This window comes from Xenopus tropicalis, chromosome 7 (assembly GCF_000004195.4).
Source record: "Xenopus tropicalis strain Nigerian chromosome 7, UCB_Xtro_10.0, whole genome shotgun sequence".
In the NCBI taxonomy this organism is placed as follows: Eukaryota; Metazoa; Chordata; class Amphibia; order Anura; family Pipidae; genus Xenopus; species Xenopus tropicalis.
The window spans coordinates 114,240,665-114,367,686 of NC_030683.2; the positions used below are offsets into that span (position 1 = coordinate 114,240,665).

Here is a 127,022-nt window from a genome sequence, read left to right on the forward strand (position 1 = left end):
GTCCTCTCTCTCCGCTGCCAGAGGCAGTTAGGCAGGTTATACATAGACATAAAAAGTTGAACTTTATGGGCGTGTGTCTTTTTCAGCCGAACTTATGTTACAAAAACAAAGCTGCTGTGTAGCCATGGGGGCAGCCATTCCATCTGCTATGTAACCTGTGCCTTTTCTTTTTTTTCAATATGAATAGCAACTACCATGGCTACACAGCAGCTTTGTTTATATAAACTATAGTAGGGCTTCTGAAGCCAACACAAGTGCTGGTCAACGGTACATTATATATTAATTGTTTTGATACACTTTCATACAAATCCTGGTGATGCTGGGAGGTGCAGCCAGCAACATCTGGAGAGTCTCTGGCCTGTGCCTGTTGCAATGCATAATATCACTGTATCGGCACCATTACAGTATTCTCCAGTACTAGAACATTATATCCGCCCTTTAGACCAATTTGGCAGCTTATCGGCCCGTGTATGGGCATGAACGTCGGGCCCCCCTGAAATCAGCCAGATCTCAATCAAACAGGTTTGATTTTTCCGTCAGATCGGGGGTGTGCATTGTCTCATTGATGCGGTCCCCAAACCAATGGCACGTATAACCTCTGTTCTAATTTGATTCATTCTAATTAGCCGATATCGCCCTTCCGTACATGGCGATATGGGGAGAAGGTCGCCAAGCGAGCGGTTCTTACTGCCACATTTAGTCTGGTTTCTAAGTGATCTCTTTGTTACAGGTTTCGTTACTGGAGCCAAACTGTGAAGGGCTTGTGCCAAAATATTACTCTGCATATTGACCGATACCCGGCAGGTCCTGCAGGTCCAGATTGCTCTGAATTTATTATTTGATAAAAGAAGTCCTTAATTATATTAAAATGGAGCTGAGCCACAAAGCTATTAGCGATATCAGCATGAATCCATATTTATCACGTCCTTGTATGACATCTAACCTACAGTGTATTCCTTCCCTATAATACATAACAATTGGCATTATCTGTTAGCCAACGGCTGGGAAGGTAAATACAAAAGCCTGTATGGAGTGCCAGAACCGCACCTTTCATCACAGGCCAATTACACCGACTGTTATCAAACAGCAGGCTTTCTAGATACAAATCTTTTTATAACCGTTAAACAGTATATTCCTATCAGCATAAATAGGGAAACTGATGCCAATGTAGATATGCTTCTAATTTGTATTGGCTGTGAGTGGTTTTGACTCATAGTTCCTGGTATTTAATATTTACCAACTAAACCAACTCATTTGAATGACCATGTGACCAGCGGGTTTGCTCTCGTGCCAAGTGGAGATGATGAGAAGGGGCCGATTAAGCCCAACTGTGCTGCTACAATGGCAAATTTGGCATTCCATTTACGGTAGCCGTGGCACATTGTGCCCACTCTGTTGTCTATATTCCTGTATGGCACAAGGTATGGCAGGAACCGCTGCTCATGAAAAACACAAAGCCCAGCAGATTTGTAATGTAAATAAGTTCCTATAATTACATTAGAATAGGCTTCCTGAGAGTCCCCAGAGGTGTCCCATAACCACAGTAACCTCAGATAATAATGATATGACTGCATCACCCGAGGCGTGGGCGGGGACAACCTCTTGTTATTTTACAAGGTCTTTGTTTACGGGCACAAAAGTGAAATACAAGAGACAAACAATGGAACGAACGATGGAGAGAACAGTGGAAAACAGAAGAACAGACAAATAATGGAAGAGAGAAATGGGGGAGAACAAAGTGGAGAGGACTAGGGGAGAAGGAAGGGCATTGGTGGGCAACAAAAAACCTTCTATTGAACCTTTGCACCCCCACCACCGTGGATATTGCTTTTTGGCATTCATATTCCCTGCATTAAGTTGGCCATACACAGGAAGATAAAAGTTCCTGACTTAGCAGCTTATTGGCCCATGCACAGGGACCTTCCAAATGGTGGCACGACTAATATCTGGACAAATATTGGTCAATAATCTATTGGACAGATTTAGAAATCCCACCTGGCAAACACTATACTGGCACGTTGATGTTGTCTTCTCCAGAGGAGGTTCCATAGACCCACAATCCTCAGTGTTGGTCTGGTGGCGGAATGATCAGATCAGCCCAATGGGGCCCAGTGCATGAATGGTCCTGTCTGGGAAAGATTTATTTGTTTGGCAACCTCAACATACAAGCAGCTCTTTAGGCGTATGGTCCTTAGGTAAATGTCCATGTATTGCTATTGGCCTTCACAAAGTCTTGCTCAATTATTGGTGTGTGTATGGCCAGCTTACATCTAAAGCTAACGGAGGAGGGGTTTCAAACCAGTTAAAAGTAAATGCATTAAGTAGACAGCTGGAAATGATTGGAGCCAGGACTGCTGCCTTCCTACTTTTATTCTGGTCGGGGTCTGTAAACCCTCACACCCCCCTGCTGGTCAGGATCTGATACCCCACCCCCCTGTTGGCTGAGATCTGTGGGCCTGGCCCTCTGCCATGATATGTAGGTCTGGTAACCCACAGTATATATGGAACTAATGATTAAGGGCACATACAGACCGTTAGTAGAAAGTCACTGACTGTAAAGGCGTCGGTCCAAGTGCACCGGCCCCACACCCTCAGCATAGGGTCACATCTATATGGGCATGCAGGCACTCAAGCATCTCTCCAAAGGTCACATAATAAAAAGTAAAAACAACTTTATACAAAGCTACAATGAAATATAAGACATCTCCATAAGCCCTACGCGTTTCATGCTTTAGGGGGCCCATGATTAAGTGCCCCTAGGGCACGAAACACTTAGGGTTAATGGAGATTTCATTTTTTTATTTAATTTTGTTACCCCTGTGGAGAAGCTTGAGTGCCTGCATGCCCATATACATGTTGTGTCTGGTAACCGACAGCAACCAATCAGAGATTCCCTTTGTTACATGCTGCCTTTAAATTAGATGCTGGGTTGAATTCAGTTTATATGTTGCTTTTGTAGCTTGGTTACTGTTATCTTTATATGACTCCTAGTCTGTTGCCAATATCCGCACTAACGCACTGCAAGGGCAAGTTATCACATACAGGGAATATAAATGATTGGGGCAAGTCCAGTTGTCTCTGGAATTGGAACCCATAGCAAGTTTGCTTTCCAACAGAACACAAGCCAGACAATATCATTCTTTACAAAAATATGTTTTTTTTATTAAATAAAGGCACTTTACATGTTTTTTTTATCAAATAGTAGTGCCCCGTAAGTACTCAGTACCAGTATGGGGACCATTGGTTCATGTGTGCTTTCAAAATCACGTGAAAGTCATCAGCGCTAACGGCTTTTACATGGCTCTTATAGGCAGGAATGGGGTTGACCGGGGGCAAGTTTGGTTACTTTCACAGCATGGGAGAATACCCAAGAAATCATAGTATGTGCCATAGGGGGAGGCAGAGAGAGTCCTGTACGGTTCTTCTGCTTTATTTGCTGACCTGCTTTGATCACAACCAATCAGAATGCCAGAGAGGTCTCTGCTGGTTGCATCCAATGGAAGCACCACAAGTAGCCCTCGGCCTGTGATTGGCACACACAAAACATATGGAAAAGACATTAAAGTTTTCCCTGAGGAGCTAAAGAACAAAGGTGTCAGCTTTGGATCAGAAATTGGCATTAGGAACCCAATACACATGCATTCCCATTGGCCACCATATTGTTCAAGCTGAAGACTATTCACGTGTGATAACGACAGGACTCCTAGCAATTCGCTCATGGTAAGGAATGCAATATACAGAAAATACAAAACATTGGGGCCAGTCCAGTTGTCTCTGGACTTGGAACCCACAGCAAGTTTGCTTTCATTCGACCAATAGGAGATAGCTGCGGACTGGTGGCTACCGATTTTGGCCCCAGAGTCAAGTTCCTCCAGTTGGATCTTGGGTTCATTCATTTACCAACAAAACATTTATACAACAAAACAATAAATACAATTTTTTTTAAAACAAACACAAAGTACAGGAAAATTAGGAGAATACAGACATTCCCAGGTTGAGCTCATTCAAGTAAGGCCATAAACCCTTCTTATATCGGAAAAAGCCCACACAAAGTATCAGTAGTGGCCACTTGGTCACAGTGCTATGAGGAACGTCTGTACAAGTAACACACTTACATCTTTAACTGAACATACAAATAACACAACTAAACAATGACACACCCAATGTATTTGCCACAGCCTCTCACGAGAACAAGCTTGGGTAGAATTCCAGTGCATTTATGGGAGTTATGATGGGCATCCTGCGCTTACCCAGGTATTGCTGTACTGCAACTCCCAGAAGCCCTCTCCAGCCTCTGGTTGCCCAATCATACTTCAGTTAAGTCCCTGATATTATGAATTAGCGCAAGCGGTTTAGCAAATGTCCTGTTAACCAGACCCCCTACTAACTGTATATATGCAGAATATAAAGTTTTAGGGTTTCCAGACCCGTATTTCGCTAACTGGCCATTTTCTGCAGGAAATAAAGGGGTACTTTCTCTAAAAATTATTTTTTAGTATCTTGTAGAGATAATCTAATTAACTTTGCAATTGGTCTGTGCTTTTGCATATATTATTGCTCCATTTCTCCAGCGTAAAGCAGCCATAGAGGGCCAGCTCTCTGGTAACTGCCTGCTTGCTGGCACCTACGGGAAAGTTCTCACCTTGCCTCATAGCAGGGGCAGCCCTGTATAGGGATCCACTCAGCGCCCAAAGGCCAGTGCCTAGGGGGGCACCATTGGGTGCATTCAGGCACTCATCTATTCATCTACCAGCATTCTACATGCAGTTTGTTGGCCATGCCACTTGTAGATGGACCCAGAAAATATCCTTTATTAGTGCCAAGCCCCATATACATCAATAATGGAAAAAAAATTATATTATTAGAATGGCATAAGGGATTGTCTTTAAAACAGACTTTGCTACGATAACAATGGACTCTCCAGTGCCCACTCTCACAGAGATGGTGCTAAATTATATCATATAGACATATGGTGAAAATAATAATATGGCTGGTGTCTACTAGTGCTGGGCCAACCAGGCAGTCCTCTGCTTCTCAAGCCAATCCAACCTGAGCTACGTTTACCAGTATTCTTTAACAGGCGTTGGTGACCTGAATGTTTGGTAACACTAATATATAGTGTTTCTATCACCACTTTACCTTAATATAACAACAATTACACAGCCACAGCCCCTTCTCTAATGCTGCTATGGCTGCAGAACCTGTAAAAGCACGAGATGGTTAGGCTTGGTTAAGCTCCCAAATACTCTTCCTACAAATGATGTTCAGTGAGGCCCCTCTGTGTCCAGCATCAAGGGCAGCGCCTTGTTTGTAGCCCCTAACAGATCTCTCTCCGTATACCTGCTCCTAAACTTAAATGAACAGGTTGTTCTTCAACAGTAACCCAATGACGGGCCCTTTGAGACTATTACTATTTGTGGGTATAATCATACTATCAGGTCTGGACTGGGATTCAAAATAGGCCCTGGCATTCCAAGTACCCAGAGGCGCAAACAGCCCCCACCAGCCCAATAAATAGTGACTGACTATGGCATCTTACAGCAGCCCCTCTGGCATTTGCCAGTCCAGGCCTGCATACTATACTACCAATTCTTACATTTTTTTTAACCAAAGGAAGAACAACAAAGACACAAATTCTGTAAACGGAATTCTGTCTTCTCATTGAGGAATTCAGCACTTCTGCCACCTGTAGTTATCCTCATTTAGCAAAAAACTTATAAATAAATAAGTTACAGTTCTTCGCAGAGGGACAAAAATAAACATCTGACAGTCGGTTCAACTAGTTTCCTCTCCAGGGTAAATATGTACAATTGACCAGTTATAGGCACAGCTCCATGGCACAGAAAGTTTGGCATGTCTATAATTAATGTCCAAGAGGCGAAAGATCTGCAGGAATCCCTTTCCACTCAGGCAGGAAAGCCGCATCATAGCGAAACAGCTTGAGGAATTCTGAATCTGGCAAGGTGAAATTGGTGAGGTATATGGCTTCCCCCCCAACAAGGTAACTCACCCAGAAGCCAAACGTGCCAATAGTCATTATTGTGTGGTTACAGCTGGCCAAGAGAGCAAAGTCTTTGCCTGGAGTTGACTCATTTCCATCCCCTGAGAAATAGACATCGCCCTTGGAACTGTCTATATTTTGTTTGCACCAATCCATCCCATTGCTGGCCACCACAAAGACAGGCTCTGCGTACTTCTGCCTGAAATAACCCATGGCCTGGTCCAAGTAAGCTTTGTCTGCAATCACGCCTTTCCAAACCTTTGGCATGACGTTGATATAATCTCCTCTTCGAACGTGAATCGCTATGAAGGTGGTGTTTTTCCGTTGACCTTTAATGTCGTGTAATATTTGGTTGGCCTCTTTTTTAAGGTGGTCGTGAATCGTGAACTCCTGGAGGATCTCGCGACGCAAGTGATGGAAAAACGTCCACGAGCAGGGGTACCCGGTCAGTTTCAAGAACTTCTCATCAATGTGATTATACTCTTCGGACATCCAGTCATGGATCCAGTACTCTCTAAAAGGAACATAGCTGGGGACACTGCTATGTAACACAGGGAGGGTGATTTTAAATATTGGTGCCAAGTAATCATGCATTTCGGGGAGGATGTAAGGTTGGTAACCATTGGCCTTAGCCAGAGCATACAAGGTGGCATACTCTCCCATCTGATTGCCCAGTCTCCCATCAGGTTTAATAGTCCATATCCCATTCTCGACACATTTACTATTGTTTTCTGAAGTGCTCGATTCACTTGCATCCACGTTGTTGGCTTTATTGGACTTATCAAGGCACTTGAAAGGATACGGAAGCTCCAGAGAAAACATCAAGAACTGGACTTGATACTGCAGTCTATAGAGTGCCAAGAAGACAACAATGGATAACGTGCTTACAGTAAGCAAAAGCATCATCCTTTTTTTGTTCGCCATTTCCATACTCCTGCAAAATTCTGATCATGTATCTTATGGATGACTGCATGAAGCAATGTCACCTGCAATGGAACAGAAACCAGTAGTTAGTGGCCACATACTGACAAACACAGACATAGCATTCCAAAGGCAAATAACATGACACAAGTCTATTGAAGAGTTATGGGAAGCACACTTCCTATGGAGAATGAGACTCGCTATATATCGATATTCGATAAACAGGGAATTGTCTGACGTTTTTCAATAACTTATTTTTTCAGCTTCTGACAGTTTAAGATATTTTCTTACATTTGGGTTTGGTCTGATGTGTCTGAGCCAGCAGAAAACATTGAACCTATGGCTGGATTTATTCTTGAGGTGCCCAGACACGGTCAGATTAAAGCTGCCGAGCCCTTTAGACCGATTCGGCAGCTTATCTGCCGGAGTATGGGGATCCCTGACCAATATTTGTCTGAAAATCGGCCAGGCATAGATCTTTTTTAGTCGGATCATAAACCGTGTTGGCTCGTTAAAGCTGTCCTCACTCCAATTGTAATGCGATCGTTTGGCCCTAGGCCAAGCCAAAGTGGGCGTATCGGGGGAAAGATTTGCTTGTTCAGTGTCCTCGCCAAACCAGCAAATCTTACAGTGCATGGCCACCTTAAGTCTTATTGCCACCTTCAGTTATTGCACTAACCCGGGAAATAAACGTTGGAATGAGTTGGGATTGTGACACCCCTGGCCTTAGGTTACGCACACATGTCCGCCTGTGAAAACAGCCACGTGTGGCACTAGCCTTAGTACAGTGTTCCCTTTGAGCTCTAACACAACTGTTTGACTTATGAAGGCAACTGGTTGCACCAGGGCAAAGTGAGTGAATACTGTATCTCCAATATTTAAATACAGGCTGATGGTAGGACCACACAGCTACTGGACCACACAGCATCTCAATCCCAGGTACAAATAAAGTTCACCTCCCAGAAGTGCTGGTATTGTTCACAGCCAGTAATGACACTTTGATCCAACATAGATACTACACAGATGTTGCATTAAGTGCATATAGTTACAGTAAAAGTGGGCAAGGTCACCAAGCGAGCGTATCTTCTCCCAATAACCCCCGCCTACGGATGGGCGATAGAAATGGCCTGTGTATGGCCACCTTTAGACTACACGGTGGTGGATTCTATACAACAGTGGTTCCCAACCTTTCTTGCAGCAGGGGCCGGTGTCAAGAACGAAAAATTTTCCACGGACCGGGGGAGCAGGGCTGCGTGCGTTCACTCGCACATTTATACGCGCGACGCGTTCTTACGCTGCATTTTTATTCATGCTGCGCTTTCCTCCCCCGGCGCATTCATTTAATTTGTGGTGGATATGCGGTGTACATGAAGCATTGCGCTTATAAAGACGTGGCGCTTTTCTACGCGTCTTTCTTCGGGCGGCACTTTGCGTTAACAGCATATTCACAGGGGTGGCCCACTAGAACGCAGCCTGCGGGCCTGCAGACCGGCGGTTGGGGACTCCTGCTATACAACACAGTAATGCCTGATACTAGAAATATCCTCCAAGCTGGAGCTATAAACACTCAAGTAGTCAAATAAAAGCTTTAGACAAACCTATATTCTAGTTATAGGCTTTACTCACAGCAGTTACACTCTCCGTATCACACAACAGAACTCATATTTTCTTTTGAAAAGCAAAGGGAGATTTTATTTTTTATAGGTCATAAAAGTTACTGGAGCAAACATAATGGCTCAGCTCTTTATAAATCCTTTTTGTGGGTTATTTACGGGCAACATATTGCGCCTCGCACTCCAGCACTGCATGAAATAAGAAGCCCAACATGTCCATAGAGATACCATGCAAGTGAAATGTTTTTCGATAACCGAGATTGCCAAAGCCTCCCGAACAGTAAGTACTGAGAGCCAAGAACCTCCAATGCTGCGGAGATAAGAAAGATATATGCCATGAAAAAATGATTTTATGGTTTATCATAAAATTTATGGGTGTAATTAAATTGAAGGAGACAATACTTTTCTTCTTATTAAGTCTCAGTTTTTCCTCATTGACTTCAACAGGGCTTTCGTGTGTTAAACCCCGAGATACGTTTTTCTCACTGAATTGCATCTGGCTCTATGGGAAAATCTATTACTGAATTAGGAGATGAGCAATTCTCATCAAATTGAAAATATGTAACTAAATGGAAAGTTCTTCTGGTTAGGAAAGACCCTGACCAATCAGAAGAACATCAGACCAATTCTCTTTCTTTCTCCTGACAACTCCCTCGACTGGATCACGGTCAGGAACTGACCAGCAGGTGGCGCTGTTGTGCTATTATATGAATGAATTTTGTCACATCTTTCCCTTAATATCATGGAATTTTCAAAAATAATAATGAATGTAGATTGCAAAAGTGTTTAGAATAGCACTTTCATCAATTTTACAGGTTTACTTATCCTTTAAAGAGAGGTTATTAAGTAAGGGTCAGGGGTTTAACATTGATACAAGAACGTATAGGGGTTTGCAGAGAGGTACAGCCGATGTAAGTAAATATTGAAAACAGAACATGACCATCTTTAAAGGGGAATGAAATGTAGAGTTGCGGGGTGTACCAAGCAGTGTCGGACTGGGGTGTTCAGTACCCACCAGAGCTGCTGTCTGAGGGGCCCCCCACTTCAGTTGCGAGCTCCTGCTCCCCCTACCACATACTGCACCCCACTTTGTGACATGGGTCGGCGCCTGCAGTTCTCTGCGAGAGGATGGGGCTGGGTCAGCAGGGGCAACGGGGCACACCGGGTTATTTCCCAGGGCCCTGCCGGCCCTATCTGACCCTGGTACCAAGTTGCAACACACATGGCAATGACTCTAGTCACTTACCTCCTACCCTGGCTGGCCCTTCTCTGTTTAAAAGAAACTGTCATGGCTCTTAAAGGAACAGTAAGTGTATAAAAGTAATGACAATATAATGTACTGTTACCCTATACTGGAGCAACTGGGGTGTTTGCCTACTATAGTTTATATAACCAAAGCTGCTGTGTAGGCACGGGGGCAGCCATTCAGAGGAGAAAAGGCACAGGCACATAACCGATAACAGATACAGAGCTTATTTGCTATCTGCTATGTAACCTGTGCCTTTTCTCCTTTTTTTCCAGCTTGAATGGCTGCCCCCGGGGCTACACAGCAACTTATTATATAAACTATAGTAGTGTTACTGTAGCAAACACCCCAGCTGTACCAGTGCAGGAATGGCTGCCCCCGGGGCTACACAGCAGCTTATTTATATAAACTATAGTAGGGTTTCTGTAGCAAACACCCCAGCTGTACCAGTGCAGGAATGGCTGCCCCCGGGGCTACACAGCGGGGTATTTATATAAACTATAGTAGGGTTTCTGTAGCAAACACCCCAGCTGTACCAGTGCAGGAATGGCTGCCCCCGGGGCTACACAGCGGGGTATTTATATAAACTATAGTAGGGTTTCTGTAGCAAACACCCCAGCTGTACCGGTGCAGGAATGGCTGCCCCCAGGGCTACACAGCGGGGTATTTATATAAACTATAGTAGGGTTTCTGTAGCAAACACCCCAGCTGTACCAGTGCAGGAATGGCTGCCCCCGGGGCTACACAGCGGGGTATTTATATAAACTATAGTAGGGTTTCTGTAGCAAACACCCCAGCTGTACCAGTGCAGGAACGGCTGCCCCCGGGGCTACACAGCGGGGTATTTATATAAACTATAGTAGGGTTTCTGTAGCAAACACCCCAGCTGTACCAGCACAGGAATGGCTGCCCCCGGGGCTACACAGCGGGGTATTTATATAAACTATAGTAGGGTTTCTGTAGCAAACACCCCAGCTGTACCAGCACAGGAATGGCTACCCCTGGGGCTACACAGCAGGGCATTTATATACATAGAGGAAGTCAGATACTGGAACATCATGTTTACAAAAAAAGAGACAAGAAACACAGGATTTCTTGTCTCTTTTTTTGTCCATCGATTTGGCTTTCTGAAGTCACCCAAAATTTCCTCCTGAAGGCGACTTCATAAAGCCGAAGCGATGTGTAGGCCTTTTGCTCCAATTGTTGCCGGTGGAAAGGTATTTCAGAGCGGTTAGGGCGAGGACACATGTGGCAATTAGTTGCCACGACTTTTTAAAAAGTCAGTTGCGCCGACTAATCGCAGCATAGTTTAAAGCAGTGATCCCCAACCAGTGGCTCAGGGCAACATGTTGCCCCCCAACCCCTTGGATGTTGCTCTCAGTGCCCCCAAACCAGGGAGTTATTTTTGAATTCCTGACTTGGGGGCAAGTTTTGGTTGAATAAAAACAAGATTTCCTACCAAATAAAGCCCCTGTAAGCTGATAGTGTGCATAGAGGCTGCCTAATAGCCAATCACAGCCCTTATTTGGCTCCTCCATGAACTTTTATGGTGCTTGTGTTGCTCTCCAAGTCTTTTTACATTTCACTGTGGCTCACGAGTAAGAAAGGTTGGGGATCCCTGGTTTAAAGTATAAGTCGCTGCGACCAATTGCCCGCACAGATTCGCTGCATGGACTAGTCACCGCAACTTTTTAAAAAGTCGTGGCTACTAATCGCCGCATGTGTCTTCGCCCTTAGTCTCCAAGGGTAGCAAAGTTCTACTGTGGGCGGCTAACTCACTCCGTGAGACATTATCCTTATACAAGCAGTTTTATTATCTTACAGTTCCAAGACAATACAGGCTGTTCCATGGACGATGGCCCAAAGGTTGTACATTCTTGGTTTACAAAGGTCCTTCGTAAATCAGATAAGAAATAATCCCACTGGGAGTTCTCTCCGCAACTGTAACCCGGTTTGCTTCATCCGATTTGGCTGCAGAACTTGTTATTTTGTAAATGTGATTCTGTATTTTGCCAACAGTTTCCCCCCCCTCCCTCAATTCAAAAGCAGTTCGGTTGGGTATTTCTTGTCATGCAAACCAAGTAGACATCTTATAGAGATGCATGTTAATACAGTCTTCTTTATAATCCCGGCACTGGGACACAGTTTCACTGGAGAAAATAAGTCATTCATCCCTGCAATTAGTAGTATAATCAAAAGAATCCATGCCTATAATCATTTAGTGTGATTGTATGAGTGTATAGCTCCTTTATTTGTAATGCTTTATAGTGAATTTTCTAGAAAGTCCTTATAGGCAATGACATATAAAATAGCTTGTTTTTTAATTAATGTAATTTGGAAAGAATCCAATTATCTGTCATTATAGCAAAAACATATAAGGCTGTTAGAGATATTATTCCTTCTTCACTTCTAAAGTCTTAAACGTCTATCCAAGTTTCACGTGTACTGCATGGTCCTGATACAGTCATATTCTAGAAACAGCTTTATGTTCCCATTACGGTGTGTTTTGCTTTCAATTAATAATTAACCAATGCGATAGGCAGTTAAATACGGACACATAGCATGAACAGGCAGTTTATGTCCGTGGAAAAATAAACACCCATACTCTCACTGAGCATTTAGTTTCTGTCATGGGCAGTATTAGGCAGGTACTGGCGGTGCAACACTAATGAGCAAGAGTTTGGCCCACGTGTTGATTGCTGCCTCTGTTTCAGTATAATACTAATGTTTAATTCCCAGGGTATCCTAGTAGTGCTCACTCCTGCCTTAAAGGGATTCTGTCATGATTTTTATGGGGTACTTTTTATGTAAATGACACTGGTTACATAGCAAATAATTCCCTCTACCATTAAAAATTTTAGTCTTGGACCAACAAATGTATATTTTAGCTGTAATATTGGTGTGTAGGCGCCATCTCAGTGCATTGTGCCTGAGTCTGAGCTTTCAGCCAGCGCTACACATTAGAACTGCTTTCAGCTAACCTATTGTTTCTCCTACTCCCATGTAACTGGAGGGGTCCCAAGCCGGACTTGGATTTCTTTCTATTGGGTGCTATTCTGATACTTACTGGGAGCTGCTATCTTGCTCCCTTCCCATTGTTCTGCTGATCGGCTGCTGGGAGGGGAGTGATATCACTCCAACTCGCAGCACAGCAGTAAAGTGTGACTGAAGTTTATCAGGGCACAGAGATGTCCACTAGCATCTACTTACTATAGAGGAAATGTCTAAATAAGATAGAAGAACTCATTTCCTCAAAATTGGTTTATGGCAGTGGCTCCGTGTCTGTCTGGAGGACTTAGTGGGGTTCACGGGGGACATGCCCGGCACAATCACAACCACAGTAGTTTTGTGACAAGCTACAGATACATGAAATATATATAGGAAAGTTTTTTATATTAATTTTTAGTATGTTATAGACCTGTGACCCCCCCAACCAGTGGCTCGGCTCACCAACCCCTTGGATGTTGCTCCCAGTGGCCTCAAAGCAGCTGCTTATTTTTTAATTTCTGACTTGGAGGCAAGTTTTGGTCGGGGTACTGCCAAGCAGAGCCACCTATAGGCCACCTATAAGCCAATCAAAGCCCTTATTTGTAGCGACAAGCACATCTTTTCACCAGGCATGGATTCGCTGCAACATTCCACATTTTGCCATTGGCAAATTTGTTTACAAAACTGCCACAAAAATTTGCTGCAACATAACTCATAACAAACTCGTAGTCATGGTGAAAAAAGTCACAGTCACGTCAAATAAGTTGCAGCATAAAAATCCCAGTTGCGTAAAAAATGTGCGCAGTAGCCACACTTTCCTGATTTTTCGGCAAAGTGAAACAGGACAGATTCTACTACTTATTTGGAACCCCCCCTTTTTTTCCCGTGTTGCTCCCCAAATCTTTTTACAGTTGAATGTGGTTCATGGGTAAAAAAGGTTGGAACCCCTGTTATAGAAAGACCCAATCAAAGCAACTTTCATTTGGTCTTTATTTTTTCTTCCATATTTGAATGAATAGCCTGTTCCTTATCTGCAAATGAAAACTCTACCTGGTTGTCAGTTGAAACCACAAAATCCAATCAATTTATTAGGTCGACTGCACGCAGAGCCCCGGATTGCTGAGGAAGGGATAGTCCGGAGTAACTTGATTGTTTTAGGAATAGGACAGGATATTTAACTGTCTATATTAAGAAAGTTTCTAATGTTTTGCACTGCACACGTACTCACCCAGGCAGGCAGAAGGGTAAACCTGGGACGGAGGAAACGATGGAAGTGCCACGCTGTGCAGTAAAGTACCCAGAACAAGCTGGCCAGTGTTAAAGGGGACTTGTCACCCTAAGAAATAATTCCAAATCCTTTTGTATCTCGTTAGTAGAGCAAAATAAACTTTACTTACACTATATAAATTATTGAATTTATTATTCCTTCAGTCTTGGAATTTACAGTCACAGCCAGCAGGCCAGTGCCATTTTGTGTACACTGTAAGGCAAGCTTTGTCTTACCCCCCAACCCTCTTATGCATTTGCCATCTAGGTGATGTCTAGGAAGCACTAAATTGAAAGATAAAGTAATTTTAACTAAAAATCTGAGCTGTCAATCATATACTGCCTGCCCTGCCTCTATGCCTGCGGCATAGAGGCGGGGCAGGCAATATATGATTGACAGCTCAGATTTTTAAATTCATTTATAAAAAAATTATTTGGGTGTTATGTTTTATTATACAGCTTTTTATTTGTGGGTGACAGGTCTTTGAAAGATAAGCTATGTTAGACAAGGAAGGGGGGGTGGGGGGGTTGGGTGGAGTCTAACAAATTGCCATTGCCCAGTAGCTAGAAGTTTTATTGTTCTTTAAACATGTTAAATACCAGCTGCATTCATATTGGGCTCCAGGGCATCTCTGCGCAGACAATAAAGAGTGTAGTGTGTGCCTCCATCCTGTGCCAAGAATTTTATACACCCTGGAACCCACGAGAGACACTCGTGGCACAAGAGGCATGTTCCGTCCCACAGCTCCTGGCTACAGGTGAGAATTGTAACTGGTCAAACAATATTTTGACAAAGCCCATATGTGTGGAGGGCGAAACGCGTCAGGCGCTTTTTAGTTTTGGCTAGGCAGGGCCTCATAGCTGCAGGAAGGGCTGAATTGTTGGGTGGAGTGGGGGATGATTGGGGTGGCAGAGGGTGGGCAGCTCGTCAATGTCACTGAGTGACTTCAGGCCAAATCGGTCTGGCACCAGATATGGACCAGATAACACAGGATTGTGTTGATGGTATTATGTGAGCCCATTTACGAGTGGTTTATGTTTGGCCACGATTCTAGATGCCCATTCATACCCTGTGTTACCCACCCACAGCCCATATTTTAGTGGCATAAGAACCTTCCATGTATTAAAGGCCACTCTCTGGCTTATAACCCTCTAACCATGTGGTAATGTAGATTCTCATTGGCAGCCAAACAGAGTTGTGGCACTAACAATATATTCAATGGTCAGTGAATGCTGATTTTCTAGTAGGACGGCTAGATGGTCCTGCCTTAACCTACAATAGTTTTAATGTCAATTTTAAGTGTTTATTTCTGCACAATACCATTTTAATTTGATGATTTCAATAAAGGTTAAGTCTTAATAGAGCAACAGACTCATTTATATGACACAATATATAAGTCATACTTTTCTCTCCTTTTTTCATTTTCTAATTGAGAATAGTACCTGTCAGTACAAATATACTTAATATTTATTTTTTTAATACCACTTTCTGTACATTTTCTAGCGCAGGGCTGGCATCTGCCTTTATTTACCCCACTAGAAACTTACCACGCTGCTTCCCCTAAACAATAAAACTATACTGTAGAGTTTGCATGCCCTTTACCCTTCTATATAAGCTCACTAGCACATACAAAAGGCCATGTTTGCCATGTTTTGTGAGAGGGTGCCATACTGTCATGGTTGTGAATAGATATTAGGATTCAATTTTTTTTTTTTTTTTTACCAGGAAACAAATTTTTTCCATTCTGTTAGCAGCAAATCTAACCCTAATACAGGTATGGGATCCCTTATCTGGAAACCAGAATTATGGGAAGGCTATCACCCATCAAATCCAATTTAAGAATATAATTGTAATAATTATAATTTTAAAAATGATTTCCTTTTTCTCTGTAATAATAAAACAGGAGCTTGTACTTAATGGTAACTAAGTTTAATGAATACATATTGGGGGCAAAACAATCCTATTGGGTTTATTTCATGTTTAAGGTTTCTTAAGGTTTCGGGGCACTGGAAAAAAACCTGATGGGCCCCCGACCCAATGCCCGCAGGGCACCGATCCGCCAGTCTCCCTCCCCGACACGCTGCAGGTACGTGCGCTTAGGGAACAGGGTCCGGTGGGCCCTGCAGGCCCCAGTCCGACTCTGGGTGCATGCTGCAGACTGAAAGCATTTATGTGCAGCCATACAGCAAGCATCTAATCTAATTGCTAAGTAGCCATGCAGGATATGAATTCAATATGTTGCTGGTATTAAAGGGCTGAGGTGGCAACTGTAATCAGTACTGTCAGCATTTTGGCTATAAAAGAGGAATATTCCAGATTCTGGCCCTACCCATGTTAGCCCAATTAAAGCCCAGGGCAACCCTAAACTCTGCCCACTTTGAATCCCCAGACAGTGACTATATGTGTATATATATTGTATGTTTGCACATTCCACATCTAAGCAAATAATAACTTGCAAACATACTAGTTGTGTGGAAGTATTTGCCACACAATGAATGATTACAATAACTGCACAAAAGCAACACATGAACTGGAGCAGGAGGAATCCCGGGCGCTCCATTTTTCCCCCTGAACTATTGACACTGTTGTGACTGTAAAGAAACTGTTTCTACGGGCAGTGCCACGCGGGGAGATTAGTTACCCCATGACAAATCTTCGCTACCACGGGCGACTAATCTCCCCGAAATGCCATCAAACCGCTGGTAAATCGCTGGTGGGATGGCATACGCGTCACTTTCCATGAGAAGCAACTTTAGCCGACTTCGGGAAAAGCATTTAACGAACTGATGCTTTCAAAGCATTTCCTGTTTAAAAAAGTCAAACTATTCTTTTGCTATGGGGAAATATTCACAATGCCAATTGGTACTAACAAGGAAAATGAAAAAAAATATTACAAACACATAAATGCAACACAATTAAGCTTGCCTCCTAACCCCTTTAACACTGGCCACATACTGAATCTCCAACCAGCATGGCTAAATAGCAAGTAATACAGATGCATGCTGCAGACTGAACTGAATTATATGTAACCATGCAGCACACATCTAAATTAATTACTAACCAGCCATGCAGGGTGTGGCTTTAATATGTAGCCAGGATTAGGGGGGGAGGTGGCAACCTTACATATAACGAATCCTTCCTTTATTTCTTAAACTCCAAGTTTCTGTTTCCAAAGTTAAACAAGCATCAGGCTTTATCATAAACAAGGAAACACCCAGTGCTCCATCTGATAATGAGCTGCAAATCTTGACTCATTAGCAGTAAGAAACATTGGAGAAATAAATGAGATCCTAATTGTTATGAGGGTGCTCAAAGCATTTTCTTGCAGCAAACAGAAAATCCATGGATCAACTCGTTTTGCAAACTAGCTAGCCATTGTTTTGTAAGGAAGTATGTTAAAGGGGAACTGCACCCAAGCACAACTTAGGCTTAAACATTTCAGGCAACTTTGCTATATACACCATTTGAAAAATATGCAGCCTTGTAATGTAATAATATGGTTTGGAACAGTTCCCTAAGCCCCGCCCCCTGTTCCCCTGCTGATCTGGCTGACTACTTTGTGACTCACATAGAATGCATCCTTCCAATCCCACAATCCCCTGCACACTTGCTGTCAATAAGGAAAGGAACATCCCAGTGCAATGCATTGTGGGTTATGTAGTTCCTACATGCTGTCTGTAAGCTGTGGAGAAGTGGTTACAATTTGTAACATCAATGTTATAGTCCCTCCTCCCCTGCCAGGATTTCAAATGAGGCAGAAAGAGAAGAACTGTTTTGCAGCTGGATTTCAGCATTTAATGTTATTTATTCATACTTTTTGAAGGAACAGATTACAGGGATAGGTATATTAGGGGGTTCTGTGTTGTGTGGGGCTCTTTAATTTTGGTTTCGAAGCTGAAGTTCCCCTTTAATAAAGATTCTATGGGGAAGCAGGGCCGGATTTGTTTGCCGGGCGCCCCGAGGCCGCCCCCTCTCTGTCGCTCCCCCCTGCGCATGCGCGAACGGCGAACCTGCGCGAACTTGCGATCGCGCATGCGCAGGCCTTTTTAATCACATACGGAGCAGTGGGGGAGAGGTCCCCATTGCTCCGTATGCACGAAAAACTTTAATATTTTGGTGTGGCGGGGCGGCATGCCGCCCCCCAATTTTTGCCGCCCTAGGCCCGGGCCTTTGTGGCCTTTCCACAAATCCGGGCCTGTGGGGAAGCATGGTGTGTTACTAATAGTCCAAAGTAGGGGGGATTCACAACAGTGGAGTAAATTAAAACTAAATTATAAATATTATTGGTTTTCATAGAACTCCTTTCTGCTGGAGTCGATATTGTCAGATTCAAAGAGATGGAGTTACTGGTGAAATTGCTTTTATGTTCAGGTGAATGTGGATTTGGTGTTTAATGATTTTCTGTGTAGGTGAACATTTTACTTCAATGTTGTTCTAATTCCATTTTTGAGTACTTATTCCCATTGCCATTTACTGCCTACAGAGAATGCTGGTACCTGTAGTTATCCGGCTCCCAATCTGTGCAGCCTTCCCCATGCCCTAAGTGCAAATAACTGGACAGTTTAGCCCACACGCATGACCAACATCACTATTTTTTTGCAATCTCTTCTATCATTACCATTGTTCACAAGAATGTTTCACAACTCAGAAATTACTCATAGCACATTATTCTTTAAACTTACCTGGCAGAGCCGTGGGCGGCAGAGGAGTCTGGGTGTAGCGGAGACCAGGCCGGGCCCAAGAGGTTTAGAATTCAGCATCCAGTTTAAGTAGAGGACAATGAAGCCAGGATTACGCTGGGGAGGGGAGGGTTAAAGTCAGTGTTTTTCTGGTTTCTCTAGTTTTTTTTCTCTCATAGGTGGTTTCTCCTGTAAACATTGCCTTTTTGTGCTGTGCATTACAAGATGTTTAGCAGAGCCTCTCATACGGTAAATTCTTTGTGCCTCTGTTCATGGCAAATTTCAGTAATCAATTGTTTTAAGGTTTGTCAGTCTCTGAACAAATTTCCGCCTTTCATTACTGGTGGATAAATATCTGCTGGCCACTTCCCCATTAAACTAAAACCTTTCTATATATTATGACATTATTTTAGACTCACAATATGAGGAGGGGTCAAAAGACACTTTACCTATTCAAGTATTATACCTTTAAGAGGATTAATTAGAAGGCTGATCGTGATAGGGTAAAATTCAATCTCACATAAAATACATAGAAATAGTTTTTAAGGATTTAGAGACCCCCTTTCCACCAATCATGTTAAAGCTATGTTCACCTTTAAACTAACCTTATACAGGTATGGGATACCTTTTCCAGAAACCCGTTATCCAGAAAGCTCAGAATTATGGAAAGCCTGTCTCCCATAGACTCCATTTTAATCAAATAATTCAGAATTTTAAAACTGATTTCCTTTTTTTCTCTAATAATAAAACAGTACCTTGTAATTGATCCCAACTAAGATATAATTACCCCTTATTGGGGGCAGAACAGCCCTATTGGGTTTATTTAATGGTTAAATGATTCCCTTTTCTCTGTAATAATAAAACAGTACCTGTACTTGATCCCAACTAAGATATAATTACCCCTTATTGGGGGCAGAACAGCCCTATTGGGTTTATTTAATGGTTAAATGATTCCCTTTTCTCTGTAATAATAAAACAGTACCTGTACTTGATCCCAACTAAGATATAATTACCCCTTATTGGGGGCAGAACAGCCCTATTGGGTTTATTTAATGGTTAAATGATTCCCTTTTCTCTGTAATAATAAAACAGTACCTGTACTTGATCCCAACTAAGATATAATTACCCCTTATTGGGGGTAGAACAGCCCTATTGGGTTTATTTAATGGTTAAATGATTCTCTTTTCTCTGTAATAATAAAACAGTACCTGTACTTAATCCCAACTAAGATATAATTACCCCTTATTGGGGCAGAACAGCCCTATTGGGTTTATTTAATGGTTAAATGATTCCCTTTTCTCTGTAATAATAAAACGGTACCTGTACTTGATCCCAACTAAGATATAATTACCCCGTATTGGGGGCAGAACAATCCTATTGGGTTTTATTAATGTTTTATTGATTTTTTTAGTAGACTTAAGGTATGGAGATCCAAATTATGGAAAGACCCCTTATCCAGAATATTCTTGGTCCCAAGGATTCTGGATAACGGGTCCTATACCTGTAGTATGTTATAGAATGGCCTATTCTCCCTACCCCTAGTTCCGGCCCTGTTCAGAGTATCCTATTCATCTTCCAGTCTCTTATTGAAAGCAGTGCCTGGTTACTAGGGTATCTTAGACCCTAGCAACCGGATACCTGCTGAAATTCCATAATGCAGAACCACTGGACAAAAAGCTAAATAATTAAAAAAAACACAGTAAGGGCAATTGTAAAAAAAAAAAAAAGCACTAAAAGTTAATTTAAAGGTGGACTAGACTTGCAAGACTCGCCATTCTGCAGTTCTGTAGAGTAAACAGTGGGTGTGAATGCTCTTTTATAAAGGAGGGTTTTGTGTGTTTTACTGCATGGGCATGCAGGAGTTAATGGACTGTACCAACACATGTACACACTAATTTCAGGCTAAATTGGTCACAGTTTTATCTGTTTTGGACGTTTCATCTCTCTACTGTCAATAGTAGCAACTCCCAGCAGCCCACAAACAGCCTTTGGGAGTTGCAGTTAAACAACAACTGCAGAACTGTCAACTGCATGCCTCTAATAGTACCAGGCCCTGTGGGCCATTGTGACACCAACAAGGAGGGGCCCTGCTTTAAGTTTGGCCTGCAGTCCAACTGCTCCACCTGAACTGACATAAATACACATGTTATACAGTTGCTACGTAATGTATGGATATTTTATCACCATGTACTTACTATCACTAATGACATATTCTATTCTGCCCAAGGGGGGATATTTGTTCTGCCATACCCTAAAAACCAGCCCTGTTTTAAAGTAAAATCCCTATATATAAATCCCTATATTTTTTTTTATTCCGTTGTTCTTAGATTTGGATTTATTATTTGGTTGCTAGGGTTTAACTGCCCTAGCATCTTTAAAGCAGTTTAGCAATAGAAACAAATAACATTATAGCCTCCCATGCTTTTAGTTGCAGGAGTCAGTGAACCCTAGAAGAAACCAGAATCAGAAGTATAATAAGTGGAAAAACATAAATAATGAATGACCAATTATAAAAGTGCTTAGAAATGTTCATAACTTATTTGCAGATTGCTTCTATGGTAGCAGTATATTTGTGAACTACAACTCCCAGCCACCCCGACTGTAGAATGCTGAGAGCTGTAAAGGGAGGGTAACTGAATTCCCATCACCTTACTCATCTAATGCATTATTGGTTTCAAACAAGTACATAATACAATTACAGGCAAATGATAGGCAGGAAGAAATCCTTCTCCATACAGTAAAGTTGAATGTAGAAGTGCTGGGAGTTGTAGTTCTGAATCGTTTCTTATCTCTGACCTAGCTCTACAGTTAGTCAGTCTGCGTCTGATAGAAGGAGTAAGCAGGAATGTTTCAGTGAGGTGGCTACTACTAGGGTACACCCTGTGTGAGGCTTTTATATATTAGTATATATATATATATATTATATATATATATATATATATATATATATATATATATATATATACATACATACACTATATACTAGTAGCTCTGCGTGTCTTCACCCTTAGGGCAGTGGCACACGAGGAGATTAGTCACCCTCAATAAATCTTTGTTACCGCGGGCGACTAATCTCCTTGACATGCCATCCTACTGGCAAGAATACAGGTTATTTTGACTTCCTGAACTTGCCCTCAAGGAAACTAATTGTTATTGCTGAAGTCAATGACTCGCCCATGACATAATATAATTCTTTTACATATGAATGAAGGGTGATATCCCTGCACCAACCATTTGGGTTTTTGCTGCGCTACCACCATTAATGTGGGCCACCATGTAGGCCAGCAAAAATTCCAGCCCTCGGTACCGCAGATGTTGGACAGCGCTGTACTAGACAATTCTGCCACTGCCCTACAACAGGCACAGAAGCCCCCCATTGTTATGCTTTGTCATCTTAAAGAAGTAATTCTTCAACTGTAACATCTTTAGTGCGGCATACATTAGCAAACACTTCCTTTATTGGGGATGTTCAACAATGACTGCCATTTTTTTCTTCTTCAAACTGTTTTCTGGTTGCTAGGGCTTAATTACCCTAGTAATCAGGCTGTCAAAATAGAAGAAGGGCAGCAAAACCGAAGGTGCACATTTCTCCCTTTCTACCCCCCTCCCTGGGTAATAGCTTTCCTTTATTTCCCCTCCAACATCCTATGGAGACATCTTTAAATGGTAAATTCTCATTATAATAAGCTTTAATTGTTTACAGCTTCCCAGTTGTGCCCTTTTTCCCCCAAAAAGTGTTGTTGCACAACTTATTTTGATTTTGTTGTAATTTTCCTTTTCGTCACTACCTATTTTTATCGTTGCTCTCAAACTTCACTGTGAATTCAGGTTAATGGGGTGGTTCACCTTTAGGTTAACTTTTAGCATGTTATAGAATGTCTGATGCTTTTAGCAACTTTTCATTTGGTCTTTATTTTTTATTTCTTAATGTTTTTGAATTACTTGCTCTTTTCTTCTAACTTTTTCCAGCTTTCAAATGGGGGTCACTGACCCCAGCAACCAAACTACTACTGCTCTGTGAAGCTACAATGTTATTGTTATTGCTACTTTTTCTTACGTAGCTTTTTATTCAGCCCCTTTCCTATTCCTATTCCAGTTTCTCATTCAAACCTCTGCCTGGTTGCTAGGGTCATTTGAACCCTAGCAACCAGATGCCTGCTAAAATTCTTAAATGAAGAGCTGCTGAACAAAAAACTAAAACTAAAATAATACAAAAACTGATCAACTCACAACTGGAACTCTACAGGTTAACATATCTAACCAAAGGATGCCCACTAAAGTTCAAGAAGATTAGGAACCCATGGTTGGAGTCTCCAGCAACAGCTGTCTAAAGCACCATAATACACTCTCCATTCCCTACTTCCCCCCCTCTCCTCCCTCCTTCTCACTTTCCTCTTTCTATCATTTCCCTTGTTTATAAGAATATCAATAAAAGTTGACTATTAAAAAAAATAATACAAAAACCACAGAAAATAAGTGAAGACCAATTGCAAATAAACTGAAAAGGAAATAATAACATAAAGCAGACAAGCACTGGATTTCCAGTAATATATTGCTCTAACAAAGCGCATTTCTTCTAACTCCAGGACCTCACAAATGCGCTTTATTGTATATTGCGAGTAGCTCAGAGATAGCGGAACATGCCAAGCTACCCTTCCAGGCGAGGGGGGGTTATGGTTAATAGAGTGCTAGCTGAGGAAAGAAAAAGCAGTAGTAGTAACTTCCCTACATTCACTGTCTGCTTGCTGCCTCTTTGTTCTGCAGGGAATAGTTACATAGTTACATAGTTACATAGGGTTGAAAAAAGACCTGTGTCCATCAAGTTCAACCCATCCAAGTAAACCCAGCACACCTAACCCACACCTACCAATCTATACTCACATACATAAACTATAAATACAACCACTAGTACTAACTGTAGATATTAGTATCACAATAGCCTTGGATATTCTGATTGATCAAGAACTCATCCAGGCCCCTCTTAAAGGCATTAACAGAATCTGCCATTACCACATCACTAGGAAGGGCATTCCATAACCTCACTGCCCTCACCGTGAAAAACCACCTACGCTGCTTCAAATGGAAGCTCCGTTCCTCTAATCTAAAGGGGTGACCTCTGGTGCGTTGATTGTTTTTATGGGAAAAAAGAACATCCCCCAACTGCCTATAATCCCCTCTAATGTACTTGTACAGAGTAATCATGTCCCCTCGCAAGCGCCTCTTTTCCAGAGAAAACAACCCCAACCTCGACAGTCTAACCTCATAGTTTAAATCTTCCATCCCCTTAACCAGTTTAGTTGCACGTCTCTGCACTCTCTCCAGCTCATTAATATCCTTCTTAAGGACTGGAGCCCAAAACTGCACTGCATACTCAAGGTGAGGCCTTACCAGGGACCTATAAAGGGGCAAAATTATGTTCTCATCCCTTGAGTCAATGCCCTTTTTTATACAAGACAGCACTTTATTTGCTTTAGTAGCCACAGAATGACACTGCCTGGAATTAGACAACTTGTTATCAACAAAAACCCCTAGATCCTTCTCCATTAAGGAAACCCCCAACACACTACCATTCAGTAGATAGTTTGCGTTTATATTATTTCTACCAAAGTGCATAACTTTGCACTTATCAACATTGAACCTCATTTTCCAGTTTGCTGCCCAGTTATCTAATTTTGTCAAATCGCTCTGCAAAGCGGCAGCATCCTGCATGGAACTTATAGTTTTGCACAATTTAGTGTCATCAGCAAAAATAGAAACAATACTGTCTATGCCCACCTCCAGGTCATTAATAAACAAGTTAAACAGCAAAGGCCCAAGGACTGACCCCTGCGGTCACAGCTAACACATTTAGAAAGTAAAGTGATATTGCATACAAAATCTAAGCCCGTTTTCCAGGGGGCTTGGAAATGAACAGACTATACACTATAGACAAGAGGATTGCAGCATTTGGATAGGCACACACCTGTAGGTCTCCATGTGGCTGTGGTTGGATACAGGGGGAGCAGCAGGATAACAACGGGCAGACATATAGTGCCAAAGTAATCTCTCCAACTGAGATCTGATGCCCATCTGTCTCTGGTACCTGCCATTAGCTCAGTCCCTCTTATAGCAGATTACCTTTATCCAGTTGGCCAGTGCTAGTCTTCATTGCTTATTCCCATAAAGCTTCTTGCAAGCTTGTCTCAATACTGCTCTAGCCTACTTTGCCGTGCTGCAGCCTACAAAGCCATTAAGTCAAGCTCTGTCTTGTTGCTAGATGGAATCTGTTTTGACGAGTCAGGTTAGTTCCAGTATTATTGTTCATGATTCCCACCCCCAGGCTATCCCACGGTCCTCCCTTCTCAACTGAGCCAAGGATTTAGGTGCTCTTCTTGTTTCCACATTCTCCCTGCATGGAGGTTGTACCAGCATAAGCTACTTATAGCCAAAGTGTTCATACAGGGGGGGCCAATGCAAAGTGAGGCAGAAACTGAACACAATACCCAACACACAAGATGATTTTTTTCTACATTTTTTGTCAGGCAGAGGAACTGCCAGGTTATAGGAGAAGCTGGTCCTAAAGCAATGAAGATTCCACCATACTGAAAGACAATACTACCAGCCACATGCCCTCCAGTCCTGCTAGGAAATAATATGCATGCCACTATTTAACAGTAGCACAATTCATACCTGAAAACACAATATTTTTAGCAAAGAAGGATTGTGTGAAAGCTCTAAGCTACTCTCAAATTTCTGTATAGGGCAAGGTTGTCCAACCTTGAGTGGCTTGTGGCGGGACAACTGATCTCTATGGCTATGGGCTAAGTTGTGAGTGAGAAGCTTTAGGGAATACAATATCATATTTTGTTCATTCTAGAGTTCTATTCACTCAGGAAGTGGTGTAAAAAGTAAAGAAACAATGTGTGGAATAATATCCATGCCGTAAATAAACTAGGTGGCTGGAGATGTGAATAATGAATGTCTTGGATACTCAAATGAGGAGGACAGGTGGTTCCTAGAAGGTGCTCCCTAAAGCTAGGTGTTTGGAGTCATATTAGCAATAAAAACATATTTTACATGCAGATATCCCACCAGAATGTCTGTTTTCACATGTGTCCTGACATATCTGCTCCAACATCTAAATCTTTTAAAACGTATGAATACATTTTAGAAGTGACTGTGGATGTGCCCCCACAGAATTGCTCTACAGTGGGCTTGAACAGCCCGTCCCCCTAGTTTAAAGGGAGGGGATTGTTACACCAAACTGAGGCAACACAAAACTTATTGGATATTCACATTAAATACATTACAACCATATGGCCTCAATGTAGATATTGACTTTTTAATATGATTTTGATATCGTTTTTGATATAGTAACAGTATAGTATGTTTTAGATATACAGGTATAGGACCCGTTATCCAGAATGCTCGGGACCAAGGGTATTCTTGATAAGGGGTCTTTCCGTAATTTGGATCTCCATACCTTAAATCTACTAAAAAATCAATAAAACATTAATTAAACCCAATAGGATTGTTTTGCATCCAATAAGGATTATTTACATCTTAGTTGGGATCAAGTACAGGTACTGTTTTATTATTACAGAGAAAAGGGAATCATTTAACCATGAAATAAACCCAATAGGGCTGTTCTGCCCCCAATAAGGGGTAATTATATCTTAGTTGGGATCAAGTACAGGTACTGTTTTATTATTACAGAGAAAAGGGAATCATTTAACCATTAAATAAACCCAATAGGGCTGTTCTGCCCCCAATAAGGGGTAATTATATCTTAGTTGGGATCAAGTACAGGTACTGTTTTATTATTACAGAGAAAAGGGAATCATTTAACCATTAAATAAACCCAATAGGGCTGTTCTGCCCCCAATAAGGGGTAATTATATCTTAGTTGGGATCAATTACAATGTACTGTTTTATTATTACAGAGAAAAAGGAAATCATTTAACCATTAAATAAACCCAATAGGGCTGTTCTGCCCCCAATAAGGGGTAATTATATCTTAGTTGGGATCAATTACAATGTACTGTTTTATTATTACAGAGAAAAAGGAAATCAGTTTTAAAATTCTGAATTATTTGATTAAAATGGAGTTTATGGGAGACAGACTTTCCATAATTCTGAGCTTTCTGGATAATGGGTTTCCGGATAAGGGATCCCATACCTGTAATAACAATTCTGGATTTTTTCTGGTATTTTACATTTGTCTATTTATATTTATTTGGAGGTTTTTTTTTTCTATTTAATCCCTTTTTAATTGGCTTCCCCCTGGTGATTGTATGCACAGAGCGAATTTACTGGTAACTCTCTTGGCTGTTTTTTTACTTGGATAAGTTTGCATATCATTTTATTTGATTATATGTACAGTTTTTATTGATATTGGGCATTTGCATCACAATTTTGTATATATATATTTAGCTTTAAATTCCCTGGTAGCAATGCGTTCCGGCTTGGTTATTTGTGCATACGCATTCGGTAGCCTGGTCTGCACATTTGCTCATTTTTTGCATCAGTTGGGAGAGATGTCGGACGTGATGATGGGGGCAGACAGGTGAGGGCAAGCTTTGCCCTTGCGTGATTTGGCACGATCCTTTTTCAAAAATGCATGGCTCAGCCGAAAAATATGCTCCGAAGCAAAAGCCCAGGCAAAATATTAGATTTTTGTGAAACTCACAAATGACCTGGGTGCAAATTGCCCTGAGTCCTGCGCAAAAGAGCGAGTGCATAGGAGTTTCCCAATCAGGAAAAGCAACTTAACAAAGGCAACAACTCACCAGATTTTTCTAATGGTCCTGGTGGATAAACCTGTAGCCAGGGGAGAAATCCACACTTTTTTCTTGTAGAAGGCTCGCACACTGGATTATTATACCTTGCGTGATTTGCCGTTTGGGCTTTAAGGGGCCCATTTACTAAAAATTTTGAGATAAAGTTGTATTTTTCATAAATAAAGAACATTTTGGAATGTATGCGAAAGATTTTCATGGTTTACGGTAAATTTCCATGAATTTACACTTTCATTGGGACTATACAGTGGAGGAAATAATTATTTGACCCCTCACTGATTTTGTAAGTTTGTCCAATGACAAAGAAATGAAAAGTCTCAGAACAGTATCATTTCAATGGTAGGTTTATTTTAACAGTGGCAGATAGTACATCAAAAGGAAAATCGAAAAAATAACTTTAAATAAAAGATAGCAACTGATTTGCATTTCATTGAGTGAAATAAGTTTTTGAACCCTCTAACAAAAAAAGACTTAATACTTAGTGGAAAAACCCTTGTTTGCAAGCACAGAGGTCAAACGTTTCTTGTAATTGATGACCAAGTTTGCGCACATTTTAGGAGGAATGTTGGTCCACTCCTCTTTGCAGATCATCTCTAAATCCCTAAGGTTTCGAGGCTGTCTCTGTGCAACTCTGAGCTTGAGCTCCCTCCATAGGTTTTCTATTGGATTAAGGTCCGGAGACTGACTAGGCCACTCCATGACCTTAATGTGCTTCTTCTTGAGCCACTCCTTTGTTGCCTTTGCTGTATGTTTTGGGTCATTGTCGTGCTGGAACACCCATCCACGACCCATTTTCAGTTTCCTGGCAGAGGGAAGGAGGTTGTCGTTCAGGATTTCACGATACATGGCTCCGTCCATTTTCCCGTTAATGCGAATAAGTTGTCCTGTGCCCTTAGCAGAAAATCACCCCCAAAGCAAAATGTTTCCACCCCCATGCTTGACGGTGGGGACGGTGTTTTGGGGGTCATAGGCAGCATTTTTCTTCCTCCAAACACAGCGAGTTGAGTTAATGCCAAAGAGCTCTATTTTGGTCTCATCAGACCACAGCACCTTCTCCCAGTCACTCACAGAATCATTCAGGTGTTTATTGGCAAACTTCAGACGGGCCTGCACATGTGCCTTCTTGAGCAGGGGGACCTTGCGAGCCCTGCAGGATTTTAATCCATTGCGGTATAATGTGTTTCCAATGGTTTTCTTGGTGACTGTGGTCCCTGCTAATTTGAGGTCATTAACTAACTCCTCCCGTGTAGTTCTAGGATGCTTTTTCACCTTTCTCAGAATCATTGACACCCCACGAGGTGAGATCTTGCGTGGAGCCCCAGAGCGAGGTCGATTGATGGTCATTTTGTGCTCCTTCCATTTTCGAACAATCGCACCAACAGTTGTCACCTTCTCTCCCAGCTTCTTGCTAATGGTTTTGTAGCCCATTCCAGCCTTGTGCAGGTCTACAATTGTGTCTCTGACATCCTTGGACAGCTCTTTGGTCTTTCCCATGTTGGAGAGTTTGGAGTCTGCTTGATTGATTGATTCTGTGGACAGGTGTCTTTTATACAGGTGACTAGTTAAGACAGGTGTCCTTAATGAGGTTGACTAATTGAGTAGAAGTGTCTAACCACTCTGTGGGAGCCAGAACTCTTAATGGTTGGTAGGGGTTCAAAAACTTATTTCACTCAATGAAATGCAAATCAGTTGCTATCTTTTATTTAAAGTTATTTTTTCGATTTTCCTTTTGATGTACTATCTGCCACTGTTAAAATAAACCTACCATTGAAATGATACTGTTCTGAGACTTTTCATTTCTTTGTCATTGGACAAACTTACAAAATCAGTGAGGGGTCAAATAATTATTTCCTCCACTGTATTTTCGCCAGGTTTGATCTGTCGAGTGCCATTGAGTCCTATGGAAGGCTCCCAAAGCCAGAACTGTTTTTGTGGTGTTTACAAACTTTTTGGCTCAAAAACTTAATGTCTTTCGGAACACAATTGCAGATATGCCTTCTGTCTCTTTATGCACCCCTGAGTAACCTGTAACTCAGCAGGAGTTTTATCCAATAAAACACTGTTACACTTCTTTTGCTCCTTTCTCCTTTCATAAGCATACTTGTTTGTGAGGATTCACCCTAACTCTACTGAATTCAAGTTCTGGATCGTCTGGCACCATAGGCGGATTTTCAATAAGGCTGGGGAGGCTCAGCCTCCCCAAACCTCTGCTCTGGCACCTTAAAAATAAAAAACAAAAAAAAACCTTGCTCCATTTCTGCGCTGTCTTGCAAATCTTCTCCTGTCCCTGCAAGCTCCGGGTTATGCTGTAATCAGCTGTGCTCTGATTGGATCTTTCTTCTTGTGAATTCTCCAATCAGAGCACAGCTTTCTTGACAGACAGTAAAATTGACCAATCAAGGCACAGATACAGACAGGGATCGGGAAATTTTGCAAACTGGAGGCAGTGCAGAAATGAAGACTTAAAAAAGAAGAATTTGCAGACTGTAACTTTACCCATGAACCAGCTTTGAACTTTTGCTGCAATTTTTCATCCCACAGGTACTATACACAGGTACTATACACAGGTACTATACTGTATATGCTCTAAAGGCTGAGTCACTAGCTGAAATTAAATTGTTTTTTGCCACCTGACATCTATAATATCCCTATCCCCTACCCTAACAGATGAAGGGTAAGTTAACTTTTCCCCCTGACAAAGCTCATTGTGCTTTTATATATTTGTTATGGTTTTTTGCACTTTCTATTTTTTTTTACTTTTGTCATTGTTTTTTTCATTTCTAGTTAGTTACAGTGGGGCCAATGCTGTGTATCAGTGCCAGTGTTATAGTGCCAGGGCCTGAATATCTGCCATCTGTACCCACTGCTCCTCATGGCATATAATGTGCTGGTTTTGTATATAAAGACTGCGTCTCACTGTATATAACGTGCCTGGGATGTCAGTACCCGCTGCCTCACTTTCTATAAAGCTAACTTAAACACATCTAATGGGGTGGTTCACTTTTAAGTTAACTTGTAGTATGTTATAGAATGGCCTATTCCTAGCAACTTTGCAATTGGTCTTCCTAGTTAATTTTTTATAGTTTTTGAATAATTTGCCTTTCTCTTCTGCCTCTTTCCAGCTTTCAAATGAGGGTCACTGACCAAAAAGTATTGCTCTGTGAAGCTACAGTTTTATTTTTCCATGCAGGCCCCTTAACTATTCATATTCCCATCTCTTGTTTAAACCACTACCTGGTAAATAAGACCCTAGCAACCAGATAGCTGCTGAAATACCAAATGGAGAACAAGTCTCCCATTAGCTGTAGGTCAGTCTATATATGGCCCATATTTAGCCTCCCCAAACAAAAAAGTCACCCTCCGCCTATGTCTGGCACTTACTTCCCTGGGTCTGGTAAATGGGCACACTTAGCATATTACGACGAGTGGAGGAACTTGATTCTATTTGTTTGCACTATGCACTTTACTTGTGGATTTATATACACAGGGGCAGATGTATCAACATGTGAGATTGGAGCTCACATAATTTTAAATAGAATGAGGGTTTGCACACAGAAAACACAAGCACAGTGGTGGTATTAACAGGGGCGCTTCTGCCATTAGGCGAGTTGAGAAACTCGCCTCAGGCGGCAGAAGCGCCCCAGTTACCAGGGGCGGCAAAAAGCCGCTCCTGGTAACTTTAAGAGCCGAATTTCCGGTTTTTAAACCGGAAATTCGGCTCTTCTAGTGCAGGAGCCGCCTCAGGCGGCGATATGTCCAGAATCGCCCCTGGGTATTAAAAAAGGAATAATCCTTTATATAATATACAGAGGGTTTAACAACAATCAATTTTATTTCCAAAATTACAGAAAATAACACATAAAATTGTAAGATAATACATACCATAAGAATGTGCATAGGCAAAAAGAGATTAGAGCGCACCACAGAAAAACTCACCCGTATTCTATTCATTCCATTTGGTAAATACGCTTCTAAGAATCCCATGGGAATGAATAGAAAGTTGGTAAGTTTTTCTGTGGCGAGCTCTAATCTCACATTTTGATAAATCTGCCCCATAGAGTTGCACTTTATACTTTGTGGAACTTGTCCCATGAATTTATTACACTATATTATCTTGTCGTTTCGTTTTTAATGCTTATCCTCACATCAACCGATTTATTAATGTTCGTATTTTTTTCGTTTTCCTGTATTGAGCTTTTTACTGCTAAGAATTGCGTATTTAGATTATTACTCGAAAACACCATTTTTTCATTATTTATCAAGTGTAAAAACCATAAAGAACTCGAATACAAAACTCTGCCTAAAAGCTGGCAAGGTCATGTAGAAGCCAATGACAACTGTCCTTATCAGATAGTAAAATCTTTAATTTGAAGTTTTCGGGATCTTTTTTTCGTTTGTTTAGCCGGCCATACACGCACCAATTTTATTGTACGAAACCTTGTTCGATCGTTATTGCTACAAGTATGGCCACCTTAATGGATTTTGAGGTTTTCATATGCTTATTTTTGTTCTGTGTTTTTATTCGTTCCTACTTTTTATATTCACATTTTTTAATAAATAAGTCATTGTCTGCTTTTTTTTCATTTGGAAATTAATTCATGGTAGAAAAAACCCATGAAAATGACAGAAATATTAATTTAGATAAATAGGCTTCTTGTGGGTTTATGTATCAGTTTTCTACTTTGTGAATTTTAGAGTTTATTTGTACTTTAAATAAATTCAAAATGTTTGCTTAATCGTTAAAAAATCCAAATATTAAAAACTCAATTGAATAATATCTTGGAAAAAAAACTCAAATAAGCCAAACGCCTAATACTAGAAAAAAAAGATTCTGAACCAAATACTGTAGTAAAATATTTTATATAAACTGTGTAAAGTTAATTGTCTCTGAGCTCGCACATAATGAGGCTTCCCCCAGGGCCGCCCCCCCAAGCATCCTTCAGCTTCCCCCAGGGCCCCCCCAAGTATCCTTCAGCTTCCCCCAGGGCCCCCCCAAGTATCCTTCAGCTTCCCCCAGGCCCCCCCCCAAGTATCCTTCAGCTTCCCCCAGGCCCCCCCCCCAAGTATCCTTCAACTTCCCCCAGGCCCCCCCAAGTATCCTTCAGCTTCCCCCAGGGCCCCCCCAAGTATCCTTCAGCTTCCCCCAGGCCCCCCCCCAAGTATCCTTCAGCTTCCCCCAGGGCCCCCCCAAGTATTCTTCAGCTTCCCCCAGGCCCCCCCCAAGTATCCTTCAGCTTCCCCCAGGGCCCCCCCAAGTATCCTTCAGCTTCCCCCAGGGCCCCCCCAAATATCCTTCAGCTTCCCCCAGGGCCCCCCAGCTTCCCCCTGGGTCCCCCCCAAGTATCCTTCAGCGTCCCCCAGGGCCTCCAAGCATACTCCAGCTCCCCCATGGCACCCACAGCATACTTCAACTTCCCCCCCGGGCCCCCAAGCACCTTCCATTTCCCCCCAGCGGCCTCCGGCTCCTGTGATGTCTTCCTCTGTGCCGCGGCTCCCAGCGGCTTCTGTGCTTTTATAAGGTTGCGCCCTGTGCGTGTGACGTCATTACGCACGGGCGCAACCTTATAAAAGCGAGTATGCGGCAGAGAGCCGCGGCACAGAGAGGGAAGGAGCATTCGCCGTATAAGACGCACAAACTTTTCCTCCCAAGTTTTGGGGAAGAAAAAGTGCGTCTTATACGGCGAAAAATACGGTAGTACCCCTTTCAGGCATATGGCACACTGCCATAAGGAAATAAGTCACAGGCACAGGTTCGCTACTGCACCTATTAATGCCTGCCACTACTTGTAGTTGTAGAACACAGAGTTACAGAAAAGTTCCTAATTCAACTGCTTTAGCCAGCTTCTAACAGAAACAGCAACACGTGTTTAGGTAAAGGTAAGCATTTTGGGTTGCACGCACCCCTTTCCTTCAAGGGTTCAGTATAAACTCCTGTTATCATAACAGTCACAGCAAAAGGTGAAGGTAGGGGGCTGTATACTGGTAATGTCATTATCTACCTTGGAAGGACAAAACATGGAGTAACTTCAGTTGCAATGTTTGCCCTATTCAGCTCAAGAAATAACAAAAAACAATATTGAAACAATAGGGAAAAGGTATGTAAGTATGTTCAGCATAAAGCCCTATTCATTGCATTCATGTTGAGCTAGGGGGTATACTGCTCCTTTAAAGGATAAGTAAACTTTTAAAATAAGAGAATGTAAAATTGTATTGTATTCTAAGCAGACAATACATTGTAAGTCAATTAAAGTCACATATATTTAAGGTGCATATCTATTACCTGGCAAGGGTCTGTCTATATCTGAAAACATCGATTGGGCTTGTTTTTCAATTCGGTAAGCACTTGGATTTGTTCAGTTTTTCTCCTTATTTATATTAATACAGGGGCGCATGGATGGACATATTATATGATATATAGAACCCAGTGGCTAATAGGGAAATAGGAGTACAGAACATTTGGTGGGAGCTCTGGCTAAGGGGCAGTATAAATATATGGATATATAATAGGTTATATGACTAAAGCGCTTTAAAAACTCTTTGATCAAGGGTAAATTCTATTTACAACTGTACATTTGATAATGTAAGATGTAGACTGGCAACACATAATTTTGGTTTTAAAAAAATTCTATTTACATCCAACTCAGAGGTTTCCCCATATACCAGCATTTGTAATTAAGAAGAATTACGAATCCTTTGGTTACGGTAAATTCTCCACTTGTGCCTAGAGGCTGCATTTAATATGCTGTACCATTAGAAAAAAGGATAATGATTGACAGTAAGTTCTTTACCAAGCTGTGATGTTTACAACTGCTCGACACAGAGGAATAACAATGCAAATGAAGCGTTAACCAAAGACTGGAGGAGAAAATCTTGCTCCCAAGAGCTTGCAGTTTAAGAATGGAATACCCAAAATGAGCCACCCAGAAGCAGTGGAGAGGAAAAGAACCGCGCTGGTTATGGAATTTGGAAAGTGATACTTGTGATCTTAAAGGACATGGGTTGTTAGCTCTGTGGACAAATTATTATAAATCTATCAAATCTCAGCAAAGATGACTGCCTTGAAAGCACAGTCCCTTGGGAGGGTCCAATTAGGGTGCAATGTATCCCTCTACGATAAAGCACATTTATAAAAAAAAGACAGATTTGAACTGAAACCATTGATTGTATCATAGCCTGAATCACAGAGCTCTGAAACAGGAAAGGCAGTTCTCGACCCCTACATATCTAGCAGCGTTATTTACACTGCCAGCCCTGACTTGCCTAAAAAAAACTACAGCAAAAGCTGAAAAAATGTGCGTCCTTTGAACAATTAAAGATACTTCTAAGGCCTTTCCATGACATTCTAAAGATTCTTATCACATCCATGAAGATATAAACTCATCCACCTCACTTGAGATACCCACAGAAGGATTAGCGTTACCTTTAATTAAAGTCTTGGGATTTGATCTGCCGCTTGAGAAATCAGTGGGGTCTACGGTGGTAAAAACTGCACTCGGTTACCCAGTACCAAATGCAAACCCACAGCCGGAAGAAAAGAAAACAAAGCCTACAGCAGAGGTAAAGTACACAGTATGTATTCAAATAAAGTGCACAAAGAGAGGTGACTTACCTTTTGCAGGCTGCCTTTCCCCTGGTTGTCTGCATCTCTCTCAGTTGAAACTAAACCTGCTGTGGCAGGTGTATTCGTTCTAGCAAAGGTAATTATGTGGCTAACATGGGAAAAAAAGGTGTGTTTGTGTGTCTGTGTATGTTCGACTGAGTGTGTGTGTGTTGGGCTCCCTCCTGTGTCAGGTGTTCAATTCATCTCACTGTACAGCAAGAATACAACTTTCTTTGCTGTGCAGTTTCATCAGTGTCCACATTTTTTTGTTTGCTGTACATGTTCCCCTATGTTTTAACCACACACAGTCTATACCCTGTAGACCAGTGGGTATTGCAAGGGGAAGGAAAACCTCACACCTTCCAGCAATTTAACTCATGGTTTCATGCTTTCTCATGCTTTAGGTTGTACAAAAATTCCACCATAGTCCCCACTTTATTATTTAAACTAGTATAATATGAAATACAGTATAAGAGAGTGTATTACTTGTAGAATACAGGTATCAGACCCCTTATGCAGAAACCCATTATCCAGAAAGTTCAGAATTACAGAAAGGCCATCTCCCATACACTCCATTTTAATCAAATAATTCACATTTTTAAAAATGGTTTCTTTTTTCTCTGTAATAATAAAACAGTACCTGTACTTAATCCCAAATAAGATATAATTACCCCTTATTGGGGGCAGAACAGCCCTATTGGGTTTATTTAATGGTTAAATGATTCCCTTTTCTCTGTAATAATAAAACAGTACCTGTACTTAATCCCAAATAAGATATAATTACCCCTTATTGGGGGCAGAACAGCCCTATTGGGTTTATTTAATGGTTAAATGATTCCCTTTTCTCTGTAATAATAAAACAGTACCTGTACTTGATCCTAACTAAGATATAATTACCCCTTATTGGGGGCAGAACAGCCCTATTGGGTTTATTTAATGGTTAAATGATTCCCTTTTCTCTGTAATAATAAAACAGTACCTGTACTTAATCCCAACTAAGATATAATTACCCCTTATTGGGGGCAGAACAGTCCTATTGGGTTTATTTAATGGTTAAATGATTCCCTTTTCTCTGTAATAATAAAACAGTACCTGTACTTAATCCCAACTAAGATATAGTTATTCCTTATTGGAGGCAAAACAATCCTTTTGGGTTTAATTACTGTTAAAATCATTTTTTAGTAGGAGATCTGAATTACGGAAATACCACTTATACGGAAAACCCCAGGTCCCGAGCCTTCTGGATAACGGTTCCCATACCTGTACTACATACTATGAAGAAATAGTGTTCTTACTATTGATTGCATAATTTAGATGTAACATACATATATAAACTTATAGAAATGTTTTATATATTTATACACATTTTAGGAATAAAAAGGTGAGCCCTTACAACCCTTTATAACACTTAATAAATAGACCCTGAGGCTGCTGTAGAGCCCAACAGGTCCAGACTGCTGTATGAGTAGGTTGCACTGAATGGGGTGTCAGGTATAAAGTACACCCTAAGGGTGCAATGCCTCCCTGTACTTACCATCTGCCATACGGGAATTTCTGTGAAACAGACTGTAGGAATGCAAACAGGGATACCTATATGGCTAATCGCAAATATGCTCTATTTATAAAACATTTAGTTAAGTTATTCTGCACAGAACACCCACGTTCTTTTAAAGATGTTTATTAATATGAATGGGAGATGCCTTACCTTTGGTTTTAATTATATAATATTAAATATCATCCTTAGACCCAATGAAACAATGACTTTAAACAGCCACTTTGGCTAAAAAAAGGTTAAATGCCTACTAAGGACATACAGGTATGGGATCCCTTATCTGAAAACCTGTTATCTAGAAAGCTCTGAATTACGAGAAAGCCAACTCCCATACACATTATTTTAATCAAATAATTCAGATTTTAAAAAAATGATTTTTACCTTGTACTTGATCCCAACTAAGGTATAATTAATCCTTATTGAAGGCAGAACAATCCTATTGGGTTGTATTGGTAGGGAAGCTCCTTGCAGCCATTGGGTCTACTCTACCGTTTTCTTGATTGTTGATGACCAGCAGTGGTGATTTTTTCTTTGTTACAGGGACCTTCTACCTAGGATTGTGGGAAGAAAAAGAAGAAAACACAGAGAGGCACAAGATACACAGCTTGAAAACAAAACAAAAGCAAATCCATTAAAAGGATACTGTAATCAAAATTTTATCTTTGTATAAAATGTGGTTTCCTGTATTTCTAAAAGGAAAGTTATAATTACTTTTTATATTGTGTCAGGGATGCATTTCCTGCACTGCTCTCTGGAAAGGCCTGCGGCTGTTTTAGTGGTTAAAATAGAGGATGATTAAAACTAAAACAGAAGATTTGGGTTGCAAAATTACAGAAAGGCCATCTCTCATAGACTCCATTATAAGTAAATAATTCTAGTTTTTAAAAATGTTTTCCTTTTTCTCTGTAATAATAAAACAGTACCTGTACTTGATCCCAACTAAGATATAATTACCCCTTATTGGGGGCAGAACAGCCCTATTGGGTTTATTTCATGGTTAAATGATTCCCTTTTCTCTGTAATAATAAAACAGTACCTGTACTTGATCCCAACTAAGATATAATTACCCCTTATTGGGGGCAGAACAGCCCTATTGGGTTTATTTAATGGTTAAATAATTCCCTTTTCTCTGTAATAATAAAACAGTACCTGAACTTGATCCCAACTAAGATATAATTACCCCTTATTGGGGGCAGAACAACCCTATTGGGTTTATTTAATGGTTAAATGATTCCCTTTTCTCTGTAATAATAAAACAGTACCTGTACTTGATCCCAACTAAGATATAATTACCCCTTATTGGGGCAGAACAGTCCTATTGGGTTTATTTAATGGTTAAATGATTCCCTTTTCTCTGTAATAATAAAACAGTACCTGTACTTGATCCCAACTAAGATATAATTACCCCTTATTGGGGGCAGAACAGTCCTATTGGGTTTATTTAATGGTTAAATGATTCCCTTTTCTCTGTAATAATAAAACAGTACCTGTACTTGATCCCAACTAAGATATAATTACCCCTTATTGGGGGCAGAACAGTCCTATTGGGTTTATTTAATGGTTAAATGATTCCCTTTTCTCTGTAATAATAAAACAGTACCTGTACTTGATCCCAACTAAGATATAATTACCCCTTATTGGGGGCAGAACAACCCTATTGGGTTTATTTAATGGTTAAATGATTCCCTTTTCTCTGTAATAATAAAACAGTACCTGTACTTGATCCCAACTAAGATATAATTACCCCTTATTGGGGGCAGAACAACCCTATTGGGTTTATTTAATGGTTAAATGATTCCCTTTTCTCTGTAATAATAAAACAGTACCTGTACTTGATCCCAACTAAGATATAATTACCCCTTATTGGGGGCAGAACAACCCTATTGGGTTTATTTAATGGTTAAATGATTCCCTTTTCTCTGTAATAATAAAACAGTACCTGTACTTGATCCCAACTAAGATATAATTACCCCTTATTGGGGCAGAACAGTCCTATTGGGTTTATTTAATGGTTAAATGATTCCCTTTTCTCTGTAATAATAAAACAGTACCTGTACTTGATCCCAACTAAGATATAATTACCCCTTATTGGGGGCAGAACAGTCCTAATGGGTTTATTTAATGGTTAAATGATTCCCTTTTCTCTGTAATAATAAAACAGTACCTGTACTTGATCCCAACTAAGATATATAATTAATCCTTATTGAAGGCAAAACAATCCTATTGTGTTTATTCAATATTTAAATGATTTTTAGCAGACTTAAGTTATGGAGATCCAAATTACGGAGATCCCTTATCTGGAAAACCCCAGGTCCTGAGCATTCTGGATTACAGGTCCCATACCTGTACTAGCAAAGGTGTTTGGGATTATGTGGGAGTAATTGGGGCAGAGATACAGGTACAGCCAAATACTATCAGGGGGATGCTGGGAGCTTTAAAGGGAAGTCCAGTCAAGTATAACATGTTGCATGATGAAAGCAGAATTACTTTTAAAGGACAATGAAAGGTTAATATAAATTAAAAGTAAGTCTAAAGACATTCTTTTTAAGTACTTACTGCATATCTAAATTCCCAGATCCCTGCTTGCTTCTCTGAGATATGGTGCTGGCAGCCTACAGCAGTGTGAAGCCTACAGTGACATCACTGAAATCTCTCTCCCCTTCCTGTAGGTGCCAGCGGCAGCTTTCCTATTCTCTGAGCATGTGTGTAACTTGATCCTGTCTGCTGTTCTGAGCTACACATGCCCACCAGCCAATCAGAAGCGGATCTGGCAGAGGGGAGGGGTGGGGAGGGAATGAAACACATGTGCAGTACGAAGCAAGGAGGGAAAGGAAGGGAGAATACCTTTTTAGAGATGGCTGCCTGTTCTAGAAAATGTGAAGTAAGTGTGACTGAGTAAATATTTGATTAGGTGAGCCAAAAGTGTGGCGTTTTTACTAAACAATAGGAGGACTATTGGGCAGTATGCTTTTTAAATTTTGACTTGCATTCTCCTTTAAGCAACTTTAAACATATAAAAGAAATTGAATAGATATCTGTAAATGTAATTACTATTAAAAGCATCAATTTCCATGTTATGCGATCAGAGTAATGTAAAGGCAACCTAACACTGAATAGAAAATTCATAACTAAAATAATGTCAAAATGCTTTTCCCAACTTCGTTTGCTATTATGTCAGATGTCAGATCAGAAGTATTAAACCTCCTTGGCTGACTCACATCTAGTAGGGTTCCTCTGCAATGTGGAAGGTTATATAGGGGTCTGTCTATTCTCCTCAAGATTCAACAATGTACAGGCAAATGTACAATGTACTGGCTCCTGATTAAACTGAATGTGTGTGAGCACATATAAGTAATAACATTAAAGGAAACCCTAGCCTTAGTTTTAATATCTACTTGTGTACATAGCCACAGAACATAAATCATGCATTTTATAGCAATATTAAAGCCAGCAAGGTTTAACCTGGCTCCCATTCAAATGTGCCTGGCTGGCAAATTCACAGCGGCATACCTAATGGGCCCAGTTTGGATGCCAAATTTAAGATTAGTAAAAGACAGGAATTACTGTATCCTGGAGACATATTTGATGTTCATTTGAATAAGTGATTTGGTTTATACGCTAATAAGTGTTTCCAAAGAAACCAGGAATTACTTATTTTTGTATTATATAGATAATGCATGTCAATTTTTTTTGTAAAAACAGCTTGTTATATATATACACTAGTAGCAGTGAATGAATGATCCGCTTCATCCTGAAAGGCCTGTCCTATATTTTGCTACAAGGAAACAATTATTTGTTTCTGCTTTTTGAAAGATTAGACAAATGCAATTAGGAACAGCTGATTTATATAATGCATTGGGACTGGCTATGCCTGGCTAGATTCCCCTGTGGCACATACGGATAGTGGAGTAAAGCTGGCCATTTGGCGAAGATCTGTCCCCGATATGCCCATTCCGCTCATGTGGTCACATTGACAGGATACAGGCTGTAGGGACAAGGACTGTATCAATGAGCTGATGCCCTCCTTGTCCTGATGGGATTTTTAAACCTGCTGGTTGATTTTCAGTCAGGTAGGCCCATCTGAGGTCACCACACATGGGTCAATAAGCTGCCGACTTAGTCTGTTGGCAGCTCTAATTGGCCTGTGTTTGGCCACCTTAACTAGAGTTCCAACAGCAAAATCTTTATAGGTCCCTCAACCCTTTAGAAAAGTGATATTGTCCATAAGTTAGCAAGGTATGTCTGGCCTACCAGACAATCTACCACTGGTTCCCAGCCCTAGTACCCAAGAATAACTCCTTTTAGTCCTTTCTTATTTCCCCCATAGGTCTATATGACTCCTATTACATTAAGCCATAGGGTTTTCAGCAGTGGCTAGGTCTTCTCGTTCTTCTCGTAATGTTCCTGAAGGTGATAGCCAAGTTGCACAGAGATCATACATGCAGTCTCTATAAGGTGTTCTTGTGTTACAGTATTAGGCATGAAAGGCTCATCAACTCAACGGCTGTAGGTTGTGTAGTAATGATAATTCAGGAGGACAGCCGCTTCCCTAAAGCTCATTATGTCGGTTTAAAAAACCCAACATACTGTGCTTTGACTTCAGCTTCTTCTCCCACTTCTTTTGCTTCTTATTCATAGTGCCCCCCTTTTTCTAAACACTACTCCTCCTACAGTTTTTACAACACCCAAACTCTCCACACTTCTTCGTCCTATAGCAGAGCAGGTTACTTGTGCTTTTCTAAGCAATCTCGCCCCCCGTCTTTTTGTGGCGGCGCTCCGAACACCCACATTTTAACATTGACTTTGACAGGGAAGATTTTCAAACTGCGGCCAATCAGATTTAACCTATTAAATTTTATTGGATTAATGCCAGGGTCCCCAAACTTTGCACAATTTGTCACTGGGTGAGTCTGTACCAAGTTTAGGAAAGTGGGCAGAGCCAACAGGCAATCAGATTTCACTTATAGACTTTCATTGGTTTAAATTTAAACTGCTGTCATTCTTTAAATATTAACACTAAGATCCCCAAACTTTGCAGAGTTAGTCACCAGGTAACTGCAGTTCAAAGTTTAAAAAAAGTAGGTGGAGCCACCAACAGCTAATCACTTTTTACCTATTGACTTTCAATGGGGAAATTCAACCTGCTGCCACAATTCACCTATTGTCTTTTATTGGTTTATATTTAAACTGCTGCCGTTCTTTAACTATTAATCCTAGGGTCACTAAACTTTGCAGTTAAGTCACTGCAGTTTCAGGTTAGAATGGATGGAGCCACCGACCACCAATCAGATGTCACTTTTTGACTTTCAGTAGGGAAATCTGAATTGGTACCATTCAGACACTATTAAAACCAGGGTCCCCAAACTTTGCCCAGTGGTTTTTACTATATGACTGTGGTCCAAGGTTAGAAAAAGTTGGTGGAGCCAACAACAGCAAATCAGATTTCATTCAGTGACTTCATGTTTTTCAAACCAACATGAAGTTTGTTCTCCAACTTCCCTTTCTAGTTACTGATTGCTGTCCCATAGTGAACCATATGTAAAAATGTAGAATCACTGGTGGGTGCCAAGTTGTCAGGCACCCCAGAAATTCTAGTGGTTTACTTCATACCCGCTGCTTCTCAGCCCCACATTAGCAGGAATCAGGACATTTCCATTATGTTAAACATGTTAAATGTCATGTCAACACTCTGAGGGAGAAACACAATAAATAGAGCTTAGAATACAGAGTAATTATCAACAGAAAGAGCACCTTTATCAGTGGGTGTGGGTGTGTGTGTAATCCACTATGGAACAATAGTTCACCTGATTTCATGGACTGTAGCTAGCAATTTGTATTAGTTTAGTTTTCAATGCTTAAAGGGATTCTGTCATGATATAAATGGTTTACTTGTTATTACTTAATTACACTGTTTACATAGCAAATAATTCACTCTGCCATATAAATTTTTTTCTTGTACAAAAACAGTGGCTTGCAAAAGTATTCCGCCCCCTTGAACTTTTCCACATTTTGTCACATTACAGCCACAAACATGAATCAATTTTATTGGAATTCCACGTGAAAGACCAATACAAAGTGGTGTACATGTGAGAAGTGGAAGGAAAATCATACATGATTCCAAACATTTTTTACAAATAAATAACTGCAAAGTGGGGTGTGCGTAATTATTCAGCCCCGTGAGTCAATACTTTGTAGAAGCACCTTTTGCTGCAATTCCAGCTGCCAGGCTTTTAGGGTATGTCTCTACCAGCTTTGCACATCTACAGACTGAAATTCTTGCCCATTCTTCTTTGCAAAACAGCTCCAGCTCAGTCAGATTAGATGGACAGCGTTTGGGAACAGCAGTTTTCAGATCTTGCCACAGATTCTCGATTGGATTTAGATCTGGACTTTGACTGGGCCATTCTAACACACGGATATGTTTTGTTTTAAACCATTCCATTGTTGCCCTGGCTTTATGTTTAGGGTTGTTGTCCTGCTGGAAGGTGAACCTCCGCCCCAGTCTCAAGTCTTTTGCAGACTCCAAGAGGTTTTCTTCCAAGATTGCCCTGTATTTGGCTCCATCCATCTTCCCATCAACTCTGACCAGCTTCCCTGTCCCTGCTGAAGAGAAGCACCCCCAGAGCATGATGCTGCCACCACCATATGTGACAGTGGGGATGGTGTGTTCAGAGTGATGTGCAGTGTTAGTTTTCCGCCACACATAGCGTTTTGCATTTTGGCCAAAAAGTTCCATTTTGGTCTCATCTGACCAGAGCACCTTCTTCCACATGTTTGCTGTGTCCCCCACATGGCTTGTGGCAAACTGCAAACAGGACTTCTTATGGTTTTCTGTTAACAATGGCTTTCTTCTTGCCACTCTTCCATAAAGGCCAACTTTGTGCAGTGCACAACTAATAGTTGTCCTATGGACAGATTCCCCCACCTGAGCTGTAGGTCTCTGCAGCTCGTCCAGAGTCACCATGGGCCTCTTGGCTGCATTTCTGATCAGCGCTCTCCTTGTTCGGCCTGTGAGTTTAGGTGGATGGCCTTGTCTTGGTAGGTTTACAGTTGTCCCATACTCCTTCCATTTCTGAATGATCGCTTGAACAGTGCTCCGTGGGATGTTCAAGGCTTTGGAAATCTTTTTGTAGCCTAAGCCTGCTTTAAATTTCTCAATAACTTTATCCCTGACCTGTCTGGTGTGTTCTTTGGACTTCATGGTGTTGTTGCTCCCAATATTCTCTTAGACAACCTCTGAGGCCGTCACAGAGCAGCTGTATCTGTACTGACATTAGATTACACACAGGTGCACTCTATTTAGTCATTAGCACTCATCAGGCAATGTCTATGGGCAACTGACTGCACTCAGACCAAAGGGGGCTGAATAATTACGCACACCCCACTTTGCAGTTATTTATTTGTAAAAAATGTTTGGAATCATGTATGATTTTCGTTCCACTTCTCACGTGTACACCACTTTGTATTGGTCTTTCATGTGGAATTCCAATAAAATTGATTCATGTTTGTGGCTGTAATGTGACAAAATGTGGAAAAGTTCAAGGGGGCCGAATACTTTTGCAAGCCACTGTATATGTATTTGTTTTAGCTGTACTATTGGTGTGCAGGCGCCATCTCAGTGCATTGTGCCTGAGTCTGAGCTTTCAGAAGGAGCTAGCGCTACACATTAGAACTGCTTTCAGCTAACCTATTGTTTCTCCTACTCCCATGTAACTGAAGGAGTCCCAAGCCAGACTTGGATTTCTTACTATTGAGTGCTATTCTGATACCTACTGGGAGCTGCTTTCTTGCTCCCTCCCATTGTTCTGCTGATCGGCTGCTGGGAGGGGGGCGGGGGGGAAGAAGGGAATCACTCAATTTGCAACGCAGCAGTAAAGTGTGACTGAAGTTTTTCAGAGCACATGTGTGGCACCCTGGGAAATGAAGGATATGGCTAGCTCCATGTGAAATCTCTAAATTAAATATAAAAAAATCTCTTTGCTCTTTTGAAAAACAGATATCAATGAAGGATTCTGCTGGAGTAGCTCTAATAACTGATGCGTTTTGAAAAAAACATGTTTTCTCGTGACAGTATTCCTTTATTAATATCAGAACAAACAGTGTTTACTTACTTAAAAACTGTGTTTAACAATGTGTCCAGTATTTTAAAAAATGTTTACTTACAACGTTTCTGTAGTCGCAGTGTATTTCCTGTTATTGTCCTAAAAGAATACCTTTCCATATTACAGGTATTGGAACCTATTTCCAGAATGTTTGGGCCCTGGGGTTTTCCCAGATAACGGGTCTTTCCATAATTCGAATCTCCACACTGCAAGTCTACTAAAAACTCATTTAAACATGAAATAAACCCAATAGGATTGTTTTGACTCCAATAAGGATTAATTTTATCTTAGTTGGGATCAAGTACAGGTACTGTTTTATTATTACAGAGAAAAGGGAATCATTTAACCATTAAATAAACCCAATAGGGCTGTTCTGCCCCCAATAAGGGGTCATTATATCTTAGTTGGGATCAAGTACAGGTACTGTTTTATTATTACAGAGAAAAGGGTATAATTTAACCATTAAATAAACCCAATAGGGCTGTTCTGCCCCCAATAAGGGATAATTATATCTTAGTTGGGATCAAGTACAGGTACTGTTTTATTATTACAGAGAAAAGGGAATCATTTAACCATGAAATAAACCCAATAGGATTGTTCTGCCCCCAATAAGGGGTAATTATATCTTAGTTGGGATCAAGTACAGGTACTGTTTTATTATTACAGAGAAAAGGGAATAATTTAACCATTAAATAAACCCAATAGGGCTGTTCTGCCCCCAATAAGGGGTAATTATATCTTAGTTGGGATCAAGTACAGGTACTGTTTTATTATTACAGAGAAAAGGGAATCATTTAACCATTAAATAAACCCAATAGGGCTGTTCTGCCCCCAATAAGGGGTAATTATATCTTAGTTGGGATCAAGTACAGGTACTGTTTTATTATTACAGAGAAAAGGGAATCATTTAACCATTAAATAAACCCAATAGGGCTGTTCTGCCCCCAATAAGGGGTAATTATATCTTAGTTAGGATCAAGTACAAAAAAAAAAAGTGAATTAATTAAAAACGGAGTCTATAGGAGACAGCCTTACCCAAATTCTGAGCTTTCTGGATAATGGGTTTTTCGGCTAACGGATTCTATACCTGTATATACAGCGGGGAGTCTATATAAATGTACTAAAATGAACAAGTCAGATTCAGGGGTCTATGACAAACCAGAATGTATCCACGATGCATGCACGTTTTCCTCTGTTACACACAAGCTTTCTTATGGGCATTGGATCTTTCATGCATTCCACCAAAGGGAATACAGGAAGAAACCCAGCCCTGTATTTCCTATTTCTTTGTAGTCGCTGGTCAGTTGATTACCTGTAGCTGTTCATTAAAAAAAGAACTTCAAGGACAATGGATAAAAGCCAGGTTACCACCCATTATAATCAGAGGCAGCAAATGGCAACCATAGCAGTATTGCCCTGACACTTATGCAACTAATATGTACAGTATTTCTACTCACACAGCATTTGTGAGGCTCAGGGCAATGACTTGGGCCAATATCATATAGGATGAATACTTATTTACTTTCCTGGATACTCAGCAAAACTGTATTAGGCTCTGCTTTGCTCTTTGTAAATTGCTATACACAATTTACACTTCACAGTGGGGCTTGACACTAAAAACTGGCCAATACAGCTGGTGATTTTACACAACAGGGATCATTTACTTAAGCCCTGGTGAAAGGCAGTCGGTGAGTATAGGGCTCTGATGTACTTTGTGCCAGCTGAAGCTGACGGTTTTTGCTCTATTCTCAAACCCAAAGGCCTGTGCCTATGGTAAATGTGGGGCAGGGTGCAAAGAGTTAACCCATGGTGGCTTGCACCAGGCCTGGGCTGGCAATCTGTGGGTTCTGGCAAATGCCAGAGGGGCTGCTGTAAGATGCCATAGACAGTCACTGTTTATTGGGCTTGTGGGGGCTGTTTAGGCCTCAGGGTACTTGGAATGCCGGGGCCTATTTTAAATCCCAGTTCGAACCTGCTACAAATAACAGCTCACAATGTACAGTTCATATTCCGTCATCTGTTAACATCAACCATTCATGACAAGAAACATACAGCGACATGACTCCACATGACATCATCCGCAATGACATCATCCACAACATTTAGGTGGCATCCTACAATGTTGCTGCCTCCTCACTGTTTAGACCAGACAAGGCTTGCACCTGTTTCTCCACATTGCCGTTCACATTGTACATACGCCAATTGTGTTTAAGAGAAGCTCTGTTGGTATCTGAAATGCAGGGCTGCTATGGGGCAAGCCTCCATCTCTCACACAAACATTGCATTATCCTTATTTCCTGAAAAGATAAACATACTTGCACTCTGGAGGGGTTCGGTAATGGCATAAAAACATTCCTAGTTGCAGGTTTCTTACAAATGGGTCATTTATCCAGAACAGCAAATATTTTTCACTCCTGCAAAAAAAAAGAAAACTTTTTTAAAGACTGAAGTCAATATTTGCCCAGGATTTGCACCAGGCTCATTCAGGAGTAATGTTTCCACACCGGCATGTTTGAGCAACCAAGCTGGTTTCATGTTGAATCTTGAGCAGTATGAGATACAGTAAATGGCTTCTATAACCAGACTTCATTTTGCAAGATCAGCTGATGAGACATCTGATGAGAAAAGAGTCATTACAGAGCCATTCACTCAAAGAAAAAGAGCAATAGCTCTCTAAGCTGTTATCAGTCAGTAACCAATCAGTGACTTGTGGGGGGGGAGGCATAAGGGACATTACTGTTCAGTTAGTTTGCATTTGAATCTGACCTGCGTGCTCACAAACTAACTGAACAGTTATGTCCCATGTGGCACTGACTAACTAAAGCTGGCCATACACGTGGCGATCTGACGATGTTTCGTGAGATTATCAGTCGCACAAAACATCGTCAGATCCGCCACACACCATTCAGGGCTGAATCGGCAGGTAAAGAGGTAGAAACAATAGGATTTCTGCCTCCTTCTGCCAAATCAGCGCTGAAGGGAGATTTTGGTCAGGTGCCTTCTATGGCGCCCGATCAAAATTTTCAAACTGGTCCGATCGGCGAGTCGGCCGATATCAGCAGCTTCCTGCGATATCGGTCGACTCACCGACATACCATACACGCACCGAATATCGTACGAAACGAGGTTTCGTACGATATTATCGGTGAGTGTATGGCCACCTTAAGAGGTTAGAGAGCTGAAAGCAGGAAGTGTTATGGCTATTATGTCAAGCTGGCCATACACGGGCAGAACCGCTAGCTTGGCGATGTCGCCAAGCGAACGGATCTTCACCCAATATCCCCACCTACGGGTGGGCGATATCGGGGAGGCATGTAGGCGAATTCGATCGTTTGGCCCTGGGGCTAAACGATCGAATTCTACATGCGGCAATGGGGCAGTCGGTTCGGGGACCGCATCAACGAGCCGATGCGGTCCCCGATCCGACTGGATTTTCTAACCTGGCCGATCGATATATGGCCAATTTCAGGCCAGATATCGGTGGGTCAGGCCCCTCGGTTCTGCCCCTACACGGGCCGATAAGCTGCCGAATCAGTCCAAGGGACCGATATCGGCAGCTATAATCGGCCCATGTATGGGGACTATAAGACATCAGCCCACTCCAGCCTTTATAGATTACATTTCTGCCTAACTAACTAAATTACAAATATTTTTTATCTTGCACAGTCTATCTAGTTTACGCAGTTTCATTTTTTACACTGAACTGTTATAAAGAGAAAGGAAAGTTTATAAGAAAATGACATTGTTGTGTTGCAGGTTTGTGGCATTGGCAACTCTAGTTGGCGTGCCTACACGATATGCTCCACTGCAGTCATGGTATATATGTTCACATACAGTAAGGCATGGGCCAAATTCTGATTAATTATTCTCACTGAATGTAGCTACTAAAGCCTAGCAAAGCAAACAATGTATAAAACCACTGAATCACTCATCATTGCTTTCCGTTAAAGGGTATTCTCTAATGTGACTGTTCAATGGTACCATACAAAGCAACACTAACACCCTGGCCACCTCTGTTATGATGAAAACATTTACACAATAGACATGCTTCTGTTTGCAAACACATTGTTAGATACATAAACCCCAGCAATGTGCCCCCTGTTGAAAAGAATCAAGATTGTTCAGTGTTTATATTACTAAAGGTGGCCATACACGAGGCGATTTCGCTCGTTGTGCGATGAACGATTATATCGACAAACGATCGTATGGCGATCGAGTTCCCATACGATATGCCATCCACGGGCAACGATAATTCGGGAAAGATTTTGTCGCATCATTATCGTAAGATACCTACGATCGTACATCTACGTACGATCGATGTCGTTGCTGGCAATCGTGACATGCGCAGAGAACAATCGTTGAAAGACAAATGTCTGACACTCACACCAACTGGCAGATTTTATCGTTAAACGACCAAAATTTTTAAACCTGGCCGATCGATTTTGGGGACGATAATGTCGGCTCGTTTAGTGGGCCGACGATCGTTCGTACACCACCAACTATACGATAACTTAACGATAGCATCGGATCGTTCGGGAATCGGTCGTTTGTAAGTAAAAAATCGGTCCGTGTATGGCCACCTTAAGAATGCTTCAGATTCTGTAATTGCTTGTATGTATAGTACTCACGACAAGGGCCTCCATAATACAGGTATGGAACCTGTTACCCAGAATGCTTGGGACCGGGGGTTTTCCAGATAAGGGAAAGTAAAGTCCTGTAATGTAAAGTCTGCTAAAAATTTTTGAAACATTCTATAAACCCAATAAGATAGGTTTGCCACCAATAAGGATTGATTATATCTTAGTTGGAATCAAGTACAGGTACTGTTTTATTATTACAGAGAAATGGGAATAATTTAACCATTAAATAAACCCAATAGGGCTGTTCTGCCCCAATAAGGGGTAATTATATCTTAGTTGGGATCAAGTACAGGTACTGTTTTATTATTACAGAGAAAAGGGAATCATTTAAACATGAAATAAACCCAATAGGGCTGTTCTGCCCCCAATAAGGGGTAATTATATCTTAGTTGGGATCAAGTACAGGTACTGTTTTATTATTACAGAGAAAAGGGAATCATTTAACCATTAAATAAACCCAATAGGACTGTTCTGCCCCCAATAAGGGGTAATTATATCTTAGTTGGGATCAAGTACAGGTACTGTTTTATTATTACAGAGAAAAGGGAAACATTTAAACATGAAATAAACCCAATAGGGCTGTTCTGCCCCCAATAAGGGGTAATTATATCTTAGTTGGGATCAAGTACAGGTACTGTTTTATTATTACAGAAAAAAGGGAATCATTTAAACTTGAAATAAACCCAGTAGGATTGTTCTGCCCCCAATAAGGGGTAATTATATCTTAGTTGGGATCAAGTACAGGTACTGTTTTATTATTACAGAGAAAAGGGAAACATTTAAACATGAAATAAACCCAATAGGATTGTTCTGCCCCCAATAAGGGGTAATTATATCTTAGTTGGGATCAAGTACAGGTACTGTTTTATTATTACAGAGAAAAGGGAAGTTATTTTTAAAAGTCAGAATTATTCAATTAAAATGGAATCTATGGGAGATGGCCTTCCTGTCAGTTGAAGCTTTCTTGATAAAGGGTTTCCATATAATTGATCCCATACCTGTACAGCGCTGAATACATATACAACATGGCAAATTTAAGAAGGGTTACAGAGGAATCTATAATTTATTGATAAAAGCTGTGTGGGGGGGCACTAGGCAGATACCTCTTCTGCCTACTCCTAGTCCGGTATTGCTTACCCCCGGCGTTGCTTGTAACTGGGGTTGGGGTGCTGGAAGGGGCACAGTGGACGGGCGAGTTGCCTCGGGTGACCGACCCTCTTGGCCCAGCTCTGCAAAACAGTATGTGAACACAGATTACCCAGCCAGTTGGAAAATCTCATCAGGTGAGGGTGGCATTGCCATGTCTATGGGATTTGGCCCAGCACGTAGGTGGTCAAAATGAGCAAAGATCCACCATTAAGCAACCTCACCCCAATGATCAAATATTTAAGTGTATGACCAGCTCTATGAGTTTTGGGATGAACTGCTCGCCCCCGGATTCCTTGCCTCTTTCAGTTTCTGCTAAGCTCTTGGTCTTTGCCTCATTCCTGTTTCTTATCCTGGTTCTCATCTAAATCCTGTTCCTGTTTGGGCTGCCTGCTGTAATGGTCATTCTATCACTCAGTTTACATTACAGCTTGTGACCCTCAGTTGTTTGCTTTAATCTAACCTTGGCTTGAAGGATAACGCTTACAGCATTTAAAGGATAAGTACACCTTTAAAATAAATGAATGTAACATTGATGAGATTGCTATTCTAAGCACTTTATATTTAATCACTTATTTTTGTAAATGACAAGGTTGCAATGACAAAGGAGCATGGACTAGGTGTAGGCAGGAGAGGTACCTGCTTGGAGCCCCCTATCGTTGGTGCCTATCCCTAGTTCCGTCCCTGGTTTATATGTTGTCCTTTTCGATTTTCTACACCACTCCAAAACCCACAAGCAAATGAATTGGCTCTTAGATTACAAGCTCCGTTGGGAGGTTGATGATATTGAGTCGACTCGCCATCGGGCACGTTAGAAAATTATGATCGGGCGCCATTGAAGGCCACACACGTGATTGCCACGTGTGTAGCCAGCTTTAAAGAAACCCAACACAGAATACATTGTGTAACAGTATAACCTGATAGCAGTTTTACAAGATATTGGCTAAGACAAACCTTATAGTGCCTGCCAACAAAAGCTTTCGTTCCATTATTCTCATTGAGATAAACCTCATCCTGTCTGGCACAGTTCACAATAGGAAAGTGTTTGATCAGTTATATAATTATGTCTATCAGAAGTGATTAGCTGTGACAATAGCCCAGGCTATCCTATCACTTTATTTAACATTCCAAGATGTGGCACAAGTGATATGCCCAGGTGTCACGGCACAGGAATTCACGCAATAATATAGCTAGGGAGCCAATTCAATGGTCTAACCACCACCATTTGTATTTTCTTTGTACTTTTTCATTGTATTGTGCCAGTGTCAATGTTACAGTTCTTATCTGAAGAGTCTTTAAAAAGTCTTTAAAGGAGAATGCAAGTCAAAATGTAAAAAGCATACTGCCCAATAGTCCTCCTACTGTTTAGTAAAAACGCCACAATTTTGGCTCACCTAATCAAATATTTACTCAGTCACACTTACGTCACATTTTCTAGGACAGGCAGCCATCTCTAAAAATGTATTCTCCCTTCCTTTCCCTCCTTGCTTCATACTGCACATGTGTTTCATTCCCTCCGCCCCTCCCCTCTGCCAGATCCGCTTCTGATTGGCTGGTGGGCATGTGTAGCTCAGAACAGCAGACAGGATCAAGTTACACACATGCTCAGAGAATAGGAAGGCTGCCGCTGGCACCTACAGGAAGGGGAGAGAGATTTCAGTGATGTCACCGTAGGCTTCACACTGCTGTAGGCTGCCAGCACCATATCTCAGAGAAGCAAGCAGGGATCTGGAAATTTAGATATGCAGTAAGTACTTAAAAAGAATGCCTTTAGACTTACTTTTAATTTTTAATCTTTCATTGTCCTTTAAAGAAGGTTACCTGAAAGCAGTTCTAATGTGCAGCGCCGGCTCCTTCTGAAAGCTCAGACTCAGGCACAATGCACTGAGATGGCGCCCACACACCAATATTACAGCTAAAAATACATTTGTTGTGAATTCTAAAGTCCCCATATTTTACAAAAAGGGTACATTATTTATTATAATACACACGTTTATGTGACATTACACCAGTAAGACCAGATTACAGGTATAACTGATGACATCAATAAGCACCATAGATAAGGATTATAATTTACAGGATATTCATGGCTCTTGTGTAATATCTAACATACTGCAAGTGGCAAATAATATACAGGTATGGGATCCCTTATCCGGAAACCCGTTATCCAGAAAGTTCCGAATTATGGAAAGGCCATCTCCCATAGACTCCTTTATAAGCAAATAGTTCTAATTTTTAAAAATTATTTCCTTTTTCTCTGTAATAATAAAACAGTACCTGTACTTGATCCCAAATAGATATATAGATATAATGAATCCTTATTGGAGGCAATACAAGCTTATTGGGTTTATTCAATATTTAAATGGTTTTTAACAGACTTAAGTTATGGAGATCCAAATTACGGAAACCCCAGGTCCCAAGCATTCTGGATAACAGGTCCCACACCTGTATTGTCTATTTTTGTTGCTGTGACAAGTAGCTGCTACTAGTAGCTCTGTGTGTCTTCACCCTAATGCAATGCAGTGCAGAAATCCATGCTCTAAGAAAGCCCCTATGAGTTGTCAGTCAAGTGTGCCGCTTGTATCTTTGCAGGACAGTAAATGCTACTTTCCTCTCATCCATACTTTGAGCTCCTTATAAGAGTTGAATTTCTGGTTTATTGAGCAGAAATTCAGCTCTTACATTTACCAGGAGCCTGAATAGGTAGTATGTCCAGGAATTCCCTTTGCAGCCAACATCAATTGGCACAGCACATTTGCGCCTAAGGAATTGCACACACCAAATTACACCAAATGGACTTCTGCTCCATTGCATCAGATTTGCAAGGAAAGGCATGCTCAGTCTCTGTAATTTTGATGAATCCGAATCAGTGCAATTGCACCAAGCGCATCACCCCAGGGAGAAATGTATTATAGGAGACTGCGCTCTAAATTGCACTTTGTTCACAATTAACAATTCTATCATCAAAAAGGGTACTCCCTAGTGATCCAATCACTAATGGCATACAGACTTTCTATCAGCTACTGATAATAAGTGACTTAGTTGAAATCTTTACAAAACAAAGGGTGTTACTGGCCTGGTGCCCATGAGAATTGGTATATGTGGCATAGTTCCTACCACTTACTGTGAAAGCATGAATAATCACAGAAGTGCTATCAGATTGGAACTTGCTACTGGGAAAAAGGACCAGCCTATTGATAAGCACTTTCTATGGGGCTAAACACAATTTAGCCCAATCCAAACACATGATAATTGGCCAAGTGCCCCTTTGAGCTGTGGTGGTGACAGAATCCTGTCATTATTGAAAGTAGAAAGCAAATGGATTGTTAATTTGGACACAGTAACCCCAAAGGGTGAAGACACACTGAGCTACTAGTAGCAGCTACATGTCATGGCTACTAAAAAAGAAGATGCTGATCATTTACTGATAATTGTCTCTACCTGTGTTTTAGTATTAGCATTTCTCAGTATTGTCTATGGCAGGGTATTTTCTGGAGTTTAGTAGCCAGGAAAAAGTAGCTGCTACTAGTAGCCCATTGTGTCTTCACCCTAAGGGCTCTGGCACACGGGGAGATTAGTCGCCCGCGGCAAAACTCCCTGTTCGCGGGCGACTAATCTCCCCGAGTAGCCTTCTCCCTGCCATCCCACCGGCGAACATGTAAGTCGCCGGCGGGATGGCAGACGCGGCAGCGCGAGTCTTTTTCGGCGATTTCCTGAAATCGCCCCGCCGCGTCTGCCATCCCGCCGGCAACTTACATGTTTGCCGGTGGGATGGCAGGGGTAGGCAACTCAGGGAGATTAGTCGCCCGCGAACAGGGAGTTTTGCCGCGGGCGACTAATCTCCCCGTGTGCCAGAGCCCTAAGGATTTAAAAGAAAACTGTGGCAGTGGCACCTGGATGGCTCCTGTTTTCAGCATTGAAGCAGCATCAGGACAAGCTGTCCTTTACTGCTGCCGAAACTAAATTGCCCACCGGTAGCTATAGTTCAGCAAGAGCCTAAAATTCAATAACCGTCTCCGAATCATCATATATGTTCGCCAGAACCATAATATGCCATTAGTAATTCAGGTAGTTATAAGTTGTGCATAAAAAACTTTTGAGATTCCTCACATAGCATATAACTACAAAATCATTTGAGTACACCAGTCCCTAGAGGGTCTAATAAAAACTGCTAATAATATAGTATAATAATAGAACTAATAAAGCCATAAAGAAAAGTGAGAAGAAAAAAGGACTATAAAATTCTGCATTATTACCAAATAAAGGTCATATAAATCATCTGTACAAATAGGAGCAAGGTAAAACTTAGGCATTTGAAAGATTTACTAAGTCTTCTAGCTTTACCTTGCTGCTATTTGTACAGATGATTTACATGACTTTTATTTGGAAATAATGCAGAATTTTATAGTCATTTTTCTACTCACTTTTCTTTATGGCTTTATTAGTCCTATTATTAGCATATTATTAGCAGTTTTTATTAGACCCTCTAGGGAATGGCGCACTCAAATGATTTTGTAGTTATATGCTGTGCGAGGAATCTCAAACGTTTTTTATGCACAACTGATAACCACCTGAACTACTAATGGCATGTTATGATTCTGGTCAACATATATGATGATTTGGAGACTGTTATTGAATTATAGGCTCTTGCTGAACTATAGCAGCAGTAAAGGAGAGTTTGTCCTGATGCTGCTTCAACACTGAAACGTTGTACGTGATCCTAACCCAAGTATAATATTATATTATAACTACCAGTATAGTATAACTATGAGTACAGTACAAGAGTATACTTACAAGTATCATATAAGAGTATAACTACCAGTATAGTATAAAAGTATAAGTGTGAGTATAGTATAAGAGTATAAATACATAGTATGAGTATAATTAGGAGTACCATATAACAGTATAACTACAAGTATAAGAGTACAATTACGAGTACAGCATGAGTATAATTACAAGAACCATATAAGAGAATAACTACCAGTATAGTATAAGAGTGTAACTATGAGTACAGTACAAGAGTATAATTAAGAGTACAGCATGAGTATAATTATGAGAACCATATAAGAGTATAACTACCAGTATAGTATAAGAGTGTAACTATGAGTATAATAAAAGAACATAATTACAGTATAAAAGTAGAACTACTAGTACCGTATAAGAGTATAACTACGAGCACAATATAAAAGTATAACTACAAGTACAGTATGAGTATAACTACAAGTACAGGATAAGAGTATAACTACAAATACAGTATAAGAGTATAACTACTATACTATGCTAAGTATAGTATAACAAAATAACTACAAGTATAGTATAACTACAATTATAGTATATTAGTATAACTGTATAAGAGTATAACTATAATTATATAGTATAATGGAATAACTACAAGTATAGTATAAGAGTATATGTGCCGTGGTTTTTTGAGGCTCATCTAAAGGGGAGCTGACATCAGGAGGAAGCAGCACTTTATTCACATTGACTTTCACCATTTGGAAAAAATTTACATATACGGATCTGGTCATCAAGAAGCGCTGGGTTCAGGAGTGATCATTCACTCCTCAAACACTAGACTGATAGTATAAGAGTATAACTACAAGTATAGCATACTAAAAAGTGCTAGCCCATATTTTTATTCCTATCTCCACAGCTGCCTCTGCATAACAGTACTGTATTATAAATTCAGCCAGTAAACATCTAGTATTTCAGATAAGTATCCAACTAGGTGAAAAAGATGGATTATAAGCCTTCATAGAAAGCAGGCCCAGACTGGCCATCTGTTGGTTCTGGCAAATGCCGCCATAGAGACACAAGTATCCTCTCTGTGGAATTCCACCATTGTGTGGATACCTATATAAGACAGCTGTGCACTACAATAAAGAGCCATGGTCTGAACAGTTTTCTGTTAATTACTGGTAATCAGGACTGTGTTCAGTTTCTAGTACTCATACACAGGCACACAAGTACGAGGAAATACATAATCGTTGTATTATTAGTACTACATGCATAGAAATTCCATTTCGCTTTTCATTATGTACTGTAAACAGTGTCAGTTTGAAGTAAAATGGTATGGAGCCATAAACCTCCTCGACAGAAATAAAACAGAAATAAACATAAATATAACAAAAATAAAAGGAGAACGTATGAGCTTCTTTGTGTTAGGGTGACAGGGTGATTTGTTTTCTAAAAATGCCTTAGTATAAAAGATTTTTATAGTTTTTTCTCATCTGCACCGCCCAATCCCTTCCCCTCTCCCTCTGATACAGAATTGTGACTCAAAGCTTTGTTGCATTACATCTGGAAAATGTGTATATCCTGCATATTACTGCATTAAGAGATCGTACTTACAGAATATCTGATGGCGCTAAATATATATATATACAGGTATTACAGGTGTGGGACCTGTTATCCAGAATGCTCGGGACCAAGGGTATTTCGGATAAGGGGTGTTTCCGTAATTTGGATCTCCATAACTTAAGTCTGCTAAAAATCAATAAACCATTAATTAAACCCAATAGGATTGTTTGTCCTCCAATAAGGATTAATTATAGCTTAGTTAGGATCAGTTACAAGGTACTGTTTTATTATTACAGAGAAAAGGGAATCATTTAACCATGAAATAAACCCAATAGGGCTGTTCTGCCCCCAATAAGGGGTAATTATATCTTAGTTGGGTTCAAGTACAGGTACTGTTTTATTATTACAGAGAAAAGGGAATCATTTAACCATTAATTACACCCAATAGGGCTGTTCTGCCCCCAATAAGGGGTAATTATAGCTTAGTTAGGATCAAGTACAGGTACTGTTTTATTATTACAGAGAAAAGGGAATCATTTAACCATGAAATAAACCCAATAGGGCTGTTCTGCCCCCAATAAGGGGTAATTATAGCTTAGTTAGGATCAGTTACAAGGTACTGTTTTATTATTACAGAGAAAAAGGAAATTAATTTAAAAAATCTGAATTTGATTAAAATGAGGTTTATGGGAGACAGGCGTTCCGTAATTCAGAGCTTTCTGGATAACAGGTTTCCTGATAAGGAATCCCATACCTGTATATTAATGTCAAATCATGACAGGAGGAATTCATTTTAATGCAGGTTTGGACTGTGACAAAATAATTTTTTCATTTTGGGATTTGCAATGATTTCTACCCTGTTGCAATTTATTGGACTGGAGGGCATTCTGAATAGAACCACAGGGTCCGTGGTAAAGTTTGATTTATAAAACACACTAATTCAATATGAAGTTAAATTGAACTATTAAAAATAGAATTTATGGCATATTTCTTCCTGGGTGTTCAGTAAATGTATATTTTCATGTAAAGGACCAGAATGTTATAAACCACTTGTGGGGCAAATCAAGACCATTGTGTTGAGACCCCCTGCCTTAAGCCTTTATCCTTGGCAATGCCCCTGACAAACAGCTGCGGGTACAATTTATATAATGTAATTGCCCCCAATTACAATGGCCATGCCCCCAACTTCACCAGGTCTGTCCCTAATTACACTGGCCATGCCCCCAATGTCACCAGGTCTGCCCCCAATTACAATGACCATGCCCCCAACTTCACCAGATCTGCCCCCAATTACAATGACCATGCCCCCAATTTCACCAGGTCTGTCCCTAATTACAATGACCATGCCCCCAGTGTCACTAGGTCTGCCCCCAATTACAATGGCCATGCCCCCAGTGTCACCAGGTCTGTCCCCAATTACAATGACCATGCCCCCAACATCACCATCTGCTTTCCAAACTCACCAACCCACCCCTCTGATGTTACTGCCCTCTCCCTTTGTCCATATTTTGCTGCCAGCAAAGGTGGTACCTAAGTTCTAAGTGGTACACATCCTGGATCATAAAATGCTGCCGGGTTCCTTTTTGAATTTATATAGGCCAGGGGTTTAAGGGCAATGGTCCATGGGGAGATTAGTCACTTGCGGTTAATCTCTTCCACCGGCAGTAAAATAAATTACTGGCATAAGTGGAAAGGCAAAAGTGACACTTTGTTTCTGAACTCATGAAGCAAAGTGTATGCCTTCCCATTGGTGATTCACTTTCTTGCCGGTGGGAAGGCATTTCGGAGACATTACTTGCCCTCGTTAGCCAAGACTTAAGGTGGCCACACGTGGCGATCTGACGATGTTTCGTGCGACCATCGATCCAAATAATAGGATTTCTACCTCCTTCTGCCGATTCAGCCCTGATGGCAGATTTTGGTCAGGCGCTTTCTATGGCGCCCAATCAAAATCTTTTAACCGGTCCGATCGGCGAGTCGACCGACATGCCATACACGCACCGAATATCGTACGAAACGAGGTTTCAAACGATAGTATCGGTGCGTGTATGGCCAGCTTTAACCGTGAGCAACTAATGTCCCTGTGAGCCATCAGGCAAAAGGGGAGCAAAGAGCTAAAAAACTCAGGCAAGTGTTTGGGAGCCAAGGCCCACCTGGCACCTTTCATTGTTCTCTTGTGCACATTTGTGCAAGGAGCAAAGGGCGGAATTATTTTCTCCAGTGTTCTCCGCCAGACAGTGACACCTGTGTGTCAGCTGACTAAACCCTTTGTATTCTACACAGTCTGTTATCTGCCGTGTGTAAATATGAGCATAATTGCATGGCAGCCCTATGGCTACACAGCAGCTCTTGCATAAAGCGCAGTAGTGCTTTTGAAGCATATACACATTTATTAAACCAGTGCAGGGTAACTATATTATATTTACACAAAACCTTTTTGTTTTTTTTGTTACTGGTACTTTAGGGAGAGATAATGAGCTTTGTAAAATGAGCTTTATTCTTCCTCAATGCTACAGGTTGGGTTGGGTTTCATTGTTCCCTTTGTGTCTGTGAAGTGAAGTACTAAAAAGCAACATCGCTATTAACTCCTTATGTTCTTTGAAGATGTCACTGACTGGCTTGGTCTGAGCTTTCCTTATTCCCTTTTCACAAGCCTTCTGTTAAGGCACTGCAGGTCACCAAGCATCTTATGGCAATAGCAGTATTGGGGAGCTCAACCCTCTGTTAACTGGGTATCCAGTGCAAATACTGGAAGAACCACACCTTGCATGGGGGTTAATATCCAACAGCAAAAAAATCCAGTAGCACACTGAAGATGCAAGCCGTGAAAAAATTAATTTTATTTGCCCAAGTACATATAAAATCCAAGAGCAACGTTTCGGGCCCCTCCGGCCCCTTTCTCCGGGTCCTCCGGACCAAGTATCTTATGGAGCATGACCAAAATAGCCTGTGTCTGCTGTACCCTATTTATTCTATATTAATTCAGTTGGAAAATGTAAGCGTATAAACGGATTTCTCTTTTAAGAGCTGCTGGTGCCAAAGTTTTCTTCTAAAATGTTTGTGAGCATTATACAGGTATAGGATCCTTTATCCAGAAACCCATTATCCAGGGAACTATTCATAGTAGGGAACTATGCAAAAAAAAAAAAAAGTTTTTTTCGGAATCAAGAACCCCTTCGAGTTGAACCCAAGGTAACTGCCTACTCCCTAATTCTGATCTTGACCCCACATCCTAAGGATCAGCTACATATTAGCAAAAAAAAACTATAGTAGTAAAATTATTTTACTAAAACAGCACATTTTGTGGGCACAAATACATTCTGCTCTTGACGTCACCACAAAGGAAATATGTTGGTGCTTTCTAAGCACATAATTGACATAATTTGGAATACAATATCCAGTGACAATGTACTTTCTGTAATAAGATACGGCGCACCACTCCCCCATTCATAATGGACCAGGCACAATGACAGTTTTGTTCTACTGTGTTTGAAGTACCGTATTTCTATTAATATTTTTTGCATTGGGCAGCCTGTTTTTTTAAGGTGGGAAAACTGGATTATCTTTGTACAGTTTGTTAGGTTTAAAAATATGGGGCGTTACCAGGATCAAAAATCTAAGCACCTGTGATCCTGTCCCCAGAAACTAGGCTAAAACCAGGCTAAAAAAAGCAATACACTGCCATATGTTCTATTAATTCCCTCTTGCACAAATGTCACACTGAGTCACTTTCCTATGGTGACTTGACTGGCTGATTCCTTGTGGTGTGTAAATACCCCCAGAGAACGTTACCAAAGACACAAATCATCGCCCCCAATCCCCGGGGACCCCTGCCAGTAGCTCCCTATCACAGAAAGGGCAATATAGACAAAATGCAGCCTATCCCTAGCACTAATGTCAATGGGTTTTTAGTCCCCTCGTGTCCATAAGCCATGTGACCCAGGTTTAAACCCTTAGGAAGTCCTTATTAACTGCTATTGAAACCCCTTGAGGCCCGTTAAACTATATCCTGACTATTTCTTGCAGGAGTGCATAGTACATATTGTTACTATATAAATTCCCATGTACAGCAGCCCTATGCAATGAAACATACAGTATATCCCAAGTGATACAACATTTAACCCTTGTAGAGTTTACAACTAAGGTCTCAGGCACATTTATATATAATTGTCAACAAGGCCCAATTAATCTGCCTGTATGGTTTTTTAAAAAAAACACATCATTACATACACTCACAAGAACACAGTGTTACACGCCTAACTAATAATAACAAATACATTTTATAGATATATATATATATACTGTATATATAGCATAGACGGAGCACCGGAGACCTACTTGTCATTAAAAATTCACTTTATTGGTTTCCTTTAAAATCATCACATCATCACAACGTCCTATACACTCAGCTTGACACGTTTCGTGGCCTCTGAAGCTACCACGAAGCCCCACACCCATTGATTGCTTAAATACACATATAAAGGTCCCCATACACGGGCCGATAGAAGCTGCCAATATCGGTCCCTTGGACCGATTCGGCAGCTAATCGGCCCGTGTATGGGCAGAAACGAGCGGGCTGGCCTGACCGATATCTGGCCTGAAATTGGGCAGATATCGATTGGCCAGGTTAGAAAATCCGGTCGGATCTGGGACCGCATCGGCTCGTTGATGCGGTCCCCGAACCGACTGCCCATGGCCGCAAATGTAATCCGATCGTTTGGCCTCAGGGACAAACGATCGGATTATTTTTTTTTAAAGCAACTTCCTACCCGATATCGCCCACCCGTAGGTGGGGATATTGGGTAAAGATCCGCTCGCTTGGCGACATCGCCAAGCGAGCGGATCTTATAGTGTATGGGGACCTTTAGTTCACACCCACTTCAAACATTAATCCCACAGGTACAGGGCCCATAGATCAAACCCTTGAAAGCTTTTTTTAAATATATATATATATTGTTGCCACATAATGCGTTAAATAGGAATAATATATAACAGCCCCAAATGGTTCAAATGTACAGTACTATAATCCAATAAACAAATACATAGATAAACCCCAATAATATAGAAATACAAAAATAATACTAAAACATATCAGTACCTACATCCTGTCAACCCACACTATGTTTTAAAAATCCTAACAACAAGAAACTTCCCATTCCCTGTGCAAACCACCATGAAGCTGTACAGTCTTGAGACAGTATATCCAATAGACTTCTTTCTCAGACAGTTTCCTATCCAGATCTCCCTTTCTAACAGTTAATTTAGGTTTATCTATAACTTGGAAGGTAACTGAGCTCCTACTTTCATGTCTCTCAATAACATGTTTAGCTATAGCCGACCTTAAGTTGTTTCTTTCTACAGCCGACAAATGTTCAAGAAACCTGGTGCCTGCTCTGCAGATAGTCTTCCCAACATACTGCACCCCACATTCACATGTGGCAAGATAAACCACCCCTTTTGATTGACAATTAAAATATTGGGGAATCATATACACACATCCAGTGTTGGTGCTAGTAAAAGTTTTGGAGACCTTAATAACACTACAGGCCTTACATTGGCTCCTACCACACCTATAGGTGCCTAAATATCTCAACAAAGCTACCCCTTGTTCGCTGGTCCCGGTAGTATACAGGCTCCTAGACACCCAGGATGCCAAGTTCCTTCCTTTCTTAAAAGTAAATGAGGGTTTACTATCTAGTATTCTACAAAGGGTTGGATCTTGAAGCAACACCCCCCAATGTTTACATATACTCCTTTGAATTTCGAAAACTCCCCTTCCATAGGTGGTACAAAACCTGGGTCTCACGGTCTCGACTTCCACCCTTAGGTCTACATTTCAACAGATCAGCCCGACTACAGGCCACTGCCTTGTCATATGCCATTTTAATAGTATGTGTATCATAACCCCTCTGGATGAATCCGTCCAATAGCTGCATGGCCTGACTCTGGAAGGAATCCCAAGAGGAACAAATCCGTCTCAACCGCAGGAATTGTCCCACTAGGATACCCCTAATACAAGACTTCGGATGGCCACTTTCTGCATGTAAGAGAGTATTCCGAGTGATGGGTTTACGGTACAAGTCAGTCATGATTTTACCACATCTAAAAAAGGAATTCTCTCCCTATTAGTTTCAAAAGTGAACTGAATACCCTCAATGGCCTGATTGCAATGACTAACAAACTGTTGTAGGGAGGTCTCATCTCCATCCCAGATCCCAATGCAGTCATCTATGTAGCGATAGAAACGAATAATCGGTCCCCTGAATGGGTTCCGATCCCCAAAAACGTGGAGACCCTCCCACCACCCCATAAAGAGGCTGGCATAGGTGGGGGCGAAGGAGGCACCCATGGCAGCTCCACGCTTCTGGAGATAAAAACACTCATTAAATAAAAAATAATTGGTATGTAATAGGAAATAAACTGACTGCATAATAAACTCTATCTGAATAGTGAAAAAACCCTCCCGCCTATTTAACCAGTATTGTATAGATTGCAGGCCCACACCATGGTCAATAGACGAATACAAGGCGGTTACGTCCATACTGAACCACTTGTACGTGGGCCTCCAATCTAAATCAGCAAATTTATTAATGCACATTGTAGTATCCCTTAAAAATGTTGGTAACTGGAGCACCATAGGTATGAGTAACTGATCAACATAGCGGGAAAGGCCTTCATTAAGGACACCTATACCCGCAACTATGGGGCGACCTTTCACATCCTCAAGAGATTTGTGAACTTTTGGCAAAATATGAAAAATAGGAATAACCGGGTGGGTGCAGTTCAAATATTCATATTCATTCTTATCCAGAACTCCCATGCTAAAACCCTCCAAAAGAAGATCACCTAACCGTTTCTGGAATATCTGTGTGGGATCCTCTGTAAGGGGGGTGTAAGTTTCAGTATCCAGGAGCTGTCACAAAACCTCCTTTTCATACACACTAGCAGCCTTCCTCCTTGATCCTGACTTCACCCCCCCGTGGGTGCCGAAGGCCCCCGCTGACATTATACTCGGGCCATGGATCCCGAGGAAGCTGTACCGGACGTCGGAAGAGCCCTTCGCGGGCTGGCGTCCCGTATGGAGGCGTATGAATCCCAGCAAGTCAGAATTGGGCAAGTACTTGATTCCATTTTGTCCCGTTTGCCCGCTACTCCCGCTGTCGCGGAAATTCCTCCTGCTGTGGTGGTTCCTCTGCCAGCGATGCCGCCAGCTCGTGAGCCACGAATACCTCCTCCTCCGCGCTACAGTGGCAATCCTCAGGCCTGCAGGGGATTCGTGACTCAATGCCAGATTCAGTTTGAGTTCCAACCTTCCCAATTCTCCTGTGAGCGAGCGAAGGTGGGCTACGTTATGTCTCGTCTGGAGGGCAAACTGCTGGAATGGGCAACTTCTCTCTGGGAGAGTCAGTCACCCCTGACATTTGATGTGAGGGAATTTCTACAGATGTTCAGAACCATCTTTGATGCCCCTGGTCGGGTCGCTACTGCCTCTTCACGCCTGCTGCAAATCCGCCAGGGCAGTCTCGGTGCCAGTGAGTATGCCATAGACTTTAGAACCCTCATGGCGGAAACTTCCTGGAATGAGGAGGCTTATAAGGCAGTCTTTTACCAAGGTCTATCGTCCCGTCTGAAGGATGACCTGGTATCCAGAGATCTACCTGACTCCCTTGAAGATTTGATTGCTCTCGCTATTAAGGTGGACACTCGCCTTAAAGAACATCAGGCTGATAAAGAGTGGAATAAAAAGTCTCATCCAGTCCTGGCTCCACGCTTCCAGAACCCTTTGATACCCCCGTCTTCTCCGCAGTTTACCACTTCCCCTTCGGAGGAACCCATGCAACTTGGGAAGGCTCGACTGTCTGTCGAAGACGCCTTTCTGGCCTATGTCTATACTGCGGCGGACAGTCCCACTTAGCGGTTTCCTGCCCTGTCAAGCTGGGGAATACTCCTGCTTCAAGTAAGACTGTTGTTTCTTTTGCTGGTAGTATTGTTCCTAAGTCAGCGGAACAATCTCACCAATTTCATGTTCCTGTGCAGATCCGGTTGCCCTCCCAGGCAATTCCAGTCTCAGCCTTCCTTGATTCCGGAGCTGCAGGAAACTTTATGGACTTGGCATTCGCAAAAAAGGTTGGCATTTCCCTCTTTCCAGTGACTCCTTCTATTCGGGTCTTCATCCATATATATATATAAAATGACATTTTCCTGGTGTGCATTAGCATTTTTTGCATATATATATATATATATATATATATCAAACTCAACAGTAGAAAGCACTCACAGCTATAGCATCAATCAAGTCAGTTATTTATTTCAGCATACCATAAATCACTGACTTGATTGATGCTATAGCTGTGAGTGCTTTCTACTGTTGAGTTTGATGCACCCAGCCGTTGCCCCGATACTGGTGAGTGCCGATTCTTTACAAGAATATATATATATATATATATATATATATATATAAATCTTCAATGGTGCAACAGGCACTCACGAAAAAGCAAACAACATTGCCTGGGTGCAGACCAAAAATAGCAGTAATGTATACAAAAATGAACGGTACCGCACTCACAGGACTTAAGAAGATCAAAATTTATTTTACTTACAGAGTTGTATCTAACGTTTCGGCTACCACTGCAGCCTATCTCAAAAAAGAAAGGCTGCAGTGGTAGCCGAAACGTTAACTCTGTAAGTAAAACAGTTTGGGACACTCCCAACCTGATTGCTAGGAATTATGGTAATATTATTAAAAAGATGTATATATATATATATATATATATATCTAAAAAAAAGTCAGAAAAGCTGGTAATTTTCCCAAAAAGATATAAAAAGTTGAATTGGAAAATGTTCCTAATAATAGTTTAATCACAAATGTATTCAAAACGGCATCACAAAAGGTACTTTCTGTATAAAGCACAAGATACAAACTTCGGGGCACATAGATGCAGAGGAGGCATTGAATTTAAAGGAACAGTTCAGTGTAAAAATTAAACTGGTTAAAATAGACAGACTGCGCAAAATAAAAAAATATTTGTAATATAGTTAGGCAAAAATATAATCAATAAAGGCTGGAGTGGGCAGATGTGTAACGTAATGGCCAGAACACTACTTCTGGCGACCTCGCCAAGAGAGCGAATCTTAGCCACCTTTAGTTAATCAGTGACTTTAGGGGGGGCCACATGGGACATAACTGTCAGTAAGTTTGTGAGCACGCATGTCAGATTCAAAATCAAACTAACTAAACGGTTATGTCCCATGTGGCCCCCCTCAAGTCACTGATTGGTTACTGACTGCTAACAGCTTAGAGAGCTGCAAAGGAGGAAGTAGTGTTCTGGCTATTATGTTAGGCATCGGCCCACTCCAGTCTTTATAGATGACATATTTGCCTAACTATGTTGAAAACAATTTTTATTTTGTGCAGTCTGTCTCATTCATTTCATTTTTACACTGAGCTGTTCCTTTAACACTTCACTTCTCACTGTAATGTAGCCAATTGCTTTACAATAGCTAGTGCTTAATTTCCTGTATGCCCTAAAGGGATCAGCATTAGTCCTGTCTTAATGGTTGCTAGGGTTTACACTGAAATACTCAGCTAACTGTCTCTCTGTATGGTTGTATGAGCACCATCATGTATATTAAAACAGCGTATCATAAATAACTGATAGGGTTAAAGGGGCAGTTTTAGCTTTTTGCTCAGCAGCTCTTCAGTTAAGAATTATAGCAGACATCTGGTTGCTAGGGTTTAAACAACCAAGCAGTGGTTGGAACTGGAATATAAATAGGGGAGGGGCTAATAAAAAGTAGCAATAACAATAAAATTGTAGCCTCACAGAGCAAAAGTCAGTGACCCCCATTTGAAAGCTGGAAAAGGCAAGACGAAAAGGGCAAGTCATTCAAAAACTATAAGAAATAAAAAATAAAGACCAATTGAAAAGTGGCTAAGTGTCGGCCATTCTATAACAAACTAAAAGTTAACTTAAATGTGAACCACCACTTTAATGTGTTATGGACCTAGGGTCAGCAAGTTCCGAGGTGTGGTGTGGTTCCGAGGTGTGGTTATTACATGACCGGTACCACATATAATTTACAGGGAGAAAAAAAAAACTTTCTATCAAAGGGGATATAAACCTTTTATAGCAATGTTGCTCCACCCAATAATTGCTGGGCATCAGCTTCCAGCATACTCAAACATATTATCAAAATTCAGTGTGTTGTAGTCAAGCAACATCAGGGAGCAATCCAGGCCGCATTGTGGGCTCCCATATCATGGTTCTGTGTTCCTGCAAATAGAGATAATAGAGGGCATTTACCCTAGCACAAAGCACCCACACAGCTCTATGGCACCCTCCTAAGGTCAGTGTTAGTGTGCTATAACTGAATATTATTCTCCCTATGTTAATTACATCACAGCAAGGATATTGATATACAGTTGGTAGAAAGTAAATTGCCTCATCTATTTTAGACAACTATGGGGTACAATGGCAGATTTCAGTGCCCTTAATCCTGCAGGAACAAAAAGAAAATACAATGCTGGGAAAAACGTCCCTACACGGGGAGTACAGTATGCTATATAGTCCCTACACGGGGAGTACAGCATGCTATATAGTCCCTACACGGGGAGTACAGCATGCTATATAGTCCCTACACGGGGAGTACAGCATGCTATATAGTCCCTACACGGGGAGTACAGTATGCTATATTGTCCCTACACGGGGAGTACAGCATGCTATATAGTCCCTACACGGGGAGTACAGCATGCTATATAGTCCCTACACGGGGAGTACAGCATGCTATATAGTCCCTACAACGGGGGTACAGCATGCTATATAGTCCCTACACGGGGAGTACAGCATGCTATATAGTCCCTACACGGGGAGTACAGCATGCTATATAGTCCCTACACGGGGGGTACAGCATGCTATATAGTCCCTACACAGGGAGTACGGTATGCTATATAGTCCCTACGTGGGGAGTACAGCATGCTATATAGTCCCTACAAAGGGAGTACAGCATGCTATATAGTCCCTACGTGGGGAGTACAGTATGCTATATAGTCCCTACACGGGGAGTACAGCATGATATATAGTCCCTACACGGGGAGTACAGCATGATATATAGTCCCTACGTGGGGAGTACATTATGCCATATAGTCCCTACGTGGGGAGTACAGTATGCTATATAGTCCCTACGTGGGGAGTACAGTATGCTATATAGTCCCTACACGGGGAGTACAGCATGCTATATAGTCCCTACATGGGGAGTACAGCATGCTATACAGTCCCTACGTGGGGAGTACAGCATGCTATACAGTCCCTACGTGGGGAGTACAGCATGCTATATAGTCCCTACACGGGGAGTACAGCATGCTATATAGTCCCTACGTGGGGAGTACAGCATGCTATATAGTCCCTACGTGGGGAGTACAGCATGCTATATAGTCCCTACACGGGGAGTACAGCATGCTATATAGTCCCTACACGGGGAGTACAGCATGCTATATAGTCCCTACACGGGGAGTACAGCATGCTATATAGTCCCTACGTGGGGAGTACAGCATGCTATATAGTCCCTACACGGGGAGTACAGCATGCTATATAGTCCCTACACGGGGAGTACTGTATGCTATATAGTCCCTACGTGGGGAGTACAGCATGCTATATAGTCCCTACATGGGGAGTACTGTATGCTATATAGTCCCTACGTGGGGAGTACAGCATGCTATATAGTCCCTACATGGGGAGTACTGTATGCTACATAGTCCCTACGTGGGGAGTACAGCATGCTATATAGTCCCTACGTGGGGAGTACAGTATGCTATGTAGTCCCTACGTGGGGAGTACAGCATGCTATATAGTCCCTACATGGGGAGTACTGTATGCTATATAGTCCCTACGTGGATAGTATAGCATGCTATATAGTCCCTACACGGTGGCATGTAATCATGTGGCAACAAACACTTTGCCACAGGGGGTTAAAAAGCACAGTGCACACTAAACTTATCCTACCTCTGACTCTTGGAACACTGAGGATCATAGAGCTGGAAGACCTTATAGGGTCATTGCTGAAACAGAAACAGTACAGCTGGGTTTCATCTCAAATCCAATAGCCCCCCATAGAAACAGGAAGCGCTGAAAGTGCTGGTTAGCGCTTTTCACTATCTAGGTGGGCTATTAGATTTGAAGTAAACTAAAACAATGTTGTTTCTATGGTAGCAGTGGCTCTAAGGTCCTCCAACTCTATGATCCACAGTGTCACTCCTGGGCTGCATGAAAAATATTAAAGTTTTTTGCGCATACGGAGCAATTGCATGCGCAATCGCGAGTTTGCGTATGCGCAGGGGGGCGCGTCAGAGAGGGGGCGGCCTCGGGGCGCCCGGCAAACAAATCCGGCCCTGCTATCATTGCCATGATATGGCACCACAGAACAAGCTTATTAATAAATTAGGTTATTTCTAACTAAGCTAATTTCTAACTTAGTTTATTTCTAAGTTCTAAGAATAGGGTTGCCATTTCACTTTTCAAATGGAGGAAGGGTTTCACACTGACTTCACACATTTGACAGATCTTTACAGTAACTTGAATGCTGGTGTTCCTTAAAACGCAGCTGTTATTTGCCTTCAGACAGACAATTATCGACAGTCTTTCAGATGTTACTTCAGAATGGCACAAGTAGGATTTCATTGCTCAGAATTCAATATAGTTACTTCCCTATGGATAACACTGGGCACAGGCAGGGTATTAATTACAGCCTGTAGTCATACTCACTAACATGTATCTACTCATTACAAGGGCCTCACAGTGGTGTTACATGGACCACTATTTGTGATTGATGGATCACACCTTGGGTAACAACCCTTCTGCTCCTCAGTGAAGCTTCTGGCTGTTCTGCTAACTAGCTTCGGACTGACTATCACTCCTAGAGCTAGTCCTTACAATAGTAAAGGTGGCCATACACCTTACAATTACTATCTTTCCGGCAACTATTGCTCGCAAGAAAGATCATTTGTTCCCTCTACCAACGTTCAGGGCTGAATCGTCAGATATGGAGGCAGAAACAATAGGGATTCTACCTCCACCTGACGATTCTGCAGATTTTACTTGGGTGCCTTCAACAGCACCCAAGCAAATTCTTTCATCCTGCCCGATCGACAATACAACCGATATCTGATGCTCCTGCGATATCGTCATCTTGCCGATCTGCTATACACGCACCGCATATCGGACAAACCTAGGTTTCATACGATAATATTGGTGCATGTATGGCCACCTTTAGTCCCACCTTATAAACTCTGGCTGTTCTGCTCACTACCATTAGACTGACTATCACTACTAGAGCTAGCCCTTACAATAGTTAGTCCCACCTTATAGATTTTGGCTGTTCTGCTTACTACTCTTAAGGTGGCCATACACATAGCGATTTTCGATCTTTCATGCGATCATTGATCACACAAAAGACCGTTCCCACCCTCCACAGATGTTCAGGGCTGAATCGTCAGATATGGAGGTAGAAACAATAGGAATTCTACCTCCTTCTGCCAATTCAGCCCTGAATGTAGATTTTACTCAGGCGCCTTCAATGGCACCTGATCAAAATCTTTAACCTGGCCAAACGTCAAGTCAACCGATATCCCCGGCTTTTTGCAATATCGGTCACCTCGTCGAGCCGCCATACACACACCGAATATCGTAGGAAACAAGGTTTTGTACGATTTCATTGGTGCGTGTTTGGACAACTTTAGACTGATTATCAATTCTAGAGCTAGTCCTCACAATAATTAGTTCTACCTTATAGATACTATTCTCCTGCTCCTCCTGGATCTTTAGCACCATCCACCACTGTACACTGTATATTACAGAACACTGTAATGCCACCTTTTTAATAAATACTAGGGACCACCTGACACAGATCACTTGCAAACAGAACCCCTAAAGGCATGGGAATTCCTTCCCAACTCTAAACTCTATGTACAGTATATGTTTCTGATTAAGCTCACCCTTACCAGTCATGTCAGATCATTCAGAGCTGGGCTTACTGATGAGTTCAGAAGGCTCAATGGCTATTTAGAAATTTGAGCAGCCTCATGCATTAGTTACAGTTTAGCAATTTAGTGCATAGATTTGACATGCCTCTGCCACCCAAAGTATTATTAACAAACACACAACACACAACAAAACTGACAAGAAGGATAATAGGATTAAATGTGCAAAACAATCTGTTGGTCTGGATTAGGGATACAAAAAAGTGACAGAGCTACTGTTCATATAATAACCTAACTTAAAGTGGAACGAGAATCTTTACTTTTTAAAATAAAAGCCCTATTTGCATTTTTAGGCCTTGGGGTATTTATAATACAGATATTTTTGGTGCATTACGAATATATGTTAGCATGAGACTGTCAGGAGACTGTCTTTTCTTACTTTGTGATGTGTAGTGTGTACTTTTTGATGAACAAATCCAATCGCATCTTCTGTGGGTATTGCTTTTTTCAAGCTTGGTTGTATTATTGCACTATCGCCACGTCCCCATTCCTCCAAAGGCATGTCCATGCCACCCACAGGCATGAGTGAATGAGAGACTGGAAGATGAATAGGAAAAAATGAAGACCTATTGAAAAGGTGCAAAGAAAATAATGTTTATATGATTTTTACACCATGGTGCCCGTAGTGATGTCACAATGTGGTATGATGATTTTCGTACCTTACATACTGGATTAAATGAAATATAAGCGGGCCCAGATTTATGGTGATGCCCGGATTTGTGCGCGCAGAGGGGGTGGGGAGGTAGTGGGGTTATAAAGAAAGGGGGCAGCCTCGGATGTTATCAAATCTGGCCCTGAATAAAAGCAAAAATCAAGAGGCATAAGGTGCATTCGTTTTCTTCAGGTTTAACATTTTAGACTTTTCGCTGCTAGTCTAGGGCAAAAGGAGGGTATTATCCAGATAACTATATTTTGCCAACAAATTTAATATAATGGAGCAGTAATCACTGTTCCTTATAGTCCCTTACATCCTGCCTCTAGTTCTTTCCTCTCTTGTTTCCTTCAGGGAAACCCTTAGCAAGGAGGAAGTTTGATATTCCTTCTCCCATAGGAACTAAACATAAGCAGGAAGGAGCTATTCTAAAAGTTCCAGAGTTATCTCCATATAAATGAGATACTTTCAAAAAGGCGTCACAGAAGAAGTACCCCACTAGTGATATATATCAGTTAACCCCAGGGTTGGACTGAGCCGCCGGGAAACCCGGTGGGCCCCGGCAGCCCGACCATTGTCGGTGCTCCCCCACATGCAGGTGTGCCTCCCCTGACACCTTTCACTTACGTGCGATCAGGGGAGGACGTTCTGCAGTGGCTTCTGTTGGGGGTGGTTAGGGGGCACGGCAGGGGCCCCCTGGTTAACCCCCCACCACTACCCTCCATAATGTACAGAATATAAGAAATGGGGATAAGTTATGTTCAGTTTTTTGGCTCTCCCGCTCTTAAGTCTTTGGACAGAGCTGGGGATGGTCAGGCCACTGGAGCACATATCTCTTTATATATGTAAGACAGTAAGTTGTCAAATATGTTACTTTGTTACTTTCATTTTGGTTCTGCATTACAGCCATATTTCACTAGGGTTCTGCATGACAGCCATATTCTTGTTTTTAGGGTGCCACTTTTTAGTCACAGCCTACGAAGAGCAGCAACCAGAAAATATTTACAGTTTTAAGTTAGAGAATGTAGCAGAACAGGAAGCAAGTTTTAAATATTGCCATTTCCACACCAATGGTGGATGCTCTAATCAGAGCTTTAAAAAGTAAATATCCTACGCTTACACCTTAATAAAATATATAAGTACGCAACTGGAATACAATAGTCAGTTCATGATGACATGCAGACTTTTTTTTAATCCTTACAGGGGAACTTTGAACCACAATATGTTAAAGAGCCCCACACAATACAGAAATCCCTAACATAACTATTTCTGTAATCTTTTCCTTCAAAAAGTATGAATAAATGCCATTTTTATATGCTGAAATCCAGCTGCTATACAGTTCTTTCTGCATCACTGAAATCCTAGCAGGGGAGGAGGAACTAAAACCCAGATGTTACTAAAACAATTTCTCCATAGTTTACAGACAGCATGCAGGAAATCCACAATGCATTGCACTTTGATGCTGCTTTCCTTTATTGACATCCGCATTTCGGCATTGGCGGGTTTTTGGTGTGAAATGGGTGCAAAAAAAATGTGGAAAAATTTGCAGCATAACAAGAAATTGTCGTCAAAAAAATTGTCACTTGTGAAAAAAAATGATGCACGCCAACAAAAATGTTGCGTGCATCATTCTCGCCGTTTAGCTTAAGGAACTGTTCCAAACCATATTATTACATTAAAATCATGAAAAGGCTGCATGTTGTTGAATTGATGTATATTGCAAAGTTGCTTGAAATTATGTTTGCATTTCAACCAATTGTTGCTGAACATGCACAAATGCAAAATGTGAGTACGACTGCTGCTTATTCATACCTGGATGTTACAAGCAGCTTACATTCTGGATAGAATTCATTGGGCTGCAGAGTTTTGAGTCATCTGCAAACACTGATACATTACTTACATTACCCTCCCCTAAGTTAGTAATGAACAAATTAAAATAAAAGTGGACACATTATAGAACCATGTGGGACACCATTAGGAACCCTACTCCAAGTATAGAATGAACCACTGACAACAACCATCTGTACACAATCCTATAGCCAGTTACTTATCCATGTACAAACAGCATTGCTAAATCCAGAAGTTTAGAAAGCAGTTATTTATGCAGCACTGCATGAAACGCGTGCTAACTGTGTAATTGTTATTGCTTTTTATTTGACTGTACTGTGTAATTTGTATGCTATTACCTATAATTACTTAGCTGAAGGTTTTAATTTCTAATTTCTAGCAATGTGTTTAGCATGAGGCAACCTTCTGTCTTAAGGCCACGTTACAACTGCTTTAGCTTGCCTAATAACCAAATACTTAATGGAAGTTTCCTGCCGGGATAGGTGCTGAAGCGAGACATAGGCACTGCAAATACAACTAAACATTGGTGTTTCTGATTGTGAAGCTCAGGCATTGGACATCTCCCCCTAACATCAAACTGTATTTCTTAAACCTTTATCTCTACCTACAATGGTGTCAGTAACTCTATAATACTTAATGCAAGCAATAATCAATATGTTATAGCTTCTCATTCCTTCTCCATTTCTGTTGCATAGTGGTATTTCCCAGGAAAGGTACAGTGATCTGGGTATTCTCTCTGAACAAAATGGTTCAGTATGGACTGGGAGACAAGAGTAAAAGCTAATGTGCCCATACAAAACAGACATGATGGTGATAGGGCACAAATAAGTTATATGGCAGCTTGCTAGAAAAGCCTAGGTGAGATCAAGAATAGTCTGATTGTTATAGATAACTATGCATACATGGTTAATGGTGCACAATGAACGGTAGATGGAAGAACTTTATCTGCAGATTTATCTAAGACTACTGGAACAGAAAAAATCCCTTTCCCACCACTAATTCATTTATTTCAGAAAAGAGTGTTGCATGCCACACTCACCCACTTACAGTAACCATGTACAAACAACATACTCTTGAATTGTTCATTTAGAAAGTGGCATAGAGGAATCATAATGAGACTCGGAGAGTGAACAGAAGGGATGAAAGCCAAAATGCTGTAATGGAAGGAAACCAAAGCCACACTGTGAGTGCAAACTGGAAACAGAAGCTGCAGGGGAGATCTGTTTAAATTAGTCATGGGTCACTCTAAATGCATTGTTTGTTGGGGGCTACTATTTCCTAGCTGAATGTGAAGTGTGCAAGGAATGCTAAAGGAATACTGTCATTGGAAAACATGTTTTTTTCAAAATGCATCAGTTAATACAGCTTCTCCAGCAGAATCCGGCATTGTAAAATGTTTTTCAAAAACAAAGATTTTTTTTTAATTCTAAATTTTCCCAGGGTGCTACAGCCATGTGACCTGGGTTCTGATAAACTTCAGTCACACTTTACTGCTGAGCTGCAAGTCGGAGGGATATCATCCCCTTCCCAGCAGCCGATCAGCAGAACAATGGGAAGGGAGCAAGATAGCAGCTCCCAGTAGGTATCGGAATAGCACTCAATAGTAAGAAATCCAAGTCCATCTTGGGACTCCTCCAGTTACATGGGAGTAGGAGAAACAATAGGTTAGCTGAAAGCAGTTCTAATGTGTAGTGCTGGCTCCTTCTGAAAGCTCAGACTCAGGCACAATGCACTGAGATGGCGTCTACACACCAATATTACAGCTAAAAACACATTTGTTGGTTCACGAATAAAATGTTAAATGGCAGAGTGAATTATTTGCAATGTAAACAGTGTTGGAAATAAAAAAGTACACCATAAAAATCATGACAGTATCTCTTTAAACATTGTATTGGGAAAGGTGAACAGGTTCTAGGTGCTGGTAATAAATGACATTGATTACATATTATAGTGCTTTCACATTGGTTCTGTATTCTGTTATGTAAAAGTGTGTGGGTTCCTAGTTTTTTAATTACACACAGACACGCACACATATCACTGTGTTGTGTAAAAATGTGTTTCCTGTAGACAGCTCTTGAGCTTAAATGTTGAATAAAACTTTTTCACTTTTAATACAAGCCCTGTGAGTGCGTTTTTTTCTGCTTACTATGGATCAGAATCCAGACCCTGATACCAATAACTTACCTTCTCAATAGAGGGAATCTAGGGGTTGGCCCAGGCAGTTAGCGGTAAAGAAGGATGACATGCAATTAATACACTTTATTATTAACATTTCTTTAGGAATAACTGGAAACAGTTAACCCTAGATAACCCTGATTGGGCACAGGTTTGCAAGTGGCATCAGGTCCAGCAGCTGCTGGGGTTCATACAGTAACAGAGGGCCAGTAGGAGACCTGCTTAATACATAATTAAAGGGACAGTATACAAACTCCTTTTCTCAAAAACAGCTTTTCTCAAAATGGGCACAATATTAAATATTTTCCTATTTTTTGCTATTATAAAGCAAAGTTGGGTTTATTTCTAAATTATTTCTTAATTTGTTTAGAACTTCCAATCTACCTTTGAAGAAACAAACAAACAACCAAACCCCTCTCCTCCCTAAGGGCTGTGACAGACGGGGAGATTAGTCGCGTGACAAATCTCCGTTGTCGTGGGCGACTAATCTCCCCGCAATGCCATCCCACCGGCTAGAATGTAAATCGCCAGTGGGATGGCGCCGCGATTTGCCGAAGTCGCCTTGAGAGGAAACTTCCGCGACTTCGACAAATTGCGGCACTGCGTATGCCATCCCACAGGCGATTTACATTCTAGTCTGAATATTCTAGCAGACACCATTATTATCACCAGACCATTTTTATATGCAATGCTATTAAAGGAGTAATTCACCTATAAATTAACTGTTAGTATGTCCCATTCGGAGCAACTTTTCAATTGGTCTTCATTTTTATTTGTAATAGTTTTTAATTATTTGTGTTCTTCTTCTGACATTTTACAGCTATTAGTCTGTGAGGCAACAATACTCCATACAATAATATCATTTGTTGAACTACCCCTTTAATTCTCACCTTTTTTCAGGATAAGGATACAAAAGAGTAGCGGGTAGTGTAGAACTAGGCCTCCTAGCATAGAACGTGACTTTGAGGTGAAGCTTTCACATCAGTTCTAAATGCAGGGCCGCTATCAGGGTCCCCTTTAAAAATGACGGGCCCTCCCATTGGCGGGCAGCGGGTAATTTGATTGGTCGCGCCCCGTGCGTGCATGTCACGTCCGTACGCACGGGGCGCAACCTTTACAGGTGAGGGACCCAGGGAGGATGCAAGTAGCGGACGCAGCGGGGAGCTGGAGGAGGAGCCGGAACCGGAGGAAGGAAGGAAGGAGCAGGGGTTCACTGGGAGAGAGCAGAATGAAGCAGGTGGGCGCTGGCGGCGCAGGAGGATGCAGGTGGCTGATGGGGGGTATCTAAAGGATGCTGTGGGGGAGGGGAGCTGGAGGATGCTGGGGAGGACGCTGTGAGGAAGGCTGTGGGGGAGGCTGTGGGGGGAGCTGGTGGATGGTGGGGGTAGAGGTGAGGGAGCTGGAGGACGCCTAGGGGAAAGTTGGGGGAGCTGGAGGACGCTTGGGGGAGAGTTGGGGGAGCTGGAGGACGCTTGGGGGAGAGTTGGGGGAGCTGGAGGACGCTTGGGGGAGAGTTGGGGGAGCTGGGAGAGAGCTGGAGGACGCTGGTGGGGAGTGTTGGGGGAGTTGGAGGACGCTGGGGGAGAGTTGAGGGAGCTGGAGGATGCTGGGGGAGAATCAAGGGAGCTGGAGGATGCTGGGAGTTGAATCGAGGGAGCTGGAGGTTGCTGGGGAGGGAGCTAGAGGATGCTGGGGGGAGAATCAAGAGAGCTAGAGGATGCTGGGGGGAGAGTTGGGGGAGTTGGAGGATGCTGGGGGGAGAGTTGGGGGAGCTGGAGGATGCTGGGGGAGAGTTGGGGGAGCTGGAGGACGCCTGGGGAAGAGCTGGAGGACACTGGAGGAAGAGTTGAGGGAGCTAGAGGATGCTGGGGGGAGAGTTGGGAGAGCTGGAGGACGCTGGGGGGGAGAGTTGGGGGAGCTGGAGGATGCTGGGAGTTGAATCGAGGGAGCTGGAGGTTGCTAGGGGGAGAATCAAGGGAGCTAGAGGATGCTGGGGGGAGAGTTGGGGGAGTTGGAGGATGCTGGGGGGAGAGTTGGGGGAGCTGGAGGATGCTGGGGGGGGAGCTGGGGGAGAGTTGGGGGAGCTGGAGGACGCCTGGGGAAGAGCTGAAGGACACTGGAGGAAGAGTTGAGGGAGCTAGAGGATGCTGGGGGGAGAGTTGGGGGAGCTGGAGGATGCTTGGGGGAGCTGGGGGAGAGTTGGGGGAGCTGGAGGACGCCTGGGGAAGAGCTGGAGGACACTGGAGGAAGAGTTGAGGGAGCTAGAGGATGCTGGGGGGAGAGTTGGGGGAGCTGGAGGATGCCTGGGGGAGAGTTGGGGGAGCTGGAGGATGCCTGGGGGAGAGTTGGGGGAGCTGGAGGATGCCTGGGGGAGAGCTGGAGGACGCTGGGGGGGGAGAGTTGGGGGAGCTGGAGGATGTTGGGGGAGCTGGGGATGCTGGGGGGAGATTTGGGGGAGCTGGAGGATACCTGGGGGAGAGCTGGAGAAGTCCACATGGGTCTACCAATTAGCCAACTACAGCCAATCCCATTTTTTTAATGCTTGTGTGGCTCCCTAACACTTCTTACATCTGTGTGTGGCTCACAAGTAAAAGGTTGAGGATCCCTGCTGTACATTAACAATGTCATGTGGAGATGGCAAATCCTGCTATTGTCTGTTTCTGTCAATCAGCAGTTATTGTGCTGCACCCTTAGGAAGGCATATCAATAGAAGCAAGATGCACCCGTGGGAAAGTGGCAACGCGTGATTAGTCTAATTATACATTATGATTGATGGAAAAACCTTGAACACAAACCCGATAAGCTAAGGTTTGAACGCAAAGTCATTTTCTTTGCATTTGACTTACTTTACATTGACACCCAATCGTTATTTTCTTCTAATTTTTTCCCCCAAAGAAAAACAATGTGGACGTCCTGCTGTCCTCTATAGTAATGCCTACTCTGCAATGCTTTTCTACCATGCAATGAATATAAAGTGTGTTTTAATTAGATGTACCCCCAAGGCCCCTATTGGCAGGATAATGGATATACCAGTGTAGCATTGATACCTCCAGCATTTATACCATTATTATTATTATGTGTAATTGCTATCATTGCTGTCTGTATTTCTAAAGCTGCAAATGTTGATTTTATCATATATGGCTCTGTTCAATATGTTACAGAGACTACTATGACAGTGTTTTTCCTTTCCTTTCCTTTCAAATCATGGTTTTTATGTTATAGTTTTTCTTACTATAATACACTGTCCACATTGCAAATAATTGATTCTACCATAAAAAATTGTATTTGTTTAGCTGTAATATTGGTGTGTAGGTGACATCTCAGGTCTTTGTGCCTGAGTCTGAGCTTTGAGAAGGAGTGAGCACTGCACAATGGAACTGCTTTCAGCTAGCCTATTGTTTCTCCTACTCCTTGTGACTGAAGGAGTCAGGACTTGAGTGAGGCGAACTTGGATTTTTACTATTGAGTGCTATTTGGGGAGCATTTTTAGCAATACAGGTGTCAGGGAGCAGCTATCTTGCTCCCTTCCCATTGTTCTGCAGATCGGGTGCTGGGAGGAGGGGGGGATATCACTCCAGCGCAGCAGTAAAGTGTGACTGAAGTTTATCAGAGCACAAGTCACATGGCTGCGGCACCCTGGAAAATGAAGAATATAGCTAGCCCTGATAAAATTTCAAAATTAAATATAAAAAAAAACCAGTTTGTTTTTTTTCGTTAAACAGATTTCAATGCAGGATTCTGTTGGAGCAGCACTGTTAACTGATGGGTTTTCACGTGACAGAATCCCTTTAATATTAATATATAAGTGACTGTGAATATATATAATAAAACAAAAAAAGTGTCAGCACTCAAGGATTTGAATCATATGCATAAAAAGATATTTTTTTAAATAAAATATGAAAAAGGAACATTACAGACCTCAATGTTTCAGTCCCCCACAGGGACTTTTCATTTTCTCTTGGCCTCCTGACGAAAGTCCCTGTGGGGAACTGAAACGTTAAAGTCTGTAATGTTCCTTTTTCATATTTTGTAAAAAAGCGCTGACACTTTTTTTGTTTTATTTTATTCTAAGTGCTTTTGCACCCAGGTATAAACAGTGTTAGTGGTGTGCACCAACTCGCTTTCTATATATACATATATATATATAGTAGTGTAAAATATATAAAACTATATACTGTATATATAGTGTAAAAAGAGAAAAGTCCCGATGGGGACCGAAACATTACGTCGGCTGTTCATGTTACTTTAGATATATATTTTTCACTTTTAACAAGAAATCCCGGTGTTGCTGGTCTTTTTTACACTATTGGAACCCTTTACCGAGCACCCGAGGTATGTTATGTAGCAGTGTGCCATCCTTTGTGTACGTATATATTTACACACACACGTATATGTGTGTATGTATAGAAAATACATTCCATTAAGCAATTAAGGAGATCCCTGTCCCATAGTCTTACGCCTATATGTAATAAAAGGCACAAAGTTTGCCCAGGTGCAGTTACCCATATCAATATTCCCCTACCCGCCCTTAATTATATAAAAAAAAAAATAGGTATTGTCATAGCTATACAATTGAGGAAAGTTACTTGAGAAATTGGGCAATTATCCTTTGGCTAGAAAAAGGATGGGATACTATAAAATGATATAGGCATATTTCTGGGGCAGAGAGCAAGGGCTGGCTATGGTTGTTTATGGTTATGTGTTTAACTGGAGTTATTGGTTAATATAATAAAGCTGCGGCCTGTCTCCAACTTCATTTGATGTGTTGTATTTATTGGGTTAGGGTCATTAAATGAAACTTACCTTTACCGTGCCTGAAAGTCAGCCAGTGGCATTGTAAATTGGTGAAACATCTGAACTTTCACCATATGACCTCCTTCCAGCCCTATAGCTGAGCTATTGTTTTTGGGATTTTCCATTGAAGGGAAAATTAGTTATTTATGCATTGTGCTAACAAAGCCCTAGACCACAGCTGCTGCTTTTGGTGAATACTATACAATTATGTCTCCAAGACTGGAATTGCTTTGCCAGTATGAATCTACTACTAGTATAGACTCAGAGAGTCCTAGCCCCTTTATAGTTTAGAATGTAATATTTTTGCTAGAGTCAGAGGCACATCTGTTACTGTTTTATCTGCCCAGCTGGAATTTAAATTGCACTGTACTTCTGTACTTTCTAGAGCAATCTCTGGCTCTAAAGTAGAGATTTAAGCATTGTCTTACCCCCCGAGTGCCGTGCTATAAACTTGCCAGAACAAGTCTCTTCCAGCCCCTTGAGTGCTTTGGCATTGTAGTCAGATTGCTCAGAGGGCAACCAATTACACATATGTTGTACAACTATGTCTTTGTTATGTTTAACCTCCTGCTTTTTTTTAGCTCTTTACCAGTGTAAACTTGTTAGTAGTGCCAAATTTTAAATGATTCCTAGTTTTTTAAATATTTGTCTCATAAAAGTGTATAAAAAAGGGCTGTTCACCTTTGTAGTAATGTTTAGTATGATGTAGAGAGTGCTGTTCCGAGACAATCAAGTTGGTCTTCATTTTTTTTTTATTGGTGGTTTATTAAATCATTTTACTTTTTGTTCATCAGCGCTCCAGTTTGGAATTTTGACAGCTATCTGGTTGCTAGAGCCCAATTACCTTAGCAACCAGGGAGTAGTTTGAATAAGAGACTGACAAATGAATAGGAGAGAGGCTGAATAGAAAAATGAGCAATAAAAAGTAACAAAAACAATAAAATTGTAGCCTCACAGTCCAAATAGTCTTTTTGGCTGCCGGGGTCAGTGACCCCCCCCCCCCATTCGAAAGCTAGTCAGAAGAAGAAGGCTTAAGCTGTGGCCTTGGTTAAACACTAAGGAGGCCAATGGGGCAGCAGAATCATAGGGTGCCAGCTTAATGCTGTGTGATGTCATGTAGGTTATGTGCCTTGTCATTACGGATGCATTGAATCTACTATTTAGGGATTCAGTCGAATCCAGAACCCTTAGTGAAAGATTTAGACAAATCCCAAACTGCTCAAATAGGCCGAATCTTGGATTCGGTGCATCCCTACTTGTCATAAATGTATGATGGAAACGGACGGCAGAACAAGTGCTGTATATTGTGACATGCTATTTGTAGGAAGGGGAAGGAAATAACTATTATTTCTCCCAACAACGATGTCACCACCGCCAGTTTTATTTACCAAACTTCCTTAAGTGTTTATAAAATTGACTTTGTGTATTAAATGTTCACATCTTACCAGAAGAGCAATAATGCAATGATAGAATGCATAGAGATGGGAATATGAGCACAAGCAATAGGAATACTTGTCCCGCTGGCACCATCAGGGGTTCATCCTGCACAGAATAATGTTGTACCACAATTCACATACAGAAACTCTATAGTAGTTAGATCAGGGGGCTCAAACTCAATTTACCTGGGGGCCGCAGGAGGCAAAGTCAGGATGAGGCTGGGCCGCATAAGGGATTTCACAAAAAATTGGCTTTCAAGGGATAATGCAAGGCACGGCGGGCGGGAGCTGCTGATTGCGGAAATGACTTTATGCCATCATAACAGTTATTATGGGAAGACGTTCTGTGTGCACAATTAGCTCCTTAGCAGCTAATTGTGCACACAGAACGTCTTCCCATAATAACTGTTATGATGGCATAACGTAATTTCCGCAATCAGCAGCTCCCAGCAGCGTTGGTGCGGGCCACAAAATACTGTACCGAGGGCCGCAAATGGCCCGCGGGCCGCGAGTTTGAGACCCCTGAGTTAGATGATCCCTGCCCTCCCCACTTGCCTGGTGCACATCCAAATCAACAGCTGGTTGTAGTTCCCATGCAATGCAAAACTTTTGGCTTCAGGTGAGTGGGTGACACGCAAAGGAGGGCGGGGTTGCCTTTGGCTACTGTTGTACCTTTGAAAAGAAGGTAAAGACACCACCCAGTATTCCAGGGCATTGACACAGTAGCAAGCATTATGAGGAATGGAATGTGCCACAAATTGATGCCTGTGTTCACAATATTATAACTAATATTTGACAGTGCTACCCTCGTTTAAAGGGATTCCTTGTTTCAGACCACTGATTTCTGTTGCGTTATATGGTTAGTGGCACAAAGTAATAGTTCTGTAAATAGTCTATCAACATTTTGTCATCTTCAGTCCAAGATTTCCCTATTGCTGAAATAACACTTTTGTGGGAAAGTGTTATGGAATACTGTCATGGGAAAACATATTTTTTCCAAAATGCATTAGTTTCTACAGCTTCATTTTCCAGGTGCCCACAGTAATGTGACTTATGCTCTGATAAACTTCAGTCACACTTTACTGCTGAGCTGCAAGTTGAAGTTATATCCCTCCTCCCAGCAGAACAATGGGAAGGGAGCAAGATAGCAGCTCCCAGTATGTATCAGAATAGCACTCAATAGTAATATATCCAAGTCCGGCTTGGGACTCCTCCAGTTACATGGGAGTAGGAGAAACAATAGGTCACCTGAAAGCAGTTCTAATGTGTAGTGCTGGTTCCTTCTGAAAGCTCAGACACAATGGCGCCTACACACCAATATTGGCGCTAAGTACACCATTGGCCAAACTATTCTTGTACTTTAGTATCTGTTTATCACTGTATATTGCCACCTCATTGCCAACCTCACCTCACCTGGTTCAATATAAGTCAAGTTGAGGACCTGTCTAAAGAAGACCAAGCCCTGGGGGAATGTATAAAAAGCAGTTCAACTACAAAATCTGAAGACCAAAGATCAGTCTCCCCTTTAATTGTATTATAAATCATACCCAGTGTTTACCCTCTGTCCTTGGGTTTAGGATCAGCATGAATATCTTGTGCTTTAAACTCTAGCTGGAGGCATAGGGTACTAGCATTGTATCCATGCTCTCATACTCTTTGGAAAATTATTTATACAGACCGATCTGTTACAGGCTTGTGCTGGAGTTGCATTTACAAATCAACCAATTAGAAATACTTAAATGGGTGCATTTGTGCACAGAAAACCCTAAAGCTGGCCATACACGCACCGATAATATCGTACGAAACCTCGTTTCGTACAATATTTGGTGCGTGTATGGCAAGTCGGCGAGTTGACCGATATCGCAGGGGGCTGCTGATATCGGTCGACTCGCCTATCGGCCGGGTTAAAAGATTTTGATCGGGCGTCATAGAAGGCGCCTGAGCAAAATCTGCCTTCAGGGCTGAATCGGCAGAAGGAGGTAGAAATCCTATTGTTTCTACCTCTTTATCTGCCATTTTAGCCCTGAACGTTAGTGGCGAATTTAACGATCTTTCGTGCAACCATCGCGTGTGGCCACCTTTAGTAGCAAGAATGGCCAACTACATGTTTATTATTACCTCTGACGGGACTGAGAAATGGAGGGAGTGAGGGAGAGACAGACAGAAGATACAAAAGGTCATTTACAGAGACCCAGATACAAGTGCAAGAGTGCTCATTCTAAAAGCACTTGCCCCTGTGATCTGCTCCTAGCTTCTATACTTGGCCCACCGTCCTCCATAAATAGAAGTGTTATCCAATGCAAGCTGTACATGGAGGGACGCCGGTCTCTGTGGTCCATTTTGGAGTTCTGTTTTCATCCTTGACAAGAACAATATCAGTACAAGGTTACAGAGCCTAAGAATGCCATTGTTTAAAAAGATAAATGTCATCTTTAAATGAACCTTTTTAGTGGCGCCAGTGTTAGAAACGACAATGTTGGCATAAACATACCACACAGTGCCAGTTCCATAGATTCTGGGCATTTCTTTGTTCGACACCATCAAAGAGAAATGGTTAAATACCATTAGTTTTGGCCTGCTACTTACATTTAGGAGGTGTGGCCTTATTATTTTTGGATACATTCTAAACGGTATCATTGTACAAATTACCCGTTGGTAAATAAACTATAGCGCCCATTGAATAAACAGATATACTGTATAAGCACGAACGCGGAAACATTAGAACAATTTCACTAAGAAAAATAATGCTACGATGTGACAAGCCGCGTAATTTTCATGCTGGCAGCTACTAAGGTGAGGCTACCCACAATAACAAAGGAACAGTTCACTGATGCAATAAGCTTCATACACAAAGCAGCCACTGTCCATTATGTATATGTGTGTTTTATGTATGAGAGAGAGACAGCTGCAGGGCCAATGCTGGTCTCAATTCAGCTACTATGTAATGATGTACCAGGCTGTGTGCCAATGGTACTTGCCTGCACAAAGTATTTGGCTTCCTTCCTTTCCTATTTCTGGTTAGAGAATGTTACTGACTGCCGCCTTGCCTACCACAACTCCATGGTTCAAACTATGGCACTCGAGCTCATGTTAAACTTCAAATCCCTGTTTTCTCCCTAAGATACAGTATGTGACTGCACTGGGAGCTGTAGTTCATTGGGTTTCCATACTTTAAGGGGGAGATTTATCAGTGTTCGAGTTTGATTTTTTTTTTCACGATTCGAGTTTTTTTGCAAAAAAACCCCCTCAATTATGTTTCAAAAACTTACATAGTAACATAGTAAGTTGGGTTGAAAAAAGACATACGTCCATCAAGTTCAACCATAATGCCTATATATAACCTGCCTAACTACTAGTTGATCCAGAGGAAGGCAAAAAACCCCATCTGAAGCCTCTCTAATTTGCCGCAGAGGGGAAAAAATTCCTTCCTGACTCCAAGATGGCAATCGGACCAGTCCCTGGATCAACTAGTACTAAGAGCTATCTCCCATAACCCTGTATTCCCTCACTTGCTAAGAATCCATCCAGCCCCTTCTTAAAGCTATATAATGTATCAGCCAGAACGACTGATTCGGGGAGGGAATTCCAGAACTTCACAGCTCTCACTGTAAAAAATCCTTTCCGAATGTTTAAATGGAACCTCCCTTCTTCTAAACGAAGTGGGTGCCCTCGTGTCCGTTGGAAGGACCTACTGGTAAATAAAACATTAGAAAGGTTATTATATGATCCCTTTATATATTTATACATAGTTATCATGTCACCTCTTAAGCGCCTCTTCTCCAGTGTAAACAGACCCAACTTGGCCAGTCTTTCTTCATAACTGAGACTTTCCATACCCTTTACCAGCTTAGTTGCCCTTCTCTGGACCCTCTCTAACTCAATAATGTCCCGTTTGAGCACTGGAGACCAAAACTGAACAGCATATTCTAGATGGGGCCTTACCAGCGCTCTGTAAAGGGGAAGAATAACCCCCTCCTCCCGTGAATCTATACCCCTTTTAATACAGCTCAAAACCTTGTTTGCCCTTGCAGCTGCTGCCTGGCATTGCTTGCTACAGCCAAGTTTATTATCTACAAGGACTCCAAGGTCCTTCTCCATTAGGGATTTGCCTAGTGCAGTCCCATTAAGGGTATACGGGGCTTGCATATTTTTACATCCCAGGTGCATGACCTTACATTTATCCACATTAAATCTCATCTGCCACTTAGCTGCCCAGATTGCCAGTTGGTCAAGATCCTGCTGCAGGGATGTCACATCCTGGATAGAATTGACTGGTCTGCAGAGTTTTGTGTCATCTGCAAACACTGATACATTACTCATAATACCCTCCCCTAAGTCATTTATGAACAAATTAAACAAAAGTGGACCCAGTACAGAACCCTGAGGGACCCCACTGAGAACCTTACTCCAAGTAGAGAATGTACCATTAACAACCACCCTCTGTACCCGATCCTGTAGCCAGTTTTCTATCCAGACATTCAAGTTCTATCCAACTTGAATGTCTGGTATTTATTAAGTTAAAAAAACTCGAAAACGTGAATGTAAGAAGCTTGCGAGTGTCTACAGAAGTCAATGGGAATAGTCCTAGGCAAAAGTCAAGCCATTTGTAAACTAGAAAAATTGTAGGCATTCAAGTTTCTTATTCTTATCACAGGCATCTATGAATCCTATGATTAAGGGTCAGACAGACCGAAACGCCTAAGGCTTTATAAGATGAGTGTATAACAAAGGTTTTTTTCTTTTTAAACAGGATTGTTTGCCTATAAATGAACTTTTAGTATGATGTAGAGGGTGATATTCTGAGACAATTTGCAATTGGTCTTTAATTTGTATATTGTTTGCTCTTTGAAATATTTAGCTTTTTGTTAAATAGCTTAAGAGATTTAATTTAGCAGCTATTGGGTTGCTAGGGTCCAAAATACCTATCAACCAAGCAGAGGTGTGAGTGAGAGATTGGAATAGGAGAGGCCTATATACAAGGATAAGTAACACAATATAACAATGACAATAAAATCTCGGATAACAATTTTTTGGCTTCCCGTGGCCCCAATTTAAAAGCTGGAAAAAGAAGAAGGCAAATCATTTAAAAAATATAAAATATTTAAAATGATGACCAATTGAAAAGTTGCTAAGAAATGTTAATTTTACAACATACTAAAAGTTAATTCAGCCAAATCACAGAGAGGGAGCTCACAAAGACAGGCCAAGTAGCCCCAACGCAAAAGCAAAAAGCCTGAAAGATAACGAGTACAGCACCTATGTGGAGTGGATTTCGGAACAATCCTGCTTGAATATGATGTTCCGCTCTGAAACCCACTCCATGTGCCTTCACCAGGCAAGTTGCAAAGACTCCAGGTACTGGCACATAAAGAAGCTTCTTGGCGCATAGTGGTGGTATCACTTTGTATGGCAATATCCTAGTAAAGGACTCCGTGCACGGCTTCCCCTTATAGCAGAATAAATCTACATAAAAGCTTACATTATTTGTCTAATAAACAAAAAAAAATACAAAAATATCAACATTTTAACCATTTATTGCATTTATAGGGACCACTTCAGCCACGAGGCAAGGCAAGAAATGCCTCTGGCAGGAGTGGCCCTGATAGGAACAAGGGCAAATCCTAAGGCACGACTGGCACCTTAGCATTCTTGTAGAAATGCTGAACATGTTTATATTAAAAATCTCATTGTTCTTATACAGAGAGATTGAAGTAACTTGTTGCCCCTGTAATGATTTCAGCATCCTCTGGTTACTGTGATGGGCTTGAATATAATACAGCAGTTCTTTGATTGTGATCTAAAGTTGCTGTACCACAGTGCTGCCTCTTTATGCCCCAACCCACCACCACCCCTCTATAACATCATCCATCCTGACCTCCACATTTATCTTACTGACAGATGTCTTAAAGAGAACGTGTCCGTTTTCAGACTGTTTTTAAGAATAGGAACACATTCCTATTGTTAACTGAGAAACTGACAGGCTCTCTTTAAATAATATCTGTAGGAGGTATAAAGAGAGAGCACTGTATAGATATTCCATTCATTCTACGTTGATTGTAGATGTTTCCTCAGGTGCTACAGATGAGGTCTCACATTTACATTCAGTTTGTAGTTGGGATTTCCTCATTGCAGTGGCCGTATTCCAGGTTTCAGCCTCAGTGTATCTAAATGCAGACAGGGCCATCTTATGCGTAGCTGTTCTCTTCTTCTTCTGACTTTTTCTGTCCTCTCCATCCTTAAATCTGAATCTGTCTTCTGTGGGGGCACAGACACCTGCAAAGACAATTATAATCATTAAAATACATACATAAACATATACGTATAAATAGGTATTATTTCTCCCTGTTACTTTCCCAGTTCCCCAGAGTAAAATCTGCCTTTGGTGTCTGTCTTGCTCACTAAGCTCATCTCTCCTTCTATCACTGTTAAGTCTTGCTGGGCATAAGCACTGCTGTATTTAGGTACGGTGCCACCCTAGGCACCACACTGAAGTGCACCCCCCAACTGCACATGCACACATGAGTGTGATGTCCTATCATATCTGGATGAGCATGACATCACTTCTGCCCACGACACGCTATGATGTAGATGGTACCCCTCACTCCCCAAGTTCCGCTGCTAGATTCACACAGCAAGACTCCTGCAGTGACTGGGGATATTAACTTGTTATATGGGCACCCAAGGGTGGCCCCTTTAAAGCTGCTGCCCTGGGTGTGTGCTCATGGGTGCCTATATATAAATACAGCCCTGGGCGTAAGCCACTTGTTTTCTGCTACTATAACTCATTATTAACCCCTATAAAAAAGCAAATACCCCCAAGACAATGTGCAATACAAGCACTGAGATAAAAAACCTACACCTTACCCCAGGGTTAATTTGGCAACAGTGAGACAAGGAGGAAAACTTTAATAACAGCTCTGGGATTTCTAGCAAATGTAATTATGGCACTGGGTTTGGCCTTTACTTACGGTTCCTGGTGCGCTCCCACTATCTCTCAGAATGGCCCTGTCTGGAGACTGGACTACGGCAGCTCAAGTGGCTCACGTTTTTGGGAAGCTGCTTTGGTCAATTTCATCAGCTTCTCCTCTTGCTGTTTACCACTTTCCATCTGAACTGGCAAATCTTTTTCCCTTGTGCGTCTCATAAAATAACTGCAAGGGCCAAAAATCTTGTTAACAAATACATCATGTAAAAGAAATACAAATTACTGTATGTATTCACTCTAAAGATATAAATATAATATAGTACTAAAGCTTTCCATTTGAAGGTGATACTTTTAAACAGTTCTTTACATTGAAATAGAATTAAAATGCACTTACCCAATTCCAACAGCCACAAATGTAACCAATATGCACAAGGCAATAAGAAAAATGGCTGCTATCATAATTGTAAAGTCATCGACGTGCTCTTCAGAGCTGGTCTGAACAGGGGGTTTGGTTACTGGCGGAGAAGTAACTGGGGCTGGTGTCACTGCAAAAGATAGGCAAACCCCAATATCTGTTAATATGTATATAAGGTATGGCCCACTGTATCTTATAAGCATGTAATGTGCATTAAAGTCAAGGAGTGTTTATAAGGCTTACAATTGTCACTGTGACAATTGTTGGTTTGGAAACACTTTTGGTTTGGAAACACTTTTGCATCACTTTCATTTCAAATTTTCTTTGAAGGGAAGACATTTTACTTTACTAAAATAGGCCTGGCCTAACCAGCATTTTTAAGTACCGACCCATAAAAGATAATTCCTGATATAAAGTTTGACATCCAAATGGAAAAAAATGAAAGGGTAAATTGTTGCCTACTGAACAGTGCCATCTGCTGGGTGTTTTAGGGTAATCCATGTGCCTTATTGGCAATGTGAATTCCACAACCCAAACTTTTGTGCTTTTCTAGTTCAGCCTTTTAACATTAACATCATTTTCACTTTCTTGGGTAATGTAGTATTATTTACTCTCATTTTAGTAAATTAAGTTATCTGTTAGTGACCAACACACATGGTATAACCTGTTAACTGTACCCTAAATTATGTTATATGTTGTATATATATATGCTATATATTATGTTATATGCTGAGACCATAATGTATAGAGCATTTGTGTGCTTCTAATAAGTCTCTGTTCTTAATTTATTAGAGTGATTCTTATTGACATGTCTGGTTGATGACTGACAAGGAGTGCTGTATATGCTGTAGGCTTATAAATATAGAATATTTACCTTTTACTATAATATCTACACTTCCATAGACAAACTTTGAAGCTTTGGATCTTGCAGTACAAGTATAATCCCCTGCATCATCCTTGTTAGCTAAGTATTTTACCAGTTTTGGAGCATCCACGGTCTTTACAAGTACCATTTTTCCATTCACCTTCTGAAAAGCAATGTATAATAAACAATAATAAGGCGCCATTCAGACCAGTGCTACTTAAAATTAAATGCACCCTTTCATAATGACATTCCATTCTGAGACAATCTGCAGTTGATGTAATGTTTCATTTTTAGATTTAAATTTTCTGATTGGCAACTTTGCCGCCTGGAATCGTAACTGCTAAATGGTTGCTAGGGCTTATAACCTGAGCAACCAGTTAGCAGTTTTAAAGTTAGAATGGAAGATCATTAGAGAGGGTCAGTTCAATAAACAGATAGCAAATACCTTTTCAAGAACATATTCCAACTGATCCCAAATTCGGGAATGATACTCCACAAAGCAGTTGAAATAGAAGTCTCCGTCCTCTTGCACAATAACATTGCGAGCTACAAAAAGATATTATTCAGTTTAACGAGGTTAAAATCACCACAAAAGCTGTCTGTATAGCAAAGTATTAAACAAGACAAGTGATAAGGATATGGGAAAAACACTTACTGGCGCAAGGAATGATCTCTTTAAGACATTCCATGTACCCAGGGCATGGTTTGCATTTCTTCTTAGGGTTATCTTTCCCTGCAATTAAATAAATTAATGCAGTTAATATTTTTTTATCCTATTACAGAAAGTATTATTATGGCATAGAACTATGGTGTTTCAAGCTTTGTATCATTCCCAATCTCTATCTGTACATCAGTACATACAGTATGTTAACACTAATGCAGTCACATTGTAGAGTGGCCATTGTAGCACACATGGTTACCTATATAACACAATAATAATTGTAATAATATATAATACATTCACATATATGTGAGCCATGGTACCACTCACAGCTGACTATGCTGCGCTGGTGAAACAAAAAGTTTTGCTAATAACTTACTGTAACATTTTCCATCTTGGCAAACGCACCACGGGCATTTCTGCATCAAGTCTAGGGGAAAGGAAAAAAAATACAATTAGTTTGTTAGCAAAGGAAAAGAACATAGAGGCAGATGCACAGTTATGGCTACGGCACCCGTAATTCTGTGTATAGAGAAATTAAACTAAGTACAGCAAATACACAGATAGGGGCACGCAAACCTTATTCATTATTTCCAGAACGCTCGTGCTGTGGGTAAATTACTTACCGCTGCAATTGCGGCTTTTGCCCCCTACACATTGTATGGTTTCTTCTTCGCAGTTGGAGCATTTTATTACTTTCTCCTCCAGAAATCCTTCATGCAGATAGAAAAATTATAAATAAATATATGTACTTGCAATAGCACTCACTAAAAACATTGTGATTATTAAAGATTGGTCATTCTCACTGATACATATATCCCATGTACAAAGAATAGCCTGTGGCAGGGAATAGATAGCAGCCAGGCCAAAGACAACAAACATTCATCATTGGAAAATGTGTCATTGTAGTTTTAAACACCTACAGAGTGCTATTGTGCCCTCCCTGCCCCCCATAAATGACCTACATTGGGACCACTCCTTAGGCCACAAATAGTATGGTCTTATATATTGTGCTGGCTTGAGTGGCACGGGGTAATATAGGGGCTCTGTTTAAATAGGAGATTGTGTGGGTTAAAAACGTAATCATGTTCTTATTAAAATCTTAGAGGCATCACTATCCCTTCCAAATTGTAAGGCCACCTAGTGATAATCATGATCTTATGGATTTCGTTTACTTACCACAATTCACATCATCTAGAAAAAAAAATTGAGAAAAAAAAAAGGAAAATGTTAATATATACAGGGAATATAACATATTTATAGAATTAGCAAGCCACACTATATGCTATGCAGTGAGATTTAGGCATTAGCATTACTGTTATGGGGATTATAAACAAATATAATATCCCGTGTAAAGGACAAGGGATATCATGTTCATGGGGTGGGGCTGGGGGGTTGCTAAATTGTTAGGCACCCACTCCCTTATTGCTAACTCCCAACAGTGATCAGTCTCCCAATCGTCCCTTGCACCATGTACAAACTTTCTGGTATATATGGTCAAAAAATGTCCCTACTGGCCTTGTTGTGCCAGTAAATTGCTTTTTCTTCATTATTGCTAAACCCCACCCATGACCCACCCAGAACTCTCACACCCGCAAAAGACCCACCCACTGAAGACCCTGGGCATATACTACTGTAAAAAAATCAATACAATCTCAGTTTGGTTTTCCTATATAGGGGCTATTACTAAACGTTAGGGTGGGATTTAAGCAATAATTTTTGTTTCACAAGATCTTAAAGTCTGTTATAAGTAATAATTTTGAAGCAACTTACCTTTCATGTTCGCGCACTTATCTAGAAGAAAACAAAAGAAAACTGTGTTAGTCAAATGTCTCGTTAAAATAAGCATTTTAATTATTATTTCACCCAAAGTTCAGGGTCTGATACAGGCGGGGGTCACCCATAGCGTTTAACCACTTTCATACGTTACAGCTAAATGTACTTACGGGCCTCAAAACTGTCGAAAATTTCATCAACTCTTAATTTCAACGTGTTCATCTCTACCTTAAGGACACCGATAAGTTGAATTCCTTCAAGAACATGAAGAAGAGGAGTTAACAAATGCAATAAATATACTTATCAGAGAATTAAAAGGCATGTAAACCCTCATAATGTATTTATATAAATTTGCTCAGACTGCTTCTCTAAGCACTTTTAAAATGTACTTTTTTGGGTTTTTTTTGTGATGTTGATCTGCTTAGAAAAGACCAGCGAATTATCAGTTTAAGTTAATTTTCTAAGCAGAGCAAGTTTCTGCAATATGTTTGATTAACCCTAATACAGGTATGGGACCTGTTATCCAGAATGCTTGGGATCTTCCAAATAAGGGATCTTTTCACAATTTGGATCACCATACCTTAAGTCTACTAACAATGTAAACATTAATTTTACCCAATATAATTGATTATAATGAAAAAGGAAATCATTTTTTAGGCCTTCCCATAATTTAGAGATTTCTGGATACTGGGTTTCCAGATAACAGATCCCATACATGTACACTGTTTTTATATAAAGTGTTACATGTTTTTTATGTCCCTCAAAACAAATTTGACTCTCAGTCCTTTGTGCAATATGTTCAGTCAGTCCTGGTAGAATTTACCTGTGGTGTCTGATTTCTCGATGGCTTTCAGTCGTAATCTAAACACATTGACTAGTTCCTTTATGCTCTCGGGATCTATAAAAGAGAAATCAACAACAGTAAATTGATTTATTATACCATACCTCATGGAAATCCATCAGCCTATCTATAGTGATGTATCAGAAACTACCAGCTAAACTGTCACAGGTTAAAGGGGAAACCTTCACATTTGATAAAAGGGATAAGTTTACCTAACTAACCTAAAGTGAAGTCCTTGGGGGGTGGGAGAAAGACCATAGGGCAGTTACAAATTTCCTTGCAAGTAGTTGCGCAGAAAACCCCTTTTATCTACATGGCAATGATGCCAACCAGACTTTGGGGCACATTTACTAATCCTCGAATCCGAATCCCGAATGGGAAAAAGTCGGTTTGGAAACGCAAATTTTACGATTTTTTCGTATTTTGCACAACTTTTTCGTCGCCATCATGACTTTATCATATTTTGCGCGATTTTTTCGTATTGAGCAATTGTAAACGGTGGAAAAACCAATCCGAATTTTTCGTGACGGCGACGAAAAAGTCATGGAAAATATGCGATAAAGTTGTAACGGAAATGAAAAAATCGCAACGGTGACGGAAAAAATCGCAAAAATACAGATCTTTACGAAAAACACGCATTCGGGCGCTTTCGGACGTTCGTGGATTAGTAAATGTGCCCCTTTGTGTGTGTCTGATTTATGTCAAAGTGCAATGCAATTGCATTAGTTTTGAAGCACTGCCCACAAATGCGTCGGGCACAATGCCCCTAATGATGCTGAAATTCTGGGAATTCTGCCCCTTCTTAAAGGGTCTCCCCTGGCAAATATCACATGTCCCCCAACAAAACAATACTGCAACTCCATCTTTACTGTATAGTATAACCTAAACCTGAATTTAGATTTTTGGAGTTCATGATGTGCCTAATATAGTCCCACCCACTTGTTCTTAATTGGATCTTTTATTATCTGAATACAAGTTAAATCAATAACCCTAAAGTTATACTATGTTATATATTATATAATATTATATACTATATTGGCATAATAATTACCTAGGTGCTTGTCCTTATACGGCTTCATTATATCCTGATAATAAGCTCTGTATAAGTCGCGAACCTTGGTATATTCTTGATACACTTCCCATAGCTGTCCATAAAAAAAATCATCCAGATCTTTTTCAACTCTTCCAGAATTTCTGTCGCATTTTACGCAGTCTTTTGATGCTGCAACTGGATTTAGGATTAGAATATATGAAAAAAATATAAATAATAATATAAAAATCATTTTCAGTGAAAATGTCATGTTGCTTGTTGGTTTGAAGCAACTGCAAATGAAAAAGAAGCTCTGCAGTAATTAGGCAGAATCTGTTGATGATGTCATAATGGTTGACCTTTAAACAGAGCAAGCAGAGGAATCCCGGCAGAGTTTGTCACACATTATGACATCATCAACAGTTTTTCCCTTGACTGCTATTAACCCTTGAAGCCCCAGAGCAAGCAGAGAAATCCAGGCAAACTCTGTTGATGATGTTATAATGAGTAAAAATGACAGTGATATGATAACTTTTACTCTCTATTCTTTATCCGCATTTTGTACCACGTTACATCATATGGTCATATGGAATTGCAAGTCATAAAATCAAAAGTATTATGTCATCCTATTGACTAATAAATGCACCCCAATATGCGTACACAAACCATAAAGGTTTATGGAAGAATAATAATAAAAATTTTAAAAAATATAAAACTATAATGCTTCTTCAGTCTCCCTGGTTGTTAAGTTTTAGCCTATTAATCCCATAGGCCTCTCTACATTTTAACCAATTCACATAGTGATGAGCGAATTGCTGTTTCGCAAATCTTTAAGGCGAATTTTCCGGCAAAGTGAAGCAGCGAAAAATTTGCCAAACAGAGAAAATGGTGCTCATCAAAAAAATTTGTTTTTTGATGTGTGTAATTTTTTTGACACGCTACTTTTTTCTGTTGTGTGACGGATTTTTCTGCGCCAAATTTTTGCGCACATTTCGCCAAACAAGCCGCCAATGGCGAAATGCAGAAATTCGCTGTGAATCCATGCCTGATGAAAAATTCCGCTTATCACTAATTTCACACAATCCCCTTCCTCGTTGTACTTGTACAGCTAATGGCATATCATTATATCTATGCCCATACTCCATAAAATTATTAGGTACAGTGATGGTAATCTGTATGGATCCAATGCTTGACCAATGTTAGGAAATAAGGCCCCCAACCTTTCGTGTGGTCTCTCTTATATTTGGCACCAAAGAATATAAACACAAGAAAAGTAGCCTAGTATATCTATAACCCTAACATTTCTAGTGAAGATTTAGGGTTAGCACTGACACAACTTTCATTTTAGGACCAACAGTAAGCAGTGTGTCAAATGCAGATACTGTACTTTGTACATTGACTTATGTTAAATTAATTTTATTTTTTAAGGGCAACCTAAGCTTTCTGTTTTTTTAATATAGAGAAATATTTCAGAAACATATATTTTTTAAATGCCAAAAAAATAGAACTAGTATTTAAAGAAGACACGGGTCTCCCAAGAGCTGCAATACCAAATATGTATATTGCATTGATTCATATTTAGGTTGCAGTTAGAATATTAGGCTGTTCTCAAATGATATTGTGGGTCCTCTCTGGGGGCATACCAAGCTACCCGCAAAGACGATCAAGATCATTTTATAAATAGTACTACTACTACTTACTATGTAGTGTTTTAGGTACATTTTAAGTCACAACAATTAGCATCGAAACTCAACATGGAGCCTGATTTTAGTGTTTATCTTGCTCTTGGAGCTATATAAATAAATAATAATATACAGACCTGCAATGTTTATGGGTAAAGTTCCCCTTTAGTGGTGTAGGTCCTAAACCCTTGTTGTACAAGGTATATGAGTAATCATTATAAATCCTAGTTATCCTTGCAGTGTAGCAAAGCGTTTAAGCACAAGATGGCAGCAGCATACTAAAATGCATCAGGAATTACAGGTCTGGAATATTGGTTCCAGACCTGTAAACACTTACGGGAGAATTTAGTGGATAAATATGCATAACGTGAAGAAAGTGGAAGATAGATGGGAAACTTTGTAGGTTGCACCTGTTCTCAGTGTTTGTAACAGAAACATCTTACTGGGACAGTTAGTTTGAATATGCCACCTTCAAGCAGGCCTTAGAAATACACTGTGCACTGTAAAACTTCTCTGTGTGACAAATGTCACATCAAAAATATTATATTGCAAATTTGTGTTCTTATTTATGCAGTTTTGACAAAGAAATTATTTCTGGGAAATAGATGGTTTCCTTTCCTCTACCTCTAGGGCGGTGGTTTCCAACAAACAGTGCGGCTGTTGGGGGGGGGGGAAACATTAGAGGATTTGAGTTTACTATGTTGGATATAACTGAAATTATAACTGAGTTACTGTTGCAGGCCATGGTTTCATATATCCGCTATTTTATAAGCAAATTCTAGATGACAAAAGGGGGGTGGAGCCTGAATAACTTTGCTTTAGGGTCAGAGGAATTGATGATTTTACTATTGATCACTGATTTTTTATGTTCTGTATTTAAGGTGAACACATTTATGGGGTATTTCACCTGTAAATGAAATTTTAGTATGATGTAGACTAGGAATCCCCAACCTTTTTAATCTGTGGGCCGCATTCAAATGTAAATATGTATACATGGGGGCACCAAATAAGGACTGTCTGTTTGGCTGTATGGTAGCCCCTATTTGGATTGGCAGCCTACAGAAGATTCTGTTTGGCAGTACACCTGGTTATTATGTAACTAAAACTTGCCTCCAAGCCAGGAATTCAAAAATAAGCATCTGCTTTGAGGCCACTGGGAGCAACATCCAAGGGGTTGGTGAGCAACGAGCCACTGGTTGGGAATCACTGATGTAGACTAATATTTTAACACTTGTTACTTGTTCAGTAGCTTAACAGTATGGAACTGTAGCAGCTATTTGGTTTCTGAGGTCCTGTGTAGCAACCAGCAATGCTTTGAATCAGAACTGGAAATGAATCGGGAAAGGCTAAAAAGAAATATAAGTTAAAAAACTAATAATAATACAGTTGTAGCCTCACAGAGAACCCCCTGCTGGGGGTGAATGACCACCCTAAATTTGCAACCTTCAAAAGAAGAAGGCGGCAAATAATTTAAATCTAAAAAATAGACCAATTCAAATGCTGCTTAGATTGGGATAGATTATAACATAGTAAAATTTAACATTAAGGGGGTCCTTGTGCAATATGCAATAAACAGGGTGTTAAAAATATACAGTATATTAGGCCAGTTACTTCTTGAGCTAAATGGGGCAGACTGAAGGTACTCCATGGCTGATTCTCGTAAGGGAGATAATTAGATTACCAGTGCACAGATAATCATCTTGAATAATGGACCCATGCTTACAAAACAGTCACAACAGAGGGTGAAGGGATAGGGTTGTATACTGATAATCTAATTATTTATGGCAATTACCTACCTGGCAAGGACACTACACTCTTATTATTAAAATAGAGAGAAAACCACATATTAGGCAAGCAGCAAACAAAATGTAATTGGTGTTATGTACAGCTTGTATTCCAGACTAAAATTAGCAAATACCACTTATGTTATTTAGCTACTAAATGAATAAATGAATAAGATTCAGCCATTTAAGAGTATAAAGTGCCCTTGAAGTGATAATGGTAAGTGCTTAGAAATAGCCCATCATATCTGAGCCCAAATGTGAGTATGTGAGCTCTCTAAACACTTCTCTATGGTGAAGGATAGATCTGTCAGACCCGCTATGGGATTCTGAAGAGCTCTGTACTTTCCTCTCTTACGTAGGTTTAGATATTGATTTCACCAGCAGGAAAAAGTTTGTTTAAGTTTGCTGTTTAGTACAGTGGCGGTTTTCAAGGCAGCTTGTCCGCGTCAGGACAAAGCCATGCAGCAGTGACGTGTAACCAGATTAATATTGGGATGTAATGGGAAACATAATAAGGGGGCATGGTTTAAAAGGGGACTACTTCCATAAGTAATGTACTGTCTTTGTTGACCCATTAAGAAACCCACATTAACCCTGTAATTGAATATTAACTCTGAATTGAATTCTGTGGTGTGCTATGGATCTGCCCCAGCCCTGTACAATGTAGGGAAGAGAAATGAAATTCCCATTGCTGTATGTATTTTCAACTACCGGATTTCTGTAAGGTTTAATATATACATTCAATAAGTGTGCTCCTCCACTCACAACTAGAACATGACTTGCATGCCTTATACCCAGAGGGGGTGGTGCGACGTATCTTGAACTACTTGTTGGCTACCAGCGATCTTTAGAGGTAGTAAATTTGTTTTATAACCGTCAGGCAGTTAACACCACATTAAACACTCCATAAAGCGCATATAATTTAGTGTATAATTCAGTACCATCAGCAAATTGCTCTACCAGTGCTCTTGTCACTGGATATCCCTGTACTGCTGGGTGTCATCAGGGCCCTTTTGCTACTAGAATACCTACTGTACAACAGGGAAAACAAGATCCCACTCTAGCCATTCCTTCTTCACTGTCCTTTGGCCTAGACTGACTCTGTACTAATGCTTCCTGCGCTGGCTGATGTTCTACATCAAGAGCAGTTTCTTAGCCAATGTCTTATACATACAGGTATGGGATCTGTTATCTGGAAACCAGTTATGCAGAAAGTTTGAATTATAGAAAGGCCATCTGTCATAGATTTATTTTGAATCCAATAATTGATATTAATGATCCAAATTATGGAAATGTCTCTTATATGGAAAACCTTAGATCCCAAGCATTCTGGATAACAGAGCCCATACCTGTACTAAAATGAGTAGTGTAACCAGTTGCTTATGAGTGCCAATGCAGCATTTTTCATTGGGGTCCCCTTGTACCAGTCCCAATCCTCTTCATGCAACACTGCTGTTGCACTCACTCCCCTGCCCCACTGGTAGTTCTGATACTAATTAAGTTATTATAGAAGTTACCTTTTTATATACTTAAAAATGATCAGCATGGCTGCTCTTAGGTACCAGTGGGCCCAGGGCAAAGATCTCCTTTGTGGACCCCTACAGCTGCCCCAAGATATTTATAGAAGGACTACCCTCAAGCAGGAGAACTTAAATATATAGGCAGAAAATAAGCCTATATATTTTAGCCTATACAATAGCCTATATTAGTGAAATAGATACAGGCATGCTGCCCTGGACCTATATATATATATATATATATATATATATATATATATATATATACAGTGGTGTGAAAAACTATTTGCCCCCTTCCTGATTTCTTATTCTTTTGCATGTTTGTCACACTTAAATGTTTCTGCTCATCAAAAACCGTTAACTATTAGTCAAAGATAACATAATTGAACACAAAATGCAGTTTTTAAATGAAGGTTTACGTTATTAAGGGAGAAAAAAAACTCCAAATCTACATGGCCCTGTGTGAAAAAGGGATTGCCCCCCTTGTTAAAAAATAACTTAACTGTGGTTTATCAATTTCAATTTTCAATTTCAATATCAATTTCTGTAGTCACCCCCAGGCCTGATTACTGCCACACCTGTTTCAATCAAGAAATCACTTAAATAGGAGCTACCTGACACAGAGAAGTAGACCAAAAGCACCTCAAAAGCTAGACATCATGCCAAGATCCAAAGAAATTCAGGAACAAATGAGAACAAAAGTAATTGAGATCTATCAGTCTGGTAAAGGTTATAAAGCCATTTCTAAAGCTTTGGGACTCCAGCAAACCACAGTGAGAGCCATTATCCACAAATGGCAAAAACATGGAACAGTGGTGAACCTTCCCAGGAGTGGCCGGCCAACCAAAATTACCCCAAGAGCGCAGAGACAACTCATCCGAGAGGCCACAAAAGACCCCAGGACAACATCTAAAGAACTGCAGGCCTCACTTGCCTCAATTAAGGTCAGTGTTCACGACTCCACCATAACAAAGAGACTGGGCAAAAACGGCCTGCATGGCAGATTTCCAAGGCGCAAACCACTTTTAAGCAAAAAAAAACATTATGGCTCGTCTCAATTTTGCTAAAAAACATCTCAATGATTGCCAAGACTTTTGGGAAAATATCTTGTGGACCGACGAGACAAAAGTTGAACTTTTTGGAAGGTGCGTGTCCCGTTACATCTGGCGTAAAAGTAACACAGCATTTCAGAAAAAGAACATCATACCAACAGTAAAATATGGTGGTGGTAGTGTGATGGTCTGGGGTTGTTTTTCTGCTTCAGGACCTGGAAGGCTTGCTGTGATAGATGGAACCATGAATTCTACTGTCTACCAAAAAATCCTGAAGGAGAATGTCCGGCCATCTGTTCGTCAACTCAAGCTGAAGCGATCTTGGGTGCTGCAGCAGGACAATGACCCAAAACACACCAGCAAATCCACCTCTAAATGGCTGAAGAAAAACAAAATGAAGACTTTGGAGTGGCCTAGTCAAAGTCCTGACCTGAATCCTATTGAGATGTTGTGGCATGACCTTAAAAAAGCGGTTCATGCTAGAAAACCCTCAAATAAAGCTGAATTACAACAATTCTGCAAAGATGAGTGGGCCAAAATTTCTCCAGAGCGCTGTAAAAGACTCGTTGCAAGTTATCGCAAACGCTTGATTGCAGTTATTGCTGCTAAGGGTGGCCCAACCAGTTATTAGGTTCAGGGGGCAATTACTTTTTCACACAGGGCCATGTAGGTTTGGATTTTTTTTCTCCCTTAATAATAAAAACCCTCATTTAAAAACTGCATTTTGTGTTTACTTGTGTTATCTTTGACTAATAGTTAAATGTGTTTGATGATCAGAAACATTTTGTGTGACAAACATGCAAAAGAATAAGAAATCAGGAAGGGGGCAAATAGTTTTTCACACCACTGTATATATAGGTGGCTGCTTTATTTTGAGTTTGATGCCTCTGTTGTATTCCAGTTGGGATACATGTTGTTTAATTGGGGTAGGAATGTCTATAATTGTATAAATAATCATAGCAATATATAACATATAATATTTTCTTGCGTACATTTATTTATCCATTCATTGGTGCCTGATTCCATTTAGGATAACTTGGGAGTTTTCTGGGACACACTTGGCTGCTTTTATTGAATTAACCTGTTTATTTGTAATTTGTAGAAAATTACATTAATATTTCCAAAAGGGAATCAACAATTTCCTGTAAAAAAAATGTAAAGGGAATGTTACTAAGCTGCCAGCTCCTCTAATGGCTCTCAGTGAGAGTATCCAAGTAATATGAAAGGGTATATTAGCAACGCATTCATCCAACAGTATTTTCTTACTGTAAATAACTGGATCAGATTGCTTGGCAGCTGGGAAATCCCAACCACTGACTCACGCTGCAATCCGTTTGTTAGTTTAGGCCAATCCCTGACTGACAAGTGCATTCTCACCTTAACAATTTTCATCTGGACAATCAGGGAGGGATGTCACTTATATCATAACTATATATTCCTTATCTCAAGGAGTTGTGAACAAACTGATTAAAGATGCACTAAGATAAGGAGGGATCATGGTTTTATGTCAATTCAATATCTGGATAACCACAGATTATAAACACACTATAACTGCTTTATTAGCCTTATTCAGGGCTGCACCACTCCAACATCCCACACCAGTAAGGCTAATACGCAAAAATTTTGGGATTGGACTTCAGAGTAGCATAATTCTCTGTGTGGTGGTGCAGCTAAGTGTTATGCTTATCTTTCATATTAATTGGTTTTATTTGACACCTGGGGGTGGAAGTCCCAATGGGCCCTGCACACTCCAGTCTGACCCTGCCTCATACCCTTTCTCCCTCCTCATACCCCAAGCAGAGCCTCCTGCAGGCCAGCAGTCCACATGGGGCTACCAAATAGCCAATCACAGCACTTATTTGGCATCCCCAAAGAACTTGTTTCATGTTTGTGTGGCTGGGGATCCCTGCATTAAACAGTCACAGCTAAGTAGAAACACAATTTTCTGAGCAGGAGCAGATTCAAACAGGAACTTTCTATTACTTAAGGGGATGTCAGGCCAACATAAAAGAAACACATTAGTGAAAACAAACAAGCTAATTCTGTTTCTCTGCAAGAAGCAAAAAGGCTTGCCGACTGTTAGCTACTTAAAATGTAGAGAAAAGGTTACATAAACATAACAAAGCTAGTAAGAACCTAATTCCAAGGAAAAAAGGACTAGTGTTGTGTCCTTTCTTCCTTCCATGATTGGCCTTCTAGGAAAAACATTGAAGACACCATGTATGGATTTGGTACAAAATTGTACTAGTGCACTATTCAAATATGCACCAGAGATGCCTGCAGTAGCGGAGGGGTGGTTGGATTTCACTAGTTCCATCCTAGTAGTCAACCTGTTGCTTTGGGCATCTCCTTAATGTACCTGTGGGGGCTCACCAGTCCAAAGGAAATGACAGGGGCCATTTCTTATTCCTGCATGGTTTGAAAGGCTGTCTGGCTGCAGCTCATGGTTAATAGAATGTAGGGCCAATTTGAAAAGTTTTTTTTTGGAACAACCTGCTGTTAAACAACCACCAACACCAAAAATAGTAGACAATAGTAACCGATCAGCATTTGGTAGTAGTTCTGCTACAAGAAAAGACTTGATAGGATGCTACTTGCAAATTTAATACCAGTTACCAGCAGCACCATATGAAGGTGGCTTTTCATGCTATGCTTTTCATGCTATGGTCAATTGCAAAGATAATTTTGTATAATTATCCTGATATTTAGTTGGGCGCCAGTGGTTGTTAAAACAAACAATAATGTTTGTAATATAACCACTGGCACCCAACTGAGTTTCTAATACCTGAGAGTTATAGATGAACTGCAACAATTCCTCCATCTGAGTGCTGGAGTTGCATGTAACTCCTGCTCTACTGAGAGTTGTTAGAAGTGACCCCTCATCCATCTTGGTTAAAGGCAATTTAAGGTTAAATCAAAGTGTACTCTGTCTGGAGCAGCGCAGAATACAGTACTTCATTTAAAAATAGCATTACACCAGAATAAACCACTAAACAGTTTGGCATTTGTCAAATTAACAGGACAATATACACTGTAATACCACTTAATTTCCAAAGAACAAATGTAGTCAGATAAATCATTTTATTGGCCATCTAACAGAGACCTTGAGTGTGTTGGGAAGTCATTATTTTACACTAAAAAACATAGTAAAGGTTATAATTTATGTCTGTATTTAGGATATATACAATTGGGTGGTAAAGTATTATGTAGTTCCTTTGCTCAATTCCTATATTGTTGGGCTGTTTGTCAGATGCCGTGGCATTGCTGGGCATCACTGCATGTATGGGTCTCAGGCCTGGTCTGCAGATCCTGGTGTAGGGCCCCTTAGGATTAATCAGGGCCAGATTTAACTTGCCGGCACCCCGAGGCCGCCCCCGCACGAGTGCGCATGCGCAATCGCGGCGGCGCCCTCTCCCAACAGTGCGCATGCGCGATCAATGCGCATGCGCAAACACACATTTAAACTCCCATACGGAGCAGTGGGGAGAGGTCCCGACTGCTCTGTATGGGAGCCAAATTTAAAAAAACTGTTGCGGCGGGGCGGCATGCCGCCCCTAAACTTGTGCCACCCTAGGCCCGGGCCTTTGTGGCCTTTCCACAAATCCGGGCCTGGGATTAATAGTGTGTATATATATATATATATACATATATATACGTGTGTGTATTCTTTGGCGAGGAATCTGCACTCACAGGACTATATATGTGTGTGTATATATATATGTATATACAGTATATATATATATATATATATAATATATGTATACACTATAAAAAGTGTACATTTACCAAGGACATCTTGTTGCTATGTTGCATCCTTTAAGGCCTAAAGTCCATGGTATATGCCTTAAAACTGGTCTGTTTCCAAATTATCAGCTTACACCCACTGGAGGTACAAACCAGGTCACCTGCTTGCTGGGTTGTTGTTGTTTTTTGTTTTAGTAAATAAATGAATAAATATAATGACAAAAATCGTATGTTTTTTCAGCAGTTTTCTCACAGCAGTGAGTATGACTCAGGCAAGTGTTTTTTTGTTTTTTTTTACCAAACTCTCTTTTTATTGGTATTTTCCTTTCCAGGTAGAGATATAATCTGAGCACATTTCCTGTTTTGTTGCCACTTGAGAAGCTACAGACAAATATCAACAAGGGGGATATTGCTTATATGTTCTTTCCTTTTCCTCCTCCTCCTCCTCCTCTTTTTTTAGAGGGATTTATTTCATCATTCCTCAACCCACATGCAGGAACAGGTGTTTTATACTTCCTGCTTCTGAAGTTGGCCCCGCCTCCCCTAGAGCAGTACCTCACAAAGTGTGGGGGGAGCAGTCAGAGAGTAGGGCCCAGCCCGATGGCCAGTTTGGGTCAGTTATTAGGGTAACTGCTTATTTACAACCATTAATAACCCTACTGTAACTACAGAGGACTGACAATTATGCTTTCATACATGCAACCTTGTTATGAGGCAAGGGGGACCCTAACAAAAAAGTCTGAACTTTTTTTACACCTAGGAATCTTGTCATACTAGGACTTACAGGCAGACATGTCAGTAGCCTCTTGGCTGCATATACCTGGCGTGTAACAGTCTGGGCAAAATCCTAATTGTGTCTCTGAACATGGCAGCCATCTTGGATCAGCCATTATCATTCTTGTCTGGCTCTTTATACACACCTAACCTTTACCCACTGACCCTGTCATGGCATAAGAAGTTGCGGCTGATTAATGTAATAAAAGGCACTAAGGTTGTCCAGGAGCAGTAACCCATAGCAACCAATAAGTTGTATGTTTTTAAACACGTGATCAGTACATTTTTCCTGCAGATTGGTTGCTATGGGTTATTGCTCCTGGGCAAACTTAGGGCCTTTTATTACATAACCCCCATTTGCATGCAAATTTCAGCATAAAAAAGCAGTACCCATTTAAAAATGAGTAAAAAGGCGATCATCCATCACCACTTTTTTACACCATTCTTTACTGCTGAATTACCTGAATTTTTCCCATTGACTTGAAAAGGATATATCATAAAAATAAAGGCATAATGTCTAATATGACTACTGGATTGCGTAAAAGAGAATACACAAATTTATGCATTTTCTGTTTATTATATTAATGTTTTTTCTGGCATAAATTATTACAAAGCACGGTAAATAGGCCCCTCAGGCCCAGTATCACTGTGCTTTGCTGCCAGTGATGTCTGCCTAAAGAAGCAGGGGGACGTGAACACCATTTAGACACTGGGAAATAAATCTCCAAAACCTACTTTTTATTCGCCGTGTTAGATGGGCAGGATTAATAAGAAGGATTTCCAGTCTTTTTATTTTGCATGTGTGTCAGAGGTTAATAAGCAATTTAGCAATGATCTTTTATCCCATGCTTATCTATCTAATGTTTATGTCTGTGTGGGTGAATACTGCTACAATGCTGTCATCATGTTCCCTTCTGAAAACAGAGTTGTGCAACCTGCCTCCTTCCAGATGTCAAGTACAATATGTAGGTTTGACTGAGTGCTGGCATATGGGTGCTTCTAGCAACTGGTCAATGCTACAGGGTGGGTTAGACCTAATACTGGAGATTGTTTGTGTGCAAATTGTAGCTTAATATTGTTTCTATCTTCTATTCAACCTTTAGAATACGGACTATAGCAGTTTCAGACTGGGTACTGGCTGGCTGGGTACCAGGTTAAAATCTGTTGGGCCCTGCTGACCCAGGCCTGCTGCTTGTCTGGGTCTGAGGGGCCCCCAGTGCTATAGTTTTGGAGTTGCCGAAGGTAAAAGATTGGGGTGGGATTTACGAGGTGGGGAAAGTTGAGGGGGTGGATTTCACACGTGGGTTGGTGGTGGTGGGCCCTAGAGGTAGAGACCCTGGTGATCCCGGATCCTTTAGAAGGGGCCATTTAATTAGTTGGGCCTCCTATTCTGTTCCATTATTGTATAGGTTTGTTGCTTGATGGATTTTTAACTGGATTTTAAACAGGCTGTCTGGTTCAAAAATGCCTTTTCAGGTTTCAGAAGTCCAAGTGGACAAAGTTTAAAATGTTGTATTTACAGTATAAATGCTGAACTTGTGCATAACATTTTCTTCTTAATTCTTACCATTTACTATATATCTAATCTTCCTTGTATCACACTCCCAAGAGTAGTTTGGCATTACGCTAGCAACCCCCTGTCTTATATGCCATGCATCAAAGCCGAGCAGTAGAATGAAGGATTTAGATTATAATTATTAAAAGGTACCCCCATTACCTGCCTTTATCTTGTGAATCAAGCAAGCCCTGAAGAGTGGCATGTCATTTAAAAAATGTATACACACTTAGTGGAAAATAATAATAAATATGCTACTATTGGACTGGAAAAGTGCACTGATTACATTATATTGGTCTCTATGGGTTACTGTATATACAGCAATAAATAATAGAAATCCAAACAACAAATGCCAGTGGAGGGCAAGCATACTTGTGTGAGGGAAGGGCAGCCCAAACCTTGTGTATTTGCTGTTGACTTCTCAGTAAATGCTTTAGCATGGAAAATTCTCCATTCTATTTGCATTCAGTTTTAAGACTTCTTTTTCTCAACACAAAATGCTGTAGTGGGTGGCTAAAAGGTCTTATTATTAGACCCATATTTACAGTTACTAGGGCCATGGATTTTAAAGATTTTACTTTTTCAGTTTTCATTGATAACTTTGGTACCAAATGTTGGTATGTAATGTTCTAAAACCATAACAGCAAAATACTGCTGGGTGGCATATTTATGTCATATGGGGATGACAAGTATGTCTCAATATCAGCATTAAATAAGTATACAAGTACATTCTTTAAATGTATACTGCTATGTCACGTCCTTGACTTTTTCTTCCTTTATAGCTGATTCTATAAGCTGTAGTGAAACAATTACATAGTAACATAGTAAGTTGGGTTGAAAAAAGACATACGTCCATCAAGTTCAACCATAATGCCTATACCTAACCTGCCTAACTACAAGTTGATCCAGAGGAAGGCAAAAAACCCCATCTGAAACCTCTCTAATTTGCCTCAGAGGGGAAAAAATTCCTTCCTGACTCCAAGATGGCAATCGGACCAGTCCCTGGATCAACTTGTACTAAGAGCTATCTCCCATAACCCTGTATTCCCTCACTTGCTAAGAATCCATCCAGCCCCTTCTTAAAGCTATATAATGTATCAGCCAGTACGACTGATTTGGGGAGGGAATTCCACAACTTCACAGCTCTCACTGTAAAAAATCCTTTCCGAATATTTAAATGGAACCTCCCTTCTTCTAAACGGAGTGGGTGCCCTCGTGTCCGTTGGAAGGACCTACTGGTAAATAAAACATTAGAGAGGTTATTATATGATCCCCTTATATATTTATACATAGTTATCATGTCACCTCTTAAGCGCCTCTTCTCCAGTGTAAACAGACCCAACTTGGCCAGTCTTTCTTCATAACTGAGACTTTCCATACCCTTTACCAGCTTAGTTGCCCTTCTCTGGATCCTCTCTAACTCAATAATGTCCCGTTTGAGCACTGGAGACCAAAACTGAACAGCATATTCTAGATGGGGCCTTACCAGCGCTCTGTAAAGGGGAAGAATAACCCCCCCTCCCGTGAATCTATACCCCTTTTAATACAGCTCAAAACCTTGTTTGCCCTTGCAGCTGCTGCCTGGCATTGCTTGCTACAGCCAAGTTTATTATCTACAAGGACTCCAAGGTCCTTCTCCATTATGGATTTGCCTAGTGCAGTCCCATTAAGGGTATACGGGGCTTGCATATTTTTACATCCCAGGTGCATGACCTTACATTTATCCACATTAAATCTCATTTGCCACTTAGCTGCCCAGATTGCCAGTTGGTCAAGATCCTGCTGCAGGGATGTCACATCCTGGATAGAATTGACTGGTCTGCAGAGTTTTGTGTCATCTGCAAACACTGATACATTACTCATAATACCCTCCCCTAAGTCATTTATGAACAAATTAAACAAAAGTGGACCCAGTACAGAACCCTGAGGGACCCCACTGAGAACCTTACTCCAAGTAGAGAATGTGCCATTAACAACCACCCTCTGTACCCGATCCTGTAGCCAGTTTTCTATCCATGTGCAAACGACTTCACTAAGACCAATAGACCTTAGTTTAGAAAGCAGTCGTTTGTGGGGAACGGTATCAAATGCTTTGGCAAAATCCAAATAGATTATATCTACTGCATCCCCTCTGTCCAGCTTCTTACTTACCTCATCATAAAAAGCAATTAAATTGGTCTGACATGACCTGTCCTTCATAAAGCCATGCTGATTACTGCTCATAATGCCATTCTCCAGTACATAATTTTGAATGTGATCCCTTAACAAGCCTTCAAATAACTTGCCCACCACGGATGTCAAACTTACAGGCCTATAATTGCCAGGCTGAGATCTTACTCCCTTTTTAAATATGGGAGTGACATTCGCCTTCTTCCAATCCCTAGGTACCATACCTGATGAGAGCGAGTCTGAGAATATCAGAAACAAGGGCTCTGTTTGGATAGTGTGCTTATTGATGCAGTTAGGGTTGACCGCTTTCATAGTCTTCTAATCTGGGAAGTGACATCAGGGTGGCAGAACGAATGATGTCAGAGGCTGGACTGTGACATTTAGGGACAAGACCCACCCCATTGACATTGATGTCAGTGGGTATTAATGACATGGCATGTGGGGATGTTCAGCCTGAAACCCAACCAGGCTGTTTTAAACTGGACACCCAGTCAGGCCCAAGGCCAGTAGTTCTTCACCACCTGGTGCCACAACAGTCCCCTATTCTGATTATATGTCAGGGGTTGCCAGAACAAGTGCAGTGGGATTTAATGGTACCAGTGAACTATTTTTTTTTCAAATTGCACCCCCCTTAAGGTGGCCATACACGGGCCGACTTAAGCTGCTGATATCGGTCCCTTGGACCGATTCGGCAGCTAGTCGGCCCGTGTATGGGGAGAGCAGAGCGGCCTGGCCGACCGATATCTGGCCTGAAATTGGCCAGATCTCGATCGGCCAGGTTAGAAAATCTGGTCGGATCGGGGACCGCATCGGCTCGTTGATGCGGTCCCCGATCCGACTGCCCCATTGCCGCCCACATAATCCGATCGTCTGGCCCCAGGGCCAAACGATCGGATTATTATTTTTTTTACCTAAATGGTCCCCGATATCGCCCACCCGTAGGTGGGGATATCGGGGGAAGATCCGCTCGCTTGGCGACATCGCCAAGCGAGCGGATCTGCTCGTGTATGGCCACCTTTAGTAGCACCTTAGACTCGTGCCTTCTCTTCCTATTCCTGGTTCCCACCCTGTAGCCATTGTGAAACTGCTGCTGAGATACAGTATGTATGTTACTGTAATAAAAAGGGCCTTACCGGCTCGGCGGGGACGCCCGCCGCGCCGCCATCGGCGGGGACGCCCGCCGCGCCGTACTCCCAATGCGCCGGTTCCTTCTTAGTGCGCGCGCGCGCGCACTTCCGCATCTCATAGGCGCATGCGCGCTGACGTCATGACGTCAGCGCGCAATGGCGCGAAATTTAAACTATTTAAAGGGCCATTTTCATACATTCATTGCCCGTGATAGGTTTTACTCCTGGTGCCTGTAAATTGTGCTTTATGCTTCCTGGTTGCTCCTGTTTTTGACCCTGCCTGGCTTTGACGATTCTAAATCCTGTGTCCTGATCCGTGCCTGTCCCTGACTACTGTTTCTGCCTCATCCTTCTGATTGATTCCCGGTTTGACCCTTTGCCTGCCTGACGATCCTAGTTATCTGCCCGCCTCGACCCAAGCCTGTCTGACCACGAATTTGCCTACTCTTATCTGTACCGTGACCATCGGCCTTAAGACTTATATACAGTCGTGCCCCATTGCTAGCCAGAACTCCTGCTCTGCACCTCTCGTATAAGTCCAGGTGGCATCCGAGTAGCTGAGGGCTCCTCCCGAAGCCAAAGGCGGTCACGCTACTGGTGAAGCACGAGCCGAGACCAGGGTGCTTTGCACTTGTTCTGGTATTGGGTGCCGATCGTGACAGTTACATCTCAGCATGGAATAAGAAAGCATTATTATTCTTTTATGTCCTAGTTTGGATTCATTTCATATCTGAATGGAGATGGGGAGAAAGAAAGCATTCTATGAATAGTCCAATTCTTTAACGGTCACCCCAGTACCTGCTTTCCATTGAAAAATGGCATATTGAGTGGACTTTTTTATGTATATATCTCTTCTTCAAAACTTATCTGAAGACCAAACTCAATGGATGGACCCTACAGGAGCATGCGCAGTTGGGCCTAGTCGGGAATCCGCTCAACTGCACATGTTCAGGTTGGGTCTGTGTCGGCAGTGAGACCAGAAGCATTTTCTAATGGACAGAAGATGGCACCTAGGTACTCTGCTGTGCTTCTCTGCTTTTTTTTAGTTCAGGTTTTTAAATATTGCCACTTTTTAATGTAATAGGCTGTGCAAGAAGGGAGAGGTGAAGTGGGGTGATGGAGGGCAGTTGAGGGGGCTTTTAGACCTAGGGGGGTTTAGATTTCCTTTAAGGACCTACTCATCTGACCTACATACTGCTTTCCACACCCTTTGCAAATAAAAGGTAGATTACATTACGTGTGTTACAATTAATATATCAACCAGGTGTTCTTATTGGGTAGCCTAGTATGAATCATACTTGGTGACAATGGGGCTCATTTATCAACACCGGGCAAAGGTCTTATATCTTCGCCCTCTCTGGAGGTGTCTGTGTGATGTTTCTTCTGATAGATTTAGACCTCCACCTTGTTTGTTTACTTGGTCTCCAAGTTTTGGTATGCTCTAGACTGCTGTGAAGAATATCTATATCTCCATTATCATTTGAGGACTCAAACTAGATATACTCACATGCTTTTTTTTCTTGTCATTAAGATAGACCTCTGTGAAGTGCTACTTCTTAAAATATCTATTAAACCTCAATCAATTATAAATTGTCCTAGTCATCCTTTTATCTGGTAAATTAGACTTTAATGTCCACAATCCCAGACTCTAACTGTTTAATTTTACTCACCATCTGTTTATGCAAAAGTATATACTCAGGAATATTCTATATGAATCACCAGTTCTTTATGTAACTAATCAAGATCCCCTTGAATACCAATAAGTAGGTCTCTCTTTTTTCATCAGGCAATTATAAACCTTATTCTTGTCATAGTCAACCTTGTTTCTGGTAAATTTGACTTTCATGTCCATAATCTCAGATTCTAACTTTTTAATTTTACTCACCATCTGTTTATTTTAAAGTATATACTCAGGAATGTTCTATATGAATCACCAGTTCTTTAAGTAACGAATCAAGTTCCCCTTGAATACCAATATGTAGGTCCCTCCCAGACCCAGCAGCATAACAACTGCGTTCCAGGGCCCCCTGGAGGGGCTCGATATTTACCTACTCAACCCTCCCTCCACCTGCTCTCCCACCCGTGTCTCCTGCTCCCCAGCGGCTCATGCTTAATAGGCGAGGAGAGGGCCTTATAGTTATGGAGGAAGCCAACCTCCGGGCCCCTCACAACATTAATTGGATTCTTTCACCTAATATGGACCTGTTCTGTACTCTTCTATATTAATGTGACAAACTAGCAATGACTTGTTGACAGGTGTTTCCTACAATTTATACTGTTAAGTAACGACATAATGTATAAGAGCACTGTTTCCCTCCCCTCCCTCCCCTTTTCCTTTCTGTATCCCTTTCCATAATTGCAAAATCTAAAATAAAGAATTGAAAAAAAAATATGGGCCTGTTCTATAATGCTTGATTACTGGACAAATGTAACTAAACATTTAAATGAACAAATGCTTCTACCAGGGATTTTGTCTTCAGAGGTGTGCCTACTAGGCTTAATTGATGACCTGGTGCTCTTGAATGAAACTAGAACTCAAGAACCAAAACCAAAAAAGTGGTAGCAATGAAATGGATGAGCCCTCATCCACCCACTATCCAACAATGGATGTAACTTGTTAACACCAGACCCCCACTTATTAAACTAATGTATCTCGCTAGGGGTTGCCCCCAATAAATTTGATAATGTGTGGGAACCCTGGATGGAGGCTCAACCTGTGGCAAACCCCACAATATAGTCTCAAGATTCACTAACTACTGGTCCCCCTAACAACTGAAATACCCCGATCAGGAATGTATTGCTATACTTGATTGAAGCTTACCTATCTATTGTACCAATGCAGATATTGCTAACTTTCCCAATGTCATAGGAATAGCCATGTGCTAGGAATAGGCCATTCTATAACACACTAAAAGTAAACCTCTAGTTAACTTGGTAAAGGTGTAACCACCCCTTTAAGAGCATAAAAGGGACCCCCCCCCCCATTAGAAAATAGATTTATGCAAAATTTGGGGTATTTTAATAACATTTTACTTTTCTTATTGTTCCAAACCTTTCTGTTTTGTAACTGAAAGAGAAAAAACTGTAGATGGAATTATTGCAGAGAAGTTGAATTTGTTTATAATGATTACTAAGGATTTTTCTTCCTGCAGAAGAAAAATGAATGGGACATAAGATGCCCATTCATTTTAAAAGGACTCTGAAGTCATCATTCCCCCCCCCCTCCTCTCCTCCCCCCCCCCCCCCCCCCCCCCCCACCTTAACACAGTTTATTTTACTGTCCAAAGTTGCATCATTTTGAATGTAACCCTGGACCCGATGATCTCTGGTCGGAAACGAGAAAAAATGTTTACAGTATAATCCATCCCCAGCTATGAAAAAAGTAAATAGCACGTTCTGGTGAAAGTGAGCGACATGGTCATGCACAGTGACTCACATCTAGAGGGGGTAGGACCAAAAAAAAGACGTTACTCAGGAAAATAACTTCAAAAAAAAAAAAAAAAAAAAGTGGAAACAGGGGTTAAAGACCAAAGAGTATAAATACGTTACCTCTCCTTTATTTTGCCATTAGAAAGGCAAGTGTGAAAGAACAAGCCAGATACTGGAAATAAAAGGCAACCTATTTATTATATTTATATCAGGTTAAATTATTATAGTAATAGTATATATTTTAGCATTCGCCAACAAGGACATTTACTAAAGAAGCGAATATTTGCAGTGTTTGCTCTGATTTCTATACTGCTTTTGCCGCTATGTTTTCCATTCAGAAGATGTTGAAGGGGCCACTTTTTACTCATCACTCCTTCAGGAAATGGCTTTGCCTTTTAGCCATTATGTTGAGTAGGTCAAGGTTTTCTTTAGCAAATCCTATCCAGAATTCGAACCCAATCTTATCCAACGACAACCAAGTACGGACTCAGTATTTATACACAGATAACAATAACATGCACCTGTATCTTCAGATCACCCACAATGGAGTAGTAACTGGTACCGAAGAAAAGAATGACTATGGTGAGTATTCATTGTGTTACCTTCTTATTACCAAAATAAAAGAAAGTAAGAGTGTAATATTTACTTGTGGTTTTTTCATAATGTAAAGAGTGTATTTAGGGTATTTTTTATAGAGTAATTCCTTATTTTATAATTTCGCCTTTTTTTAGATATACTAGTGCATAAACAAGGTCTGTAGGTTCCAGAGACTTCAACATTTCCACTCACAGCCTTAATGTTGTTGGCAGAAATGTTGAAGGCTCTGGAAACTATTTGGCATAATGGCTAAGTGAATCTTAAAGCAGTAACCAGTAGCACCCATTTAGATTTTTACCTAAGAGGACTATTGGGTACCAGGCCTCTATACTTACAACATATGGCTGACCCCTACTTTTCAAATACAACAGAAATATGAAAACATGTTGATTGTGCCATTATTCTATACTTCCCAAGTTACTCAGGGACATGAAGACCACTAGAGACACTAGAGAGCACACATTCCACTGCCATATTTGCCAATATCTTTTCCAAAGACAGGGATTCCATATATTTGGGACATGTTGGGGGTTCTCTCCTTATCTCTTTCATCCTCCCTGTCTACTTGGCAGCAAGGGGCATACAGTGGTGTAAGTAACAGGCATAGTTTCTGTATCCATCTATTTATATCTATTCCTACCTCTACAAGCAAAATAGCAATAGAGTTAAATTTCAGGAGGAATGGTTAAAAGAAACTAAGCAAATAAAGATAACATTTCCCATAGGTCAGAGTGAGGAAACTTTAGTTTCAGGTTCAACATCAAGTGACCATTTATGACACTGTTTGCAGCATTATCAGCAAGTGCTCTTAAGAATTACATCACAAATCCTTGCATAAAAGAATTTATGTAAGTTAACCAAACAATGTAGTTAAACTATAGCTAACAGTATAATAGGGCAGTTTTGTCTAATCCCCCCCACCCCCCGAGCATCTCAAAGGTCTCCACAGTGCAGGGAGCAGAAGAGGAGTTATAAATGTAATGTAATGGTTCCTCTGTTATTCTCTCACCATATTCTGCCTTCTCTTTCACAGGTGTGCTGGAAATAAAGGCAGTAAAAGCTGGGGTTGTAGTTATAAAAGGAATTCGAAGCAATCTCTACCTATGCATGGATTCTAGACACCAATTGTATGCGTCGGTAAGTGTCATATGGAACTACAGAACTACAATAGATCCTTCTCTGCTTCCAAATTCTTCCTCTCAATAGAAAAAGAGTGTGTATGTATGTATTATATACAATTATTTTCAAGGTTTCAGTCTGGGTCTCAGACCTTGAACTGGACCAAAACATTGACAGCGACTCACTTGCTAGCAAAAGTGTCCCCGTTTATGCTTAGTGTTCCTTTACTGTGAAATAACTGTATCCAAAGCCACACTGATCCACTTTGTGAGTTTTTCACTGTATTACTTTTTAAATGAAAACTTCTACTCCCGACTTATGCTGCCATACTTTTATTTAACATATAATACGTGCATCTGGTGTAGCTTCACAGCCCTCAGGATCCATTTAGCTCACATACGGAGCACTGGGGACAGGACACGCTGTAATTTTCTGTGCGTTCTGTCCCCAGTGCTCCATATGTGAACAAAGCTTAGGTGCAGCTGGGCGGCATGCCGCCACAAATCTGGGTCTGCCCACCCCCCACAGGTTTAGACACATAGAGATGTCATCAGTGATTTGCTAAAGAGTATCTCTTTTATGACCAATCAGCTTGTAAGGCACATAGTTGAGTGTTTTGGGAGTAGGCCATCTATATTGATATTGACTGTGGGCCGCCCTGGGATCATAGGATTCACAGTGCACACAAACAAGCCAAGGCACACACATACATGCTAGGCCCCATCAGCCAATGAATGGACAGAGTTCTGCTTTTTACGCCCATACTACTTCCTGTTACAGTTACCATCACTAAATGGTGGATCATGGGAAAGGCTGTAAAAGGACAGTATTTACTGATATATTCCAGTTTGGCAAGATCCTTTAACAGGTCACTTAACATAATATAAACTATCTGTTGGTTAAGTATTCATTCTGGGGGTATAGTTTCCCTTTAATGACTGGATTAAGGAGGAGTGAGAAGAGCCAATGACACCTTTTACTTCTGCAATGTCAGATCCCTTTCTAGGGCTTGTATGGCATATCTGTTTAACTTTTAGAAGCCAAACAGAAGTAGATATGGGCCATAAGTTAGTTTTTATTCAGTATATTGACCTTCAAGATAAGAAAAATGACAGCTGTTATCAGCACTGGTCCTTGAAACTGGATATACGTGAATTGTTTCATTAAAGACTTATGACATTTCTAGAGATAATAAACTATCATTGAATGAAGAGGGCATGTCTAGTATATTATGAAAGAAGTTTGCTTCTGTCATCACAATACAGTCATTATAGTGTGAGATAAAGAAAATGTTGTATAGTTATCTAGATCAGATCTTCTTGTAGATCTTTAGATAAAGCTCACTAGACCACAACTAAAGTTTTGCTTCAAGATTAAACGCTCCCATTAACTAAAATATGGTTTGGGGGTATAAGTGCGTTATTAACAGTTCATCTCTTTTTTTTTTTATAGGCATATGATAAAGATGACTGCCATTTCCATGAAAAGATCACACCAGATAATTACAACATGTATAGCTCAGAGAAGCATTCAGAATACGTGTCCTTAGCTCCATTAAAAGGAAGCCAGATGGCTCGTTTTCTACCTATAGCGACACCCTCTGATACTTTTAATATCGATCATCACGATGTCATGATAAATACCGATTCTTCTGAGTCTTGGAACGGCATTGGATTTCCTTGGGGTCCAAGCAGGAAGTAAAGAACTTTCCTATGAAGCCAGTAAAGGAGATCTGGTTTTTGTTAAATCATGCACTTCTGCTGCAGTCTACTCACTGGACTTCATGCATTTCTCTGGGTGTCTGTGGTTGTCGGATATAACTCCCTGCATACCCAAGCAATAAGCAAACAGGTGTCAGACTGCCTTGCTTTATCTGGAAAGCCCTCCAAGAGGTCCCAGCAGCCTTGATGAAATTGATTGCTGTGAGAGAGAAGTTGAGTAATTCAGCAGCCACCTAACAGGGTTTTTAAGGTGACAAGTGCTACCAAGAAGCCCCAGTCAAATCCAGTTGCTTTTGTTTGAGTGTATCAGTCTTGCTTCATAGGTTTTAAACCTTCAACATTTAATTGCCATTTGTGAAGTTGCCATTTGTGATATGAGCCTTAACGTGGCCCAAACTTGGTTGGGCAAAATGGCTGATTGATCTGGGCATGTTTGGCAAGTTGAGGGGGTCTTTAAGACCTCACGGAATATTTCCATCAGTCAGCCAAAAAGCAAGTGAAGACGAGCTGCAGCTCCACCTAATCTGCTGTTCTGATCATTGGGAAAGTTGGCAGCAATGTATATTCTTTTATTAGGCATTGAGGGGATGTAATTGCACTTTTTGCACTAGAAAAGCTAAATGTTGAGTTAAAAGCAGGAAATTTTGGTTTCTAAATTTACCAAAGAGCATTTTGCTGCCCCTGAAGCATTTTTACCTGTCTGTGATCCAGTTGGCACATGTGCAGATGCGCCACTGGGATGAGAGAGGGGCCTGGTAAGGGAAGGAATGCCCAGGGCAGATATGGATATAAAGCTGGTGCTTGATTGGCACAAGAAAAAAGCACAATACAGTGGTGGCAATAAGCATTTGGTCCAGGGGTTTGGAGTACTGTACAGGTCAGATATATAAGGCCCCCTTTACACTTCCAAATAGTCTTTGCACTAGCGTGTTGCACCAGATCATGAGGTTGGGATCCTACTCACTGTGTAACTCCAGGTACCATGGTTGTAGGGATTTTCTCATTACAGGGCACCTTGCCTCTAACTACGTATGTTTTTTGCTGTAGTGCACCCAGTAATGTTATTTATTTGTATATGTGATTATTATTTTGTGTTTTTTATTTCACCTATATGTTATTTCTCCTTCAACGTTCCTTGTAATGCTGGTCATAGCTTCTCTTAGGGCTAAGGGGAATTGTTTAGAGAGAGTTTATTTTATTTATCAATATTATTATATTATTTTGCTGTTTGCTTTTATCATGTTTATTTATATGGATTTTGTATTGCCATTCATTTTTGTCAAATGTAGTCATTTACTATTTATTTCAATAAAAATAAAATTATATATTTATGACAAAGTTGTGCTCGTTTGTCATTACATTGATGTCATGGACAATGAGAAAATCACAACCAACCACAATCTGAATCACAATCCTTTCTGCCAGCCATAAGGCAATAGCTTAGAATATAAAACACAGTATGGTATAGGACCCATTATCCAGAATGCCTGGGACCAAGGGTATTCTGAATAAGGGGTCTTTCTGTAATTAGGATCTCCATACCTTAAGTCTACTAAAAAATCAATAAAACATTAAACCCAATAAGATTGTTTTGCATCCAATAAGGGGTAATTATATCTTAGTTGGGATCAAGTACAGGTACTGTTTTATTATTACAGAGAAAAGGGAATCATTTAACCATTAAATAAACCCAATAGGGCTGTTCTGCCCCCAATAAGGGGTAATTATATCTTAGTTGGGATCAAGTACAGGTACTGTTTTATTATTACAGAGAAAAGGGAATCATTTAACCATTAAATAAACCCAATAGGGCTGTTCTGCCCCCAATAAGGGGTAATTATATCTTAGTTGGGATCAAGTACAGGTACTGTTTTATTATTACAGAGAAAAGGGAATCATTTAACCATTAAATAAACCCAATAGGGCTGTTCTGCCCCCAATAAGGGGTAATTATATCTTAGTTGGGATCAAGTACAGGTACTGTTTTATTATTACAGAGAAAAGGGAATCATTTAACCATGAAATAAAACCAATAGGGCTGTTCTGCCCCCAATAAGGGGTAATTATATCTTAGTTGGGATCAATTACATGGTACAGTTTTATTACTACAGAGAAAAAGGAAAATCAGTTTTAAAATTCTGAATCATTTGATTAAAATGGAGTCTATGGGAGACGGGCTTTCCGTAATTCAGAGCTTTCAGGATAACGGGTTTACAGATATCAGATCCCATACCTGTATTAATTTAACCTAGCTACCAAGTAGTGGTTTGAAAAAAAAGTTGGTAGACTGAAAAGTTGCTTAGAATTGTATTTTACTTTATTATGAAAGAAAGCTTTTTTTTGGGTGGTGTTTCCCTTTAAATGCTAATATATCTTACACTTGTTACACAATATACATTGTAAAATATGGGCTTTGCAGATATACTGTATTTTGCCCCAAAGCAAATTTCCTCTCTGCCCTACCATCAGGATCTAGAATAATGGTTCCCAAAATTTAAAGATGCCACCTTGGAAGAACTTGGGCAGGGGGAAGGAGAGGCTCAGCCAGAAGGGCAATTGAGGGGAGATGATGTCCTTATTCTGAACCATCCATATGGTTTTAAAAAGTAAAAGCAAATATTCTTGTACACACAGCCAACATTATTTGGGAGGTGAATATGGAAATTGGAACTAAGGCTACAACCTTAACCCCAATATGTAATAAAAGGCATTAAGTTTGCCCCGGAGCAGTAACCCATAGCAATAAGATGTTTGTTTTTTAAACAGGTGAGCAGAAAATGCTGCCTGCTGATTGGTTGCTATGGGTTACTGGTCAAGGGCAAGCTTGGTGCCTTTTATTAAATAACCAATATATCTATACGTGCACCTTAGCCAGTGAAACAGCAGATATGGGAGTATATGGGAGCATTCCTGGTACGTGCGGCTTTGAAGTTATAAAACAAAGGGCTCAGTTTATAAATTGGTGAACTAGTAAAGGTCACTACATTGCTGCCAATTTGTATTGAAGCCAGAAATACCCATATCTACAGGATCTCCACCGAATGCTGCCCAAAATGTTGTGGATGTTGCCATGGAAATTTTGTCTACGTAGCAAGTTCCATTATTTCTATTGCACTTTAATTATTGCAAAAGTAGTCTTCTATTGCCCAAAGTTCATCCCAAATAACATGCAAGGTCGGAGTGGATGTGTTCTTTAATAAAAACTGAAAAATAAAAATGATCAAAGCCATATGGTGGCTCACTTGGAGTGCTAGGGTCCTGAGTTCAGTCCTGATCAGGTCTGGGAGTCAAAATAGGCCCTTACATTCCAAGTACCCAGAGGCCCAAACAGCCCCCCACCAGCCCAATAAATAGTGACTGTCTATGGCATCTTACAGCAGCCCACACTTATTGCCAGTCTGGGCCTGACCTAAGAGCTATTTGCTGTGTTTGCATGGGTTTCCTCTCACTCTCCAAAAACCTTCTGGCAGGTTAAATGGCTCCTGCTTAAACTTATAGGGCCCTTAAGGTGGCCATACATGGGCCAATTCTAGTTGCCAATATCGGTCCTTTAGACCAATTCAGCTTATCGGCCCGTGTTTGGGCAACATCTGGCCTGAAATCGGCCAAATCTTGATCGGGCAGGTTTAAAAATAAGTTGGCTCGTTGATGCGGTCCCCGAACCGACGGACGTCAATACCTGTCGTTCTAATTCGATTGTTTGGCCCCAGGGCTAAACGACCGAATTAGCCTGATATTGCCCACCCGTAGGTGGGGACATTGAGAGAAGATCTTAGCTTGTATAGCCACCTTTAGATTGTAAGTTCCTCTAAGGCAGACACTGATATGAATGGTGTATAATCTGCCAAAATGTGTCTGTCATTCCTGTAAATCATTTATTCATCACTTGATTTTTCTCTTGCCAATTGATGCTGATTCTCTCAGGCCTTTCCTTGCTCGTAGGTTACATTCAGTTGCTATATCTTGTTATTGTTATATTGGTATTGATAAGGATGAGAATCTGATGCAACACAGAGTTTTTACTCACCATGACTTTACAAAATCACAGAGGTGACAAAGCACGGGCCTCTGCGGTAAATGATCCAAAAGCAACCTGTTTGCGAGACTACGCCTGTAGAAGAACGTGCTAAGGTAATGCCAGGTTGACAAATCATTTGTTGAGAGTTTATTTATTTTTTTTGGCAAAACCCAGCAGTTTACATAATAACTAAGGGTGCTGTTTATAGCTCAAACCTAGAAAGAAAGCATTAAAGGGGTAGTTCATCTTTAAATTAACTTTTAATATGATGTAGACATTGATATTTTGAGACCATTTGATAAGTAATAAAAAGTAACAATAACAATGCAATTATAGCCTCACAGACAGGGTCGGACTGGGCCCCGGCTCTAGTGGGCCCCGGCGGGCCAGACCCGACACTTACCTGCGCTCCCCCTGCCCGACCGCTCCTGCCCCGACGCGTTAAATTAAGTGCGTTCGGGGGAGGATGTCGGGTGAGGGGCCCTGCCAGGGGGGGGGAGGAGGGAATTAGGGGACACGGCCGGCGGGGGTACCTGCAGGGCCCCTGGGGCAGAAGCCTCGGTGGGCCCTTCACCCCCCAGTCCGACCCTGCTTACAGAGCAATAGTTTTTGGCTGCCTGGGTCAGTGACCCCCATTTGAAAGAGGCAGAAGAGAAAGACAAATAATTCAAAAAATTAAAATTAAAACCAATTGCAAGGTTGCTAGGAATAGGGCTAAAACATACTAAAAGTTAACTTGAAGGGGTGGTTCACAGAGAAATCTGCTGTGTTGTCATCACAGTGTTCTAAGCTTTGTCAGTCGGTCACACAAAATACGGCACCTTGTCAAAGGGAATACAAAGTCAAGCAAGTTACGATATAGATATGTGCTCTAAGAAGGAAGAAGAAAGCATATAGAAAGAGAGATAGGAAGATAAGGAGGTAATCATCATACATAATACAGGTGTGGGACCTATTATCCAGAATACTCGGGACCTGAACCTTTCTGGTTAAGGGATATTTCTGTAATTTGGATCTCCATACTAAAAAATAATTTAAACATTAATCAAACCCCTCGAGTACAAGGTACTGTTTTATTATTACATAGAAAAAGGAAATCATTTTTTAAAATGAGGATTACTTGATACTATAATGGAATCTATGGGAGATGGACTTCCTGTAACTCTGAGCTTTCCGGATAATGGATCCCATACAAGTAATATTAACCACATTGAGATGTGTCACAATACATTTCGCCAGTAGAGATGGAGAAGAGATGGACATATTCATTTGTGGTCCATTGGTTGTTGGATGGGCTTCTGCCCACCTACATTGCTTCCAACATTTCAATGTATTTAGATATTTATTCCAAATATCATGGAATAGAGAACCTTTGGATTCAGGGTTGGACTGGGCCGGCCCAGACCCGATCTTCGGTGGGCACTCCCCCTAGGCCGCAGGTCTCCCTCCGACGCGCTGAAGGTAATTTTAATTTATGTTAAATTATTTTTTTTAGCAGACTTATAGAACAAACAGTTATCCGGAAAACAGGGTCACAGGCATTCTGGATAAAAGATCCCTGATAATAGATTTTATTTATTTTATTTGCTGTCCTGTGTTTTTGAACTTTATAAGCGGTATGAGGAATCTTGACCAAATGTGGAATCTCAAAGTTGGGGGTTTGAACCCAAGGACACTGAAACCATTGCTGTAGGACATAAGAGAAAGATGAAGGCCATGGAGTTGGGGTAGTGTAGTTACAGTAAATGCATGATCCCAGATTGTAAAGGATGCCAAACATGGCACACTACTGTACTACTGTATGTATATAGGTTAACTATATTTATTTTTCTATTACCTGCTTTCTGTTCTGCACTGAAGAGGAAATCAATTTAGTATTATCTAGATCAGGGCTGTCCAACTGGCGGCCCGCGGGCCGCATGCGGCCCTCGACCCCCCTCTGTGTGGCCCCCCACCTGTCTGGCTGCTTTGATGGCTTACTCTTGTGTAAACTCTAAATGGTATCAGTACTGTGATTAACTGGCCCCTGCATGGTTCTCACCTCAGATTCAGGCTGTAATCCCCCTGTATTGTTTAAATATGTAATCCCCTGTACTGTTCACACTTTTTAATCTCTGCATTGTTCACCCCCTGCAGTGTTCACACCTCAGGCTCAGGCTGTAATCACCCCCATTGTTCCCCTGTTCACACCACAGACATTGTATGTACTGCCTGGTCTATGCTGCCTGTGTATAGGCAGCATAGGGTAGGCAGAGTATGGCACATAGGCAGCATAGGGCAGGGAGGGTATGGCACACTCAGGCAGCATAGGGTAGGCATAGTATGGTACATAGGCAGTATAGGGCAGGGAGGGTATGTAACACACAGACAGCATAGGACAGGCAAAGTATGGCACACACAGGCAGCATAGGACAGGCAGAGTGCTGCCTGTGTGTGCCATACTCTGTCTGCCCTATGCTGCCTGTGGGAGGTGAACCTGGCAGGGGTTTGTTCTGTGAGTTTGTTAGCAGTTGGAAATAGCCATTAAATGGTCCCTAAGGTGTGTAATTATATGCTGGGGGTTGCTGTGCTATCCACAGGGGAGGAGGCATATGGATTTAAGGGTATGTCTTAATGACATAATATAATTCTTTAACATATGAATGATGGTTGATATCCCTGCAGCGACCGTAGTGATAAAATGGGTGTGGTTTGAAGTGGGTGTGGTTTAAAATGGGGGAGTGACCAAAAATGGCTTCCATTAGCGGCCCTCCACCATGTATGCAAGAGAAATTCCGGCCCTCGGCACCGCAGAAGTTGGACAGCACTGATCTAGATCAATGTTGTGCAACTAGTAGGGGGTCACATATCTCATACAACATGTTGGAGAGCTCGATCCAATTACAATGATCATGTCATATTGTGAAGCCTACGGAGCCTCTGAGTGGAGTGGGGGGGCATAAAAATTCTTTGGAGGGCCACATTCAGCCCGCAGGCCTCCAGCTGGACAGCCCACATCTAGATATTAATATTCTTAGACTATCTGCAATTTTCCTTCTTTTCCAGCCTTCTGCTATCAGCGGATAGCTGCAGTGGAACATGGGTTGAGCGGTCACTTGCTGGTCAATACTTCTATAAAAAATATACTTCTATAATGTGTTATTGTCATCTTGCCTCTATATAGATTTGCAGCACTTAGGTCAGTGGTTAAAGCCAACTCTTAACCAGGCCCAGACTGGCAATCTGTGGGGTTTTGGAGATGCCACAGTCACTTATTAGTGGGCTGGTGGGGTCAACTTGAAATCCCAGGGCCTATTATGAATCCCAGTGTGGACCTGCTCTTCACCCATTTCCATACCTGGTTATAGGCACCACTTTAATATTGCTAATAAAAATAAGAGCAGTTGGCGGCTGATGGTTATACGTAGAAGCACAGTTAAGCGTCCCTTTGTCACGGCGCAGCTGTTTGAACACAAACTGTTTGGATCACAAGTAGGAAATGTGGGTGGAAAGGAAGAAATTTGTGAGAGACGCACAGAGGAAATGCCACCGGCGGAATGTACAAACATAGAGAGCAGATTGATGATAAACGTATGGGGGAATCCCATCACCAGCGTTGTTCTTAGAGGGATTTCAGCTGAGCTCACGTTAGGTTTCTTGCCTTTCCCTGAGCACGGGCATATTTGATGCATATATACAGATATTATCAGCATGACACACTTTCACTTGTTTCGCTTAGTTTGTAAACACATTCTTTTTTCTCTCTTGGAATATGTTAAAGTTCAGTGAAAGGCCTAGATGTATGGTCATTTACTCATACTACGTCAGCAAGGATTAACTCTGCTCTCATTCCCATACCTCTGCCTAGTTGATGAAGAGCAGACCCTGGTAGTTCAGAAAGGATGAGATGTAACTGGGATAGGGCCCAGTCTAAGGGAATCCCATCAAAATCCCACCAACTTCAGTGCTTAGTGATATAATTTGTCACAAAAAGTGAAAACTTGGCACAAAAGTGAAAACTTGTATGTACAAAATAATGTACCCTTTGTCGTAAAATAGGAGGAAATTCCATGACCACAATAAAAGCACTCGGTTTTGCATTTTTGCATTTATATGTCCATGGAAGGTCCTCACTATCTATCTATCTATCTATCTATCTATTATCTATCATCTATCTATCTATCATCTATCTATCTATCTATCTATCTATCTATCTATCTATCATCTATCTATCTATCTATCTATCTATCTATCTATCTATCATCTATCTATCTATCTATCTATCTATCTATCTATCTATCTATCATATAAAGCATAAATGTATTCTGCAGATCATTGTATATAAGCTGAATCTTTGGTTGTGTGCCCACTTTCCATATATACAGTATAATTCCTACATATACAGTATAGCTGCCATTACCTTACACCAACATGATGCAGAGTAGCAAAATTGTTGGAGGTAAGAGCAACTTCTAGTTATGCCACTAAAGCATTATCAGGCTTTCACAAGTCTAAATGTATTATTTTTATTACAAGGCCAGACTTTTATGCCCACATGAAAGTCCCTGGAAGTGTTCTCTTATAGCCAGAAGGGTGAGAATCAGCTTAGGCACTTTTTGGGGACATTGTGCCACTTTAAATCATCTATTGAATATTGTGATCTGATATACAGTGTTGCCCTCCGCTCAAATGACTGCTCCTCGATACTTGTCTGTAAAGCCCAGGGCCTCCTGTTTTTCCACCAGGGCTTTCTGTACTAAATATCTAAATATTATCATATGACCCCGGTAATGGCTTGGGCCCCTTCAGTTGCACTGCCTGTATCCCCACCCAGTGACTGCACTGGTGCAGAGCTCCTTTGGGGGTGCTAAGCCTCCCTGAATCCTTATTACTCTCCATCTATGGTCTCTGCTAAAACCCAAAGTTGTCTGCACTACAAAAGTCTGCTAGGAGTTGCATTCTAAAACAGCTGGAGGCCAGCGGGTTTCACATCCCTTATTTGTCATGTGTTCTCTGAATAAAAGTTATACAGGGCTTTCAATTTTCTTAAGTTGTCAAAATTTTAGAAATATTGTACAGCTTGTGCTCCAGGAACCTGCCGAGCTCCAAGAGACACAGACATGTTCCGCTCTTCCAACGTCATTGCTGAAATGTGCTGAATCATAATGTGTCTGGAACCAGCTGACATTCCTATTATGTTGGGATATGATTTGTAGCATTTGTGCAGAATAATGAAGCCTATCAGGGTGACACTAACCATATTCACTTTAGCCTAGACGCTGCATGGGAATTACTGACACAGTTATACACGTTGTGCGATCCACCTAAGTGCTGGCACAAAGGCATTTGCCATACACATATGGTGTATGGGCACTTGTAAAGAAGTCATAGGTGTCTGGTACAAAGCCTAGTGCTAAATTAGGTGGCTAATGGGTATGGAGATTAGAATTAGGATGACACATTCCTACCCAGCCACCAACAAAACATTATCAAAAGCACAAATATTTGACCCACTTTCTGGTAGGTCACCCTGAGGAGATATGCAATTACATGAGTCAAGGCTGACAGAGTTAGAAATAGACAGGTTGATTTTAGGTCTCCTTATGGATAATACAACCTTGCCCAAGCAAGTTATAGCCCAAATCTGCCATGCCTGCCCTTGATGTTAGAGGCAGCCTTAGGTGCCCAATTTTTTCAAAAAAGAGTGGAACTGTAGTTCTATCCACCCCATTACTATTTCACCCATGTCCAAATCTCTTACTGCACAACAGGCAGATAATGACCTGCCCAGCTGGCATTACATCCTCCATTCCATTCAGTGTCAGACTGAGATGGCAGGGGCCCACCAGAAAATCCTGGACCATGGGCCCACTCTCAAAACTTTAATTCCTCCTCTCCTCCCTCAAACTCTATACTTTTCCATTTCTTTTCTCTACATACTATACTCTATTCTTCAAGCTTCCTTGTTCCCATAAATAAATAGAGAATGACCATGAAATAGGCTAATAGTTCAAAGCAATAGGGCCCACTGACACCTGGGCCCAACTGAGTTTTCCTGGTATCCTGGTGGGACAGTCCAACATTGATTCCATTCCTGGTAATGTCTCCTTTATTTGCTTGCTCGTTTACCCATCCTTAATTATAGCACTCTTCTATACAATGTTAATTCTTTTTAGTGTAGGAATAATGGCGCAAAGGCAACAAGTAGAGGTGAGTACTTGTGCCATGTTGCTACACATCATTGAACAACTCAATACAGATCTATTCTAGAACCATATTATGGATCATGTGCAATTCAGGCAACATAGCTCTGAGATGGACCTTTTATAACTGGAGCAATCAACAAGTGGCATCTCCCTGGCATGTAGTGAGGGTTTTCCTATCAACCTTTCCTACACTGCTTGCTCTTTCCAACAATGTTTGCTCTTGCCTGGAATCGGGTTTAGTCAGTTTACAAGAAAATTGAGTTTCCT

General features: G+C 41.1%; 2 protein-coding genes across 8 annotated transcripts; one reads left to right on the plus strand and one right to left on the minus strand.

Annotated features, from left to right (window-relative positions):
- Positions 1–5,707: 5,707 nt before the first annotated feature.
- On the minus strand, positions 5,708–76,521 carry fut1 (fucosyltransferase 1 (H blood group)). Of its 6 annotated transcripts, none has more exons than XM_018095331.2 (5): positions 76,430–76,521; positions 47,062–47,160; positions 37,026–37,195; positions 18,719–18,832; positions 5,708–6,987 (listed from the first exon to the last, which is right to left on the minus strand). In XM_018095331.2, the coding sequence occupies exon 5, from the start codon at positions 6,929–6,931 to the stop codon at positions 5,864–5,866; it is 1,068 nt and encodes a 355-aa protein (XP_017950820.1). In that variant the 5' UTR covers positions 6,932–6,987; positions 18,719–18,832; positions 37,026–37,195; positions 47,062–47,160; positions 76,430–76,521; the 3' UTR covers positions 5,708–5,863. The 6 variants fall into 6 exon arrangements, with proteins under 6 accessions (XP_017950820.1, XP_031760827.1, XP_012821796.1 ...); XM_031904967.1 differs by lacking the exon at positions 76,430–76,521 and adding an exon at positions 71,244–71,396; XM_012966342.3 differs by lacking the exons at positions 37,026–37,195; positions 47,062–47,160; positions 76,430–76,521 and adding an exon at positions 35,102–35,242.
- Positions 76,522–76,617: 96 nt separating this feature from the next.
- LOC105947943 (fibroblast growth factor 6-like) lies at positions 76,618–117,883 on the plus strand. Of its 2 annotated transcripts, none has more exons than XM_012967506.3 (4): positions 76,618–76,805; positions 113,649–113,697; positions 114,746–114,849; positions 116,284–117,883. In XM_012967506.3, exons 1-4 carry the CDS (start codon positions 76,623–76,625, stop codon positions 116,530–116,532), a joined length of 585 nt encoding a protein of 194 aa, XP_012822960.2. In that variant the 5' UTR covers positions 76,618–76,622; the 3' UTR covers positions 116,533–117,883. The 2 variants fall into 2 exon arrangements, with proteins under 2 accessions (XP_012822960.2, XP_017951009.1); XM_018095520.2 differs by having other exon boundaries at positions 76,626–76,776.
- Positions 117,884–127,022: the final 9,139 nt, after the last annotated feature.

Coding starts and splice junctions, on each gene's coding strand:
- fut1 (XM_018095331.2), bottom strand. CDS start 6,931: ATGGAAATGGCGAACAAAAAAAGGATGATGCTTTTGCTTACTGTAAGC.
- LOC105947943 (XM_012967506.3), top strand. CDS start 76,623: ATGTCACGTCCGTACGCACGGGGCGCAACCTTTACAGGTGAGGGACCC. Junction 76,806..113,648: donor GGCGGCGCAGGAGGATGCAG/GTGGCTGATGGG, acceptor CTGTATCTTCAG/ATCACCCACAATGGAGTAGT. Junction 114,850..116,283: donor GACACCAATTGTATGCGTCG/GTAAGTGTCATA, acceptor TTTTTTTTATAG/GCATATGATAAAGATGACTG.